Raw genomic sequence first — 113843 nt, forward strand, 5'->3', positions numbered from 1 at the left:
AAGGTCCGTGACCATGATCCCCGGGGTCCTTCTAGTCTCAGTCAGACCATTAAGTCTGGTCCTTTTACAAGAATTTGAGGTCTGCATCCCACTGCTCTCCTGCTCCTTCAGGGATTCTCTGCTGTGTTCCCTGTCAGGGCAGTCATCAGTTGTAGCAGGCACCATCTAGTTCTTCTGGTTTCAGGCTGATGTAGTTTCTGATTTATGTGGCCCTTTCTGTTTCTTGGGCTCATAATTACTTTGTGTCTTTGGTGTTCTTCATTCTCCTTTGCTTCAGGTGGATTGAGACCAATTGATGCATCTTAGATGGCCGCTTGTCAGCTTTTAAGACCCCAGACACCACTCTCCAAAGTGGGATGCAGAATGTTTTCTTAATAGATTTTATTATACCAATTGACCTAGATGTCCCCTGAAACCATGGTCCCCAGGGCCCCACCCCTGCTACTCTGGCCTTTGAAGTGTTCAATTCATTCAGGAAACTTGCATAAGGAGAGTTTTGAGAGGGTGTCATAGATTGAATTGTGTCCCCAAAAAATATCTGTCAGCTTGGCTAGGTCATGATTCCCAGCATTGTATGATTGTCTAGCGTTTTGTCATCTGATGTGATTTCCCCATGTGCTGTAAATCCTATCACTATGAGGTAATGAGATGGATTAGTGGCAGTTACATTGATAAGATCTACAAGATTAGTGTCTTAAGCCAATCTCTTTTGAGATATAAAGAGAGAGGCAAACAGAGAGACACGGAGACCTCATACCACCAAGAAAGCAGTGCCAGGAGCAGAGTGCATCCTTTGGACCTGAGGTTCCTGCTCTGAGATGCTCTGAGACCAAGGGAAGACCAATGACAAGGACCTTCCTCTAGAGCCAACAGAGAAGAGAAAGGCTTCACCTGGAGCCAATGCCCTGAATTCGGACTTCTAGCCTACTGGACTGTGAGAGAATAAACTTCTCTTTGTTAAAGCCATCCACTGGTGGTATTTCTGTTATGGCAGCACTAGGTGACTAAGACAAAGGGAGAGCGCTGTATTATACAGCATTAAATGAAAAAAGCAAGGCACAGAAGAAGAATGTGTAAAACATGCTGCCTTTAATGTAAAAAGAGGGGAGAATAAGGATCGGTACTCATATTTGTTTGTATTTGTGCACAGAAATTCTGGAAAGATACTCAGGAAATCCAGAGCAGTGGTTACCTGTGGGGGAGGGGTTGGGGTTTGGGAGGGAGATGTTGCAGCATACGCCTTATACTTTTGTGAGATGTACCACATTTTGTCTATTTATACCTCTAAGACATGTGAATGTATTAAGTACTCAAAATTAAATGTAAACATTTGGAGAGAGTGGCTTATTTAGGATTGGTAAGATTTGAGTGCATTTTTCTGCTGAGCTCTTACTGTACTGGTTTCCTGTGGTTGCCGTAACAAATTACCACTCACTGGTTGGCTTGCAGAGTCCCTGGGTGGTGCAAATGGTTAACATGCTGGGCTGCTAACCAAAAGGTTGGAGGTTCATATCCACCCAGAGGTGCCTCAGAAGAAAGGCCTGGTAATCCACCACTGAAAAATCAGTCATTCAAAACCCTGTGGAGCACAGTTCTACTCTGACATATGTGGGTTCTCCATGAGTCAGAATGGCAACTGGTTCGTCGCTGGATTTAAGGCCCACTTGGAAAATTCAGGATAATCCCATCTCAAAGTCCCCTTGTCCAAAGAAGGTCATATTAACAGATTCCATGAGTTAGGATTTGGACTAATCTTTTGAAAGGCTACCATCACTCACTGAAGTCCCCGAACAGCCTGTGAATTAGAAATACTTGTTATCTCCATCTTCCCAAATGAACTCAGAGAGGTTCAGGGCCTTTCCCAACGGTCGTACAGGAAGGGGGATTCAAACCCAGCTGCACTGGGCCAAGAACTGACTCTGTATGAGGTAAAAAAGGGGCTCTGGGTCTGGGCCAGTCGGCTAAAGTCAGGCAGCCAGGCAGCAAACGGTTCCTGAGCTTGCCTGTCTAGCCCCGGGCACTGGGGATACAGGAGAGAAGGGCAAAAGGATGCCTCCCTCTAGAAGTGGTGGGAGAAGGGGCCGAGGAGGACAGCGTATTATTCATCAGCCCTTTCAAAGTGTTCTATCAGCAGTGACCCCTGCCTTCTGGAGCGTTGCCCTCGGCCTGCGACACCCACAGGGTGGGGGGTGGGGGCAACTTCAGGCCAGGAGCCTGTCACAAATAAAAGGGCAAAGGGAGAAAGTCCTGCCCCAAAGAGCATGTGTTGAGTAGAAATACCATTTAAATAGCACATACTGAGTGCCAGAGGCAATTTTAAAAATTTGATGTATACATTGAATCCTAGTTTTAAAGATGAGGAAACTGAGGCACAGAGTGGTTAAGTCACTTGCCCAGGGTCACACAACAGGAAAGGGGCAGAGCTGGGGTTTGAACACAGACCTGCCCACCACCAGAGCCCGTGTTGTTGATGTTTGTTTGTTTTTTAATTGAGGTAAAATTCATACAACATAAAATTAACCGTTTTAAAGTGAACAATTCAGTGATATTTAGTACTGAATCTGGTTCCAGAACATTCTCATCACCCCAAAAGGAAACCCTCTACCCATGAAGCAGTCGCTCTTCGTTCCCCTCCCCCAGCCCCTGGCAACCACTAATCTGCTTTATGTCTCTATAGATTTGCCTATTCTGCATGTTTCATGTGAATGGAGTCATACAATATTTGTCCTTTTGTGTCTGGCTTCTTCTTCTCAGCATAATGTTTTTGGGGCATGTATCAGAACTCATTCCTTTCATGGCTGAGTAATATTCCACTGTGTGCGTATACCACATTTTGTTTATCCACTGGTCAGTTGATGGATGTTGGATGGTTTCCACCTCTTGGCTCCAGTGAATGGTGCTACTGTGAATATGCATATACAAGTTTTTTGTTTGAACACCTGTTTTCTCTTCGGTATATACCCAGGAGTGGAATTGCTGGGTCATATGGTAATTCTAAAAGGAGCCCTGGTGGCACAGTAGTTAAGCCACCAAAAGGTTGGCAGTTCGAACCTGTCAGCAGCTCCAACCTGTCAGCAGCTCCAAGGGAGAAAAGACCTGGCCATCTGCTCCCATCACTACGAGTGGAAATCGACTCAATAACACACAACAAAGTGGTAACACTACGTTGAACTTTTAGAAGAACCGAGAGCCCCTTCTGTTAGTCACTATCTTTCGAGGCAGCCCTCCCACCCCAGTCTCTGTGTACTTGCCCAGCAATTGTTCTTTAAAAGATCCCTAAGTGTTTGTTGAATGAATAAGTGAAGACTGAGTGATTGTCTATAGGCAAACTCCAGGAGGGTAGATTCATAGATTTTCAAACAGCTTCTTTGCTTTAAAAAAAAAAAAAAAAAGCTCTCAGCCAGGTTTCTCACTGCCAGAGAAAGAAGTTACAAAACAGGTAGAGGAGGAAGGCTAGAAAGGACCATCTGGAGCTAGGTTGGAATTGTGGATATCAGTGTGAACTCATTATATATTATTTTAATATATATACAGAAATAAATATGGATATTGTGTATTCATGGATTAGTATGCATACATATATCTCCTTGCTCTGTTCTCTCAGGGGGCCCAAAAGCAATGATTTTGTAAGAGGACTTTCAAATTGTAAAAAGTCATGCTATCACATTCAAAAGAACTGAAAAAAGGTATTTAAGCAAAAACTTGTAGATGAGTGTTCATAGCAGTGCTATTCACAACAGCCAAAAGATGAAAAGAATCCAAATGTCCATCAATGGATGAATGGATGAACAAAATGTGGTCCATACATACAATGGAGTATTATTCAGCCATAATAAAGTCCTGATACATACTACAATATGGATGAACCTTGAAAACATTACATTGAGTGAGAGAAACCAGACTCAAAAGGCCATAGATTGTACAATTCCATTTATACGAAATGTCCAAAGTAGGTAAATCTACAGACAGAAAGTAGCTTAGTGGTTACCAGGGGTTGGGGGAGGTGGGAAGTTAAGGGTGACTGTTTAATAGGTTTTGTTGTTGTCGTTGTCTGACATTGAGTTGATTTCAACTCACAGAGACCCTACAGGATAGAGTAGAACTGCCCCATTGGGTTTCCTAGGCTGAAAGCTTTCTGGGAGCATATCACCAGGTCTTTTCTCCCACAGAGCCTTGGTGGCTTTGAACTGCCAGCCTTTTGCCTAGCAGCTGAGCACTTTACCATTACACCACCAGGGCTCCTTGTTTAATAGGTATGGACTGCTTAATAGGTCTCTTTGGGGGTGATGAAATGTTTTGGAACTAGACGGAGGCTGACAGTTGCACAACATTGTGGATGTACTACATGCCACTGAATTGGTCACTTTAAAGTGGTTAGTTTTACATTATGTGAGTTTTACCTCAGTATATATGGGGCAGTTCTACTCCGTCCTATAGGGTCGCTATGAGTCAGAATCGACTCGAGGGCACTGTTTTTTTTTTTTTTAATATATTTTTAAAAAGTAATGGTATCAGCTGAGAGAACCAAGAAGCAATGACACCACAGTAGCAACAAGCACAACTAGCATCCAGATCTTGGTTTCTAATATCAATCTCCAACAAAAGGAACCAAGGCTCCTTGGAGAAATGGCTGATTCCAAGGCCGGGGCAGTGTCTTAGGCTGGGTTCTGTAGAGAAATAAAACCAGTAAAGCATATAAATATATATATAGTACCCATTGCTATCGAGTCGATTCTGACTCATAGCGACCCTATAGGACAGAGTAGAACTGTCCCACAAGGTTTCCAAGGAGTGCCTGGTGGATTGGAACTACCAACCTTTTGGTTAGCCACTGAACTGTTAACCACTACACCACCAGGGTCTCCTAAAATTTATATCAAGGAAAGGGCTCACATGATTGTAGAGGCTGGAATGTCCCAAGTTCATGGATCAGGATAGAGGCTTCTCTCGATTCACGTAGCCACAGGGACTGGCAAACCCAAGACTGGCACAGAGAGCAGGGCTCCCGCTCTCAGGCTTTGAAGATCCCCAAATCCCAAGATCTGCAGATAAGCTGACAGCTGAAGTCCCAATAGCTGGAGATCAGACAAACAGGAGGCAGTCACAGGATCCAGAGAGAGCAAAAAAGCCAGACATCAGTTTATCTTTGGCTGCAGGCCACACCCCCAAATAAATCGCCTTTCAACTGATTGGCTACTATCAGCAGATTCAGTCATGGAAGTGATCACATATAAACACGGAGAATCATGGCCCAGCCAAGTTAACACACAATCTTAACCATCACAGGCAGGGAAAACAGAAGATCTGCCTGGAACGTCTTGTGATACCAGAAAGTAAAAACCAGTTGTCAACGAGTTGACTCCGACACCTGGCAACTAAACCCAAACCAAACCAAACCCACTGCTGTCAAGTGGGTTCCTACTCAGAGTGACCGTAGAGGACAGAGTAGAGCTGCCCCATAAGGTTTCCAAGGCTGTACATCTTTACGGAAGCAGACTGCCACATCTTTCTCCTGCAGAGCTGTTGGTGGGTTAGAACTGCCGACCTTTCGGTTAGCAGTCAAGCCACCAGGACTCCTCCTGGCTGACAGAAGAGCTTAAAAAAAAAAAAAAAAAAAAAGGCATTTCAAAAATGAGAGACCGGTTCCTAGCCAATCTGAAAGAGCTCCCAGTTCCAGTGGTCAAAGCTGAAACAATTTAAGCAATAGTATAAATAACAAGAGTATTGGATTATAACCCAAGGAATAAAATAGCTATCCATGAGTTCATATAAATAAATAAATGATTGAATAAACTAATGGGTGGAGGAGAATGGACAGCTCTTCTTTTTATTTTATTTTGTTGTTGCTGAGACTATACACAGCAAAATATACACCAATTCAACCATTTCTACATGTACAATTCAGTGACACAGATTTCATTTTTCAAGTGGTGCAACCATTCTCACTTTCCTTTTCTGAGTTGTTCCTCCCTCATAACATAAACTCATTGCCCAGTAAGTTTCCTATCTAATCTTTCGAGTTGCGTTGTCACTTTGATTGCATATTTTTGTTGTTGTTAGGGGCCGTCAAGTCAGTTCTGACTCACAGTGACCCTATGTACAACAGAATGAAACACTGCCCAATCCTGTACCATCCTCACCATCTTTGCTATATTTGAGCCCATTGTTGCAGCCACTGTGTCAATCCACTTTGTTGAGGGTTGTCTTGGTTATCTAGTGCTGCTATAACAGAGATACCACAAGTAGATGGCTTTAACAAGGAGAAATTTATTTCCTCGCAGTAAAGTAGGCTAAAAGTCCAAATTCGAGGCATCAGCTCCAGGGGAAGTCTTTCTCTCTCTTCCGGCTGTGGAGGAAGGTCTTTGTCCTCCATCTTCCCATGGTTGAGGAGCTTCTCAGGTGCAGGGACTTTGGGTCCAAAGGATATGCTCTGCTCCTGGTGGGGCTTTTTTGGTGGTATGAGGTCCCCAACTTTCTGCTTGCTTCCCTTTCCTTTTATCTCTTGAGAGATAAAAAGGTGGTGCAGGCCACACCCAAGGAAAACTCCCTTTACCTTGGATCAGGAAGGTGACCTGAGTAAGGGTGGTGTTACAATCCCACCCTGATCCTCTCAACATAAAATTACAATCACAAAATGGAGGACAACCATACAGTACTGGGAATCATGGCCTAACCAAGTTGATACACACATATTTGGGAGTCTTAATTCAATCCATGACAAGGGTCTTTCTCTTTTTCGTTGACCCTCTGCTTTACCAAGCATGATGTCCGTCTCCAGGGATGGGTCCCTCCTGATCCCACATAGGTAGTTCTTAAAGGAGCACAGTGCTCAAGGCAGACATTCTTTACTAGTTAAGTTAAACCATTGTTTGGTTTTAAGACTTCCAAGAATATTTGACAATTCTTCTTTATAGAAAAATCCCAAATAATAAATAATAGTAAATGCAGACAGTGAGTTTATGTTAATGAGGGAAGAACGACTGACAAAAGGAGGGTGAGAATAGTTGCAACTTGAAGAATGTAATCAATGTCACTGAATTGTAGAAACGGTCGAATTGGTATATATTTTGCTGTGTATATTCTCAACAACAACAACAAAATAAAATTAATTAAAATAAAATTAAGAAGAGAAAAAAGTAATAAATGTAGAAGGAAAAAGGTAAGTGGAAAAATTCTGTTAGGCAAACACAGCAGGAATAATCAGTGGGGACAAGATTCACCAATAGGTGCAAAAATTAGTGGGTGAAAGCTTAAAGGGAAATGGGATGTTTGCATAGCTTCAAAGTATCTCACCCCCAATTATTTATTAATTACTTTGGGTGGGGGTTAATATATGTCCACAAGTTCTTTAATGCTCCTCTCTCCTGGAGGTGGAGCTTAACTAACACACACACACATACACACACACCTTTGAGTGGAGGCTGGAAATGTTCTGTGTCTTCACCTGGATGGAGTTTACAGAAGTGAGTTTAGTTTGTGAAAATTCTTCAAGGTGTTCACTTATTTTTTGAAGTGTGAGCTGTACTTTGATAAAAAGCTCAATTTAAAAAAAGAAAGAAACACACAGACTCAGCTGTCTGTCTCAAGGGGTATATATGCTGGTGTTAAAACTATAATGAAAAGCAAAGAAGCGAAGATGGAGGCAGTGGTGGTTCACTAGTAGAATTCTCATCTTTCATGTGGGAGACCTGGGTTCGATTCACTGTCCGTGCATCTCATGTGCAGCCACCACCTGTCTGTCAGTGGAAGCTTGTGTGTTGCTCTAATGCTGAACAGGTTTCAGCAGAGCTTCCAAACTGGGAAGAAAGGCCTAGAGATCTACTTCCAAAACTTGCCCAGCGAAAATCCTATGGATCACAATGGTCGAAGTCCAATCTGCAATTGATCATGGGGATGGTGCAAGACTGGGCAGTGTTTCATTCCATTGTGCATGGGGTCCCCATGAGTCAGGAGCGGACTTCATGGCAGCTAAAAACAAGATAGGGGCTACCTCTGAGGGGAAGGAGAGTCGTGACTGGGGAGGGGAGATAGAGGTGGGGGGTGTCTTCAGTAATAGCCCATTGTATTTCTTGGCCTGAGTGGTAATAACTTGGGTGTTCCACTTATAATGATTCTTTAATGCATTCATGTATTTTTTTACATTCCAGTGGTTTTCTGGAGTTGGCCCAAACTGGCTTGTGAGAGCTGACTGTTAACTTTTCTGGAATTTTGGGAGCCAGTAGGTATCATCACACTGGTTGGTTGAAATCAGCTAGAAATGAACAATTGCAACAAATCAGGGCCTTTTTTTTCTGGAAAGCTCCTCATTAAACATTTACCAGCATATCACAGCTCCTCTGTGATATAAAAAAAAAAAAAAATTTTTTTTTTTTTTTGTGATACATAGTGTTAAATTTTTTTTTTTTTTTTTGATCCTAAAACAAATTTCCCTTGGAGAGCATGAATTCTGGGGTCAGCCTGCCTCTGTTTAAACCCCACCCACACCCTGTACTTGGGCAGGTTACTTCACCTCTCTGTGCCTCAGTTTCCTCATCTGTAATGTGGGGTGATCACTGTCCCAACTTCATAGTGCAATGGCTTTCAAATGCGTGGCCCGTGAACACAAATAGATACTTGTGCACCAATATTCATTACAGCACTATTCACAATAGCTAAAAGGTGGAAACAACCCCAGTGCCCATTCACAGATGAATGGATAAACAAAATGTGGTACATACATACGTGGTATACACATACAATGAAGTATTCCTCTGTCATAAGGAGAAATGCAGTCTTGGTGCATGCTACAACACAGATGAGCCTTGAAAACATTAAGCTAAGTGAAGTAAGTCAGTCACAAAAGGACAAATATTGCATGATCCCACTTATATGAAATAACAAGAATAGACAAATGTATAAAGACCACATCCAAGGCACAATAATTGGTCTCTACTCACCTGGAGCAACACAGGAAGAAGGAATAAGAGGAGGAAGTGCAAAGTGTAGCTAATTGCCTCCATGAACAGCTACCTCCTTTGCCATGAGACCAGAAGAACTAGATGGTGCCTGGCTATAGAAGGATCCTGACCAAAAGGGGGTAATGCAGAAAAGAATTTAAATTCTCAGGGACTCCAGACTCCCTGGAGTCATAGAGGCTAGATGAACCCCTGAAACTATTTTGCCTTGAGATAATCTTTAAACCTTAAACAAAAAATATCCCCTGAAGTCTTCTTAAAAACAAACAATAGTTTAGCTTAAATGGTAAAGAATGAATGTCTGCCTTGAGCATTGCGCTCTTTTAAGAACTATCTATGTGGGATCATGTAGATATTATTCTGTAATCATATGATAAATTCAGTTCTGTGATCCTAAGTGACTACAGCAACTTGAAAGTTTAGATAGGAACTTTAGTGCACAGTGAGTTTATATTAACAGGGGAGGAACAACTGAGAAAAGGAGGGTGAGAATGGTTGCACAACTTGAAGAACGTAATCAATGTCACTGAATTGTACACGTAGAAACGGAGGAATTGGTGTATGTAGTCTCATCAACAACAAAAAAGTAAATAAGTAAAATTTTTTAAAAATGTGAAGAGACTGACAAGGATCACAATAGAGCATCCTGGACAGAGCTGGAGAAAAATGTAGAACAAAATTCTAACTCATAAAGAAAGACCAGACTTGCTGGCCTGACAGAGACTGGAGAAACCCCGAAAGTATGGCCCCTGACACCCTTTCAGCTCAGTAATGAAGTTACTCCTGAGGTTCACTCTTCAGCCAAAGATTGGACAGACCCATAAAACAAAACAAGACTAAAGGGGCACAACAGCCCAGGGGCAAGGACTAAGAGGTAGGAGGGGACAGGAAAGCTGGTAATGGGAACCCAAGGATGAGAAGGGAGAGTGTTGACATGTCGTGGGGTTGTTAATCAATATCATGGAACAATGTGTGTACTGACTGTTTAATGAGGAACTAGTTTGTTCTCTAAACTTTCCTCTAAAGTATAATTAAAAATTAAAAAAAAAAATGTGTAGAGACCAAAGTTTATCAGTGGTTACCGAGGGTGGGAGGGAAGGGGAAAGAGGAAGTCATTGCTTAAGGAGTACTGAGCGTCTGTTAAAAGTGATGGAAAAATTTAGGAACTGATAGTGGTGGTGGCCACACAACATGGTGAAGGTGATTAATGTCATTGAACTGTACACATAAAAGCTGTTGAAATGATAAATGTTTTGTTATATATGCATACTTAACACACTAAAAAGAAAAGCCTGGTCCACAGAAGCAGCCTGGGCACTCCCTGAGAACGCGTTAGAAATGCAGGCTCTTGGGTGCCCCAGCCCTGCAGAATCAGAGGCTCTGCTGGTGGGGCCCAGCAATCTGTGTTTTAACAGGCCCTCCGGGAGATTCTGACTCTGGCTCCAGCTTGAAAACCACTGTCACAGGTTGTTGGGAGAATTACATGCATACAAAATGCCCCATAGCCTGTACTGGGGAGCAGTCACTGTTACTGGTGTTGTTTTGGTTATTATTATTATCATAGAAGAGACCTGGGACCCCAGACCTACAGGGTCTAGCCGCACCTTCTCGCCCAGCCTTGTGGGGTCAGGGTCTGGGTCTGAATCGAGACCTTCTCGCCTGTGTGCGTGGAAGATGACAGTGAGCTGGGCCACGTCACCCAGTCCCTAGTGAAAGGTTATCACTTGGTCCAGGAACTGGAAAGGTCAAGGTAGAGGGGGGTCATGCTCGCTTCTCCTCTGCTGGGGGAGATAAAGGATGTCACTCAGCTCCTGGACACAAGGTGTCGGGGTAGGTAGGAGATATAAATGGGGGGCCTGGAGCCAGCAGAGTCATCACTCCAGGAAGCTGCTGGCCAAGCCCTCTCCTGCGTCTGAGGTGCCTCTATCCAGCATGGTCAAGCGCACACTGCTGCTGCTGCTCGCGGTGTGGGTGCTGGCTGGGGAGTTGTGGCTACAGGCTGAGGCACGGGCTGCACCCTACGGTGTGAAGCTTTGCGGCCGGGAGTTCATCCGAGCAGTCATTTTCATCTGTGGAGGCTCCAGGTGGAGACGGGCAGATGCCCTGACCCAGGAAGCTATGGGTGAGACTGGGCAGGTGCGGGGCGGGGGGGAAGCGGGATGGCAGGATGGGCCCAAGGAGCCAGGGACAGAAATAAGAGCAGGGGCTCCGGTAGAAGGGTCCCTGGCCTCCACACCTCCAGTTGGGAGAACAGCCCAGTCCTCCAAGGGCTCGGGGAGCAGGTGAGCAGAGCTGCAGAGCTAGGATGGGGGCTGGAAGTCAGCACGGTCTGCTAGTTCCGCAGCACCCCACATGCTGAGTCTGTGCTCTGTGGGCTGCCACTCATACAACTCCAGGAGGGGCCATTCACGAAGTGCTTCCAGCCTTCTGGTGCGGGTCGTATGCGAGGTGTGGTGGCTATAAGGCCAGGTTTTGCCACCCACTAGGTGTCCCTGTTTGGCAAGTCACTATCCCTCTCTGAACCTCTTCATCTGTGGAACAAGACAGACAGTTCGTGTTAAGTGGCATAGTTGAGTTGAAACAGATAAGGACATGGTCTGTGCAGGGTAGAGGGCTCAGTCTGGGCACAGCAGAGGGCAGGAGTCCTGGTGTCATCATGGGCAGGGGCCTGGCAGAAAATAGATGTTCATGACGAGGACATGATGGAATGTGGACACAGAAGCACACTGTTGTGCTTGTGTGTTCCAACAGCACCCCTACAACTTAATACCTGTGTGTTCCTGTACAAGTTACTCTGCCTTTTTAGGCTTCAGGGTCCTCTCTGGAAAATGGGGTGAACAAATCACCCCTCCCTATGGTGTTGACATTGAGAAGAATAAAGGATCTAATCCACAAAAGCACTTAAAACAGTGCCTGGCACACGGTAAGTACTCGATAAGTCATCGAGGCTATTTCGAGTGCTTATTCCATGCCAGACACCGTTCTACATTTAAAAAAAAAAAAAAAAAACTCATTTACTCCTTATAAAACGCAAGACATAGGAGTTATTATTTTCCCCGCTCTGCAGACAAAGAAACCAAGGCTAAGAGAAGAAATTTCACTTGCTCACTATTTAGCCCAAAGAGGCTGCATCCATGTTCAGTCAGCCTGGCTGCATGCACTTAGTCATCAGTTTCTCAATACATAAACAGCAGGAGAAAATAAATGACAGGAAAGTCAAACTCAGTGAGGTTGAATAATCTGTCCATCAAAGCTGGTGGCAAAGCCAGAATTTGAACCCAGGCCTGGCTGGAATAAAAAAATTTTGCCCATGAGACCACATCTCAAGAACAGAGGAGCAGCCGGGCCAGCCAGGGCTCTGGATGTGCAGAGCCGAATCTGGAGCAGTGTCTTCATCTTTTGCAGGGGGTGCCTTTCCAGACGCAGATTCCGATGCAGACAGCCTGGCGGGCAAGCTGGATGAGACAGTGGCCTCCAATGAGTGGTTGGCCCTGACCAAGTCCCCCCAAGCCTTCTACGGGGGCCGGTCTAGCTGGCAAGGAACCCCAGGGGCTCTGCGGGGTGGCCGTGATGTCCTGACTGGCCTCTCCAGCAACTGCTGCAAGTGGGGGTGCAGCAAGAGTGAAATCAGCAGCCTCTGCTAGTTGGGGGGTGCTGGGCAGCCAAGGGCACCAGGCCAATGCCCCAGCCCTGCTGTCCACTTATGGGTGCCCACCCATCTCTCCACCCTCATGCACCCATTCATCAATGCTTCACTGGCTGCTGAGAAGTGTGGGCTGGGACATGGTCCCCTGCCCTGCCCTTTGTCCATCTTATTTTGATCCTGTGTCCTGAACCAGCTGGCCCCCTACCTGGCCAAATGGTGCCCCAATCCTGAGCCCTGACCTCTGCCCAGCCCCAACTAGGGCCACTGCCCACATTATACCCCTGCCCCAGCCCCCCTCATACCCTACCCTACATCCTTTTCCCTGCCTTCCAGCCCCTTCCCCTCCAATTCCACCTGCCCAACTCCAAGGCTGTGGACCCCAAGGGTGGCAGCCAGACCCCTGGGTTCTCTTTATAACCCTGGATGGGGGCCTGATAGCGGGAGGGATCAGAACTTTTTCAACCCCAAAAATAAAAGTTCCAAAGGACTTTGCAGCCCGTGTGTGTTGTTGCTGGGGTGGGTTTCTGGGCAGTATATGGTCCAGCCCTCGGCGCCCCTCTACCCGCCCCCGGCCAGACGCCTTCAAGATGGTTCTCCACTCCCCCTCCCCAGCCCCAGTGATTGCACCCAGGGACTTTCCGTCACGGGGAAGGGGCGGGGACCCAGAGCGCAAGGTGCGGGGGCGGTCTTGAGGGGTGACTCCGCTTCCCGTGGCCGCCTCGAGCGGAGGACCCAGAGACGGAGCCGAGGCGGGCTGCGCCCGGCCGGGCGGGACTAGGGGCGCGGGCGCGCCATGCAGGGGGCCCGGGCTGCGCCCTACCGCCTGCGGCCGCTGCCGAACCTATGGCTGCTGCCTCTGTTGTTTCTGCTTTTGAACCGGATTCGTTTACAGGGTGAGTCTGGAGCGCTCACCATTGAAGCGCAAACCTGCCAGGGTGTGCCAGAAGTTTGCGGAATGAACGGCAGAGGGCGGGACGCCCCTCGGCCCCTCAGAGGCAGGCACTGGGCAAAGAAAGGAGTTGGGGAAGGGGCGGCAGCGAGGTCGGAACCCCAGCCGGCGGGGTGGGGGTGGCGGCTCTTGGGGCAGCAACAGGATGTGACAAGCATCGCTCTCCCGCTGGCAGAGAGAGGGACAAGTGCCGCCCGAAGCCGGGTAGAGGCCCCCCGCTCTCCCTTCCTGCTGCTCACTTCCGTAAGGGACCCCGAACGCCCCCGCAGTTGCCAGAAGTCCTGGAGTGTGCAGTGACCCTTCCCTGGGACTCTCCTGTTCCCCCCCGCGCCCCGCGCCCTTTCCAGGCAGCCCTGGTCCAATGCAGTGCTACCGAGCTGGATCCTTAGGAGACTTGAACTGCTCATGGGAGCCTCTTGAGGACTTAGGAGCCCCCTCCACGCTGCACTTCCAGAGCCAGAAGTAGTGAGTATGCGTGGTGGCATGGGGAAACTGAGGCGTTGGAGGGATGGGGGGGTGGAGGGGTCTTCTCAGGTTGAGAAGACCCGGGAGTCCTGACCCCAGCCCTCCCCCCAATGTCAAGCCCTTCAAATCCAGGTTCCCTCATTTCTTTGCTGTGTGACCCTGAACCTATCACTTCCCCTCTCTGAGCCTCTGTTTCCTCCCCTATTAAATGATGATGATAATGGAACCTGCCTCCTTGGTTCGATTTTGAGCATTAGGTGAGTTAAGCACTTGGCAAGGAGGACATACTTAACAATTAGGAGCTATTTTTAGTGCCGTGTGACCTTAGGCAAGTAGCTAAACCTCTGTGTGCCTCTGAAAAGATCATTTGTTATTTGGCGGTGCTGTTCCAGGCACTGGGGACCCGGCAGCAAATGAGGCAGGCAGAAAGCCTTACCCTCGTGGGGCTCGCAGCCGGCCTGGGAGACAGCCTCCCCTTAAAGATGAATCATACCTGAAAACTTACCATTTCAAATTCTGTGAAGCAAGGGAAGAGTCAACGGGCCCCAAAAGGTGGGAATGGGGTATAGGGGGCCTGGTTTTAATTGGTGAAGATTGAGGGGTTTGTAAGGTCCTGTTTTAAAATTTATTTTGAAGAGGTGACATTCACGTAACATAAAATTAATCATTTTAAGGTGAACAATTAATTCAGTGGCATTTAGTACATTCGCAAGCAACCACCACCAAGTTACAAACATTTTCCTCACCCCTAAAAGAAACTCTGGTACCCACTCAGCAGTCACTCCCTGTTCCCCTCCCCCTGCAGCCCCTAGCAACCCCTAACCTGCTTCTGTCTGTATGGATTTGCCTATTCTGGACATTTCGTATGAATGGGATCATACAGTACGTGACCTTTTGTGTCTGGTTTCTTTCACTCAGCGTCATATTTTTGAGGTCCAGCCATGTTGTAGCAGGTATCAGTGTGGCCAAATAATATTCCATGGCATGAACATACCATATTTTGTCTATCCATTCATCCATTGATGGACCCTCGGGCTGTTTCCACCTTGTGGCTACTGTGAATGATGCTGCTATGAACATGTGTGGACAAGTATCTGTCTGAACACCTGTTTTCAATTCTCTGGGGTAATAGAACTAGGAGAGGAATTGCTGGGTCATGTGGTAACTCTCTGTTTAACTTTTTGAGTAATTGCCAGGCGGTTTTCCAAAGCAGCTTCACTATTTCACATTCCTATTGTCCAGGTACAGGATTCCAGTTTCTCCACATCCTTGCCAGCACTTGTTATTTTTTGATTTTTTGGTGAAGGCCCTGTTTTAAGCCTTTGAAATCTAAACCTTGGGGACTTTCTTCTCTTTCTCGCCCACATCTGCTCCATCATCCGTGTTATCCAGAACACCTCTCCCACCCCCTGCCCTCCAAACCCAAAAAACCCACTGCTGTGGAATCGATTCCCACTCACAGCGGCCCTACAGGACGGAGTAGAACTGCCCCATAGAGTTTCCAAGGAGCGCCTGGTGGATTTGAACTTCTGACCTTTTGTTTAGCAGCTGTAGCTCTCAACCACTATGCCACCAGGGTCTTCTCCCCACCCTCCAGCCCCCATCATCTCCCACCTCAACCAGTGTAGTTACCTCCACCCTGACCTCCCGCTCCTATGCTCACTTTCCACAGTCTGTTTCCACCCCCCTCCCCAGCAGCAGAGGGAGCTTGTGAGCAGTCAGGGCACATCCTTCCTCTGCTTAGAACCCTCTATGACTCCCACCTCCCTCTAGGTAAAAGCTTAAGTTTGCCCTGCGGCCCACAAGCCCTGAAGGATCTGCCGCATCCCCTCCCTGCCTTCATCTCCCCCACTCATCTGCTCTGCTCCAGCCCCTTTGGCCTCCTTGCTGTTCCTCAAACACACCAGGCACAGTCCAGCCTCAGGACCTTTGCACTGGGTATTCACTCTGCCTGAAATCCTTTTCCTCCAGGTACTGCATGACTCCTTACCTCTTCAGGCCTTTATTTAAATGTCCCCTCATCCAAGAGACCCTTCCTGACCTCCCCCCTCAATAAAACAGCACCATCGTTCCCCCCTCTATCGTCACACCGTAACCTCCTTACCACCAGGTGAGATGGCACCAAAAATATACATATGTCTTTCCTATCTGTTTCACCCACTGGAACATCAGCTTCAGAGAGCAGGACCTTGTCTATTTTGGTCCTAGCTCTATCCCCAGCTTCTAGAAGAGGGCCTAACACAGTAAAGATTTGCTAACCAAATAGCTGAATGTATGTAAATATGCATATATATGTGTATAATAGTACATAATCAATGCCACAACCAGCCATATATTGTGCACCTGACGATGTTCCGAACACATTCCGTCTATTACCTCATTTTTTCCCCTCTCTGGCCCTCTCAGCTTATTGGCCTCATTTTATAGATTAGGAAACTAAAGCACAGAGACATTAAGTCACTTGCTCAATGTCACACAGCTGGAAGCAGCAGAGCCGGGATTTGAATCCAGGCAGAGCAGGCTCCAGCCATGGCACTTAGATGACTTCTCTGCTAGCACTAGGATTCTTGTCATTATGGCTCTGGGTCCCAGTGTACCCCCATCCCAGCATCTCTCCCCATAGCCATCTCAACAGAACTCAGGTCGTGGCAGTGCCTGCGGGGCAGAGCTGGGTGACCATTCCACGGGAACTGTTCACAGAGTTTGACACACTCCTTGTCTGGGGAGCCAAGGCAGGTGGGCCTCTTTGGCCCCCAATCTCCGTGGACCTAGAAACCCGAGGTAACTTAGTGGGGAGGGCATTCTGGGGGGGGTGGGTGGTCCTGGAGGGCCCAGCTGACTGTATCCTGCCTCTTCCCCAGTGAAGCTGGATGCCCCGTGGCTGTCCCCTGACATAAACTTTTCAGAGGACGACCCCCTGGAGACCACTGTCCAATGGGCCCCACCCACATGGCCACACCAGCAGGAGGACATGGTCTGTCAGTTCTACTACCGAAGATGCCAGGAGGAGGCCTGGACCCTGGTGAGTGTCAGGGGTCAGGGCCCCTATTCCTTCCAGCCTGTCTCAGGCAGAGCCCCGGGACATCACTCCCAAATCAGAGACCCAGCTCAGGGCTCATCCCTGCCCCCCACCACTCCATATATATGTCGTCTTTAGCTAAAAAATTTCTCCCAGAACAGTCTATAAATTCCATGCAGTCACAACCCAGACTGTATTTGAAATCTTTGAGAAACTCAATAAACTTTCTTTAACATTTTTATGAACAAGTGAAAGTCTCAAACAGCTTAAGTTAACCTTAAAATAATACAGGTGTTCCCTGACTTATGACGGGCTTCCGTGCCGGCGACTACTCTGTCAGAAGTCAGTTCTGACGTATTTGAATACCTTTTTTTTTTCACTATTATTGCCTTTTATTGTCTGTATCTTTATAAATTCAATCTTTCTTTGTCTTTGGGGGTTGGAAACATTATACCTGAGAATGTTAACATCGGCAAATTATGAGCTGTGATATTGTATGCGGTATGTATTACTAATGATAAGATAAACAGAAAAGGACAGTCATAAGTATGGTTCGTCATAACTTGAATACATCCTAAGTCGGGGACTGCCTATAAAAACAACAGCAAACTCTCAAAGAATGTCTACTGTGTACCAGACACTGTTTTAGGCACTTCCCAAGCATGAGAGTTTATTGAATCAATGAGTTTATTGAATCCTTGGAAAACCTCTTTGAGGTAAATGCATTTTACATCTACCCATTTTACAGATAAGGAGGAGAGCCTGGCTTCCAGTAAATAGTCAAAAATAATAATAAAAGCAGCTGATACTTCTGAGCACCTACTGTGTATTAATTGCTCAGCAAAGATTATCTTGCTGAGTTCTCCCAACCTCCCTGTACAGTAGATGCTTTTAAGATCTCTCTCTCTCTCTTTTTTTTTTTTAAATATTTTATTGTGTTTTCAGTGAAAGTTTACACAGGAAATTAGGTTCTCATTAACAATTAATAATTAACAATTTCTGTACATACTGTTCCTGGTGGCATAGCGGTTAAGAGCTCAGCTGCTAACTAAAAGGTCAGCATTTCGAATCCACCAGCCTTGGAAACCCTATGGGGCAGTTCTACTCTGTCCTATAGGGTCTCTATGAGTCAGAATTGACTCGACGGCAATGGGTTTGTTTGTTGTTTTTTTATACATATCATTCAGTGACATTGGTTACTTTCTTCACAGTATATCAGCATTCTCGTTTCCATTCTGGTTGTTCTGTTTCCATTCATCTAGCTTTCCTGTCCCCTCTAGCCTTCTTAACTTTGGTCTAGGGTAAATGTTAACCGTTTGATTTCACCTAGACGATTATTTTGAGGAGTACAATACTCATTAAAAAAAAAAAAAAACCCAGTGCCGTCGAGTCGATTCTGACTCATAGCAACCCTATAGGACAGAGTAGAACTGCCCCATAGAGTTTCCAAGGAGCGCCTGGCGGATTCGAACTGCCCACCCTTTGGTTAGCAGCTGTAGCACTTAACCACTACGCCACCAGGGTTTCCACAATACTCATAGGTGATATTATTTATTTTATGGGCCAGTCTGTCATTTGGCTGAAAGGTGACCTCTGGAAGTGGTTTGAGTTCCGAGTTTAAAGAGTATCTCAGGGCGATAGTCTCAGGGGTTCATCTAGTCTCTACCAGTCCAGTAGGTCTGGCGTTTTTTTAGGAATTTGTATTTTGTTCCACATTTTTTTCCCATTCTATCTGGGACTATCTATTGAGTTCCTGGTAAGATCTCTTTTTATAGTTGGGGAAGCTGAACCTCAGAGAAGTTAAGCAACTTTCCCAAGGTCACACATCAAGATGGCAGAAGGTAACTCCAGAGCTAGGATTTGGGGGACCTGCCCATGCATTTTAAGGGCATGACCTGGAAGTTCTATACATCACTTCCTCTCATCTCTCATTGGACAGAACATAGTCATATGGCCTCACCTGACTACAAGGGAGGCTGAGAAATGTAGTGTGTTTTAGGCAGCCATATTTCCCACTAATACTCAGGGATTCTATTTCCAAAGGAAGAAGGAGAGAGTGGATATTGGAGACAACCAGCTGTCTCAGCCACAGCTGTTAACACAAAACACCACAATAAAGAGCAGAGTTACTGTCTTTGCAGTTATTCATACAGTTCCGAGCAATGGTAGATGCAGACTTTGGAGTATGACTGCCTGGGTACAAATCCCAACTCCGATACTCACCAGCTCTGTGACCTCAGGCAAGTCACTTCACCTCTCTGATCCTCTCTTTCCTCATCTGTAAAATGAGCATAATAATAGGGTGACCAACTAGTCTTGGTGTCCTGGGACTAAAAGTTCTGTGTCCTGAGAACCCCCTCATTCCCAGGCAAAATGGGACCAAAATGCTGGCACATAAGGGTTAGCTCCTGTATAGCCAAGTATCCTCAGCTTATCCCGTCTCTCCTGTCTCTCCCCCAGCTGGAGCCAGAACTGAAGTCCATACCTCTGACCCCTGTTGAGATCCAGGATCTGGAGCTAGCCACTGGCTATGAGATGTCTGGCCGCTGTCGAATGCAAGTAGAAGAGGATCTGTGGGGCGAGTGGAGCCCCATTCTGTCCTTCCAGACACCGCCCTCTGGTGAGGATCTCCGGGCTTGCCCTCAAACCTTCGTCTCTGCTTCTGGAAGCCTGATTTATCATACCCCTCTCTTTTGTCCCTCTTTACCTCACCTCATCAGCTCCAAAAGATGTGTGGGTGTCTGGGAACCTCTGTGGACCAAGAGCTGCTGAACAGGAAGCCTTGCTCCTGTGGAAGGTGAGCTGCAGGGGCCAATTACATTTCTCTGCACATGTCAGGAAACCCCAAATAACAATGATGTAAACAAGACAGAGGTTGTTTCTCTCATATAAAGGGAGTTCAGGGGTTGGCACATTAGCCTGATGTGGCAGCTTCACCATTCCAGGCTCCTTCATCACACTGGTCTGCTATGTTTTATATGTTACCTCATGGTCCAATATGTATGCCTGAGCTCCAGCCATCGTATCTGCAGTCCAAGCCACCTGCAACAAGTTTTTTATCCACATGAGTTTCCAGTGGGGACAACATTCAAGTGACAAGAGATATGGGAACATTTCTTTGTTTCCAGGACAGTGTTGCATCCCTGGTTCTTGCCTACCAAATGCCAATCCTCGAGGCAACCAAAAACTCCCACAAATTCCCCCAGAGTCCCCTCGAGGGTACCGCCCTTTTTGCTTCATGTACCCACTTGGCTATATGACAGTGAGAAATCTGAAATTCGTAAGAACTGCACAGGACACAAACTACAGTGAGGCAAGTGAGGCACTCATTTGCCTGGGGCACAAAATTTAAGGAGTGCCAAAAAACTCAGTAATCAAGATAAATAATGATTTAATGCAATATTAAAAAAAAAAAATCAGCAAATTATGGCCCATGGGCCAGCTGCCTGTTTTTGAAAATAAAGCTTGATTGGAACCAGAATCAGGATTAGGGTGAGGCAAGTGAGGCAGCATCATGCAAGCGCAGGGCCAGATCCTGTCTTTACTTAAAAGGTTGATATTTTGCTCATTGTGGGTTTTTTTTTTTTTTTTTGGTGTGTGTTAATTTTGATTTAGTAAAATATTATTTATCTTGATTACTGGGTTTTCAGCCTTCCCTTAAATTTTGTATCCAAAGTGAATATCTCACCCAACTTGTCCTAGTCCCAGCCCTGGAACCACATTCTAATCCTGCCTTTCTCTGTTTTGGAGCCCTTCTGAGACTCAGTTTCGTCATCTTTAAAATGGAGCCAACAAAAATACTTGGCTGTTTTAAGATCTCTTGACCTACGTGGGATCGAATAGACAACAGCCACTCAAAAGATTAGATAGGAACTTGGGGGGGCGGGGCTGTGAGTTTATGTTAATGGGGGAGGAACAATTGGAAAAAAGAAGGTGAGAATGGTTGCACAACTCAAAGAATGTAATCAGTGTCTGTCACTGAATTGTACCTGTAGAAACTGTGGAACTGGTGTATGTTCTGCTGTGTATATTCTCAACAACAACACAAAAATAAATTAAAAAAAAGTACTTTGCTGGCTAGTTTGCTGGGTGACCTCACTGAAGCATATAGTATGTGCCTGATAAATGGGAGCTATTAACCCCTACTTCTCTTCCACCCTTAGGCCCCAGGGCCCTGTGTGCAAATGAGCTACAGTGTCCAGTTCTGGCTTGGAGGTAGAGAGGTGCTTCAGGAAGGGACCCCCTGCTGCAGCTCCTCTATCCCAACCCAGGCGGAGTGGGCTGGGGTGTCCGCTGTCAACACCAGCACCCGGGAGATCTTCACTAACCTATCTTTGGCCTGCTCAGGTAAGAGGCTGTGAACTTCCTCCACTCAGTGCCCTGGAGGGTTGGGAGGGAACTTCCTGAGTGGACAGGCAAGACTTCTCCTCCCCACCCTTTCTTTCCAGGCTCTGCCCCCCATGATGTGGTGGTCAGCAGCACCACTGACAGTAAGGAGCTGCTGGTGACCTGGCAGCAGGAAGCCAGGGAGCTGTGGGAGCATGTGGTGGACTGGGCTCGAGATGGGGATCCCCCAGAGAACCTCAGCTGGGTCCGGCTTCCCCCAGGGAATCTCAGTGTCCTGTTGCCAGGTGAGGCTGTGGGACACCTGAGATCCCATCCTGGCTGGTGAAGGAAGGCAGACTAATGGGCAGTCTGGAAGGAGAAAGTGTTATGGTTTGAGTATCATTTGTTCATGCAGTAAAGATTTGTTGAGCTCCCTGTTCTAGACAGTGGTACACATATGGGCAGCTGGTATTTTCTGGGCATTTTCTATATGCATTCAGTCAGTTGAACTTCATTATAAAGTGAGTTCCTATTATAACGCTCAATTTATAGATGAGGAAACAGGCCCAGGGAGGTTAAGCAACTTGCCCAAGGCCACACAGCAAGTAGGTGGTAGAAGCAGAATTTGAACCACACAGTCAGGCTCTTGAAGCTAAGCCCTGCGCCGTCACAGTACCCTACCTCTCAGCAACGTCCCTTACCTCATGGAGCCATTGTTCTTGTGAGGCAGGCTGCCAATTAAACAAACAGCTGTATATGTAATTGGAGAAAAATAAAGCAGGGGGAGGGGTAGGAGGGAGAACTGCTCTTTTAGAAGGAGAGGTTAGAAAAAGATTTTCTGGGGAAGTGGTATTTGAGCCAAGACCTGAAGGAGGTGAGGGAGGAGCCATGAGGATGTCTGAGGAAAAAAGCATTCCTGGGAGAGGGAACAGCCAGTGCAAATGTCCTGAGGCTGGTCCATGCCTGGCATATTAGAGAAACAGCAAGGAGGCCAGTATGGTGGAACAGAGTGAGCAAGGGGGTGACTGGAGGCAGAGGAGGTCAGGGGCCTTGTGGACCACAGGGAGGACTTGGACTTTCACCCTGACTGAGGTGGGAACCGTGGAGGGTTCTGAGCAGTGGAGGGACGTGCCCTGTCTTAGGTGCTCACTGGCGCCCTCTGGTGGCTATGAAGGGAACAGACTGTGGGGCTGAGAGTAGAAGCTGGGGACCAGGGCAATGCACTGGTCCAGATAGGAGACAATGGGGCTGGACCAGGTGGGGACCGAGGAGCGGAGAGAGCCAGGCAGGTTCTGATCGGGAGTCTCAGAGCAGAAGTTTTGTAAACCCATTTGGGTATGTTGGTCTGTGATGCTCATGTGGTTATCTAATTGGCATCATCCATGGAGCTGTTGGGTATTCAGGTCTGGGCCCACAAAGGGTTCTGGGCTGGAGCTTGGTATTGGAGATTCAGTTGTTCATATAGAGGACTTGAGAGGGCGTGAGAAGGTGTGAGTGAGAAATCTAGGACAGAGTCCCAGGGTCCACAAATATGGGTGAAAGAATTAAAAAAAAACAAAAAAATTGCCGTGGAGTCAATTCTGACTCATAGGAATCCTATAGGACAGAGTAGAACTGCCCCATAGGGTTTGCAAGGCTGTGATCTTTACAGACTCAGACTGCCACATCTTTCTCCCATAGAGCAGCTGGCGGGTTCGTATTGACAACCTTTTGGTTAGCAGCTCAGCGTTTAACCACTGTGCCACCAGGGCTCCCTGGGTGAAATATTAGGACCCTCAACTCTGGAGAAATTTCCATTGGGGAAGGCCATGCTGAAGCAGTAGGTTTTGAAGGGGGTCTGCTCACCTCCTGTTCCAGGAGCTGTAGCTGCCCGACCCATATCCCCTCCTTTGACTACCTCACAGCCGCTGGGCCTCTCCCAGCTGTCAGCACCTGCATTTCCTGGCCCAAGGGCTTTTCCTGGTCACTGAAGCATTTTGCCTGCCTGGGTAACTGGCTGGAAGTGCTGGGGAATTTAAGGCCCCTCAGAAGCAGCCCTCGCTCAATAACTGATGGGAGGGAGTTGGTGGATCAATACCCCAGCTTCTTCACTCCTGGGTGGGATGACTCTGAGGTGCGTGCTCTCTGCTGTCTCCCTGAGGTTCCCAGTGGGACTAAGCCCCAGTTGCCCATGGTGGGAGCTTCCCTGATAACATACCATTCACTGGCTGCCTTCTCTTCCCCACTGTCCTGCTGGTGCTGCCTGGCTAGGGTCATCTCCCATATAAGCAACTTGTACTCAAATCCCTATCTCAGGGTCTCCTTCTGGGGACCCTAATGAAGACACCTACAAAGTAGGAAATGAGAGGGAAGGAGAGCCAACTCTAACTGGACTTTGTTCCTCCCCGACTCAGGGAATTTCGAGAAAGGAGTGCCCTATCAGATCACAGTGACCACAGTCTCTCCTTGGGGCTTGGCTCCTGCCCCCTCAGTCTGGGGATTCATAGAGGAACTAGGTAAGAAGTAGGGCTGGAGGATGGAGGGTTCTGGAACCCCAGCAGGTCTGACCCACTGGCTTTCTCTCCAGCACCCCTGATGGGGCCAGAGCTTTGGCGACTCCAGGATGCGCCCTCAGGCATCCCCACCATAGCATGGAGAGAGGTCCCACGGCACCAACTTCGTGGCCACCTTACCCACTACACCTTGTGCATACAGAGTGAAACTGGGTTCCGCGTCTGCACTAATGGTGAGCTTCCCTGCCCCCTCCTCCCAGCCCCTACAAGACCCACGCCATCAGTCTATCCCAACCCTTGCGCCTAGATGAGCCCCTTGGCTCCCTCTCAGCTCCTGGGCAAATACCTGATGCCATCTATCCCGTAGAGGATAATGACAGCTATCAGTGTAATGGACTATCATTCGGCCATTAAAGATAAAGATTCAGATCTATATTTATTGACATTGAAAGATGCCTGTCATATTTTATTAAGTGAAAAAGATAGACAGGATTACAAAATTCCATTGCTCTGTACTGAGCAGTGAATACAAGTGTGAATATATGAAAAGAAATTCCCCACAGTGTTAACAGGGCTTGTAGGATTACAAATGATTTTTATTTCTTTTTCATACCTTTGGGTGTAGGCTCAGTTTTTACCCTGAGCACAAATGACTTTTTAAAAATCTCTTTATTGCTCTTTTTTCTAAATACAAAAGTTATTTGTGCTTGTTACAAAAGCTAAAATATATACATATATCGTCAAGAGTATCAGCATTGTCTTTGTTTCTCTGATGCTGACAATACAGCATCCAGATTTTTCCTATGCAGATGCCAACATAGAAGCGTGTGTGTTGTTTTTTGATTTTCACTTTTTATCATAGAAATTTTCAAGCACGTACAAACTAGAAAGCACAGCAAAACCCCAGTACCCACTGCCCAGCTTCAACAAGTACCAACATTTTGTCTATTTTAATTTATCCCCCAGACTTTTTTTTTTTTTTCTAAAATCTTTGGTGTCATTTCATCCTTAAGTATTTTAGTACCTCAGCATTTGTCTCTAACTGATAAAGGTTTTATTTGTATTTTTTGGAAGAATATACACATCAAAACATGCTCCCATTTAACCATTTCTACACATATCGTTCAGTGGCTTTGGTTTCATTCTTCGTGTTGTGTCGACATTCCCATTATTTCTGCTCTAGGTGTTTCATAACCCGTCAATTTAGACTCACTTCCCCTTAAACTTCTCATCTATGCTTTAGAGTTACTGTTGCCCCTTTGGTCTCATAAAAGTTAATTTTTTTAAAAAGCGCAGTACTTAAGGGTGACATTCTTTACTTTTTGAGCTAGACTGTTTTTCTGTTTAAAGATGACTTCAGGGGATAGGTTAGGTTCAAGATTTGAAGAGTATCTCAGGGCAGTATCAGGGGTTCATCTAGCATCAGTGGGTCCAGGAAGTCTGGATTCTTTGGGAATTTGAAGTTCTGTTCCACATTTTTTCCCTTTCTTGATAAAAAACAAACAAACCAACCAACCTACTGCCATTGAGCCAGTTGACTCAAAGTGACCACATAGGGTTTCCAAGGCTGTAAATCTCTATGTAAGCAGAGGAGCCGCTGGTGCTTTCAAACCACCAGCCTTTCAGTTAGTAGTCGATTACTTTAACCACTGCGCCACCAGGGCTCCTTCAAATAGACCTTTAAATAAAATCACCGTAATATGATTAACCCTCCCCCCCAAAAAATAAATAACCAGTTATCATCAAGTTGATTCCAACTTATGATGATCCCATGTGTGTCAGAGTAGAAATGTGCTCTATAGGGTTTTCAATGACTGGTTTTTTGGAAGTAGATCACCAGGCCTTCATCATGCCTCTGGGTGGACTCAAACCTCCAACCTTTCAGTTAGTAGCTGAGCACGTTAACTGTTTGCACCACCCGGGAACTATACACACACAGACACACACACACTTATAAACATGCAGTTTTTTAAGTTTATAAGTGTGCAGTTTTATAAGTGCATATGTGTGTGTATAGTTCCTGGGTGGTGCAAACACTTAGAGCGAGCGAGAGAGAGATATGGATGGATGGATGGATAGATAGATAGATGTGTATATATATAACCCCAAACCCTATTGCCATCAAGTCGATTCCAACTCATAGCAACCCTATAGGACAGAGTAGAACTGCCCCATAGAGTTTCCCAGGCTGTAATCTTCATGGAAGCAGACTGCCACATCTTTCTCCCACAGAGCAGCTGGTGGGTTCGAACCGCCAACCTTTTGGTTAGTAGCCGAGCACTTTACCACTGCACCACCAGGGCTCCATACACACTCATACACATTTTTTAAAAATAAAAGTGGACCATGCTATAGTTTAGCTCTTGGATCTTACGACTGAGATGTTTCGCCAACTTGCCTTTTCCACGGCAGGTAATGATTTAGCTTGGACACCTTTCCATGTCAATGGATCTTGATTGGTGTGCAGTTCTCCCTTGATCCTATAGCCAACTCAAAAGCTACTTCCTCTTTCAGCTAAAAAAATAACAATTCAGGAGAAAAGGCCAACAAAAATAGTTCTAGGAGGTGGGAATATCTCCCCCTTGTTGGGGTTGCATCTCTCTCCACGGGGCTTTGTGCAGGTAGGGATGTGATGCTCATTCATTCTTTCATTTACTTGAATATATGGTTTTGGTTGTGTCTACCCTGTGCGAGGCACTGGGCCAGGTGCTGAAGCTGCCTTTCTAATGGGGGCCACACAGGCATACACAGAATAAACAGTAGGCAGTGTGTCAGATGGTGATAAGTGCTGAGTAGGCCATGAAGCGGGGAATGCAGGTGGTGAAGGGGCTTGCAGTTTTAAAAGGGAGGTTCAGGGAATGCCTCCATGAGGAGGTGATATTTGAGCAAAGACTTAAAGGAGGCAAGGAAGGAGCCATGAATGAATGGCATGTGCAAAGGCCCTGAAGTGGGACTTTACCTACCTCCTCAACCTGTCGGGTTGTGTCCTTTAGTGAGTGGTGTCACCCAGAATGCTACCCTGACAAACCTTCACTGGGGTACCTTTGAGCTGTGGATGACTGTGTCCAACATGGCAGGACAGGGCCCACCTGGTCCCAGAATCCAGCTGCACCTACCAGGTAGGGAGTCTGGGGTGGGACTGCCGCAAGGAGGGGGCCTGCTCCATTTGAGGTGGGGGGGTGTCTGAAATCATTACTTGACCTTCAGTAGGTGGGCAACCTTTTGACTTGGGAGGTGGTTGTTGACAATGCCTTGGGACATTTTGGTTCTGCTCAGTGCTGCTGTGTATTCTGGGGCAGTGTGTGTCTCTCACCCTTTCACCCGTCCCTGCCCCTTGACCCTTCACTGAGTACTGGCCCTTCACCCAGCCTTGCTCTATACACAAGCCACATTCCATCTCAAGATCCCCCCCAACCTTAGCCCCCACCCAGTCACAAGCCCCTCCCACTTAAATCCTCCCTCACCTAATCCCTGCCTCATCCATGAGCCTTACCTAGTCCCTTCCCAGCCCCAAGCCTTCCCCCCTGGTGTCCAAACGTTCTTCTTCCCCCACAGATAACACACTGAAGTGGAAAGTTCTTCCAGGTGTCCTACTGCTATGGGGTGTGCCCCTGATGGGCCTGCTCCTGGCCATCTCTGGAAGGTGAGGCTCTCAGACACAAGGGTCTCTTCCAGGGTGGGGAGGGCAGCTGGACATTAGCTGAGCTTGGGGTGGGGAGAGGGATAAGGCTTGAGGGCACGTCCATGCTCCTGGACTATGCAACCTGGGCATAGGTGTCTGGCCACTGGGATCCCTGCCCTGACTCTTTCCTGCTTGCCAGGTGCACCCACCTTTGGCACAAGGTGCTGCCCCACTGGGTCTGGGAGAATGTTCCAGACCCAGCCAAGAGCAATTCTGGCCAGCCCCACATCGAGGTGAGAAAAAAGGCAGGGCTGTCAGGGCCCACCGGGGACGTGGAGGGTCCTGGGATATCTGGGAGGTGGGGAGTGGGGGCAAAGGGTCAGAATCTCAGCCTCAACCCTTCCCAGGAGGGGCTCCAGGCCCGGCCCCTCGAAGACGTACCCATCCTGGAGGTGCAGGAAATGGAGCCACCACCAGGTATGGAGCCCTCCCAGCCCCTCACCACGCTTGACTATGGGTATGAGAAACACTTCCTGCCCACACCCGAGGAGCTGGGCCTGCTGGGGGCCCCCAGACATCAGATTCTGGCTTGAACCTTACCCCAGGCCGGGGGCTACAGGTCACATCACAAAGGTGCTCACCCCAGCCCTAGATCAGCCCTGTTGACAGATGAAGACATTGAGGCTGAGAGAGGCCAAGTCATTTGCCTGAGGGCACCCAGCTGGAAGAGCTGGGATTGAAGGACCTCCACAGAGAAGGGCCAGCCCTAGTAGGACTACAGTAGGTGAACGAAGGAGTAAAAGAAAATGTATGATGAAATCAAGAGCATCAGCTGCCTCCCAAAGTCTGTCCTTCCGTTTTAACAGAACTGTAATTGGGAACAATTGCCAGCCTCCCTTGCAGCCAGGTGCAGCTATGGACTGAGTTCTCACCAACAGAACAAGAGCAGAAACGATGTGTGCCACTCTCACCCCCCACCCTGTCTGGTGGGCCTTAAGACACTGGGTAGGGGCTCCTCCACATTCTCCTCCCTTTCCCATGAGCTGGAGAATCACCGTGCCCTTGTTCCAGGTTTGACCATGCCCAAGGAGAGGGTGGGGCAAGAAGTGGGAAAGAACCTAAGTCTCTGAGTGATCACATGGATCCGAGCCAGTGGAAAAATAAACTTTTATGTTTTTATAGCTACTGTAGCTTGAGGTCTTTCGGTTATAGCAGCTAAATCTGTACTCTCGCTGATTTCATACTCTTTGATTCCAGTAAACCTTTGATTTCCCACCAGAAAGTGGTGGGGAAGTTCTGTGTTAGCAACACACACATTTCAAGCTGTCCAAGTGTTTTAACTTTTTATTTTCAAGTATAAAGGCTTCATTGCAGAAGGGGGCCAGGGTTACAGGCAGTAGACAGGGGGTCCAGAAGCCCAGGTGGAGGTGGATGTGCAGGCCAGCTGGCTCCCAGGTGCCATGGCCAGTCCCATGGTGCCGTGGTGTGTGCCTGGGACCCGCTGCTGGTTGCCAAGAGGCCGAGGTAGCTGTGAGAGGAGCTGGGTGTGGACGGATGCGGCCTCACATAACCGCACAACACTGGCACGTCTTTTGCTTAGGGCCCCTCGCCTCTTCGCGTTCAGCGGGGGCAGGTGGCTCAGGCTGCCGGGCAGGGGCATATGTGGGCACAGGGTGGGCACTGGTGTTGGCGCTGGGCCCCTCCACTGGAAGCAGTGGCTGGCGCTCAGCAGGGTGCTCTGAGGCGGGCTGCTCTGGAGTGGCGGTCTCTGCCAGGAGGGGCATGGCATCCCCCATGGGGCCCTGCCCCTTAGCAGGAGTTTGGAGCTTTGCTGCCTCCTCCAGGGAGCCTTCCTGCTTCTCCTGGGGCTGCAACTCTTCCTCCTCTGGCCTTGGCTCTTTCTTGGCCCCCAGGGGAGTACCTGCCTCGCTCACCTCCTCTGCCTGGGGTTCCCTTCCACCCCCTGACTCTCTCTGCTCTTCTGGACTCAGATATTCCTCAACCCCTTGGGTCTTCCCTGACTCCAGCGGTTCCTCACTTCCTTTTTTCTCTGCCTCCAGTGGTTCCTCACTTCCTTTTTTCTCTGACTCCAATGGTTGCTCACTTCCTTTTTTCTCTGCCTCCAATTTTTCCTCACCTCCTTTTTTCTCTACCTCCAGTGGTTCCTCACCTCCCTTTCTCTGTGCCTCCAATTTTTCCTCACTTCCTTTTCTCTCTACCACGAGTGATTCTTCAACTGCTTTCTTCTCTGTCCCTGGTTGTACCTCACCTCTTTCCTTTTCTGCCCTCAGTGACTCTTCACCATCTTTTTTCTCTGCTCCTAATAGTTCCTCAGCTTTCTTCTCTGCCCCTAGTTGTTCCTTACCTTCTTTCTTCTCTACTCCCAATGCTTCCTCAACCCTCCTCTCTGCCCCTTCCTCCCTTCCTTCCCTCTCTGTCTTTGTTGATTCCTCAACTCCTCTTCTTTCTGTCCCTAGCTGTTCCTCATCTCCTTTCTTCTCTACTTCAGGGGTTTCCTCAACTCCTGTCTTTTCTGCCCCTAGCTCTTCTTCATCTCCTTTCTTCTCTATTCCAGATGGTTCCTTGGCTTCTTCCCTCTCTGTACCTGGCTCTTCCTCACCGCCTTTTTTCTCTACTAGTGATTCTTCTGCTCGCCTCCTCTCCACCTCCCAGGTTTCTTCACCTCCTCCCTTCTCCTTCCCCAATAGGCCCTCATCTTCTTCCTCCCTTGCCACCTGCCCTGGCCCCTTTGGCCCCTCCACCAGCAGCTCCTCCCACTCCTCGCTGAGAGCCAATCTCTCCACCCAAATGAAAGACCCCTCCTCGCCTCCAGAGCCCCCCTGCCCATTGCCCTCAGGGCTGCCCCGGTGAGAACCTTCCCCTTCTTTAGAAATCACTCCCTGCAGCTGTTCCGGAAGCCTTGGCAAGCTCTGCTGTGCAGCCTCCAAACCCCTACCTCCCTCCCCTGTGCCCCCTGAGTCACTGCCTTCTGTGCCCCCTACCCCTTCCCAGACCACCTCCACGACATTCCTGTCCTCCTTCACCCAGGATGGGAGCTCTGGGCTGCCAGCTGCCTGCCTGTCCCCAATGGCCTCCAGCACCATCTCCTCCACCTTAGCCTCTAGCTCCGGGCCTGTGGCCCCCATGGCACAATCCTCTGTAGCCCTCAGCCCCTCCCACACCACCTTCACCACACCCCCTCCTTTGGCCTCACCCACCCTCCTCTCCACCGCTGTCACCCCCTTACTCAGCTCCTGCTCCGGAGGAGGGCTGAGCCCGGGGCAGGGGCCATTGGCTTCAGAGGAAGCTGCTGCTGTCATCCCAGGGACCTGCCTTAAGGCTGGCAAAGCCCCAAGAGCCTCCTCCCTGGGTTCAGATGGGGACTCCGGGGACATGCCTGTTGGTCCAGGTGGTAGGGAGGCTCTCTTGTCTAGAATTGCTGGGTCTGGGGCAGTCAGGGAGCAAAGGAGAAAAGAGAGGAGGCCACAGGTTGAGCAGGGACCTAGGGGTCCCCATCCTTACTCCTCTTGGGCCACTCAATCTGGGGGCAACCTGATCCCAGACACCCACCTGCAGGACCTGCCTCCAAGATAGGCTGGGAGAGAGGACGGTGACCCTGCAGAGAAGGCAGAGAGAAGGTCAGGCCCAGCCCTCGGCCCCACCCCCACCTTCCCTGCATGCCCATATGCCCCTGCTCTAACATCCTCACTGGCTCCCCAGTACCTGTCTTATCATCCTCTGCTCCAATGCCTCATGCATACCAGGAGCTTAATCAATACTGTATTCGTTCAATCAGGCCCTACGTGCTGGGCCTACTCCATCAGATACTGAGGTTGCCTGGACAAGGGAGCCTTAAGCCTTTTGCTCATGGAGCTTATATTCCAGTGGATGGGAGGTGGAAAATAAACATAAATAAAGCTTAAAATCAGGAAGCAAGAAGTGCTATGGAGAAAAAATATAGCGAGGTGAGGGGCCAGGGAGTGCCTGGGAGGTGATGGGGGTGCCTCCTTTAGATACAAGATATGCCAGGCAGCTCTGAGGAGGTTAACACTGAACAGCGACCTGAAGCGTAAGAGGAACCAGCCATGAGTCAAGAGGTAAGGAAAGGCATTTCATTCCAGGCAGAGGAAACAGCAAGTGCAAAGGCCCTGAGGCCAGAATGAGCTAGGCATGTTCAAGGAAAAAAGGATCAGTGTGGCTGGAGTAGAGGGAGAGAGGAAGTGAGAGGAGGATGAGCTCAGGCAAGGGAGCAGGGGACTGCCACGTAGGGTGCCTAGGCCAAGCCCCACTGCTCTCCTCGCAGGTCTCTGACCCTATCGCCCGCTTTCCGGCCCCTGGGCCTTTGCACAGGCTGTTTCCTATACTCGGAACGCTCTTTGACCTCTTGCCTGGTTCCCACCTGCATTCAGCTTAGATGTCACTACCTTTAGGAAGTCTTCCTTGAACCCCCAACCTCACTCAGGTACTTCCTTCGTGCTCCCCCATGCCCAGGGCTCCCCCATCTCACAGTACCCTTTAATGAGCTCCTAGGCCTGGGAAGGACGCCTTAAGCCCATGCAGCAATGAACGCCTGGCTTATACTCAAAACTGAACAAGTGCTTCCCACCCCAATGAATGGGCCCCCTCCCCTCTGGCTCCCTACAGACAGAGGGAAGCTAAAATGAGACACTAGGGAGAGGTGGGGACTGTGGAAAACCCACACCTTGCCAGAACCAAATGTCACCAGAAAGCCACATTTTAACATGAAGTGCCCCGATTTTCAAAACCCCGTGTGTTGTATGGTATGTGAATGAAAACTCATTAAAGGTGTTAACGCCCCTCCAAAAAAAAGACAAAAACTCAAATGGATGCCTCAAAACTGGAGAACATCTCATGGTGACCCTTTCCCACCTCCAAGACCGAGTCCCGTGACCTCCCACCCACATCTTCTGACTATAGTTCTCGTTTGGGCTACATTAAACTACCCCCCCCCCAAAAAAACCAAACCTGTTGCCATCGAGTGAATTCCAATTCATAACTACCCTATAGGTAACCTATAGGTTACCCTATTAGGTAACCTTTATCAAAGCTTTCCCTCGTGCTGTTACAAGCACGAGGCTATGGGCTCACGGACCCTCCCAACAGCTCTTTGAAGTGTATGCTGTTATTATTCCCATTTAAGAGATGAGAAAGAGAGGCTCTGGCAGGGTAAGCGATTTGCCCAAAGTCGCAGAGGAAACAAATAGCAGAGGGTGGATTCGAATCCAGATCTAGCAGCTAAGTTGCACTTGCAGGTGTCCTGCCTTGGCCCTGCTGACTACCCCTCCTCCCAAACCTTCCCCTGGCTCCTCACCTGTCTGCGCCAGATGGGCCTGCCCAAGGGCTTGTGCTGGGCACCTGTGGATGCACTTTGCAACAGCTGGAGCTGAGACTGGAGTCTGAGAAAGAGAGGAGGCTGCTGGGAGCCAGGACCCCAGGCCCAACTTGCCACGTCCCTGAAGTGGGCCCAGGTTCCTGGCAGAGCTGGGTGGTGCAGGGCCAGTAGGTGGGGTCCCACTCACGTAAACAAGTTGTCTTCCAGGTTCTGGATGCGGGCCTGGGCCTGGCCCTCAGGTGACTGGGGCTCCTGCAAGGCGGGATCCTTGGGCCAGTCTGTTTCCTCAGCCGCCCCATCCATCAGCCAACGCTCCCGGAGAGACTTCCTCTGGGCGTGGGAAGGAAGCTGGGGCTGGGCATGAGGGCTATCCCACTCCACATGGGGTCCCCCCAGGATTCTCTGGGCTGGGCAGATCTCTTATCACCCCACAACCTCCCAGATGTGACAGACACCCTGTTTCTCCCTCAGGCTGGTACATGCCCTCATTGCCCCCCCGCCCAGTCACCCACCGGGCCTCCAATACTGCCAGGGGAACAGACACCAACAGTGCCAGCCCATAGCCTTCCCAGGCTTGAACACAACCCATCAATGGCGCCAACTCTCTAGGCTGCCATAGACATCCATCACTCCCCCCCCACAGCCCTCCCAGATGAGACAGACACCCCATCACTCTGCATAGCCCTCCCAGACTGGGACAGACACCCCATTGCTCCCCACAGCCCTCCCAGGCTGAGACAGACAACCCAAAGGTGAAATCAGTATCCCCCTCATCCCAAAGCTTGGTTGGAGTTCCTTTCATTCCCCTAAAATTGGAGCAGACACTTCCATTGTCCCCATCCTCTTCCCAAAGGTGGAACAAATATCCTTCTCAAGCCCCCCCACCAGCCAGGGACAAAAGACCCTAGAAGCTGAGACGAACGTCCCCAGCCTCGCAGATTGGACAGAGGCTCCTATTGTCCCACATCCGACTCGCACAGACACCTCACTTCATTCCCCAGGTTGGGCAGGTGCCCCCAACCTTGAGCCGCTCCACACGGAGTTTCTCTTCCTCCAGCTCCAGGCGCGCCGCGCGGATCTCCTCCTGCAGCCGCCGCTTCTCCTGCACACAGCGGACCTGGAGCTGCCCGCGGGCGGGTCGGGGCCGGACGCCGCCGCCTCCCCACAGTGGCCTTCCCCAGGACTCCTGGGCCGTGGGCCCCGCGGGGCCGCGAGGCGCACGTCGGGCGGGGGCGAGGAGGGGGCGGTGGCAGCGCTGACTCAGCAGCCGCCGGGGGTGGGGCTGCGGGGGGCGGGGCTGAGGGGCGGGGCGGGCCGGGGCGGGGCAGGCCGGGGCCGGCCGCGCCCGAGATGCTGCGGAGGCTGCGCCCGCGCGCGATGGGAGTCTGTACCTGGAGTACCTTGGGAGGAGGAGTTGCGGTGGGGGGGGGGGGGGTGGGGGGCGGTCAGAGCTGCATGGGTCGGCGATATGGGGTCACATAAATGGGCGTTAATGAGATGAAGCGAATCAGAGACGAGGTTCAGAGACGGGGGTGCAGGGAGAGGTCCAGAGAGACCGAAGTCCAGATGAGGTCCAGAGAGTCAGGGGTACAGAGTTGGGGTCCAGAAAGACAGAATGTGCAGAGATGGGGGCTCTCAGAGAGACGGAGGTTAGTAAGACGGGGCAGTCAGAGATGGGGGTGCTGCGGTTGGGGTCCAGAGATATGAGAGTCCGGAGAGAAGGAGTGTAGGGTTGGGAGGTCAGAAAGATGGGAGTTAATGAGATGGGGGTGCACCGGTCCGGGTCCAAAGAGATGGAGACCATAGAGATAGGGGTGCAAAGATCGGGGTCTAGACATGAGGTCAGAAATAGGGGGTTTAATGAGTTGGGGGACAGAGTCATGGGGGTGCAGAGATGGGGCCGTCCGAGAGATGAAGGTCAGAGGGACGGGATGAGGAGGGGAAGGACACAGAATCAGAGAGACGGGTGTCAGAGATGGAGGTCAGTGAGAAAAAAGTCCAAAGATGGGGTCCAGAGCAGCGAAGTTTGAGAGACAGGGGTTTGATAAACGGGAGATCAGAGCGATGGAGTATTTGGGAGGCTAGAGTTCACGAGTGGGGTGGTGTAGGTCCTGTGAGTGCGGGTTCGACAGCCCTGCCTTTCTGAAGGTGGGGAGGTCAGGACAGGTCAGGTGGTGGTGACCAGACAGAGGAACTGGGGAGCATGGGGCCTGAGGATTTGGGTGGGGTGCCCGGGCAAACCGGGAGCAGTGGCACTCCCGGGGAGGAGGGGAGGCGAGGATGGGAGTGGAGCAAGGTTGGGGGTGCCCGGAGTGCGGGGCGTGTGTACTGGTAGAGTTTCACTTACCGCGATGACCTCTAGCCGCTGCCGGTAGAGGGAGCTCTCGGCCATGGGCCTGTGGGAAGAGGGCAGGGGGTGCTGAAGGAAGAGGAAGTCGCAGAGCCTCCATCCTCCCCCTCGCCTCAGCGGGGCGGCCCCTAGAACGACACCCTGCCCCCACCGCCAATATCCCTGAGCTGCTTGGAAACCGACCAAATCCAGGCTCTTTGCCAGTTTCCCTGTGCACCCGGAGGAGTCAGGCAGAAGTAGAGAGTCCTATGAGGGGGAGTGAGCAGATACCATTAAAGCCTGAGTTAAAGCCCTTCTAGTCCTAACATCACCCCTCTAAGCCTCAGTATCCTCATCTGTAAAATGGACCGGAATAGCTTGACCCCCCACCTCTCAGGGCTCTTGTAAAGAAGTATCTAAACAGAGAAAGGCTTAGGACATAGTGCTCCAAAAATAGTAGCATGGTTTATTATTAATAATACTTTTGGCTGAATGGACACGGAAATACAGGGTGGAGAGGAGCAATTAGGAGTATATATAAAAAACAAAACAAAACCCAGTGCCTTCGAGTCGATTCCGACTCATAGCGACTCTATAGGACAGAGTAGAACTGCCCATATATAGCAAGGTGTATATAAATTTTTGTATGAGAGACTGACTTGTAAACTTTCACTTAAAGCACAATAAAAACGAAAGAAAAATAATAAATGGAAGTTAAATTATGAAAAAAAACTTTTAAAAATGCAAATGATTAATAACATTTATAGTAGCCATTCCCAGTCCGTCCTACTGGAACTCTTGAATCCTACCAGGCCCCTAACATACTGTGTGTCACTTGCCAGCTCTATACCCTCTCTGGTCCTTGCCTGTTACCCAGGATCCCTTAAGCACCAGGAGGTGAGGAAGTCTGGGGAAAGAAGTGTCCATCCTGCCATGGACACATGCCACTACCATGGTAACTCCTCCACCTGCCAATCCTCATTCCTGAGGGCAAGGGTCACTGGGTCACACTGCCTAGGTCTGGACTCAGCTGGGAGTGGGGAGGGGGACTTGCTGTTTAAGGTTTAACCTGAGATTCCTCTCTCATTGCCCCTTCTCACAGCACCCTAGATCCCTGCCCTGACCCCATCCTGGGTGCCCTGGAAGCCAGAGACTGACTGTAGTACCACAGGGCACTTAGAGGGCAGTCATTGTCACGTCAACCTCATCATCACAGACACTGATTGAGCACCCACTATATGTAGGTGCTTTACAGTCTGGTATCTAGAAGGCACAGAGCACTTATTAATTTGAACACCAGCCCTGTTGGGTAAGCATCAGCCCCGCTGGCCAAACTCCAGCAGGGCCACCAGATCTTCCCTGGTCACACCATGAAGGCATAATGATGAGCACTTATTTAAACTAAACCCATTGTGGTCGAATCGATTCCAACTCATAGCAAGTCTGTAGGACAGGATAGAACTGCCCCAGAGGGTTTCTAAGACAGTAATCTTTATGGGAGCAGACTGCCACATCTTTCTCCCTCAGAGCGGGCTGGTGGGTTTGAACTGTGGACCTTCAGGTTAGCAGCCAACTGCTTAACCACACTGTTCAAACAAGGTGCCTTCAGCACTTATTTAGCACTTTGTGTATACATACTGTTCTAAGTGCAGGATGATGCTTCGCTGGCTCCCACAGCCACCTCCACGTCCCTGGTCTGCCCTGATCATGATACACTGTAGCCGACTGGTTGCTGAGTTGACATTCCAGCCAAGAATAAAATTAGCCAACTGTTAGTGAGTGGGTACCGCCTGCCAAGCGCTGCTGTAAATGCTTTACACAGAGTAACTCATTTCAGCCTCTCAACAATCCTAGGAAGCAAGTAATCTTACTGCCCCCATTTTACGGATGGGGAAACTGAGGCTCTGAGAAGTGGCAGATAGAATTGTCCAAGATCACTGGGTCAACAAAAGAACTCAAGGCTCTCAGATTCAAACCACTAAAACACGGTGGGGGTCCAGGAACTCCCATATTGCTTGACAGCCAGGAGGCCCCAACTGGATTTCAGTTGGGGCAGTGGGCTGAAGTCATATTTGCTGAAAGAAAGCCAAGACACCACCACCCCCAGTTTATAGGTTTGCCCCTGGGGGAGAATCCAAGGCCACCCCTTCAGGATCCTGCCCCCAAGATGTAATCTCTCTGCCTCTTCTTTGCTGGGGGGGATCGGGTTCCTACTGCTAGGCAACCAGGTTTGTAGTTGGTAAATAATGCAATGGGGGACCCAGAAGGGTAAGAAACCAAATTGGGGTCCCTGGGGGGGGAGCCCCTTCTCCAGAATTCTTTACAAACCTCTGGACCCCCTCCACACTCTTGCTTTAAAAGGCCCTCAGGCACAGGATACTAAAACACTCTGCACACCCCGTTTGAAGTTACTTATATCTAACTATACAAGAACAGGGCCTGTGGCCTGTTGCCACCAGGAATGTCCAGAGGCCATTTCATCCAACAGGTCATCACCTCCATTGTGCCATCCCCTCTCCCAGTTTAGGGGCTGTTAACTTCTGCAGGATCTCAAACATTTCCTCCCACCCTGGACACTGAAGGGGCAATTCTAGAGGCAGAGTGTGGGAGCCAGGGACCCTAGCACCCCCCAGCCTCAGCCATAGCCCCACCCCCAGGCTGGACTTCGGGCTTGCAGAGTGCCAGTGGAAAATCCCCACAGAGAAAGGGGGCGGGGGAGGAGGTCCACACCTCCCACCCACCTCCCTGGGGCTGGGGGACATTGAAGCACCCCCTGGGTTCGCTGCTGCCTCCCTCCACCCTCCCTGGTCCCCTCAACAGAGACCAGCTGGGGCTCTTGGCCCCAGAGCAAAGCCAGTATCCCCCCGGGCACTTCCACGCCCTGCCCACTGTCCCCCCCCCACCCACCCTGAGCACTTACATAGGTATGGCAGAAGACCACACCTGGCTCTGCAGGGCCATCTCTCCCCAAAGCACACCGCGCTGTCTCTGAGTTCAGGACCCACCCGCTTGCCTGAAGGTGCCCTGGAGGCTGTGACTTGGCAGGCCGGTGGGGGTGGGGGGGCGGCGGCGGGCAGGGCGGCACCGGGAGAGCTGGTCCAGCTGGTTTGGGCCTGGAGGGAGGCGGGAACGGCCAGGCGAGGGGGGCTGGGGGCTGGCGGGCAGTTCTGGGGAGGCACTATCAGCTGTCCTAATCAATTATTTACCAGCCACTGGCCACCTTGCAGCTCTCGGCTGCCTCTCAGCAAACACGCTCTCACACACGTGGCTAGGTATGCTGACGAGGGTGGAGGGGGTTACTGACCCCCCCAGAGAACTGCCCCTCCACTTGGCACCCCAGACATCTCAAGTTCAACTGCCCCCCAAGGGTTACGCACATGTGTGCACATTTGCATAGCTCCACGCTGCCAAACCCCTCGCTTCTGGCACCCCGGCTCTGGAGTGGGGGAGAGGAAGGGCCCATGCACCCGGAGGATTCTGGAGACCAGGGGCTAGGCATGACGGGAACCAGGAGGCTTTGACCCTGGGAAACTGTGGGTAACTTGCGTTATGTTTCTAAACCTCGGTTTCCCTTCTGTAAAATGGGTGAATTAGACAAAGTGGCCTCCAGGACCCTGGACATCCCTCAGATAGAGTTAGGGGTGGGTGGAAGTGAGAGTGAGAAAAGTCCAGAGAACAGTCCACCCAAATCTTGAGGGTCCCTGCTCTACCCACCATCACATTCTTAAAGGGCCAGCACATCCTTCCTCAGCTGACTCAATGGTTCATTTAACCACTCCCTGGGGAAGTCATCTCCTACTCTCCAGGCTGGGCCAGGGGCCTTTCTGGTCTCCTGCAGCCCCTGCCCCCCCATGCTTCCCCTGTCACAGTCCTGGTCACACTGTGCAATATGATCTTAGCCGGACAGAGACTCTTGCTCTGGGACCCTCACTCTGGTGCCCTTGCTCTGAGATGCTTTAGAGGGCCTCACTCTAGCTGTGACCCCTCCCATGGCACTAAGGGGACGTTCCACCTAAATCTGGCATCTCACTCTTCCAGATCATACTCTGGGTCCTTGGGAACCCAGAATCCCTGCCCACATGGTCCTGAGCTCATTGATAAGGCCCATATGGCCCTGTCCCTGGGTCCTCCAGAGAACAGACCACACTGCCAGGCTATGCCCCCCTGTCCCCTGGCCTGAGAGGTAACCAAGGGGTGGCTGTTGACAGAGGGGTGTGAAAAGAGCTACCACATGCAGGCTGGGGTGTTCCTAGGTGCATGTGCAAGGGCCTTTACTCTGCAGGATAGAATTGGGGGTGATAATAGAAGGGGAGACTGAAGGCTGAGGTCTCCCTCTGCTCCACATTCAAGTCTATAACTCCTAAAAAAAAAAAAGTAGGACTCCAAAAATGTTTAAAATTGAACCTGGCCTTCTAGGTCATTCTGAAGGTATATTTGTAAGTATAGGAGGAGAGAACATATTTCCTTTAATTGTTTGTAGCTTGATTTTTATAACTTAAATACGTAGACATATAGCATGTGAATGTCCCATTGTACTCTTGTCCAGGGTATTGCATTGGGGTGGGATTGCTCTGTGTTATAATTGTGTGTGTCTCCCCCATTGACTTTGACCTACAAGTCTGATTTACCTCTTTATTCCCAACACTGGGGTAGGCACCTAGTGTGTATCATTAAATAATTCTTGAGCAACTGTTATGTGCCAGCACTGTTCTATGCATGGGAGGGAGTGATTGGATACAGAAGTGAACAAACAAGCTGCTGTAATGCAACACACTTTCTGCTGGAGGGAGACAGATAATAGACAAATAAACTAAAGGTGATGAGTGGTAACTGCTAGGGGGCATTAGTGGCCCAGTGGTAGAATTTCTGCCTTCCTTTTGGGAGACCTGGGTTTGATTCCCAGCCAATGCACCTTAAGTGCAGACTACTGTCCATTAGCGGAGGCTTGAACAGGTTTCAGAGGAATTTCCGGATTAAAACAGATGAGGAAGAAAGGCCTGGTGGTCTACTTCTGAAAATCAGCCAATGAAAACCCTATGGGTCACAATGGTCCAATCCTCACTGCAAGCGATCACGGGAACAGCACAAGTCTGGGCAGCGTTTTGTTCCATCGTACGTGGGGTCACGTGAATCGACTCAACCACAGCTAACAACAAAAACAGTGGTAACTGCAGCCTAGAGGTAGTTCTAGAGAATAACTAGGATGGGGCTGGTGGGGAGGGCCGGGGGTGCTACATAGGCTGAGTGATCTAATAAGGCCCATATGGCCCAGTCCCGCCCCTCCCCACCCCCATGCTTCCCCCTTGATCATTGAGCTGAGACCTGAATAGCAGGGGCCAGCTGCGTCATGAGTCGTTCCAAGTAGAGGGAGCAGCAAGTGCAAAGGCCCTGAGGTGGAAATGCAGTTGGGGTGTTGGGGACAGCAGGAAGGCTGAAACAGAGTGAAGGAGAGGGAGAGTGGCGGAAGATGAGATCTGAGAAGTGGGCAGGGCCTTCCGCGCCGGGTCAGGGAATTTAGATTTTTATTCTAAATTTTATTCTAAACTTCACTGGAAAGTTTAATACAGGGAAAAAAAAAAAAAAAACCCTGTGCACTGGGGCTTGACCCATTGTAGGGGAGGGGGACAGTTGCAACTCAGAGGTTGTTGCATTTGTCTAGAAGGGAGATGATGGTGGCTGGGAGACACGGGCGGTGAGAAGTGAACTAATTCAGAAGATGTTTTAGAAGCTGAGCCAACAGACTTTGCTGATGGATCAGAGGTGGGAGGTGAGGAAAAGAGAGAAATAGGCTGACTCCTATATTTCTGGCCTGAGGAGCTGGATGAACAGAGTTACCAAAACATAGTGGGGACTACTCCTATGTTTACACCCCAAATAACTGCAAGCAGTACTCCTGGCCAGTGCACCTCAAGCACAGCTATTGCTCGTCTGTCAGCAGAAGCTTGCATGTTGCTGTGATGCTGAACAGATTTCAGTGGTGCTTCCAGGCTAAGACAGACTTGGCAACTTTAGGGATCACAACAGTTCAATCCTTTGTGCATGGGGCTGCCATGAGTCGTGAGCTGACTCCATGGCAGCTAACAAAATACAAACTTGTACACACATGTTCATAACAGCACTCTTCACAACAGCCAAAAGGTGGGAAGAGCCCAAACATCCATTAACTGATGAATGAACAATAGCGGTGTATCTGTACAATGCAATATCAGTCCGCCATAAAAAGGAACAAAGTTCGAATACATGCTACAGTGTGGATAGCCTTTGAAAACATCATGCTCAGTGAAAGAAGTAAGACACAAAAGGTCATGTATTATAGGATTCCATTGCTGTGAAATGTCCAGAAGAGGCAAATCTATGCAGGCAGAAAGCTGATGGGTGATTGCTGGGCAGGAAGGGGTGAGGGGTGAGGTGGAGGGACGAGGAAATGGGGAGTAACTACCTAATGGGTATGGGGTTTCCTTTTGGACTGATGAAAATGTTTCGGAGCCAGATAGAGAGAGTGGTTGTACAAATTTATGAAGGTACAAAGGCCACTGATTTGTACATTTTAAAATGGCTCATTTTTATTTTTACTGAATTCCAACTCTCTGTCTATATATATATATAGGAGAGGAACAGGGCTTGGGGAATCAAGAGTTCATTTTGGAAATACTCATTCTGAGATATCTGTCAGACTGGAGATTGTTGGATATGAGTCCAAAACTCAGGAGAGAGGTGGGGGTTAGGGATATGATCTTGGAGACATCAGCATATAACCTGTTGCCATTGAGTCGATTCTGACTCATAGTGCCCCTACAGGACAGAGTAGAACTGTCCTATAGGGTTTCCAAGGCTGTAAATCATTATGGAAGCAGACTGCCACATCTTTCCTGCTGAGTGGCTGGTGGGCTCAAACCACCAACCTTTTGGTTAGCAGCTGAGCTCTTAAACTACCGTGCCATCAGCGCTCCCACCAGCATATAGATGGTATTTAAAGCTGTGAGATTGGACTTGTTAGGGTCAGGGGATTTTCTGGCAGAAAAGAGATTGTGTACTGAAACTGAGTAATTGATGAGAATTTAGCAAACAGGCTCTTTAGAAAGGTGTACCAGTTGTTGAGTGCCGTCAAGCCAATCCTGACTCATGGTGACTCCATGTGTTACAGAGAAGAACTGCTTTCGCGGCTGTAATCTTAATGGGAGCAGATCGCCAGGTCTTTCTCTCACAGAGCCACTAGGTAGGTTTGAACTGCCAACCTTTCAGTTAGCAGCTTAGTGCTTAACCGTACCACCACCAGGGCTCCTTACAATGGTGTAGGGAGATCCTCAAAGAATAGTACAGCACCCTAGACTAGCAACATCCAGGAACTGTTACCACCCAAAGCAGGTGGCTTATCGCAACAGAAATTTACTGTGTCATAATTCTGGAGGCTAACAGTCTAGGCTGTTGGCAGGGTCACATTGTCTCCAAAAGCTCTAGGGGAAGATCGTTTCTTGTTTCTCCTGGCTCCTGGTAGCCACAGGCCTTCCTTGACTTGCAGTTGCAGCATAACTCCACTCCATCATCACATGATACCTATGTCTTCTCCCTGTCTGTGTCTCCGTGTCTCTTCTCTTTGATAAGGACACCACTCAGATGGGATTAGAACCCACCCTACTCATGTAACTCAACTGTTAACATCTTCAAACATCCTATTTCCAAACAAGGTTACCTTCACAGGTACCAGGAGTTAGGACTTCAACATAAATTTTTCTTGTCGGGGGAGGAACACAATTCAATCCATAACACACCCCTGGACCCTGGAGAGAGAGAGCTGCATGGGACATGGAATAAACACCCTGATCTCAGGCTCCCTTCACTCATCAGTCAAACCCAGTGGAAGCCCAGAGTGGATGGAAGCTCACTGATGCAGGTGAAACAGCCTGAGCAGGATTGTCTGTGAGATAAGAGGAGAACCAGGAGAGGGTGGTGTCCTTGCAGCCAAGAGAACCGAGGAGCTAAGGCTGAGAGGTCAAAGAAGATGGCTTAGTCAGGGTTCTCTGGGGAAGCAGAACCAGGTCAGACGATAGGCTGGAGACTTCTGCTGGCTCACGGGATTGTGGAGGTCTGGCGAGTCCAAAGTCTGTAGGTCAGGTGCAGGCTGGAGACTTCTGTAGGCTTTTGTTCCAAGATCAATAGGTCAGGGGACTGGAAGAGTGTGGACAGCAAGTTCTGCCAAAATATCTATTTATAGTCTGAAGGCAGACCTCATCTTAAGGAACTCCTTTCAAAGGATTGACTGGCTACATTACATTAGATTACATTATGGAAAGTGATTACATTATATTTCTTGAGCTTACATTATAGAACAACAACTAGTCTAGTGTTTGGCAAAACCACTGAGAATCATAGCCCGGTCAAGTAAACACATAAAATTAACCATCACAGTCCAATTTCCTGTCGACTTGGCACCTATACACATCCTTTAAATCATACATAATCTCCAAATAAAGACAATTACAAAGTCATACTGCCGCCTAACGTGATAGCACTAATATGTGTACAACTGAAAACACATTTCTTTCACATCTTGTATTTTATGATAAATAATGGGCTAAGAGGGAAGTAAACAAAGATATTTTATATATATACACATACACAAACATATTCATAACAAAATAAGGAAGAAATATCCATAACATTCACAGTCCTCGTTTCTCCAACTGGTCATGTGGTCCTGCTAGTACTTTCTTCTACTCCCGTTCTTTATTCTCTTTGTCCTCAGCAAATACCTCAGCTAGTTATGGTTTCTTGGTTGCTGGGGTGACCCAAACCTTCATTCCTGAAGTGCCTGGACCATTAGTAATCCTGCCTGAACTGGGTTGTTATAGTTTTCCATAGGCTTTTCATCACAGGGCATAGTAATACTAAGAGATGCCCTAAAGGATCTCCTGTCTTCCATACTCTCTTTACCTCCTTGTGTAAAAACAGTCCATTCCCCTTGGTAATCAGGATCAATCACATCAGCCAGTGTAGTAACTCTCTTCTTTACCCGTTGATTCAGAGGCATTAGGAGCGGAAAGTGGCCAGGTGGCATTCCTAACTTCCATTTCAAAGGAATCAGTGTTGTATCTCCAGGTGGGAGCATTCCTCCCTTTGGAGCTAATGCCTCTAGACCAGGGGAGCATAGGGTTGCAGGGACAGGATGCACAAATTTTGCAAGTGGATCACTGAGGGTAATAGTAAGTAGTGCCACTCCCTTTTCCACTCCTTGATTCCTGGACGGGTGAATCCTGGCTATGGGAGAAACAGCGTCATGTATTGGATGCTGACTGTGAACGTATACAGCCTCCTGGAGAACATTGACCCAGCCCTGCAAGGTATTGCCACCAAGCTGGAGCTGTAATTGAGTCTTTTTTTCCCCAATTTTTTAAAAATAAACTTATTTTGAAATAATTTTAGATTTACTGAAAAGCTCCAAAGACAATACAAAAAGTTCCCATCAGACATCTAGGTCAATTGGCATAATAAAATTTATTAAGAAAACATTCTGCATCCCACTTTGGAGAGTGGCATCTGGGGACTTAGACGCTAGCAAGCAGCCATCTAAGATCCATCAATTGGTCTCAACCCACCTGGAGCAAAGGAGAATGAAGAACACCAAAGACACAAGGTAATTATGAGCCTAAGAGACAGAAAGGGCCACGTAAACCAGAGACTATATCAGCCCGAGACCAGAAGAACTAGATGGTGCCCAGCTACAACCAGTGACTGCCCTGACAGGAAACACAGCAGACAATCCCTGAAGGAGCAGGAGAGCAATGAGATACAGACCTCAAATTCTAGTAAAAAGACCAGACTTAATGGTCTGACTGAGACTAGAAGGACCCTGGAGGTGATGGTCCCCAGACCTTCTGTTAGCCCAAGACAGGAACCATTCCCAAAGCCAACTCTTCAGACAGGGATTGGACTGGACTATGGGATAGAAAATGATACTGGTGAGGAGTGAGCTTCTTGAATCAAGCACACACATGAGACTATGTGGGCAGCTCCTGTTTGGAGGGGAGATGAGAGGGCAGACGGGGTCAGAAGCTGGACGAATGGACACAAAAATAGAGAGTGGAGAGAAGGAATGTGCTGTCTCGTTAGGGGGAGAGAAACTAGGAGTATATAGCAAGCTGTATATAAATTTTTGTTTGAGAGGCTGACTTGATTTGTAAATGTTCACTTAAAGCACAATAAAAATTAAAAAAAAAAAGTTCCCATCAACTGTTCATCGGTCTCCCCTAATATTAACATCTTATATTACCACAATTCATTCGTCACAGCTAAGAAACCAACATTGGAGTGCTACTATTAACTAAGTTTCAGACTTCATTTGGATTTTAGTAGCTTTTCCAGTAATATCCTTTTCATGTTCATGATCCAATCTAGGATACCACATTGCATTTAGTATACTTTTTTGTGTGTGTGTGTTTTAGGTGAAAGTTTACAGTGCAAATTAGTCTCTTCCTCAAAAATTTATACATGACACACCTGGGATTGTCACGAGTTGGGATCAACTCCACTGCAACTGGTTTTTGGTTAAAAAAAATAAAATGATTTGCTAAAATGATTATACCAAAACAACTTATTAGTTCAATAAAAAGGCCACAGAGGACGTTCTTAAACGTGAAAAGTTAATGAAATATAGCGCCCTTTACCCATTTTGAAAAAAAAAAAAAAATCCAACAGAGAAAACCAGTTAACCATGAGATGAATGGCTTAGAAAGCTTAGAAATAGAAAAGTTGTGGTAAAATGGACAGTGGCAAATGATAAACCCAACTAAACACAGTCTAAAGCTCAACATGAAAATTTGATTGCATTATAGAGTATATATATGTTGCAACCATTTGTTGAAACATCTCAATTGGTATTCCATCAATTCCTGGAGCCTCGTTTTTCGCCAATGCCTTCAGTGCAGCTTGGACTTCTTCCTTCAGTACCATCAGTTCTTGATCATATGCCGCCTCCTGAAATAGCTGAACAACGACCAATTCTTTCTGGTACAGTGACTCTATGTATTCCTTCCCTCTGCTTTTGATGCTTCCTGTGTCGTTTAATATTTGGCTGTAGAATTCTTCAAAATTGCAACTCAAGGCTAGAATTTTTTCTTCAGTTCTTTTGGCATGAGAAATGCCGAGCGTATTCTTCTCTTTCGGCTTTGAACATGATAAGACCAGTGAATTCCATGAGCATGGGCCCATTGCCACATTTCATTTGCTGGGAAGTGAGTTCCTTGATCTGAGGCAATGCTGTGTGGGATACCATGACAGTGGGTAAGGCATTCCGTGAGTCCACAGATGGTAGTTTTGGTAGAACCACTGGGAACCATAGCCTAGCCAAGTTGACACATAAAGTTAACCATCTGAGAAGATGAGGACAGAGAAGGAGCCAGTGACTGAATCTGGCAAGGGTGGTTATTGGTGTCCTGAGAACAGGGAAGCCTCAGCAGGGAGGGCTAGCATGGCTGGAGGAAGAACAAGAGATGATGAACTGGAGAGAGTATGTGAGACAGCCCTTTCAAGAAGTATATAAGAATATATACTTATAACCTCAGAAGCGAGTTGGCACCTGTCATGGATGGAATTGTGTCCCTCCAAAACATCTGTCAGTTTAGCTGGGTCATGAGTCTCAGTAGTGTGTGATTATCCAACATTTTATGTGATTTCCCTATGTGTTGTAAATCCTATCACTACGATTTAATGAGATGGATTAATGGCAGTTATATTGATGAGATCTACAAGATTAGTGTCTTAAGTCAATTTCTTTGAGATATAAAAGAGAGAAGGGAGCAGACAGACATGGGTACCTCATACTACCAAGAAAGCAGTGCTGGGAGCAGAGTGCATCCTTTAGACCTCAGCTTCCTGCGCTGAGATGCTCCCAGACCAAGGGAAGACTGATGACAATGACCTTCCTTCAGAGCCGACAGAGACAGAAAGCCTTCCCCTAGAGCTGGTGCCCTAAATTCAGACTTCTAGTCTACTGGACTGTGAGAGAATAAACTCTTTGTTAAAGCCATCCACTTCTGGTATTTCTGTTATAGCAGCACTAGATCACGAAGACCACACTGTTATCCCGGTTTTACAGATAAGGAAACTGAGGCTCAGAGAAGGCCCTCACCTTGTTCAAGTTCCCACAGGTAATAAATGGTAATAATCCAGGTTTTACCGATTCCATTAGGCCAATGAGGAGATGGTGGTGGTGGGAGGGGTCAGATGGTCAGAGGGAGGAGGGCAGCAGCTGGAAGTTGGGATCTAAAAGGGGGTAGAGTGAGAGGGTGGAAGAGGGGAGGGGCATCACCATAGCCAGGGATTGGGGTAAGGTGTAATCAGGTAGTTGATTACTGGGGGTTCCAATAAGGCTTTCTAAGGTCCCTAGATGGCACAGATGGTTTGCGCTTGACTACTAACCTAAAGGTTGGCAGTTCAAACCCACCCAGTCGTCCCTTGAAAGAAAAGCCTGAGAGGATCTGCTTCCATAAAGATTACAGACAAGAAAAATCTACACAGCAGTTTTCCTTTCTAACACATGGGGTCGCGATAAGTCAGAACTGATTCGTAGGCAACAGGTTTTGGTTTTTGGTTTGAGGTTGTGTAGACCCCTGCTTTCTCTAGGTAACTACTTCTTTCTCCCCAGCCACCCCATAGTGGTGGGGGCCAGATTCTGGGAAGAGTGGAGACTGTCCTTGGGGGTGGGTGGGGTGTGGATCCTGCCCTTGAACATGATGTAGCCTCAATCTCAGGGAGCTGCTCCCTTCCGCTAGCCTGGATGCATGCCTTCTGCCTTATCAGGGCCTCCCCAGCTGCCCAAAGTGACCGACCATCTTTTAACCACAACCTGGGCGCGCTGTGTAGGTCTCTCCTTTCTCAGCCTGGGAGTGCACTTGGCCGAGGACGCTTGGCGGACTTCTTCCCGGAGAGGGTGAGGTGAAGCGGTCTCTGAGCTTGACAAGGACGGCCACAACCACTTGGAACCTCGCTGATGCCAGGGACTGAAAGGAAGACCCAGGCACGCCGAGAGCCGGCTCCAGGCGCCCTGTAGGCCCGAGCTGTGGCGGCAGGGGTGGAACGCGGAGGGCTCCACTGCCAGGAGGGTCGCTGCACGCGGGCTGGGCACGAGTTGGGAGGGGCTGGCAAGGCTCCAAAAAGATGGTTTCAGTGGACACTCCCGCCAGAAGGCCAGCTCGGCGCACAGTTGGGGACAGCCTCCTGGGCAATGACGGGGACGTGGGGCCGCAGAGGTGCCAGGGTGGCTTCCAGTGGCGGGCGAACACGGCACCCAGAGTCGTCCCCCCAGGTAGTGGACCGGATCTAGAGAAACCCTCTTCACGGAAGCCCTGTGCCGGGAGCCGGCCTCGGACCGGCCAGTTGACTAAACCCGGTGGTCCACGCTGTCGCCCCGCCCCGAGGGCGGGGCAGGGGCGGGGCCGAAAATTTCCCGGCAGGTGCCGGGGGTGGTGCCCGGCCCTGCTCCAGGAGGCGGTTCTTGGAGTCCAGAGGCGGGTCAGAGAAGCGGGCAGTGCGGGCGACACCTTGGAACCTACGGGCGGCGACTGTGGCCACAGGTGCCGCGCAAGGCACGGTGTCCCAGCTCTGGACATTACAACCCCGGCGTTGGGAACGGAGGCTTCCAAGCTGCTCCCACCACTGGACGCCGAGGCCCCCGGGCCGGAGGGCGGAGCCCTGGAGTCGTCTGAAGAGTGGGGACACGAGCCCCCTGGGCCTAACAGAAAAGTCCCCAGGCCTGCCGCAGAGCAGAACACCGAGGTCCCCAGGCCGGCCGGCGAGGTCCCCAAGCCCTCTGCAGAGCAGGGCGCCAAGACTCCCGAGGAAGACAGCCAAGTCTGCGGGTCACCAGCAGGGCAGGACGCAGAGGGTCCCAGGTCGTCCGCAGCCGGGGGTTCAGAGAACCCCGGGCCGGGCAGCGAAGACCTCGGGCCGTCCGAAGCGCGGAGTGCAGAGGTCTCGGGGCAGTGTCCCCCTCAGGATCCCGAGACCCCTTCTTCGGGGTCAGGCCCGGAAGCCACCCAGCCGCGTTTTCCACTGCGCCCCGAGGCCCGCCCACCGTCCCCAGAGGAGCCGCTCATGGAGACGCCCATCGAGCGCGAAATCCGGCGCAGCTGCGAACGCGAGGAGAGCCTGCGCCGGAGCCGAGGCCTGAGCGCAGGCCGCGCGGGCAGCGAACTCGTCGAGCTGCGCGTGCGGCCAGTGCTCAGCCGGCCAGGGCCCGGCCCCGCGCTCCCGCGCGCCTTGGAGCGCGCGCGGGCGGGCGCGCAGATGCAGCGAGACATCGAGCGGGAGGCCCACCGCCAGGCGGCGCTAGCGCGCTCGGCCTCCCCCGAACCAAGCTCCAGGTCACTGCCGCAGCCGCTCGGCGAGCTCAGGCGATTCTTCGAGGCCGCCGGGGAGCGCGGCCCCTCGTCGTCGGGCGGCTTGGTCCCGCAGCGGCCGCCTGAACCTGAAGGCCCGCGGCGCTCGGCCGCGCAGAGCGGGTGCCTGGTGCTGGCCCGCGCCCCGCAGTTCGCCGAGCTGTCGCTGCTGCGGCAGGAGGTGTGCGAGGTGCGCGAGCGCGAGCGGGAGCTGCAGCGCCTGCGGCGTAGTGTCTATGGCACCGCCAAGTTCAAGGAGCCCGCGCCGAGCCTCACGGGTGAGACGCGGGTGCCAGGATGCCGGGGCCCCCTGGGGCTCCAGCCGCGCCCCCCGACTATCCAACTCCAGTGGCCCCTCCTCTGTCCTTCCGATTCTCGGGGTTCCTGCTCGGGTTGAGACTCCTCAATTCTGTGTCCTGCCCCCTCCTGGGTACTCCACCCCCAACCCCGAGTGGACGACTCCAAGATCCACCTCCCTAGGCTCAGGGATTCAGGTGCCTTCCTCTTCTTTGGATTCCAGAAACCTCTGCCTCGCTTCTGTTATCCTGGGTCCTGTCTCTGAACTTTCGGGCTCCCCCCTCCCTCATGTTTCTGGTTTCCTAGGGCTAGATGGAGGTCTCCAGGTGGAGGAGGGGGGTGAACGCCTATGTATGTTTAAGGGGCACGGCTGGCCTCCTCGGTCCTGGCCGCCACTAGCAGGTGAGAGGAGGGGCAGCCCCGGCTGAGCGCCCCCTTCCGCCGCAGCGAGTACGGGCAACGGAAAGCTGGCGGTGATCTGGCCCCCGCGCAGGAAGGCTTCAGAGAACTGCCTGGAGCAGGTAGGAGCCCCTTACCACCGTGCCCGAGCGCTTGTCGTTCCCCCCTCCCTGCGCACCAGAACGCTGGGTCAGGGAAGGCGCATGTCTACTCCCGCTGAGGCGTCACAACTAAGGCTGGGGCGCCGCCACGGGGTGAAGAGGAGGCAGTGGGCCTGAGTTCCAAACCGCCCCACCCTGAACTGGGCGTCCCCATCGCGGTGCGCGGGTCCCTGAGGCCGGCCTTCCGTCTGGCCCCCTCTCCCCAGGAGGAGCGCAAGCCTTGAGGTTTGAGCAGGCTGGAACCTCCGGAGGAAGGAACCTTCACGTCGGACAACCGGGTCGGGGGTGCCCCAGGAGTGCCCCCGGATTGCGGGGAGGCCTGGAGAGGGTTCAGCTGACCGCAAAGGGAACAATGAAATCGACTATTACATCCTTGAACCTGACTTTATGAAATTGACCAGTCCCTTCTATAAAATTGTTTAGTCCCCTCTGGGAACCTGACCATACCCCCATCCCTGTAAGTGAAACTGTCCAGCCCTTCTCGGCATAACTCTGCAAACCCAACCAACCTCTCCCTCGGGCCTTGACAGAGGGCCAGGGTCACTGCCTCGACTGCCCCCCCCCACTCCCCAATAAAGCCCCTTCTTCCTGGGCAATGCACACTGTTTTCTTCTGGGGCCTCTTCGCCTGGGGTAAGGCCGGAGCGCGGCAGACGAAGGGAGGCCTGAGAAACCCGCGGGAGACGCGGTCCAGTTTGCAGTATTGCGCTTTTATCGCCCTATTGCTCCACCGCCCGCCTCCCTCAGCCGGCCCGGCCCGGCCCGGGTCCTACTGCCCCCTGGCGGCTAGGACGCAAGCTGCGGCGTCCAAGCGCTCACGCCCTTTCTTTCCCCGCCGCGTTGTCAAAATTTATTGGTGCCAGCAGCATGCCCCGAGCTGGGCGCTGGCTAGACAGAGTTGATAAGAGGTTGTTCCTGCACTGAGGACGTAAACAACAGCTGCCCCCCCAAAAGTGGGGGGCTCAAGCTCCTTAGCGGGCATGTTGATAACGTGCCTACAAACCTCCGATGCCTACCGGGGCCAGGCAGATATTGAGAAGGAAATAGGCCCGCTGTGAAGCAATAGGGAGGGGTGGAGTCTGGGGTGTGTTGGAAAACAAATGAGTGAGCTCAGTGGTGCCGGAGCTTCTGCTTTTCAAAAGCAACTGGAAACCCAGCTTTCAAAAGAGAAATCTAGTGAACTTTAAATGATAGTATTAAGAAAAAGCTTTCAAATTGTCGCGCGGGGCGGGGGGGGGGCGTCGGCACAAGCACCACCAGCTTGCAGTAGGGCCTGTGGCTGGCTGTCGATTTGCAAGCCCTGGTTGATTTCTCTGTCCTGGGACAAGGGTTTCAAGGCCCCCTGGATGGGGCTCAAGGGCTCTGTGAATGCCCTAAGTGGTCATATTGGAGGGATGCAGCTGTAGGGTAACAACAGCTTGTTGGAGGTGCACTGAGACCCAGAAGTTTTATAATCACTGCCTAAACTCCTGTTGTTGTTAGCTGTCATGGAGTCAGCCCCTTACTTATAGTGACACTATGCCCTACAGGACTGGATCATTGTGATCTATTAGGTTTTTATTGGCTGATTTTCAGAAGCAGATCACCAGACCTTTCTTCCTAGCCCATGTTAGTCTGGATGCTCCACTGAAACCTGTTCAGCATCATAGCAAAACACAAGCCTCCGCTGACAGACAGGTGGTGGCTGCACATGACGTGCATTGGTCGGAAACTGAACCCAAGTCTCCATGGAAGGCAAGAATTCTACCACTGAGCTGCCACTGATCTCTGTTTAAACTCCTGGATCTGTCCAACTCTGTATGTCCTGGGCCTAGCAATAGTGCCTGACCCTGCACAGGGCAGAAAATGGCTAATGAAGGATGAATGAATAAAACAGAAAATGGAAAAACTCACACAGCACTGCACCAGGAGCAGCTCAGCCCAAGGGCCTGCCCCCTGGCCCCATCATCAGCACACTGACCACATGCTTGACCATGACATTGCGATGTCTGGAGTGAAGGGCAGGGAAGAGCCAGGGTTGCCAAGGGGAGAAATAGAAATACCCAGGACCTATTCTTAATTCCCAAAAGGGGAGCTAAGAACTAAGCACGTGGAGAGTTGAACAAGAGAAACATGAGGTGTAGACAGGACTACAAGTACAGCCTAGGAGTCTCTAACTTTGTTGTTGTTGTGTGCCCTCTAGTTGATTGATTCAGAGTGACCCAATATGACAGAGTAGAACTGCAAATTAGGGTTTCCTAAGCTGTAATCTTTATGGGAGCAGATTGCCAGGCCTTTTCTTCTAAAGAGCCGCTGGTGGTTTTGAACCCAGACCTTTCTGTTAGCAGCTGAGCACTTAACCATTGTGCCACTAGGGCTCCTTTTTATTTAATATCACCTGAGGATCCGGAATTAGAATCTGAAGGTGGGGACTTAGCATCAGTGTTTTTTAAAGCTTCCCACGTGGTTCTGACTTGCAGCCAAGTTTGAGAACCATGCTATAGACCAGCGCAAAATGCAGTGCTTGGACCAGCTGTATCAGCATCACCTGGGAACTTGTTAGACATGCACATTCTCGGGCCTCACCCTCGAGCTAGAACAAACCACGTGATTCTGATGCACGGTAAAGTCTGAGAATCATGGTTGTAAACAGTTTTCGTGCAACGACACCCAGGAAATCAAGTCTGTTTCCTTCCCCTCTCAGTATTGCCACACCCACCGGAAACTTTAGCCTTAAGTGCCCTGTGGATTTGTCTTAAATGAGACAGTCTAAAGCAGTGCTGCAGATAGACTGAACGGAAATGTGTTAAGTGTAAAATCCACACTAGATTTCAAAGACTTAGTTTTTTTTTTTAAGGAAAATATCTCAACTTTTTACATTGATTACATGTTGAACTATTTTGGACATAGTGGGTAAAATAAAAATATTAAAATAAATTTGACCTTTTTTTTTTTTTAAATGAGGCTACCAGAAAATTTGAAATTACGTATATGGTTCGTTTTATATTTCTAGTGGAAGACGCCGATCTAAATAGTCTTAAGCCGCGGAAAAGTCACAGGGACTACCTCAAATCACTATCAGGAAGCTTCAGAATCCTTTTGAATTCATTCATACCTGGACTGGGCACTAAAAATTCCACGATGTAGTCAGAAATTGTCACCAGAAGACCCCGTAAAAGAGCAAGAGCTTTGGTGTCCAATCCTGGCGTCACCACTTTCTAGCTGATGATTCACTTTACCTCTTACCTCCGTTTTCCTCATCTGTAAAATGAGGCTGATGATAACACTACGTGCCAGGGACTATTAGGCAGGCAAGTGCTTTGGTCAAAAGCATAAGGGCAGGGCTCTAGGTCTCCCCTCCGACTTTAAAAATGTCGCGGGGAGTGGGGGAAGAGACCAAAGCGTCCCTTCGTAATATCCAGTTCAGGAATAACACTGAAACCTTTCGGTGTGGCTTTGGACAGGTGAGTTCACCTCTCTCAACCTGGGTTTCCTATCCAGTCCAAAGTTGGGGTGAGGCTTAGGGATCCCAAGTTGGAATATCTTACAGCACTCTCACACCCTCGCCGTGCCCGGGAGACCCTGCGGCGGGACAGCGACGTGCAGGGCTTCATAACCCAAAAGCTGGAGCAGGAAACTAACCTCAGCCCTTCGGAAACTGATCTCAGGCGCTGTCCTGAGGCACGTCGGGAAATGAAGTCTTTTGCGGTAGGAAAGAAATCACTTCTGGGTCAAAGTATAAAATGGGCGTGGCTATAGCTCCCACCACCCCGCAGTAGGCGTTGAATTTTCTGGTTACCCGAAACTCGGCAATTTTCTGACTTCCGGTTGTTGACTGGCGCCGCTACTCTCTTTTTTGCCTCAGGTGCACCGTTACGCATGCGCCAGGCTCATGTCCGCCTATCCGCCTAATTTACTACTAAAAACCACATCTCCCAGAAGGCCATGCGAGTGGGCGGGACCTCCCCCGCCCCAACGGGAGGGACACGGCGCTCATAGCAGACGCCGAGCCTCTAACCTCTTTCTTTTATTTAACACGAAACTGGCGTGTCCACCATACCCAGGGCCTCGCGACCGTGGTTGACCCAGTACCGACGGGTTAGTTCGGCTTGACCCTTTGAAGGGAGAGGCCGAGAGGCACTAGGAGAACGAGCGAGCCCCCGCCCTGCCCCCTCTCCTGGAGTTTGGAACTGTCAAGCTCCAGCTCCCACCCCGTCCCCCAGTTCAAGATCCGTGAGCGGCCCACGCCGCGGCCGCGCTCGGAGGCCGGGCAGTGCCTGCCTGGCCAGTGAGGATCTGCACCAGCAAGTCAGTGGCCAGCATGTGCGACGGCTCCTCGAAGCCGATGGTCAGCAGCTGCTGGTAGTCTCCAGGCGGCTGCGGGCACAAAATCCTGGGAGCCAGAGACAGACAGGCCCAGACGTGAGCGCCCCCTGCCCCTTGGGAGCCTCTCCCTTCAAGCCAGAGGCTAATGCTAAAAGAGGCCTTGTTTCAGCTGAGGGTCGGAAAACCTTGGGGAAAAGTTGTTTCCTTGTTGATGAGAAACCTAGAGGGGCCTGGCTGGGGGAAGCTGCCCTGACCCCACCAGTTACTCAGCTAGCTGTGTATCCTTGGGCAGATATCTTAATCTCTCTGAGCACCGGTTTCTTTCTCTGTAAAATGGGTCTAGTAGTCTGGACCTCAATGGGTTGTTATGTGATTCTGCATAAAACAAGGGCACAATAAAATGCTATCTTTATTATCAAGGGAAGCCAATTAAGGTGTTGGGGGAGGTAGATGATCTTTGAGGGGCTTTTGCCCCTCCCCCTAGAGCCCAAACCTATCTTGCCATTGCCCTTACTCCTACCATGAATAAAGGTCGTCGTCGACTGGTCCTAGGGGCACCCATCGGCCAATGGACCACAGCTTCTGGATCTGGGCGCAGGAGTTGACTGGACTCTTGCCTGTGTCTTCCCATGTGTCTCGATAGCACAGGAAGTAGCTGGGAGTTGAGACGGTAGCAATTAAAAGTTATCAGTTTCCTAGCTTTTTCTGTTGAGGGCTTTGGTTTTGGAGGTGAGGTGGAAACTTATCAGAAGTTGTCCTGAAGTTCTAAGGTAGGGCAGTGTCTCAACATGGAGAACTTTTTTCCCTGCCAGCCTGCTTTTGAGATGAGGACTCTTATTTTGATGGGCAGATGGGTTAACTTACAAAAAAGATGGGGATGGCCTTTCAAAGCCCTTGGTTTCCTGGTTGGCTTTTCACACTTGGTGGTAGTGGTTTAGAGGCGCATATCTGCATTCTGCATAGGAAGGAGGACACTTTAATTTTGGCAGGGGGACTCACTAATCCACATGGGAATCTTGCCCCCAGCTGCTGGGCTCTGGGGTGGTCTCCAGGTTCCAGCGCATTTTCTTGTAGAGGTAGCGGGGGAAGCGGCTGGCAGTGTAGGCGGCTGGGGCACAGTATCTGAAGATGGACACCTCATGGGAAGGGCTGATGGAGAACCTCCCGCAGAAGAAACAGGAGATGCTGGCAGGAGATGGAAGAGTGAAGAAGGAGGGTGGGCTCAGACCTGCTGCCTCCTCCCTCTTTCCTACCCTTTTACCTCAGGGGGTCAGTCTCCTCCAGGTCCACCAACCCAAAGGAGGCATACATGAGGACCAGCTGTTCTAGGCGCAGGGTCAGCTGTTGGGAGATCTCCAACAGCTGCATGGAAGAGGAGGCATCATGAGATCAGCTGCCTTGCCAGGAGCACTGCCCGCCCCCCCCAGGCCTGGGACTGTGTGAGGAAAGGGCTGTGGGGCCCAGAAAACCTGCTTCACACACCCCTTTTCGAACCAGCTCCTGCAAGGTTCCATAGATGGGGGGCACACTCCGCGCAGCCGCCTCCAGGTACAGGAAGTAGGGCTCACACATCTTTAAGAAGGTGGGCATGGCCTTTGCCAGCTGTTCCTTCTGCACTCGGTCCCTGCTGGAGAGAGAAGGGGAACTTTGCCTGAGGTCCTTCACCCCCCTAATTTCTCCCATGTGCCCCACCACTTATATTCCTGGCCTGGACCCCCATCATGAAATCCCCCAATGCCAGGCCTTCTTCCAGCAGCACTTGTCTCAAAACCTACACCTGACTGACACACCACACTCTCCTCTGGGATTTACGCTGAAATTTGAGAACCACGGCCCCAATAATTACCTTTTCCCTGGTCATGTAATCAGGTTATTCTTTGGGGTATCAAACTGGTTACCCGCGGGCTGCATCTTGCTCAGACGCGTTTTGTTTAGCCGGCGCAGAGTTAAAAATCTGAGGTGACATTTACAAACTGGGAGACAAAGTCCTGGAGATTTGGCAACACAAGGTGCACGCTGCCTCAGGAGAGTAATTCGAGGTTGCCCCACACCCCTAATTCTATCCAATCCTCCTCTCTTACCCACAGCAGTTTCCTAATCCTGCCAGCTTCATTTACTGCCTCTGCCTGGCTCCACCTGGCTCTTTGTGCTTTTGAGTTTGCGACCCTGGTGCTTGTGGCTAACCCATTTACCCTCCGGTCTTCCGAGTCTCCTCACCCATCACCTAGAGTCCCGTCCAGCATCACCTGTAGAGCAGGTAGCTCTGGAAATCATCTGCCTTCTTCAGCAGGTAGCGAAGCTGTTCGGTGATGGGCCTGAACATGGTGTCCAGGGGTAGGCAAGCAGGAGCCGGCCCGGGGGCCGGAGTCAGAGGTTCTGGGGACGGTGTGGAGGCAGGGGCCTCAGGCAGCGGCCCCTGAGCGTCCTCCGGCTCCAGATCAGCGGGGTCCGCAGGCCTGTCAAGGGGAGTAGACCACGAGGGGTCTCCACAGGGCGGCGCCCCGGGTTCCAAGTCCTCCAACGGTGGCGTTTCCCCAGGACCCGGGAGTAGCGGCCCCAGGAACCACTGCTTTGTAGCCATCGCGCTGAGGGCGGGAGCTCTCTAAAGCGCCTCCGCGCACCTTGGCCGCGGGTTCGACCCCGCCCCAGGAGCTCCGGGAGTCTCGGAGACTCAGTCTTGCCTAGGTTTGGAGCGCGGCCCCCTCCAACTCGCCCCTGCCTCGACCTCTTAGCCGGGGCCGCGCCGCGTCTAGGGAGTTCGCCTCATTTGAATTTCAACACGCGGGAGGGGCGCGCAGCTCCCGGCCGCTCTGCGCTCCCGCGGGGCCCCGCGCACACGCGCTCTCCCCGGCACCGGCCGTCGACCTTGGCCAGGACTGGCGCGGCCATGTCCTGGAGGTGTGGCTGGGGACTTTTTCTCGTGGAGGCAGTTTCCTAGGGAAAAGGGATCTCTTAACGTGTGTCCAAACCCCCGGCGCAGGTATAGAGGATGTCCAGACCCCACCTCCAGACACTGACTTCCCAGGCCCTGGAACTTGTATTTTTTAAACGCCAATGGAGTTGAGAAACTGCCTTAAAATTTAGTAGGGACTTCTAAAGTATTAGCTGGTACTACTACCAAGAATAAAAATCTTCACTTGGCCCAATCTCTTCTGTTCCTTTTATGCAGCAGATGAAAGGCCTAGAGACCCTACCGTGGTCCCAGAATATACTTCTGCCCCCATTACTTGTACACTGGATTCTCTGTAGCATGCAAAGGCCGATACGCAAATAGCTGTTAGATCAAATGCACTAATTACATTTGAAGCCTCTGGGTAAAGAACTCAGGTTCCCTGGGTGGTGCAGTTTGCTCTCAGCTAACCAAAAGGTTGTCAATTGGAATCCAGCCAGTGGTGCCACAGAAGAGCCTGGCAAACTACTTCTGTAAGATTACAGCCACTGAAAACCCTATGGAGTGTTTTATTAACACACACAGGGTCACCAAGTTAGAATCAGTTCAGTGACACTGGGTTTGGTTTTTTGGTTTGGGTAAAGAATGCACAGTGGTTAATCAAAAGGTGGGCAGTTCCAATCTACCAGCCACTCCTTGGAAATCCTCTGGGGCAGTTCTACTCTCTTCTATAGTCGCTGGGAGTCAGAATTGACTCCAGGGCAATAGGTTTCTTAAAGAATGCAGACAGGTGTCACCCCCTGCCCTGTGTGACCTTGAGCAAGTATCTAAAACTGAGCTAGTTGCCTCATCTATAAAATGGTTTTGATGAGCTCTCTCCTCATGGGGCTGCTGAAAGGATGACTGACAAAAGACTTGTAATGGACCGCTAGTCACTCAAAAAACTTTTGAGTACCTACTGTGTGTCAGGCACTATCTGGACGGTGAGGGAAAATGTCACAGAACAAAGCCGATACCCCTGCCCTCCTGGAGGGACTACTATTATATCCCATTCACTATGCTGCCTCCCTCCGCAAACATCACTGTCCTTATCCTAGGCTCTACTGGTAGGCTGGTGGCTCTTCAGTTGCCTCCTCCCCCAACCCATTCATAAAATGGACTCCCTGGCATTTTTTCTTTTCCTTTTTTTTAAAATTTTTATTTAAAAAACCTTCGGTGCAATATTAAAAAGCAATACAGCCAGCTGGAGCGACAATGACAGAAGAAAAGGCGGTGGGGAAGACCCAGAGACCCTACCCCAGCTGTTCACAGGGCCTGGAGGCCAGGGGCAGATGGGGAAGGGACGTGGGTGGTGGGGAAGAGAAGGCAGGCCACCCACCCACCAAAATGAACAGGCAGAAAAAGACATTTATATAGGAAACATCTGGCTGAACCGAGTAGGATCTTGGGGAGATGGGAAGCCCCCATTTTCTTTCATAAATGTCCTGGGGTGGGGAGGCTGGCCTCCTGAGATGAAATGGGCAGGCCCTGTCCCACCCCACACCCCAACACAGAGTCCAAGATGTGCTGGGGGCAGATATGAGGGCTGGCGAGGGGACATAAGGAGATGACTAGGGAAGGTGCCCCCTCAGTAGAATCTGTCATGAGGGCTAAGGGTGTCCCCGTCCAGAAGCTCCTGGACTCGGGGGTCTTGGGGTGAGACAGGGGCTGGAATGGGTGGGGGAAAGGGTGAGGCTGGGCACTCAGCCTAGAAAGCCATCGGGGTCGTCATCTTCAAAGTGGCCTTGTTGCAGCACCTTGATGTGGTGCTCGTAGATTTTCAGGGCTGGGCCGAGGCGGATGGACAGGCCGGTCAGCACGTCCGTGCGCTGCATGAGCAACAAAGACTTGCCGTCGATTTCCTGGGTGGGAGAGAGACAGAGCTAAGTCAGAGCAGGCGCCTACTGAGGTCCTCGGAGAGTCAGGCCTCCAGGCCAGGAGCTCACCTGCTCTTGGAAAGCCGTGGCTTGTTCAGGGAAGCCAGCTTCAGTGAAATACTCCACCACGTCCATTACGGTCCACTCCACGGGGTCAGCAGGTTTCTCCTTGCGCCCAGAACTGCATCAAAATGGAGCAGTGAACAGCGATGCCCCCTCTGGTTCTGTTTCATACCCCTGAACAGCACCCCATATCTCAAATGTTCCAACTTACGGACAGCCAAAGGGGGTCCCATCAGCCCCAGGTAGAGCTGGTTTTCCTGGTGGCAAAGGCACAGGGGACGGGGAATCTGGCCCGGTGGCAGCAGAAGCTGGGAAAGCAAAAGCACCATCTGTGGCTTTGTCTTGGGGGTGTATTTTTTCTCTCCTGGCACTACCCCCACTCACAGGCATCCTTACCTGATCCCCCTTCCTTATTCATTGCGGCCATACAGAAGGCCTGGCGGGTGCCACTGCCCAGGGCTGGCCCGCGCCCTTCATCTTGGCCCTGGTGGGGTCCACAGAGCGTCCACTCCTTGACCCTCTCCTTGCCACTCTGAGGGCCCCGCTCGCCATTAAGCTGGTGGTGCTGGGCACCTGCAGGACGGTCACCCTCAGGCACCTCAGAACCCTCTGACACATCGTCTTCATCATCATCTTCTTCCTCATCATCTTCTTCCTCTTCTTTCTCAAGCGCCCGTTCTTCTCCACCTCTCTGGGGCCAGGGAGACAGGCACTCAAGGTTAATAATAGCTGTTCTAACGCTGCACCCAGAGCCTGGGCTCCAGGATTGAGTCGCGTGCCCAACGCCACCTTTAATAACAACACTGACTAACTTTTACACATTCACTCCGTGCCAGGCCCTGGATTAATAAAGCTGTCTGCAGCCAAATCTCACCAAACTTGCTCAACAACCCCAAGGGGTCGCTACTGTTATTAAGCCGCGTTTGCAGCAGAGTAAACTGAGGTCCGAGAATATTTAGTTACTTGCCAAGGTCACCACACACCGAGCCCGCAGGGAAGGACCTAAAAGCCTCAGCCACCCCATCCCTCTTGGGACTCGAGCCTCAGCCACCAACTTCGCCCGCACCTGCCCACCACCTCGCGCCGCGCCCCCGCTCCCCGGCGCGCTCACCTTGCTCCGCGACGCGCGGGCGCTGGCGGCCGGCGGCGCCCGTCCGGGCCTGTCCCCGCGAGGCAGCGCTAGCGCTCCGAGGCGGGTGCGCTCCAGGCGGCCCCGCGCTGCCGCCTCCTCCTCCAGCAGCCCCTGCACACGGCCGCGGGTCAGACGGCCGCCGGCGCCGCCGCTACCTCCGAGGTAGCGCACGACTTCCCGCAGGCTCACGGGCCGCGCCGGGCCGCTGGCCCGCGTCGCGCCCCCCTCCGGCGGCGGCTGTGGCTGCGGCGGCGGCTGCTGCTGCTGTGGCGGCGCCGGCGGCTGTGGCGGCGGCGGCAGCGGCGGCTCCCGGGCGGGGACGGCGGGCGGGGGGGCGCGGCGCGGGCCGGCCGGGGGCGCCACCGCCGGGGGCGCGGCGGGCGCGGGCGGCGGCGCGGCCAGGGGCGCGGCCCTCTGCGCGCGGGGGCCCGGCTGCACGGGGCCAGGCGAGGGGGGCGCTGTGGCGGCCGCGGCCGCGCGGGGCGCCCGGGCCGGGGCGGCGGCGGCGACGGGCGCGGGCGGCGGCGGTGGTGGGGCGGGCGTGGGCGGCGGCGGCGCGGCGGCGGCGGGGCCCCCGCGGGGGGCGCGCGGCGGGGCCGGCGGGGTGGCTCCGCGCCGGGGCGGCTGGACGCGCGCCGCGTTGCGGTACGAGATGCTCCCCTTGTAGCTGACCCGGAGCACGGCGCGCTGCTGGATCAGTTTCTCGAGCTCGGCGCGCGTGCGCTCGGGCTCCGGGCCGTGCCGCCGCCGCACCATCCGGCAGATGCGCTCCAGGTCCGGCCGCGCCTTGCGCGAGCGCAGCGAGTCGATGGTGTCCAGGATCCACTCTTGGTAGTGCGGGGACGCGGCGGACGACGAGGCGGCGGCCGCCGTGGTGGCGGCCGCCGCCGTCTCTGGCGGGGGTAGGGCCGGGGGCCCCGCCATGCCTCCCGCCCGGCCCGGCTGCACCGTGCGCGCTGCCTCCCTCCCAGCGCGGCGCCCCCCTCCCCGGCTTCCCTCCCTCCGCCGCTGCCCGCCTCCTCTGCCTCCCCCCCGGGGGGCGCAGCGCCTCGGCGGAGCGGCGGCGGCGCTGCTGTTTCTTTGCGAAAAAAAGAGAGAGAGGGAGCGAGAGAGAGAGAGAGAGAGAAAAAAACAGTGAGAGAGAAAGAAAAGAGAGAAAAAAATATGCACACACTCACTCACTCGCACGCACGCACACACAGCCCCGCTTCTACTGAGCGCGCGCGGGGCCGGGGATGCGAGGGAGGAGGGGAGCGCGGCGCGGCCGGCCCCTCCCCGCCGCCGCCGCCGCCGCCGCCGCACGCGCGCCCTGCGCCCGGGACACTCCGGCCCCCCTTCCTTCCCTCCCTCCCCCTTCCCCGCCGCCCGCCTTCCTCCCTCCCACCCCCACGCGCCGCTTTTAAGGTGGAGCCCGGGCCCCCCGCCCGCCCCTTTACCCTGCGCTCTTGCTCACTCCGGCTCGCTCCGGCCCCCCCTTACAACTCCCGCGCGCTTTTTAAGGAGGCGCCGCGGAGTTGGCGCCGGGGCGGGGGCGGGGGAAAGCGGCGGGCGGGGGAGGGGGAGGGGAGCGCCGGGGGGAGGGGATTGGGGGCGGGCGGGGCGTGCGGGCGGCGCTCGGCCGCCCTCCAGCCATTGGGCGCGGACCCAGACGTTCCCGGCGCCCAGCCCCCCTCTCCACGCCTCTCCGGCGCGCTCCGCTCGCGGGACCGCACTTACCGGGAACTCGCCGCCCGCCGGCCTGGGTCGTTACGCTCGCCCGTCGCCGCGGGGACCCCCTGGCCGCTGCCGCCCCCGCGCCCTACCGACGCGCCCGGCCCAGCGCTCCGAGCCCAGGATGCGGGAGGGGGCGCGCACTGTTCCCCCACTCCACAGCCAGGGCCGCCCCCGCCGCCCCGCGGCCTCCCGGAGCGCCAGCCCCAGCGTCTCACAAGAGCGCTCTGTCGGTCCCTGACTGGACGAAGAGGGGGCGCGCTGCAGATTTGTGGACCCCGAATCCGGGGTCAAAGGGCAGTTTGGCGCCCCTTCTCCTGCAGGGTAGGGGAGTGGCAGAATTCCAGCCAAACCCGATTTTACAAGGACTCCTGACCAGAGCCTGTTCAGCCTAGACACTGGGGTCCAAAATTCCTTTTTCAGTCCTTCTGGGGGTGAGTGGGTGGGTGGCCGAAGTCGGGTACACGAGCGACACTTTTTTTTAAACAAAACTTTATTGGTAATAGTTTTCAAATATGTTTACAACAGCACACTGTTCAAGAGGAAGTCGCGTCCTTCGCAGCACACAGGTTGAATCGCCCCCGCGCCCACCCGGGGCCCCACTCCAGGCCTGAGAGCTCCTCCTGGGTTGGGGAGAAGTTATGAGAGGGACAAATATGGGGGTGAATGGGGGTGGCTCCCCAACGGCTCCCCACAGAGCTACTTTTTTATTGAAAGAAAAAAAAGCACATATCAGACATTGGAGGGAGAGAAGGGGTTGTGGACAGCTGACAGCTAAACGAGAGGAGAAGGGGGAGCTAAACTAGAGGAGGGACGCCCACGATTGGGTGGGGGGGCAGAGGCCGAAGGGTGAATAAAACAGGCAGCCCCTACCAGGCAAGCCTGGCCTTGAACCTGGGGCCAGTGGGGAGGGGCTTTGCCTCTTCTTGTCTTTTTGCAGGGTTTGCCTTCTCCAGTGAGCTGAGAGGAAGCTGGGCATTAAAACTCTAGCTGAGAATAAAATTAAGGAGTTTGGGGGGATGTTGCTGGGAGGGAAAGACCCTGGGCTTCCGGCTCCCCCTCTGTCTTTTGGGGGGACTCCTCTTTGGCAGGGCGAGGGGCAGCTGCTTTGTCTGGCTCCCGAAACCCAGGGTGAAGAAAGGGGCTGTTGGGGATGAAGAAGGTAGGGGTTTCCTGAAGGGACTGAGACCCCTTCAGGCTTGGCAAGAGACCCCCAAGGAGGGGGCAGAAATTCTAACCCCAGCTCCTTCCTTTACGAAGTCAGTTTGCTTCCCAGCCTTGTTAAAATGAGTTTGGGGGAGAGGGGGACATCAACAGGGGAGTGGGGGTAGAGGACAGAGAGAGGGAGGCACTGGTGGAACTTAAATAATATCTTAAATGGTTTTCTTAAAAACTCTAGCAAGCCACCCACTGAACATGTCACTAAAATCTTTCCTTCCCCTGGCAGGATTGCTCTGGAAGGAAGGTTGGCTTATCTGTTCATTTGTCCTTAGCTATTGGTGCCTGCAGTTTTCGGGGGGGGGGGGGGGGGGGGTTAAGTTTGAGCCCCTCCTTCTACACCCTGTCCCTGGGTACACAAACAAGACCTGGTCTGACTAGGGCTGAGAAACTCACTTAAAACAGGCAGAAGTGGGCTAGGGTGGGGGGCCGTGGGGGAGGAGAGAGGGAGAAGCGGTAGAGTGAGCGGGCAGGAGGGCGAGGGGGTGAAGGGGAGCAGCTGGTGTTTCCATCCTCCAAAAATCTGGGCTTCCTGCTCCTCCTACCCTGGAGGGTGGGGTGGGGGTGAAATTAGATGCAGTGAACTCTGGGGCCCTCTGGCTGTTCAATTCAACCCTCCCACCCCCCCAACAACAACAAAAAAAGAAAACCCATGGGGCACAGGCACACCCCTAAAACTCAGAAAACTCCTTGCCACACTTCTCATTGATGGAGACCCGGATCTCTTCCTCCTCATAGTCGTCGAAGTTACTCGTGTCTCCGGGGCCTTTAAACTTTGGTATGAAGGGAGCTTCCACCTGGAGAAGGATCAAGAACCACCCCGACCTCATCAGTCAACATAATCATAATTACCACAATAAATGTAAGTGGCCTAATTTCATAAGATACTGACTTTGACCTAGGCCTGTGCTTAGCATTAGGGTGTGGACCCCTCTTAACAGCCCAACTCACCAATGGTGAAATACTGCCTAGACACAGGAGTTTCTGCCCAAGGTCACAATGACCAAGTGAAACCAGAATCATATTTCTAGACCCCCTCATTGGTACTGAGCTGCCTCCTCTAGGCGAACTCAGAGCCTGAAGCCTATTTTCAATTCCTCTCCCCTCTGTTGGCCTATCTCCCTGGCCTCCTGCAACACCCTCAGCCCACCCGAGGGGTGGGGTTGGTGCCCACCTTCCTCTGGTAGATGGCAATCCAGTCAGTCGTGGCAAACCACTTGTGATTCTTGATGTCATTGACTCCATTCTTGAGGTTCCCGAAGCGCTTGGTGAGGTCCACCTGCAGGAGATTCCGCAGTAGATCTTTCAGGTCGGAGCTGAAGTGTGACGGGAACCGCACCTGGAAGAAGTAGGGGGCCAGTCAGGGGGTTCTTTTCTGTTTTGGGAGGAGCTGGTCTGGAGCTTTGGAGAGCCCAGGACACTGCCTTCTCTATACAACACTCTTATTTGGTAGAGTCCCTCAGCAGAGTCCCCTGTTAAAACATTTTGTTGGGCCCACCCTGGAGGGGCTGATTTAGGAGGGCTGGCTGGAACCTGAGAACCTGCATTTCTAACAAGTTCCCTGGTTATGTTGATTCTGGAGAAGGGACCACTGTTGAAATGGAAGTGTAGTGATGGCTCCCATTTTATGGATGAGGAAGCTGAGGCTCAGATGGGCTTAACAGCGTGCCCAAGGTCACACTGAAGAGTAGGAACGGGCATTTTCATCACAAGCCTGTTGGACTCCAGAACTTGCATTCCTGGCCACTGCTTCCTAAGCAGCTTTGCTGAGGTCTGGGGGCTTTTGAAATATAAACACTTACAAGACGAATAGTATTTTTCTCTCTCACTCTTCAATTCTTTAGGGCCCAGGCCAACTCTCTTCCAGAAATTTTCCTCAATGCTCTGAGCCCACAGCCTTGCATCTGAGCAGAGAGGTCACTGGATTTACAGCCACAAGAACCAACTTGAAGTCCATGCTCTGCCTTTTACATACTGTGTGACTTTGGACATGGCACTTAACCTCTCTGGGCCTGTGTCTGCTCTATGACATGGGGCTGATGTTCCAGGGTTTCTGGGAGGCAGGTGTGGGAACCATGAAATGCTACAAAGAAGGGAGTTATGGTCATCTCTTCCACCTTGGAACCTTCTGTGCCGGTGCCACCCCCCCAGACTATTTTTCTTGGTGATTTTGATTCTGCCTTATGGCAGACATCTCATCTTTCCCTTCTAGTGACATTCACTGTGTGTCAAGCACAGAGCACCCCACTTGGCAGTTGGTGACTTCTGTCAAATACCCTGAGAGGCAGGTGTCTGATTGGCCTTTTCTAAGCTGGGGACGATGAGACTCAGACGGGGCTGAACCACTTGCCAAAAAGTGGCAGAGCTGGGACTTGAAGCCAGGCCTGCCCACCCAGATGGAGCTCAGAGCTGCTCCCACCATTTTGAGGTGACTCAGCCAATGAGCAGCTCCTATGTACAAGATGCTATGTCAGGTAGGAGGTAAGCTAAGGGCAGAGTGGGACCCCCAACCTCTCTTGGGTGCTCAGTGCCTATGACAATGTCTTGACTTGTCATGGTGTGACCTCAGGCACAACACTGCGCCCTCAGTAAGCCTCAACTTCCTCTCCTCTCACATGGGGTACCACTCCCACAGAGCGAGGGACTGAAGACGGAAGGGGTTCATATGGTGCCACTTAATGCATTTCCCAAATGCAAGCCCCTATGGTTCCTCCATCCCTTACCTGAAACCTCAGGGCTGGGGAGTCTGCATTTGGGAAAGGAAATGTGGACCATTTACCACAACTGATGCGGGCTAGGTGGCTCCTGGGAGCCAGACACATTCATTTTCCAGCCGGGAAACTTATAAACACACACACTAAGGGGGACAACTATGACCAGAAGAGCAGAAGTCAGGCAAGGCAGGGCCAGTTCTGGGCCAAAGAGCTCAATGAAACTCAGGGTCTGGAAGCCTTTGGGATTCCAGCCCCAGGGGTCAGGGGCTAGACAGGGAGGCTGTGCTAGGTGTTAGCCTCAATCGCCTGGCCCAACTGAAAGAATTTCTAGACTGTTTCAGTAATGAGCAGGGGCTCCGTGGAGAGGAGTGCAGGCTGGGTGGGGAGAGGTGTGCCATTGAGGGTGGAGGGTTAGGGGGCCAAACACCCACATCCGGCCTCACCTTCCCAGAGACGATCTTCTCGTAGATCTGGATGGGCTGGTCGGCGAAGAAGGGTGGGTAGCCGGCTGCCATCTCATAGATGAGGACCCCCAGGGCCCACCAGTCCACAGCCTTGTTGTAGCCCTGGGGTGAGAGGTGGCAGGGGTTAAGGGGAGGAGGCCAGAAGGGGTATGTGCAGAGAAGGGTGAGGGTGGGGGGCTGGGGAAGCACCTACTTTGCTTAGGATAATCTCAGGGGCCAGATACTCGGGGGTCCCACACAAGGTCCAGGTGCGGCCTTTGACACGCTTGGCAAAACCGAAGTCTGTCACCTGCAGGCACGAGAATGGGCAGTTGGTGGGGAGGGAGGGTGCAGGCCACGGCTGCCTGGTGCTGCCCTCCCCTGGCCTGGCAGGCACCTGAATGTAGCCCTGCTGGTCGATGAGGAGGTTCTCCGGCTTCAGGTCCCGGTAGATGAGATCAAGTGAATGCAGGTACTCAAAGGTCAGGACGATCTGGGCTGCGTAGAAGCGGGCATGGGGCTCGCTGGCGGGACAAGCAGGAGGGGATGGGTAAGTGCCAGTGGCCACAGCCAGCCAGGACCCACTCACCCACAGCCAGCCGGCAGCAGGTAGGCTGGCAGAGCCACCCAGTCCAGTGATGGAAAATGCATAAACCGCCCCCTGAAGTTGTGATGTCTACATCACCCTGTTTTGTGGTGGTTGAAACATGGCAGATGCCTCATCCCAGCGGAAACAAAAACCTATGGGGACCTGGAGAGGCCACTGCCACATTCAAGCCGGCTGGGCCCCTGTGCACCCTCAATGGTCTGGTCGTGTGATTGTGCTCATGGCCTGCGTCAGACTGGTGTGGTGGGGGCCTGGCGGGGCTGGGGCAGCTGCTCACCTGAATCTTCCAATCCTCCGTAGGTGTGAGAACATCTCCCCACCGGGCACATACTCCATGACCATGTATAAGTTGGAGTTGTCCTGCGGGAAGCAGTGGCTGATCAGAGCCCCCAAAATGCTCAGAAATAAAATAAAGACATCGAAACTGTATGAAGCATGTGCCAGGGACCCGGCGACACCTCACTGGGAGACACATCTCATTTCATTTGCCTGTTAGGAAAGGGGGCAGCTGTGACCCTGCTGTTACCAGGGGAGAGAGTGAGGGTCACGCAGAGGCGGGCAGGTGACCTGGCTGAGTGCCCCAGCTGGAGAGAAGACGCCTGTCTGGAACTGTCTTGAGCAAGCCTCTCGGGGCCAGTTTTGTCATCTGTAAAATGGGACCAGGATTTGCAGAGCCCAAAATAATGCAGGGCCCCTTGTTAAACAATTATTAGAACTCTTGAGATGATGGCAGCAGTGCATCAGACCAAGTGCGGGGCCCTCGTGAGCGTGGGGCCCTCGTGACTGCACAGCCGCACGCTGCCTGTGACGCTGGCCCTGAGTGGCCTTTCCCAGCTCTCACAGCCATGGCTTAGCATGCCACCCAAAATAGCTCATGCAGGGTGCTCATGACAGCCCCACCAGGTGGGCACTCCTATGATGCCCATTTACAAGTGAGGAAGCCGAGCCTTAAGGCAGTGACGTTCCTGGACCAGGGTCACATGGCCAGGAAGTACAGAGCCAGGATTCAAACCCCGGCTGTCTGGCTGCAGAGTCTGTACTCCTGGCCACGTTAGATCCTCGGAGTAGTGATCCTGAGGGATGCTACCAAGGTTAAGTGACTTGTCCAAAGTTATTAAGCTAGAACATGGCAGGAATTGAACTCAGGTCTAGCAGAGCCCCAGCCTGACTCCTGATTCCCAGCACCCCTCGTTCAGGGGTCTCACTCTTCACCTTCCCAGCTTCCCAGACAGTCCTCAGCCCCACCCCCGACTCTGGGAACCGAGAGGCTGTACCCAGCCCTGCCAAACAGCTCCACTCCCCAGAGTCGTTTCCCTCTCCACTCTCCCCCGGCCCCTCAGTGCCTGGGGCCCCACCAGGGTGATCCTGAACCTGCTGCTATGGAGCCACACCTTGAAGGAGAACTCGAGTTTGACGAGGAACGGAAAGCTGACCGCTTGCAGGATGCGCTTTTCATTCAGGGTATGCTCTATCTGTTTCAGCTTCACCACCTGTGGGGCCGGAGGGGATGAGAGCAAGGAGGGAGCATAAGAGGGGGTGCCCAGGTCATGCCAGTGCCTTCAGCTGGAATGTCTGAGGGCCTGCAACCCATCAGGCCCTGGGCCGGGTGCTGAGGACACACAAGAAGACAAGGGTTCTCTGTCTTCGAACAGCAGGATACAGGAGTCACCCAGCTTCAGCCCAGAGGGCCCTGTGGAAGCCCAGACAAGGAGCCTGGCCCAGTTGAGGGTGGGAGCAGTGGTCAGAGAAGGCTTCCTGGAGGAAGGGGCGCAGGAGGAGCCCATGGGGTTGGGTGTTTACAGCTTCCCTTGGGTCTAGGGTACCCCACGCTCCCACCAGCACCTTGGGCTAATTTTTCTCAGCCTTTAGCTGGCCCCTAACAGCATAAAGCACAAGCCTGGCGCCTCACACGTACTTACTCATAAAACGTCCCAGAAGCCCTGTAAAGGACGCACTATGAGCATGCTAGGGCGGAAGCCCAGACGTAGAGAAGTGAGCTGACTTGCCCAAGGTCACGCTGCTGGTCAACGGGAGGGTGGCGCTGCACATGGGCTGCCTGACCCCTCGAAGCTCTGAACCATTGTGCTGCGGGTTTTTTCACTGCTTTCCTCAGTGTCTACACCCGCCCTGTCCAACAGTTGGCACAAGCCACGTGTGGCCACCAAGCACTTGAAATGTGGCTGGCTCGAGTGAGGGAGTGAATTTACTATTTTAAGTGTCTAAAATTAAAATCCAGCAATGGACACTTGAAGCATGTCTGGGACAACCTGGGCTTGTGAATCTACTTGTTCATGTCTTTCTGATGAAAATTTACCATCTGAGTGGAGACGTGTTGTGAGTATCAAATACTTGCTGGATTTTGGAGACTAAGTACAAAAACAGGAATGTAAGATATCTCAGTAAAGATATTTTTATACAGACCATGTGTTGAAATGATAACACATTTTAGATATATTGGCTTAATGAAGATATATTGTTAAAATCAATTTCACTGTTTCCTTTTACTTTTTTTGAACAACACTACAAGTTTACATTTTCTAAAGTTGAAATCACATGCGTGGCTCGCACTGCATTTCTCCTGGACAGCACTGATCTCGAGATTGCCTGGCATAGGGCAGGATCTCCAAAATATTTGCGGAAAGAACCAATGTCCCTGTAAATGCCCCTTTCCCTGAGAAGATGCCTAATACTGGCTTGGTGTCTGGTATCCTGCCTCTGGGCCCTAGACGGGCACTTTCTGACCCTGGGTCACTTGGGCCTGGTTTCACATGGGTTGTTGGCCTGGACAGGAAGCCATGTGAGGGCAGCATTGCCCCTTCTGGTCCTCGGGCCTGGGCTGAGGAAAGAGTGAGCGAGTGAAAGGGCAGAAAGATCACCCAGGCAGGCAGTGGGAACAGCCTGGGCAAAGGCCTGGCAGCCAGCTCACCTTCTGTTTGTCGAGGATCTTCATGGCGTAGTGGTTCCCAATGTCCTTGTGCCTCACCAGCATCACCCGCCCAAAGGAGCCCGTGCCCAGGGTCTTGATTCGTTCAAACTGATCCAAGTGGGCTGTATTCTGTGGGAGGAAGGGTTGGGAGGGTCAAGGACCCCCAGCCCCTGCGCCTGCTGGGCCCAGGGCTGAGCATCCCGTCTGCCACCGCCAGAGGGGCCCCGGGGAGTGGGTGGCCTGAGGGGGGTGAGGACAAGGGGCAGAACAAGATGGTGGGGGTTGCATTCCTCAAGGTGGATGGCAGGGGCCAGATCCGGCCCTGGCCTGGGGCCCAGGAGCTGCTGGCAGCTGCGTGGGGGGCAGGGGCCGCCAGTCAGGAGGGGGCAGCAGGGTGAGGGAACCTGGCTGTGGGCAATCGGGTGCCTGTGCCTGGGAGCCTCCATGGGAGGTGTAAGGAGCCATCCCTAGGGACCCTGAAGCTCTAGCCTTGTTGGAGGGACACAGCCAGGGGGCCAGGGCCCATCAGCTCACCCCTCCCAGGATTCTGGGGGCTTACCTGGGCGGGATTTTCCCATTTTTTAAGAAAATCTTCTTTGGCTTTGGCTAAGAACTCTTTGACTGAAATAAAGAGAGGGGAGGGTTAGATGGAAACCCCACCTATTCAGGGCAGGCCTAGGCTACCCCATTTATGGAAAGTGGGGTATAGTCATCTTGTCCAGAGCCTGACTTTCCCCCCATTGCCTTTGGGGTACCCTGGCTGAGCCTGAAGGCAGCTTGGGAAGGCCCTGATCTGGGCTGGGGTCTGGGCCCCCCCACCACAGGAAGGTAGAATTTGGCCTCACTTTCATCCAAGAAAGGGGTATAAGGCAACTCGGGGCTTATTCCAGGGGGATAGAGAGCACTGGCCAGGCCAGCCTACCCCCACTCGCCCCAGTTCTGAACGACATTCCACGGCCAGGGAAGACGCCAGCCGAGGTATTTATAGCCTAGGGATTTGGCCGCTCCTCCAGCCCCTTCTCTGGGGAGGCTGGGCCTGGGGTAGAGGCCTCTGGGGCTTCGGTAGCAGGCGCCCTTGGGGGGCTCAGCTAGCAGGCACCCTTGGGGGACTCAGCTGTTGCCCTGGCTTCCAGCAGGCATTTGCCTATGGCAAGGCCCTTGACTCATAGCTGGTTCAAGGGAAGCTACCTCCACAAAACCTTGTCCAATACCTGCCCCCAGGGGCCCCACAGCACCCCAAGGTGAACATCACCCTTCTGTTAACCTTGAAGACTTCCCCTGCAGGCCCTGGCTGGCTGTTTCATCTACACATCTCGTTTGATTTGCCTGCCAACCTTTTACCCATTCTCCCCACTTGACAGCCCAAGAAAGTGAGGCTTGAAAGCAGCTGTTCTAGCCAACGCTGAGAGGAAGCCCAGCAAAATGGGTAAGGGCCAGGACTCTGGGATTGTGTCCAGATCCAGGCCTGGTCCCTGACGAGCTGTGAGATTTTAGGCAACTGACCTCACCTTTCTGGGCCTCGGTTTTCCTCATCTGTAAAATGGGGACAATAATAGGAATGACCTCGAAAACTGGCTGTGAGGATTAAATGAATTCATCTTTGTGGAGGGAAACCCTGGTGACATAGAGATTAAGAGTTCAGCTGGTAACCAAAAGGACGGCAGTTTGAATCCAAGGCGCTCCATGGAAGCCCTATGGGGCAGTTCTACTCTGTCCTGTAGGGTCACTAAGAGTCAGAATCAGCTTGACGGCAAAGGATTTTTTTTTTGTTTTGTAGAGAGGACTGAATGGTGGCGGGCATAGGTTAGTGCTATAGAAATGTTTGCTATTAAGTCTGCTTTTAAGTGTTTTTCAAAATTGAGTTATAAAATACACAGAGATGGACCAAGTGCTCAAATCTCAAACACAGAGCCCGATATGGGGTCTTATGTTACGGACATGTCTGTGTAACCCCCACCAGTTCCTTGATCTTGTGCTGAGCGTTTTCTATGCTAATTCTGACCCTGCTGGGTAGAAAAAGCAGCTATTATTCCCATTATACAGGTGAGAAGACTGAGACTCCCAGAGGAGAGCCAGATGCTGAGTCACTGGGCCTGACCCTGCTGCCCATGAGATTAACTGTGTCACGTCACTACCAACTCGGTGGTTATAGCGCTGGTCACAATGCATCAGGGATGCCTCGAGCAGAGCTGCCCTCAACCTCCCATGTTTTGGGGACCGTTTTCACACTGGCCCTGCACACCTACACTTTGGCCGTGCTTGTCATCTGTCTGTCCCCACCTGCATGCAGTGCCAGGAACCCCTCACAGCCTCATGGGCAGCCCGCTCTCCCCACTGCCCACAAGGCTCTCCCTCAGTGCTCCCTAGCCCCCGCTGTGGGGCTAGGAGAGTGGCAGTTGGAGGAGACACTGCTGGCCAGGAGAACCCTGCAGAGTGACCCAGGCCCAGAGGAGGCAGGCACTGAGTGGCCAGGAGCCCCAGGCTGGCACCTGGCAGGGCCAACTGGCCAAGAGACCTTTCTGTGCCTGGGGACTGAATCACCTCCAATGCTTTCACTAGCAAAGCCTTCTCAGCACACAGCACCTTCCTCAGAAACCCCCAAACAGATCCATGCCAAATTCTGGATGAAGGTGTGAGGAGAAGGTACCCTCTTGGGACTCCACTCTCACCCAAAAAGAAGGAAGAGAGGAGTGGGCTTGGGAGGAAACCAAGAGAATGCCTAATCCTGCTTCCTCCCTTGTTCTCCAAATGCTCCTGACGCAGTGGGCAACTCAGTGGGTGTGAGCTCTGGCTATCTGCTGTCACCCCACTGAGGGGCTTCAGAGGGCCCTTGCCCCTAGCAAGGCTCTTCTCTGGCCTCACAAAGCACGGAAGAGCCCAGGCTATATCAACTCTGGTGCTATGGCAGTGTTATCAACTTGCCAGATTTGAGGGTGGGGTGGAGGAGAGGGAAAGTAGTACTAGGAAGAGCAGGCAGATAAAGAGGGATAACGGTGGGAGGGGGCAGCCAGGAGCCCCCACACTCACCTCTGCTTCCTGCCCCTTCCAGCAGAGGATGGGATGGGGGTGGGATGGGGGTGATCAGGGAGCCAATCTGCTCCTGGCCAGGGAGGATCAGGGTGTTGGCTGCGGCTTAGGCCCCCAGAGGGTTTGGCGCAGGTAGCCCAGGAAACGGACTGCCAGGTGGGCCCAGAGGAGAAGCTGCAGCCACAGCTGGAAGGTGGTCTCTGAGTCCCCACCCTGGCTGCTGCCCGACCCCAGATCCATCGCAGCCACCCCAGGCTCTCCCTGGAACCTTCCCTTTGGAGGGCAACAGGAAAACCAGAGCCTTGGAGCCTGTTCCTCAGGAGGGCCTTCGGGGATGGCAGAGGAGGAGCTGGTTGCCACGGAAGCATTTAAAGGTACCTGCTCCCAGCTGGCCAAGGTCTGCAGAGTCCCTCCTTGGCAGGAGGTGATGGGAAGATTCTCCTGAGAGTGTCCCTCTTGGCTGGGCTGCCTGCCCCAGGGCAGGATGCTAAAGCTAATTTCTTCTTCCAGGGACTTCCTTGCTCCTAAGATGCCAGTCCCTGCCTTCCACAGTGGGTGTTGGACTGCCCAGAGGATGGCACCTGATGTGCCCAGGGCAGTGTCCACTGGGCAGAGGAGGAGTAAAAGCCCAGGAAGCAGCCAGAGATGCCCTGCGGGCTAAAGAGACCCCAGGACTTCATTAGTTTACCTGAAAGAACAGCTGGAGAGAAAGGGAGCGGGTGCAAGAGCCACCTCTATCCATCTCCTCCCCAAGATCCCTTTGAACCCGGAGCCCCCAAATCATTCCAAGAGAGAAATGGGTACATGGGGCTCTTTGTCTTGATCCCCTGTGGGGGCGGAGAGTGGAAAGGCATCCTGGGACGTCCTTGGCCTCTGTCAAACCTTGCCCTGCGCTTGGCTCTGCTCTCAGCCATGAAAGTCCAAACCAGAAACAAAAGGCTAAAACCCAGGGATTGGGGAGGAGGAGGCAGCTTTGACCATCTTCCTCCTTTCTTCCAGATTCCAAAAGGAGCCAAGAGTCAGTGGCAACTTCTCGAGGAGTGCCTGGCACCCATGGTCCCCGATGGAAACAGGAAGTGGCAGAGAAGGGAAACCCAGCCGGTAGAGCCTGCCGCCCTGCCCCACCTCCAACCTCCACCTTAGTCCTGATTCTATTTGAGCTCACAGAGAAAACCCCAAACACCCCTAGAAAAGCCAGGGACACAGCAGGAGGCAGAAATCGAGAAATTCCCCTGGGAATGGGAAATACAGCAGCAGAATACCAAAGTGGGTAAGGAAAGAGCCCAGCCTCATATCTCCCAGACAATAATCTCAGGACCCTCTGCCCTCTGAAATCTGGCTGTCCTGGGAATTCTGGGGCAGGGGTGCCCAGCCTGGGAGCCTTGGAACTGAGGCTGGCTGATTCCTCAGTTTAACCTGGAACCCCTGCTTTGAGTTGGACCACCCCTGAGTCTGAGCTGGATCCCAACACTGGACTGGACCCCAGTCTGTGCTAAACCTCAACAATGTACTACACCAATCCCTATTCTGAGCTGAATTCCAACATTAGATTGGACCAGTTCCCATTCTGAGATGGATCCCAATAATGGCTGGACTACCCCCCAGTCTGAGCTGAACCCCAACACTGGGGTATCAACCTCCGTTCTGAGACGGACCGCAACAATGCTTAGATTACCCCCCCACACACACACCCAGCCCAAGCTGAACTGTGACACTGGGCTATACCACCCTCCAGTCTGAGCTGGACCCCCACTCTGGGTGGACCATCCCTCACTTGTCTGACCGGGACCCCCACAGTAACCCCTGCTCTCCCCAGGCCTCACAGCCGAGAGTTGTTAGTACGAGCGGAGTTTCCAGGGTGAGCCAGGAGTCCACTGACTCCTCCGCTCTGCCCGCTCCCCAAGTCCTACTGTTGCCCTTCCTGAGCTTGGGGGGCAGGGAGTGCTTGGGTAGTTGCTATAGTAACAGAGCTCAGCCTCACCATCCGTGGGGTTGGAAGCCATCACTCAGTCTTTCTCTCAGGGCACCCAGACTACGGTGGCTGGGAAGGCTCATAAGACCTACCACACCAGCTCAACCACCCACCCCCAGAGCCCTGCCTGTAGGGGGAGCCAGGGAGTTGCGGAGTGAGATTAGGAAGAAAAACCCAACCTGAAGGCCAGTGGACCAGGGGAAGAGAAAGTAGGTCCCTCAGGGCTACTGTAGCCCAAAATGGGCTAAGGAAAAGTTGTCTTGGTAGGACCCTCTTGGGCACCCGTACAACGACAATGCACAGGAAGTGTTTGGCCCGCTTTGGCTTCTGTAGACTGTTGGAGGCCGACAGTTCTTTCCACCCACTGACCTCTCAGAGGCATTTTTTTCACTTTCAGTGCCTGTACTGGTTTCTCTCGGAGGCTTGGGGAGTATCTGGGGGGCTTCTCGCTAGCTCTGCTCCTTCCCCTGTGGCCAACTCCCAGGGGTGTCCTCTGCCAGCACCAGCCCAGAGGTTGCTGCCCTATCTCAATTCCTCCAGCCTGGCCAGAGCCTGAGACTTCGGTCATTTTTCTCTGCCCTCCTGGCCCCTGCCAATGGTTTAGCATCTTTGGGTGCAGATTCCCCACCCCCACCCCATGGCTCATTCTGGATCTCCGGAGAGGCAGACCTTGTTCTGTCCTGCCCTGGCATGGAGATGAGGGTGTAGGGGGCTGCAGGATACTTAACTGGTACCTAGTGAGGCTTGGGCATTTTCCTTACAGTCGGGCTGGCGTGTGGCAGATGAAATTCAGGTGCCCCCTGCAGGCTTGCCTGGCTACTGCCCCTGCCCCGCCCTGGTTAGAAGAGGACAAATTTAGTGTAACTCCATCCTCTCAGTTTCAGAGCTTCCAAGCAAAGAGGGGCCTCTTTCCCCATCCTATCTCCTTCTCTAGAAGCCCCTGCAAGGCTCGGGGAGGAAGTACAGCTTAGACTGTTTCCCAAAGTGTGACACTGGTCCCACTGGCTGAATGTGGAGTACGCGATGTTTCATTTTTCTAATTACATATGTATTTTAATTTGTGTCAGGGAAAATATATCTGGCCCAGCAATGCCATGACTTCATTTACATTACTGCTCAAGATGGGGTCAAAGTTTACGTCTGAAGAAAAGTGAGTTGTTTTTATTATTTTAAATTAAGAAAGTTTAAGTGACTAAAGCAAAAATCAGGGAGGCGAGTTGAGAATGTCTGAGTTGTGCACTTATGGGATCCAGGCGGATCTGGATGTGAATCCTGCCCCTGTGACGTCACCTACGTCAAACTGAGCAAGTCCATTTGGAAAATTCGGCTAATAGCCCATTATGAGTATCACCTGAGCAGATCGATGGAGGCTGTTTAACCTGGCACACACTAGATGCCCAATACACAGTGGCTCTATTTCCTTGTGACAGTCCATTCCTGGGTGTCTTTTGGTCTGTGCTCTGAGAGAATTAGCAGTTCCTTCCGGAGCCTTTTGGGGATCCTTTTCCCCTTGTGGCTTCCCACCTCCCCGCCGCACGTGCTTGGTACACTCTGAAGGTTTTCCGGGACTATGTCATCTTCCCAACTTTCAACTGAGCCACTGCAATATATAGCTGCCTGCCTCCACCTGCCACCTCCCAGCAGCCTCACCTGCTGAGAGCTGGCCCCTCCCCCTCTTCCCAGTCCCCTCCATGCTCAGGCCCAGACCTTTTTTGGACACTACCCACCTGCTCCTCTGTCATCAAGCGCTCAACTACAGGCACTTGCCTCCCTGTCCCCCGCCCATCGGTGACATGTCAGGCCTCCCCGTGGACGCCTGGTTCCTCTGAGTTCTGCTATTTGTAGGAATAAAGTTCCCTGGTTTGCAGGCCCAGGTCTTTCTGGGAGGGGGCATTCAGGGAACTCACGCTGTTGTTTGAGACCAGGAACTAGGGACAGCGTAGTTGGACACGAGCTCCCTTCTCAGCTCTATTTCTGGGTAACTGGAAGGGACTCTCAGGTGGGGTCTAGCTTTAGGCCTGAGTGACAATTGAGGAGCTGGAGGAACTGGGGAGGGGGCTCGAGGCCATTTCTGAAAGCAGTTCCAGATGTGGAATCTCTCTCTCTGGCTTGAAAAGGCCAGCACAATGTGAGGGTGGGAGGGAAAGAAACAAGCCTGTGGCTGGGCCTTGGGAATGACCAGAATCTGTCTGTCCGTTGGCAAAACAAGGCACTAGATGTCACCCACTACTCTCCCCAACTGCCCCATCCCCTTTCTCACCAGCCCAGCTCAAGCCGAATGAGCCCTTGCTAAAGCCAGGCACTCTTCGCCCCCCCACTTTTCATCCAGCGCCAGGAGCGGGTGAAGCAGCCCAGGGGACCTGGTGAATGACGGAGCCTTAGTTGTGAAACAACCATTTATTGAGGGGCCCCCTCCAAGAGCCTGGAGCTAGGCTGCCCAGCAGGAAAGCGGAAGGGGCTCTGCAGCTGCCCCCACTCCCACCCCACCCCCTGCAAAAGAGGATGCAATGAATCCCAGGAAGACTGGCTCAAATTTGTCTTTGGAAGCACTGAAGCAGTTCCCTAGCTTCATAAACAGCCTGCTCTCCCAGCCAGGGGCAGGCGCTTACTTGGAGGAGGGAGCAGAGTGGCAGAGAGTGACAGAACAAGAGAGGGGCAGAGGGACCCAGAAAGATCCTGTCCCCCATGCCAAGTGACACAGAAGAGAAAAACAATGCTGGAGGTGGCTTCAGGGGAAATGCTCAAGGATGGCAGGGGGCTGGGATAAGGTGAAAAGGGAAAGGGCAGGAGAAAGATGGCGGGGGCTGGAGGGGGGGAGGGGTGTGGTCACCAAGTGGCCAAGGTCCCTCTGGGGTGGAAGCAGACCCCACAGCACTCCCAGACTGCCAACTCTGAGTCGGGGTCTAGCAGTGCGTCCCATCTCTGTGAGTGGTGAGTGAGAAAGTGGGGGGATTAGAATTTGGGGAGATGGGCCAGGAAGAGAGGGGGTGGTGACAGGGCTCCATGTGGGGCCCCAGCGGTCATACGTGCCATGGTTGGCAGTGACAGCTGGGTGGGGGGGCACTGCCTTTGCAGTCGGGGGCGGCCTTTGGCAGGGGTGCCCCTATGGGAGGTCTCCTGCGGGCCTTCGGGCCCCAGCCTTGGACAGGCAGGGGCGCTGGGGAGAAGGAGCGAAGAATGGGGGGGGTGCGTGGGGGAGGGGCCACGCGGTGATGGACAAGGAGGGGGCTGGCAGAGCGGGGCCGCGATCGGGGTCACGGCCCGGGCACTCACCGCTCTCCTGCTCGCTGCCCTTCTTGGCGGCGGCGGCGTTGCCCATCGCGGCGGCGGCGGCCCGGGCCAGTCCCGGAGCTGCGGCGCGGGGGGTGCTGGCGGCGGCCGGCGGCCCCGGAGCGCGCTGGGCGGCGGCGGCGGCGGCCCCTTGGGCTGGCTGCGCTGGCTGCGGCGCCGCGACCCCCGCCCAGCCCCTGCTTCCCGCGTCCCTCCGCGCCCGCCCGCCCGGGAACCTCAGCCCAAGTCCGCTGCTGCTGTCCGTGACGCCCCCGCAGCCCACCGCCCATTGGCCAGCGCCACCCTGACTGACGGCGCCGCGCCGCTGTCTATTGGCCCGCCACGACCCTTCCGCGCCGCCATAGGCTCTCGACCCCCTGACGCGCTCCGAGGATGCTCCGCCAGTCGCGCGGTCGCGAGGCCCTAGCTGGGCGGGCAGACGAGCCTAATTGGCTGAGGCGCGCGACAGGGCCCGGGGCCCGCCCAGGGCGGGCGCCGATTGGCGGAGGCGAGCGGTCCGGCAGGCCTCCTGCAGAACCTCAAGTGTCAATCCCGGGGTGAGAGGGCGGGGCGGAGGCTCAGTCCGCTGTCCAGGCCCGAGCGGCAGGCGGGGCGGCCAAGCTTGGTCGGAGGCCGCACCGCGCTCGGAAGCCCACGAGGCGGCCCGGAGGCACCGGACGGCCCCGTGCGCGCCGCAGTCCCCCGCCCCTGCCCAGTGCGGCAGCGGGCGCCGGCCAGCCAAGTTTGGCGCCGCGGGCCGCCGGCGCAGCCGCTGTCCACCTACCCGGGGGGAGGGGCGCGGCCGGCGCCGAGGGTCAGAGGTCGCCGGGCCGCCGGCCACCGTCATTCATAAGGGCTGGTGTTGGGCAGCAGCGGCCAGGCCGCCCGGGGTCGCCTCCAGCCACAGCCCAAGCATCAGAAGGATGCTGGGCTCCGGGAGCAAGGGGGCGGCTGAGAGGGGCACGCAGTGTCCACCCTTTGCTGGGCGCCCACCCTGGGCTCGTACCAGCAGAGAGTTGGCACTGGTTCACCTTATTACTTCGCACAACATTCCTATCATGTAGGCACTATTATCCCCATTGTACAGCCAAGGAATCGGGGGCACAGCCAGGCCTCCTGGATTCAGATTCCCTGCTGGTAATCACCACTCTGCATTCCTTTTGTCTGGAGAATGCAAAGGGAACCTACCCTCCCGGAGGATAGAAGGGGCAAGATGTCCTTCTTTAGGGTGCCCTTTTAATATATCACAGCCTGAGGATGACAGTAGAGCTGGGTTTACCAATGCTACCCGACTGACATTTGGGGCTGGATGCTTGGTGTGGGGGCGGGGGGCTGTCTGGCTTCTACCCACGAGGTACCAGAAGCACATACTTCCTCCCTCCTGCCCCCACTGCTTACAGCCAAAGTCTCCAGAAATTGAGTTGAGAACCACTGAAGTGGAGGAAGGCCCCCACATGAGGTGCCAAGAGAGGCTGGGGGCTGGACCAGCCAGCTCCCCTACTTTGGAGGGACTAGTCCAGTCTCAAGTCCACAAGCTGACTCATTGCTCTGCTTATGGACTTGGGCTAACTGCACACAGTTGTCTGCACGTCTCCTCTCAGGCTGACCACCAGCCCCAGGGAGGGAGAGTTTGGGCTTCTCTGAAATACGGGAAAAAGGCTGGCCAGCCAAATACTAGTGCAGGCTGTGGAGTTACATAGTAAGGTTAAGTTGGATTTAATCAAGTGTGGCTTTGTGTATATACTTGGATCACAATGTAAAAGTTAATTTCTTCTTGTGGGCCAGGGTCAAAGTCTGAAATCACTGTTCATCTCTATCTCCAGATTTGACACTCTCCCCAAAACTTAGTCTGGAATACAACTATACAACCAGCTAGAACTGGAGTAAGAAGTCAAGCAAGGGGGCAAGGGACACCCAACTCACTGAGTGGAGGAAGAGGCCAACCCCACCATTAGGAGGATAGGATGGATGGAGCTGTCCCTGCTCGCCTGAGACAGAAGCAGAAACAGCCTCAATGAAGTGCTTTTTATTTTTAGCGCAACCAAACATTTTTAATATAAAAACCCTTTAATATACAAACTGCAATCACAACAGCATCCATGTAGCAGCGAGGGGATAGGGCAGAGGTGGAGAGCATTCCGGGGAGGGAAGATTTTCAGGATCCTGACAGCTTCCCTTGCCCACACTCACCTGTGGCCCATGAGTGTGTGCAGTCTTGGCAGAGGACAGGTCAAGGCTGGCAGAGGTAGAGGGGCTTGATGCCAACGCCAAAACAGAGCACAGCAGACCCTTCCAACATGCGACCTCCCCACCACTGAAGTCTCTAGAGAATGCCAGGTCCAGTTAAGAGGTAACAGGAAGGTGGCTGTGACTGAGAAGAGAGGCACCTGCTGGTCACACCTTTAGGAGCTGCGTTTTCTAGAGGCTGCTGGGTTGGGAAGAACCAAAAATCTGGGGAGGACAGACATTGTATCTGAGTCCACATCCGAACCAGGATTCCTTGCCTGTGACTCCAGAAAGCTGGGGGCTCTGTTCAGATGTTTGGGAAGGGGAAGGAATGGCAGAGCCTTTGATCCAAAAGGGCTGGAGCCTCGCCAGGCACTGACCAAGAAAGCCTCAGGCAGGCCCAGGAGGTCTGTGGGAAGCAGCTTTGGGTCAGTGGTACTCAAGGGAGCACAATGGCCTCCAGGTGAATTTATAGTGTGTGTGGAACAGTGAAAGGGGATAGTCAGAAAGAATGAAGAACTAAGTACCTCCTTCTTACAGGCCTGTGGAGTAGATGTGAGATGATCCTTCTGGGCCAGGGCTGGGAAAGACCCAGGGCCTGTTCTTTCCATGGGGCCCAGTCTGATTCGATGTAGGTGACAGCCCCAAAGTTCTCCAGATGTCCCACATGACTCTCCAGGAGGCCCAGGTGCCTCCTCCAGGTGTGCCAGGAAACTGGTCTGGGTCCTGGCTGAGCCCAGCCAGGGCCTGAGCTCCCAAAGTTAGATGCAGTCCATGGAATTCTCAGGGAGCAGGCCAGGGATGCAGCCAGGAAGGCCCAGGCCCTTGACAGGAGTGCAGCTGAGGGGGAGGCCGCTGCTCAGTGAAAGGTCCTGGTTGTCGATGGCCTCCAACCTGTCTGTGTTGTTGTCCCAGTTGATGTGAAAGCGGGTCACCCGGGGGTTGGAAGCCAAGATGTTCCGCTGGAGCTGGGGCAGGAAAAGGAGCATCAAGTCTTGTCACGTGCCCCCTGTTACTCCCCCAGAGCCAGGGCAACCCCAGCTGCCACCCCAAGCCCAGGAAGAACAGGCCCTGCTTAGTTCACCAACCATATACGGAACTTCAGGGGAAGGCCCTGTGCTACCGCTTAGCACTACCTACTCTCAGCTCCGAGGCATGTCTCTGGAAACAAAGACCCTTTCTTTCCTAGCCTGGCTCTGCAAGAATCGAGCATGACTGAAAACCCGGGCTCCCAATTCTAATGACTCAACTCCCCCAGTGTGAAGGGGCCACCTGGTTGAAGCAGGAAAGTGCAGAGACAGCCCCTACCTGAGAAAAGTCTGGCTTCAGTGGTGGGTTCTCCCGCAGCTCAGGGTTGGGGTACTCGTTGTTGACGTAGTAGCCCACGCGGATGAACTCCTGCCCATGGTAGGTGCAGGTGATGAGGACCACGGTCACACCCACGGCATCGGTCTCAGGAATGAGGGATGGATTGGGGGCATCGGCCTAGGGGAAACACATCCTGGGCCTTAGCATGCAATAGTTGATGGATGTTAACAATGATTCCTGAGCAACAGGGATTTACCGAGCAAAAAGTATGGTCTCTGTCCTCAGAAGTTTACAATCTAATGAAGCAAACAGAGAATCAATCACACAAACGACTGTAAAATTTTGAATGTGACAGGTACCGGGAGGTGTTTACCAGATGTTTCCAGCAGAGGTCCTGAGGCATCAGGAAGCTACTTGGTGTGGGCAGTGAGCAAGGCAAAGGTGGTATAGGTTGGCAGTGGGGACTAGACCACACAGGGCTTGCTGGGCCAGTTAAGAGTTTGGGGAAGCAAGGTCTTTAGCAGGTGAGTGCCATGTCAGACTTACAGTCTGAATAGATGATTCTGGCTATATGTGCAGACGTGATGGGAGGGAAACAAGCTGGGAGGCTACAGCAGCCAACCTGGGGACCAGGCAGTAGAGACAAAAGTGAACAGTCTTGGAGATGTAACGTTATGGACCAAAACAAACAAACAAAAAAACTCCACCGCTGTCGAGCTGATTCCAACTCATAGCGACCCCATAGGACAGATCAGAACTGCCCCACAGGGTTTCCAAGGAGCGGCTGGTGGATTTGAACTGCCAACCTTTTGGTCAGCAGCCAATCTCAACCACTGCGCCACCAGGACTCCATCATTATGGGCAGACCCAGCAATATAATTTGTGGGGTCCAGTACAAAATGAAACAAAGGGCTCCTTGCTAAAAAATTAAGAAGCGCCAGATAATCTCCAAAACAACTACACTGAGATAAGCTTTAAACCTTAAATCAGAAATATCTCCTGAAGTCATCCTAATACCAAACAGTTTAGCTTAACTGGTAAACAATGTCTGACTAGAGCATTGTGCTCTTTTAAGATCTATCTATACGGGATCAAATTGACAACAGTAACTCAAAAGATTAGATAGGAAACTTCCGGGTGGTAAGATTATGTTACTAGGGAGGAACAACTCAGAAAAGGAGGGTGAGAGTGGTTATACAACTCACAGAACATAATCGATGTCCCTGAATTGTACATGTAGAAACTGCTGAATTGATGTTATGTTCTGCTGTGTATATTCTCAACAATAACAACAAAAAAAATAAGTATTAAAAAAAAAAAGATTTAGATAGTAACGGTAGAATATTAAACTGAGCCTCGGGCCCTGTGTGACTGCATGGGTCATATACCCAGGAAGCTGGCCCAGGTCACAGCGATGGGGCTTGCTAGTGCATTGGACACAGGGTGGGTGAGAAGGTTAGAAGATGGGATGTAAACGGTAACCATGGAGACAAAGGTACGTGAAGGGATTTGAGCTGCTCTCAAACTTGAATGAGGAAAAGAATCACCTGGGGAGCCTGTAACCTGCATTTCTGACAAACCAGGTGATGCTTGGTTAGAGAGTGATCCAGGAGTTAAATCAGTGACTCCAGATAACAGATTTGACACAGAGGTGGGCGTAAGGAAGGTGTGTGAAGTACCTGAGATCTCTAAAAGGAGTTACCAAGTAGGCAGTTTACAGATCAGGAAAACTTTCTTCCAAAGTCTTAAGAGATAAAGTCAAGATTTGAACCTGAACATTTGGCCACTGAACCACGCCATATGCTTTAGGGCAAAAGAGGGCACTCCTAGGAGCCACGGACTGCCAAACTAAGGTCTCGTCTTCCTTACCTGAAAGACAAACATGTGTCTCCCTGCTGGGACAGGGCCGACCAGCACCGAGTCTAGGATCTGATCAAACTCCTCACTCTCAGCTGATCCGACGTAAATGATCTTCCACTCCAAGTCTGCAAGGACATGTGGGGTGTTAAGGATCTGAAATAGCTTGACAGCAGAAGGCAGGGGAAGGGTCATCTCTTGTTAATTTTGGACAGGTCCTCAATATATTTAGATTCTTATCCCCCAAAACACCTGCCATTCTCTGAGCATCAAGTGGCAGGCCCCATGATCCTCAACATGGGCAGGCAGCCCTACTTCCTGTGGTGCAATCTTGACCGTAGGCCTAGCTTTGCCAGGTGACCTTGACTTTGCACCTGGGGGAAACACAGGCCTCTGGGAGCCTGAGGACAAACCATATGGCAGAGGCTGAATTAAGACCCACGTCACTGAGGCGTGCTGAGGAGGGACGAGCAGGAGCTGGGCCACTCCAGGGCCCTGCCCACTGTGTGCTGGGACAGGAAGCAGCATCCTCTTTCACACACAGGGACTGGAGCCACTGAACTGAGGAGATCCCTTGACAACTGGGGCAAGGCAGCAGATTCCAATCCAGCAGGAGAGCCAGCAGCAGGAGGGGAAGACGAGGCCGCTGGGATAGCTGCCCAACCCCAAGGCTCCAGACCCGGCACTGAGTCAGGCTTTCTCTGGGGCTTTCAGGTAAGGGTGCTGTCATCAAACAACATGGCACCTCTGGGTGACCCTCTGAACCCCAACTCTCTTACGTCCTCTGCAGTAGGAGGGCACCATCCCCAAGTATGCTCCGGTGACAGTTAAGGAGAACTTGCCCATCAATCACAGTGGTCTTGGTGACTACTTCCTCTCGCAGCAGTCCAAGTGTACCAGGGGCAAGGTCATGCTAGTACAGGGACGCCTGGCATAAGCCTTGAAACTTATTTTAGGTTCTCTAAAATTGCACAACTGACAGCTCTAGCAGCTGGAGTTTCACAAGCTGTGATTTTTACAGGAAGCAAACTCTCGCGGAAGCTGCCCTATTCCTTGGTCAAGCTGCCTGCAAGAATGTCCAGCCGTGAGTGATGCTGGGCCACCAAGTAGAGGTTTGTCACCTGAGCCCAAGCCCTTCCTCGAGCCACTGCTTCCTGACCCTATGCAGTTTTATTCAGGCCCTCTACCCTTTGGCTCAGTAGGGTTCAGCCAAACTCCAGTATCTTCTTATTTGCAGAGAGGAAGTTAAGTTTACTGACTTATTTTTGTTAAAAGTAATGACACAACTAGAGATAAATTTTTGGGAGAACAGAAAGACCAGCTAGCCCTAATCTCACTTTCCTACCGTAACCATATACATACATCCTTCTGGCTTTTTCTACTGTAACCAGTGGAGTCGTATGCATGCATTTAACTAAAGTGCTTTTGGGAGACAAAAAAGAGATTGAAATACAGTGTGGGCTATAGTGTGTGCCATGGGTACTCAGTGTTGTCCAGCTGAGGTCAAAGCCTGTTGGTGAAACCTAAGCAAAGACCATGGGGATGCTGACTGAAAAAGAACATGCACCGTGCAGGCAAGTGGGCCACAACGGCTCCTTCAACCTGATCCAGAAAGAAACTGAAGAATTAATCAAGGGCCATAGAGAAATACTGACTCAAGAGTAAGGGGAGCCAATGAAATGGTCTACGGGAGGCAGATGACTGGAATACGGGCCTACGAGTTGGATCTCCTTAAACTTACTGAAGTGTTTTAAGCAGAGACACCCTTAAGTGATTTCATTTATGAATATAACCTTTCTTTGGAGTTAGATATAGGATAATACTGTATACAGGACACACTCATACCTACTGAAAACAGGGCACAACTGCCCAATTGTACCTTGTATACTTGACCTTACTGGCAACTTGAAGGATAATGTGAGTGTATTAAGTTTTATCTTTAAGTCCTGGCTTTACTAGAACTCCCACACAAGATGCCCCTTGACTATGTAAGAAAACAAAACCAAAACCAATTATAGGATTAAAGACACATGCAAATTATTGTAGTTGAACTACCTGCAGAGTCCGTTTCCTGTTTTTTTTTTTTTTTTAACTTAACATACCTAGTATGCCCTTTTTCTGTTATCACTTTGCCTTTGTTCATAATTATACACATGAACGTCGGCCTCACCACAGCGTGTGAGCTGTGGGTCAGAACATCTGGCTTCTATGACTTATTCAACCAGTGTCAGTTGCATTTCTCAACTAAACAGGGGAAAAGCACACCTAACATATTAAACGTGGACCCATGCCTTGGAAACATCTATTTCCAGATGCTGCGGAGAAAGGGGCTTGGCACCCTTGGGAAATGGGGGTTGGCTAACTGACCGGGGGTTGGGTGCCTTGTCAGATTTCAGTTGGCAGCACAGAGAGGTAAAAAGACTGAGGTTTCTCCAGGACCAGAGAGACTTTTAAGGCAGCCCCACTCCATCTGTTTGGAAGGCAGGAAACGGATTCTGCTTTGTGGGAAGAAGGCCAGGAAGAGGCAGAAAGCAAGCTGGCATGTCAGAGTCACCAACAGCCATAGGAGGTAGAACCATAGAGTCTGGATTCCCAGGCCAGGGTTTGATTCCCAACTTGAGTTTCTCTGAGCAAAAGCTCTACTATCTGGCATAATTAAGAATAGCGCCCCTTTTACTCTCTTTTGAATGTCCTGATTTGGCAATAAATTGTATGGTCCCTCCTATTTATAAGCAGCCCTGGTGGCACAGTAGCTAAGAGCTCAGCTGCTAACCAAAAGGTCTATGGTTGGAAACCACCAGCTTGCTCCACGGGAGGAAGAAGGGGCAGTCTACTTCGGTTAAAGATTTACAGCCTTGAAAACTCTGTGGGACAGTCTTACTCTGTCCTATAGGGTAGCTTTGAGTTGGAATCAACTCCACAGCAATGGGTTTTTTTGGTTTCCTATTTAAACTCCGCCTCTAAAGTAGGAAATGCTTTCTTTCTTTCGCCTACTAGGATAAGAGCAAAGACAATGAAACCAGACTCAGACCTCAGCAACAAGTTTTCATCCCAACATTTCTATAAACTGGCTGTGTGACCTTGGAGAAGTCACTCCACTTCCCTCTATTAAAAAGGAAAACACTGCAGGCTAACTTTAACCTTTCCTGTCCCAATACTATAAACAAATTACTAAAGTCACCGGGCACGGACTTCCAGGAATAATAGTACTAAATAATGGCCATGCAACCATTTTTAATTCAAGAAGTACAAACAGGCTGATTGCAACCTGATCTCCTGCCATCTGGGAACTGTGAATCCCTTAACCTATTAGCTCCTTACATCTCTTCCTGGCTTTAAAATTAAATCTTATTCCACAGTGTCATTCTACACTTTATTTATTTATTTACACCCAGACTTGTTCTAGCAAGGATTTAACTTGGCTTACTCTATACTTAGTCACAAATGGACTCCTTAATTTAAAAAAAGAGTGTGAGACACAGGGGGAGAGTGACCACTGGCTCACCTGTAGGCCACACATCCTTCAAACTGTATCAGCCGCAAGCAATCCAAGCAGCAGGCTCTGTGAGCAAACCACACATCTGCCACTGAGAGGCGCTAGTTAGCGCGCCAGCCTCACCTCAGTTGCTGCCCCTTCTCCTTTAATGGCCAAGTGGAGAGGTGGTCTAGCTGATTACTTCCTCCTGAAAGCAGGACTTGCCTGTCAGCTGTGCCAAAGCTCCCTGGGTGACCTTAGCCATTTAGTTTTAGATTTTTATAGACCTCTTCTTGAAAGGTCTTTTACTCTTTGTGGTGCCTGCTTTCTCATCTGAGATGAGAGCCATGTCTACCTCCTTTATGTCACACAGACTTGTAAGTACATTCATGAAAGCACCTTGGAAAAGATGCACAAAAGGTTGTGACCTCCTAGCTGATTATTTGAAGCCAGATGCTGTCTCAGCTCAGCCTGTCCCACCCACTCCTCAGACTAGGTCAAACCATCAAACGCATTGGAAGAATTGCTGCAGTAAGTCAGCTGGAACCTGGTGGGCAAACCCTGGGAACTGGCTCACACTTGCCTGGCTACACCACCCCTCAGATTGGCAGGTGTTTATCCAAGCTGATTAGCAGAGAGGAGGGAGAAACAGGAACTTGGGAGGACCAAGTTACCCTCCAAGTCTAGAGGGAGAAGCCAGGCCATCCCTCCCTAGATGGAGCTCAAGTGTAGGGGATCAGACTGAGGAGGAGAAAAGCCAAGTTCTAGAGTGTATGCTTTGGGGTGGAGAGCAAGCAGAAGTTGGGAGGCAAGGTGGGAAAGATGTTTAAATATAAGCAAGTTGGGGAGGGGATTGTTAGGGGAGATGGAGTAAGATCATGTGACAGGAAAGTCTTAACAGGGAAAAAGGAAGGTGACTTTAGGGGGAGGTCTCCACAGGGAAAAAGAAGGGGTGTTTGGAGGAGAGGTCTCCACAGAAAAAATGACAGGTGGCTGAGGTCTCTACAGGATAAAAATGAGTTGGGAGTGTCTGGCCACAGGGGAGTGGGGATGAGTGGCAGCCTCATCCCATTGGGTGGCTGGAAGGGGGGGTCTGGCCTTCCAGAAACGGAGGGTCACTTGGAATGCGTCTTGCCATAGGGAAGAATGGAGGCTGAGAAGGTCCCTACTTAAACGGGTAGCTGGGAGGAGCTCTACCAAAAAAAAAAAAAAAAAAAGGGATGATGTTTCCACAGGAAAGTGGGAGAGTGGGGTTGGCCATGGAAGGAGGGGTCTCCACGGGGTGGTCAGGGTTGGCTGTGTGTGGGGAGTCTCAGGGGCAGGTCAGGATTGGCACTGGGGGGGTCACGGGGGAGGTTAGGGTTGGCACTGGGGGGCCTCAGGGGGAGATTAGGTTTGACACTAGGGGGTTTCCATGGGGAGGTAGAGGTTGACGGGATGGGAGGGTGTTTTCACAGGGAGGTCCGAGTTGGCCACCGGAAGTCAGGGTTGGTTGTGTCAGGAGGATCTCGGGGAGATTAGGGTTGGCATTGGGGTGGTCTCCATGGGGAGGTCGAGGTTGATGGGGGCTGAGAGGTGTCTCCACGAGGAGGTCGGGGTTGACCGTGGGAATGTCTCGAGGGTAAGTCGGGGTTGGCCGTGGGGGGAGGGGGGGAGGTGTCTCCACACAGGCCCAGCCTCACCGTCCGCCAAGGCCTCATTGCACTCGAAGCTGATCTCGAACCGGAAGGGGCTGTGGAAAGGGGTCGGGTTCTCCAGCACCGCCACGTTCAGCACCGATACTTTGGCCATCGCCTCGCCGGGCCGGGGCTGGTACCAGGGCTGAGGCCGGGCCGGGGCCAACCTAGGGCCTGCGTCCGGTGGGTTAGGAGGCAGGGTTCCAAGAGCCGCTCCCGACTCCTCTCTACGCGGACTGAAATGCGCACCTCGTCCGCGCGCCGCCTTCAAATAGCCACCCCACCCCCCGGCCAATCACCGCCAACGCTCCCCGGCGGCGCGAGCCCGTCTTCAGCCAATCCTGGAGCGCCGGCGGGCGCGCGCCGAGACTCCCGGACCAATCAGGGGTGCTCCCTCCCCGGTGAGCGCGAGAGGGACGGGAACGTCTCCATGCTTCTTTGGGCCCCCATCCCCACCTGGGAGCCAATCCCCAGTGTCTCCGACTCGGATGCAGAGGGCGAGAGTGGGCGGAGAAAGAGCAGGGCCTCCTCCTGGCCAATCCCAAGGGTTCCCGCACCAGCGTGGCGCGCGCTTCGCCCCGCCCTTCCGGGGCACGCATCCCACGGGGCAGCGCCGCCAACGGCCGAACGGGGGCGCGCGGCGCACGCTGAAGAGGGCGGGAAGGGCGGTGCTTGCGTCAGCGGTGATTGGCGGGCGGGAGTGGGTGGGAATAAAGCAGGTTTAGTGATAGGCGATTGGCTGAGTTGACCGCGGGGGCTGGAGGAGAGCTAGCACAACTGGGATTCGCGGAATGGGTGGGGGGAGTCGGGCGCCTGCGCGACTGCGTCGAGTCTGAAGAGAAAAGAGCGTTTGCGGCCTCGGCGTCTGTCAGCGGGTGAGCGTTACCGGGAGCGTCACTCAGGAGTTCCTGGCTACTCAGGTCAGGCGGCCAGGGAGTCCGTTATGAACGTTGTGAACGTTGGGCTCAGCCGTGGGGAGACGGAGTGGCAGTAACGCGCTACGCTTGGCCTGGCTTCAGGACTGGGGCCTGGTTCGAATCCCACTGTCGGCATCTCGAGGGCCGCTGGGAGGTTTCAAGTAGATAATACCCCTCAAGCGCGAAGCGTCTGATAGACGTGGGTTCGAGTCCGAGCTCTGCCACTCCCATTTCCTCGTCCATTAAACGGGCTGTGAAAATTCACTGACATGACTCGTGACTCCACAATACTTGCAGAAACTTCACCTCCATCCGTGGTCTGGACCACCGACGCCTCCTGCCTGGAGCACCCAAGAACTTCTGCAACCACTCTGTCTCGGCGACCAGTATTGTCCAGTGGAAAAGTAACGCAAGCCACATACCTAATTTTACATTTTCTAGTATCCACATTAAAAAAATAGAAAAAAAGTGAAATTAATTTTAATAACGTGTCAAGTCTAATCCCATATAGCCAAAATATTACTGCCACATATGATTATAAAAATACGAAGGAGATAACTTACGTATTTTTACTCAGTACTAAGGCTTTGACAGCCTGTGTGTGTTTCACAGGTACAGCACATCTGTAACTGGGACCCTAAATTTTCATCGGAAATAGTTATTCTGCCTTTAGGTTTCATACAGTTTACAGTTGGAGAAGTAGATTCGTGTGTCGAAGTTGTTCCAAACATGCGTAAAAGTTTTCCATTAGCTGAATTGTATTTCGGAGTTTTAATTTTTAAATTAAATAAAATTGAAAGTTCAGTTTGCAGTTGAATTTGCCACCTGTGGAAAAAGACTCCTGTACTATTGGATAGTGCAAACCTAAAACAGTTGGATCAGGTCACGCCCCTGCTTGAAACGGGAGTGGTTTTCTACAGTTCTGGACTGAGAACATTGTTATCAAGACCCTACATGCTTTGTTTCCTATTACCTACTCATCTCCAGCTTCAGTCCAGCCAAACAGACCCCTTTTTTGTTGCTTAAAAAACTGATAGCTCAGAGCCCCTGCCTGGAACCTCTTTTCCCAACTCTTGGCCCAGCTAGTGCCTTTTCACTCAGGCTTCTTGCTTCAAATGCGCTTTCCTCAGAGAAGCCTTTCCAATGGTCCCCTGGACAGTGTTCAAACTTACTCCTTTGGTATTCTGGGCCATCTAGGATGGGATGTAAGCCTCTGCTACTCTATAAACCTTAACAGCACTGATCTAAGCCTCCAGCATCTCTTACCTGGCCACCTCTGGGTTCTCCTCAGAATCTTAAGGCTTCATGGTGTGAGGCATATATATTTTTTTTTTTTTTTGGTATATACATTAAGAAAAAAAATTTTTTTCCATTAAAAAAAATGGGAAGTTATTTTTTTCTTTTGATATTACTTGCCTGCAAGAAAATTGACATTTATAATTGGCTTGATCTGGCAAATGCTGGGCATACTTGGGAATTTCTGTGACTTGAGAAGAATCTAATTTCCAAATGATTTCCAAGTGTGATTGATTTTTTGCAAATACTAAATTATCAATGCATGAAGTTGCTATGATGTTAAGTTTTCTAAATAAACATTTAGTTAAACATTTATTGATTTCAACTTTGCAGTTTTGTTTTTTCTCTGTGGAAGTTTTTCCCCCTTTATCCCCACCCCATTGTTTTCATAGCTCCTGAAAAGCTCAGCGGCCACAAGCATTTTCTGTCTGTGGTGCTAGTAGAGAAAATGGTCCTGTCTGTGACGAGTTCTCCATACAGCCGTCCGAGTGATCTTCAAATATAAATCAGATCATGTCATTCCCCTGCTTAAACTCTTCAAAGGCTCATCATACCTAGGATGAATCCTAAAGTCTTCACTATGGCTTAGGAAGGTTGCCGAAGTTCCTTAGGAGGCCCTGCATGGTGGCCTTAGCTGACCTCTGGGACCTAATCTACCACTTCCCTTTTTGCCACCATTCTCAAGCCATGCTGGCTTTATTGCTGTTCTTTTAATTCACCAAGCTTATTCCTGCCTCAGGGCTTTGCACTTGCTGTTTCCTCTGCCTGGAATGTGCTGCCCCCAGATAATTGCGTGACTGTCTCATTCCCATCATTTATGTTTCAGCTCAAATGTCTTTCTTCGAGGAACCTTTCCAGACCACCCTATTGACAGTAGCACTTCCTTAATCATATCAACCTGTTTTATTATCTTAGTAGCACTTATCAGAACCTACAACTGTGTTGGTTTTAAAATTGTGCTTATTTGTCATCTCAGTGGGTTTAAAGCTATTTGAGGGAGTTTTGAGGGCAAGGATCTCACCTGGCTTTCTCAAGGTTATATTTCCAGAACTTAGCACAGGGCCTGGCATGTGGAAAGTCTTCAGTAGATCTTTTAAAAAGAATAATACCACTTAAAGGGCTTAGCATAGCACCTGGAATGTGAAAAGCAATCAACATGAGCTGTTAGTAGTACGTACCTGCTGCCGTAGAGTCAGTTCTAACTCATGGCGACCCTATAGCACAGAGTAGAACTGCCCCATAGGGTTTCCTAGGCTTTAATCTTTACGGAAGCAGCCTGCCACATCTTTCTCCCGAGGAGTGGCTGGTGGGTTCGAGCTGGTGACCTTTTGTTTAGCAGCCAAATGCTTAACCACTACTCAGTAAAAAAAAAAAAAAGGCCTGTATTATATTCTTATGTAATATTTCAGTTGTATGCACACAGACACAAAAAGTTTAAGAAATACTATAACAAAACACCCTTTTACCCACTATCCAGCCCAAGAATTAGAGCCCTGGTGCTGCAGTGGTTAAGAGCTTGGCTGCTAACCAAAATTTGGTCAGCAGTTTGAATCCACCAGCTGCTCCTTGGAAACCCTATGAGGCATTTCTGCTCTGTCCTATAGGGTCGCTATGAGTCAGAATCAACTCGACAGCAATGGGTTTGGTTTTTTGGTATATACTCCTGCCTGATATCCATTCCTTTCTCTTTTTCTCAAATGTAACAGCACTACTGAATTTGGTGTTTTTTTTTGTGTGTGTGAATGTTCTTACATCTTCATATTCATGTGTCTTTAAGCAATATATAGTATTGTTTTTCATATTTTACAATTTTATATCAATGGTGTATGTGCAAAAAGAGAACATAGCAGGCCTGAGACTGCTATCTTTAGAAACGCCTGCTTACAAGGTTGGCCCTTGGCTGGCATCTGGGATTTTGGATTTCAGGAAGGTTCCCATCATCCCCTAAATGATAGTAATAGCTCCTTGTGTCTAACCTGTGCTTTATGCTGAATATCAGATTTCCATCTGGGAGGGTCTGGAATTTCAGTACCTGCAGGCAGGATGTGCCTACGTGACCAGCCCCCGATAAAAACCCTGGGCCCTGAGTTGGTAGAGAGTATCCCTGGTAGAAAACATTTCACCTGTGTTGTAACTTGTAGGTTAAGAGTATTCTGTGAGACTCCACTGGGGGAGGATTCTTGGAAGCTTGTACCTGGCTTCCTCAGTTCCTTGCCCTATGCGCCTTTTCGCTTTGCTAATTTTGCTTTGTATTCTTTTGCTATAATAAATCATAGCTGCGAGTCTGACTATGTGCTAAATTCTGTGAGTCCTCCCAGTGAATCATCAAAGCCAGGGGTGGTGCTGGGGACCCGCAGCACAGTATCACATTGAATATATTCTTCTGACAGGGCTGAGACTAGGGTGAGGCAAGGAGGCGCTCATTCTCAGGGTCATGCACACGCCCAGCCTGCACTGGCATGATCCTGAGGGTGAGTGCCTCCTAAAATCTGTACCCTACACACCTTTCTTGCTGCACTGTAGTCCCCACTCTGCCTTCTGAAACTTGCTTTTTTTCATCCGTTGTAACGCTTGTGTGATTTATCTGTATTGAAACATGTTTGTAGCTCTAATTCATTTATTTTCACTGAAATAAAACTGTGCTTTGCAAATAGATTGCTGGGTGGTGCAGATGGTTTGCACTCGAGTACTAACCTAAAGGTTGGCAGTTCGAACCCACCCAGTAGTGCCACACAAGAAAGGCCTGGTGATTTGCTTCCATAAAGATTCCAAAAACCTAAACCAAACCTGTTGCTGTCAAGTCAATTCTGACTCACAGTCACCCTGTAGGACAGATTAGAAGTGCCCCATGGGGTCTCCAAATCTCCAAATCTGTCTTGGAAGAAGTACAACCAGAATGCCCCTTAGAAGCAAGGATGTCTTACGTACTTTGGACACGTTGTCAGAAGGGATCAGTCCTTGGACAAGTTACCAGGAAGGATCGGTCCCTGGAGAAGGACACCATGCTTGGTAAACTAGAGGGTCAGTGAAAGAGAGGAAGACCTTCAACGAGATATATTGACACAGTGGCTGCAACAATGGATTCAAGCATAACGATTGTGAGGATGGCACAAGACAGGGCAGTGTTTTGTTCTGTAGTTACATAGGGTCACTATGAGCGGGAACTGACTCAATGGCATGTAATAATAATAATGTTTATGGAAGCCAACTGCCACATCTTTCTTCTGAAGAGCAGCTGGTAGATTTGAACTGCTGACCTTTTGGTTAGCAGCTGAGTGCTTAACCACTGCACTGCCAGGGCTGCTTTCATAAAGATTACAGTCAAGAAAACCCTATGGAGCAATTCTACTCTGTAACACATGAGGTCACCAGGAATTGGAATCAATGGCAAGTTTTGTTTTTAGCTGTAAGTGGCTAGTTAGATTTAAATTAATTAAAATTAGATAAAATGAAAAACCCAATTCTTCAGTCACACTAGCCACTTTTTAACTTTTCAGTAGCCTCTTGTGGCTAGTGGCTCCCATATTGGACAGCACAGGTAGAGAACATTTCCACTGAAAGTTCTATTGGACAGTGCTACTATATAGTACTATTATGATTTTATCGATTTACGTATTCGTTTGCCTCTTGGTTGATATTTAGACCATTTCCAGTTTTCTACTATTAAGATCAATGATGTAGTATAAATTGTGTATGTCTCCTTGTGAACACTTCTAGGAGTTTCTCTAGTATATTTACCCAGGAGTTGAATTGCAGGGTCATTGGTTATGGGAACATGGACCTTTACTTGTTAGCTTCTATCAGGTTGACCCCCAACTCATGGTGACATCAGGCACAATGGACTGAAACACTGCCCAGTCCTGTGCTGTCACCATGATTGGTTGTGGATCAGACTGTTGTGATCCATAGGAATTTATTGGTTGATTTTTGGAAGTAGATCCCTGGGCCTTTCTTCCTAGTCCATCTTGACCTGGAAGCTCCACAGAAACCTGTTCAGCATCATAGCAACATACAAACCTTCACTGACAGATGGGTGGTGGCTGCACAATGAGGTGCATTGGCTGGGAATCAAAGCCAGGTCTCCTGCATGGAAGGTGCGAGTTCTACCACTGAACCACCAATGCCCCGTTCACCTTTACTAAAACCCAAAAAACTAGATATTGTCAATTTGCTCTACAAAATGATTGCACTAACCCTGAAAGTATGGCCCCTGGACACCCTTATAGCTCAGTAAGAAAGTCACTCGGGAGGTTCACCCTTCAGCCAAAGATTAGACAGGCACATAAAACAAAGACTAAATGGACACAGCAGCCCAGAGGCAAGGACAAGAAGGCAAGCGGGGACAGGAAAGTTGGTAATGGGGAGCCAAGGTCAAGACAGGGAGAGTGTTGACACGTCTTGGAGCTGGCAGCCAGTGTAACAAAACAAAATGTGTATTGTTTAATGAGAAACTGTTGGCTTTGTAAACCTTCGTCTAAAGTAAAAAAAAAAAGACTGCACCTGTTGCACTCCCACATGCAGTGTGTGAGAGCTCTTGTTACTGGACTCTGTGTCTTTATCAGCACTTGGTATTGTCAAACTTTTTAATTTGTGTCCTTCTGTTGGGTGTGCATGAGTGTTGTTTCAGTTGTCATTGCCGGATTACCAGTGAGGTTGAGCTGTTTTCATGATTATTGACCGTTTACCTTTCTTTCGTGCATGGCCTGTTCATATCTTCGCCCATTTTCTGTTGGATTATCTTTGTCTTATTTACTGCAGGAGTTCTTCTCACATCCGAGGCTAGCCTTTTCATTTTTATAGTGTCTTTTGATGTCCAGACTTAAAAAAAAAAATTAATGTCATCAGAATTGTCAATCTACTTATGGCTTGTGCTTTTTGTACCTTGCCTAAGAAATTCTACCCTGAGGTAAAAAAGATATTGTTCTGTATTTTTCTTCCAGAAGTTTTGCTTTCATATTTAGTGTTTTTATTCACCTGGAATTTATTTTTGTGTGTAATTTATTTTGTTTTGATATGAGGTAGGGCTGTAATTTAATTTTTTTTCCTCATGGATAATCAATTATCCCAATTCCATTTATTTACTAGTCCAGTGGTTCTTAAAGTTTGGTCCCCTGGGGGTCTCCAAGACCTTGTCAGGGGGTCCACGAGGTAAACTGATTTCCTAATACTTGTTTCTCTAGTTACCCTCAAGTCATTTCCAACCCACTGTGCAGAGTAGAACTACTCCATAGAATTTTCGAGCTGTGACCTTTCAGAAGCAGATCGCCAGGCTTGTCTTCTGAGGCACCTCTGGGTGGGCTCAAACTGCCAGCCTTTTGGCCAGTAGTAGAGTGTTTAACTGTTTGCACCACCTAGCCATCCTACCTAATACTAAGATGTTATTTGCCTTTTTCTCTGTGTTGACATTTGCACTGATGATACAAAAGCAATGGTGGGAAGAAGTGCTGGTGACTTAGAAATCAAGGCAGTGTCACCAAACTTACTAGTACTTATTGAATTCTTTACCATGACACTCACACTTAAAAGAAAAGTGTCACTTAAGAATGTCCTTCAAGGAGCAGTGAAAAGCATTAATTTTATAAATCTCAGCTCTGCAAACAGATTTTTAAAAAATATTTTGTGTGATGCAATGGGAAGTTTGCATGAAACACTTCCGCTGCATACTGAAGGATGGTGGTAGGAAGGAAAAGCACACGTGTACAGTTATTTTAGTTGAGAACTGAATGAGTGGCTTTTTTCATGGAGCGCCATTTTTACTTGAAAGAACGACTGACAGACAAACTGTGGTTATTCAGATTAGGATATTTGGCAGGTTTTTTCATAAAAATGAATGAAATGAGCCAGACATTTTGTTGCCAATGATAAAATTTGAGCTTTCAAGCAGAATTTAAAATCTTGGAAAATTTTTATCACTAGCATGAGCTTTACAAAAAGCTGCTCAGTATTTGAAGACTTTCCTGATGAAATCGGAGGTGATATTAACAAATATGATTTTTTTACTATTGTATAATGAAATGCAATAACTCAGTAAATCAGTTTTTTCCAAAAGATCAATGCATGATGTTACAAAATCACACATGGCTTAAAAGATCTATTCAAACTGTAAAACCAAGGAATTTTAATGTAACGAATATGAAAAGTTCACTGATATAGTTTCACATTCCACATTGCAACTAGTTATTAATGCACCACCACTTGTTGAGTTTGGGCTTACTAACAAAGTGGAATATCCCCAGTCATCTGAAAAGGCTGTTAAAACACTCTTCCCTTTTCCGTCTACATCTGTGTGAGGCTGGATTTTCCTCATATTAAAAAAAAACAAAATAGCATATGGTAACAAGGTTGATTGCAGAAGCCAATGTGAAAATCCAGCTATTTTCCATTAAGCCAGACATTAAGGAGATTTACAAAAATGGAAAACAATGCCACTCTTTTTACTACTGTGTGATTTTTTGACAAGAGTTATTTTTCATAAAAATAGGTTATTTTTCAAAGCAGGTTCAAGTTTTGTTTTAGAAAAAATATTGCAAATTTTAAGAAAATTGCAAGTATACATGATATAGAAAAATCTGTTTTTAAAGTCTGGAAAAATAGGTTATTTGCGTTAATATTTAATGGGTTTATTACTGTTATTTCTAATGGCTTAGTAAGTATTTTTTAAAGTTCTCAGTTTTGATTCCTACTACAGTAAATGTTGTTGTTGGGTGCTGTCAAGTCAATTCCAACTCATAGCGACCCTATGTGACAGAATAGAATGGCCCCATAGGGTTTCCAGGGCTGTAATCTTCATGGAGCAGATTGACAGGTCTTTTTTCCTATGGAGCTGCTGGTGGGTTTGAACTGCTGACCTTTTGGTTAGCAGCCAAGCACTTAGCCATTGCACCAACAGTAAATATAGAAAGGTATGAACCAAAAAACCAAATCCATTGCTGTCGAGTTGATTCCAACTCGTAGCAATGCTATAGGACAGAGTAGAACTGCCCTGTGAGTTTCCAAGGAGCAGCTGGTGGCACCAGGGCACCATATAGATAGGTATAATCCCCACAAACAACAGCTCTTTGGAATCCTCAGCTGTTTTTAAGAAGGTGAAGGAATCCTCAGACCAAAAAGTTTAGGAACCATTGGATGAATCCATCCTTTCCCTAGTGATTTGTAACTCTCCCTTTGTCTTACAGCAAGTTTCCATCTATTCACCCATTTCCAGTAGGCCCATTTGTCTCTTCCTGTGCCGATACTACGTTATAATAAGTCTTGGTAAGGCTGGTTCCTGTTCCTTCTTCTTCCAGTCTTATTGGTCCTGGAGGCCTTTGTTCTTCTGTAAAAAGCTGTTCAAATAATAAAAGAAATTATATTAAAAAACAGTGATTGGTCAATTTGATGAAATACTAAGCAGCTGTTAACAAGAATGAGGAAGCACTTTTTGTACAGATATGAGCTCCCAAGATTTGTTTAATGAAAAAAGGCAAAATATATATGCAGAAGTATATATAATACATTATTTTCCTATGAGGAGGGGAATTGAGGCTGAGGGGTTAATGAGAGAAACTTTCCGAAAATTTGTGTTGTAAATCCTAACCTCTGTGCCCATGGTTATAATCCCATCTGGGAATGAGTTTTCTGTTAATGAGACGGGATTAGTGTAGGGTGTGTCTTGAGTTAATCTCTTATAAGAGATAAAAAGAGCAAATTAGGCAAGCAGAGATGGGGGAAGGGAGATGCCATGGCACATGAAGATCGCCCAGGAGCAGAAGCTCAGAGAGACAAGGACCTTCTTCCAAGCCCACAGAAAGAGAAGGCCTTCCCCTAGAGCCAGCACACTGAATTCAGACTTCTAGCCTCCTAAACTGTGAGAAAATAATTTTCTGTTTGTTAAGGCCACCCTCTTGTGGTATTTCTGTTATAGTAGCACTAGGTAACTAAGACAATTATGAGTATATTTCCACATCAGTTGATGTTCTTCCATGTCATAATTTTTAACAGCTGCATGGTATTCTGTTGGAGTGAACGTGCATCGTTTATTTAGCCATTTTCTACGCTGAAATTTTAGATTGTTCTCAGTTTTTCGCTATTAGAAGCCTGACTAGAGCAAACATCCTGAACAGCCTTGAAGCTGAGTTTTCACGAGCATGTGGGGTTTCCTTAGGCTAGATTTATAGGAGAGGAATGGTTGGCTTAAAGTGAAGTCTTCAGTTCCGAGAAGCTGGAGTGGTTTGGAAGGACGCAGGGAGCGGTGGGAGGCAGTACGACAGGACAGACAGAAAATAGTAGCAGCTGCAAGGATTTTGGTTAAGGAGAGTCCCAGTGAAATGAGAAACAATAGGAATGGAGGAAGAAAAAGCCAGCAGGCTCCTGTCATCACTGCTGGGTTTCTGTGACTGTGATGTTTGAAACGGGGAGAGAGGAGTGGAGAAAGTCTGTGGGTGTTGTAGGGAAGGGGAGCGCTAGCCTCAGCCTGGCTCTCCCAGGCCATCTCAGTAGCTCATGGAAGAAAGGCAGTTTTCTTAAGGTTTCAAGTGTTTTCAGTCTTTGAGGATCTGAAAAAGGAGGTGCATACCCTGATTCCTCCATTTCTCTGCATTTAAGGCCTTCCCTTTGACGTGACGTGTATGGGTCCACTCTAGAATGGTCCTGATACTATGTGGTGGACCATCAGAGTGTTGTGTGGTTACTTGGCATCTCCTGTGAAATGGGAAGCCAGACTACCAGCCTCCTCACTTAGTGCTTAGTGGGGTTGGAGAGCAGTTGGTAGCGGAGCGGACAACTGCAGTTTCGCACAGATGGCCCTAGAAAGCAGCCCCTGGAATTAGGAGACCAAGATGGAGGCTTGGCTCAGCTATCTCTTACTAGCTGAGTGAACATGGGGAAGGTACCTAACCTTTCTGGGCTTCAGCTTCTGCGGCTGCAAAATGGGTTTAAATAATTGAAAGGGTTAGATTGGAGAGCATATGTAAAGCAGTCAGTAGGGTACAGGCATCTTTTTTGTGTGTGTGTGTGAAAATATACATAATAAAACATACTATCTGTTATGGATTGAATTGTGTCTGCCCGAAATAAAACCAGTTGCCAGTTGAGTGGATTCTGACTCATAGTGACCCTATAGGACAGATTAGAACTGCCCCATAGTGACCCTGTAGGACAGATGAGAACTGCGCTGTAGGGTTTCCATGGAGTGGCTGGTGGGTTCAAACTGCCAACCTTTTGTTTAGCAGTGTAGCTCTTAACCACTGTGCCACCAGGGCTCCCTCCCACCCCTAGTAACCACCAATAATCTTTGGTTTCTATACTCATGTAGGTGAGATTGTAACCGACTGTTCCGCATCTGCTCAGCGCAGCCATAGACATGAGAAACGAGTAAAAGCGAAAGAAGCAGCTTTATCTGGTTGGGCAAGCAAAGGAGCACACTGCGACTTGGGTTGCCAGGATTGCCCCCTGAACGATGGCTGAAACAGTATTTATTAGGGGAAGGGTCCTGGGGAAAAGGAGCATGGTCGTTTATTGGTCTGGCCCAAAGAAGACGTTCCAGGGGCAGTTCGTCATCTGCCTTTGCTCAGTCCTAAAGCGGGGGAGGCTCTTAAACCAGATCTTAGGCTCAGACCCCACTTCTGAAAGTCTTCCCCCAATCGTGGGCTGCTAAAGTTTGGTTCTGTTTGGCGGGAAAATAGTTCTGGGGTCACCCAGAGGACTGGTTTGATGGTTCTGCGCGTGTCAGGCGGGCCAGATTTGGTCTTAACTGTTCTATAGTCTGCAGACCCCAGCCTCTTGGTTTTTTTATCTTGGGCAGGAAGTTGGCCAACAGCCTAAAAAACATCTGGAGAAACCAGGTAGAAGGGGAGGTGGCTCATGCTATTCTATTTGCAAGTTGGGGGTTGATAATGGTGCCTGGAGGCTGGAGTCTCAAGATCATACAGTAGTTGTCCTTTTGCCACTGACTTATTTCGCTTGGCATGATGTTTTCAAAGTTCATCCATGTTATAGCATGCATCAGGACTTAATTTCTCTTTATAGCTGAGTAGAAGTCCGTTGTGTGTATATACCACATTTTGTTTATGGTTTCACCTGTTGATGGACATTTCTGTTGTCACTTACTGGCTATTATGAAAAGTGCTGCAATGAATATTGGTGTACAGGTTTCTGTTTGTGTTCCTGCCTTCACTTCTTCTGGGATTGGGATTGCTGTGTCATATGGTAGTTCTGTATTCAGCTATTTGAGGAACCACCAGACTGTTGTCTACAGTGACTGTGCCATTTTACATTCCCACCAGCAATGGATAAGGGTTCCATTTTTGCCGAAGCCTTTCCAACCCCTGTTGTTTTCCTTTTTTTGGATGATTGCCATTCTAATAGGGTTGAGGTGGTATTTGCATCTCTAATGGCTAATGACATTGAGCACCTTTTCATGTGATTGTTGGCCATTCAGATAACCTCTTTAGTGAAATGTTTGCTCAAGTCCTTTGCCCATTTTTTGATTGGGTTGTTTGTCTTTTTGTTAAGTTAGATAAGTTTTTTAAAAATATATTTTGGATATCAGAGCCTTACCAGATATAGGGTTCCTGAAATTTTTCTCCCAATCTGTAGGTTGTCTTCACTTTTTTATAAAAATCTGTGGATAAACAAATGTATCTAATTTTTATGAGGTTCCATTTATCTATTTTGTCTTTTGCTGCATGTGTTTTTTTGGTCATATCTGATAATCTATCATTAAAAACTAGGTCCTGAAGCCACACCCCTGGATTTTCTTCTGAGAATTTTATGGTTTTAGTTTTCACATTTATGTCCTTGATCCATTTTGAATTGCTTTTTGTGTATGGTGTGGGGTATGGATCCTAACTTATTCAAATCCATGTGGAAATCCAATTTTCCCAGTACCATTTATTGAGGAGACTCTTCGTTCCCCTTGAATGGATTTAGCACCCTTGTTGAAAATCAGTAGACCATGCATGTATGGATTTATTTCTGAACTCTCAATGCTATTCCATTAGTCAGTATGTTTGTTGTTATACCAGTATCAGGCTGTTTTAGTTACTGTGGCTTTATAGTGTGTTTTGAAATCAGGTAATGGGAGTCTTCCTACTTTCTTCTTCTTATTCAAGATTGCTTTAGCTATTTTGGGTCCCTTGCTCTTCCATATAAATTTGAGGATTGGTTTTTCTGTTTCTGTAAAGAAGGCTGTTGGAATTTTGATAGAGATTGCATTGAATTTATAGATTTCTCTGGGTAGTATTAACATATTAACTACATTAAACTTTCTAATCCATGAACAAGGAATGTCCTTCCATTTATTTAGGTCTTTAATTTCTTTTAGTAAGTTTAGTAACTTTGTGGTTAAATCTATTCCTAGGCACTTTATTTGTTTAGATGCTATTGTAAATGGTAATTGTCTTAGTTGTCTAGTGCTGCTGTAACAGAAATACCACAAGTGGATGGCTTTAACAAATAGAATTTTGTTCTCTCACAGCCTGGCTTTAACAAATAGAAGTTTATTGTCTCACAGCCTAGTAGGCTAGAAGTCCAAATTTATGGTGTCAGCTCTGGGGAAGGCTTTCTCTCTCTGTCGGCTCTGGAGGAAGGTCCTTGTCATCACTCTTCCCCTGGATTAGGAGCTTCTCAGTGCAGGGATCCTGGGTCCAAAGGATGTGCTCTTACCCTGGTACTACTTTCTTGTGGTACGAGTTCCCCCTGTCTCTGCTCACTTCTCTCTTTTATATCTCAAAAGAGATTGATTTAAGACATAATTGAATCGTATAGATTGAGTCCTGCCTCATTAACAAAACTGCCACTAATACCACCTCATCAACATCTTAGAGATAGGATTTGCAACACACAGGAAAATCACATCAGATGACAAGATGGTAGACAATCACACAATACTGAAAATCATGGCCTAGCCAAATTGATACATGTGTTTTTAGGGGACACAATTCAATCCATGACAGTAATGCTTCCTTAATTTCCTTTTCCACTTGCTCATTGCTAATATATAGAAACCCAACCGATTTTTGTATGTCGACCTTGTATCCCACCACTTTGCCAACAGCTTTCTTGTGGATTCTTTGGGGTTTTCTATGTGTAAAATGGCAGGAGTAATAATAGTGTCGGAACCTGTCTAACTTCAGAGGGGATAATAACCAGGATCAGTCCAAAGCTGATTTCCATGAGGTGGAGGTCAGACATACCTTCACTCTCCAACCTTTTTATCATTTCTAACACCAGCTATCCTTCGATGGCACTCTCCTCTTCTGGGCTCAATAATCCATTGCAATTGTCACACGGAATTCACAGACCATACTTACCGTTAAGCGGTTTATTAAGGAAGTAACAGGGTACAACTCTGAGTCAGGATCAACAGGATATAACTCAGGGAACATGTGGGCAAAGTCTCTCTTCTTCATTGCAGGACAGCTCTCTCAGTTCTCTTGACTGTGCTAGCCTCCTCTCAGCCCCCTGAGGAAGGCCTCCTCTCAGCCCCCTGAGGAAACGCCTCCTTTCAGCCTCCTAAGGACAGACTTCTCTTGGGCCCCTTAGGACAGGCCTCTCTGCCTTCAGCCTTCCTGCTGTCGCTACTGATTCTGCAACATGGCCCCTACCAGGCCTGTCGCTGTCTTCAGTGTTACAGCCCTTGACCCATGTGTCATTGTCAAGGTTGTGTGCCAACTTGGCTCGGCCATGATTCTCAGTGGTTTGGCAGTTATGATGTAGTTTGGCAGTCGGGTGATGTTGTGATCACTTCCATGATGAAATTTGCTATAATGTGATCACCTCCATGATGGGATCTGCTGTGAGTAGCCAGTCAGTTGAAAGGAAGTTGGCTTGGGGGTGTGGCATGCATGAAATGTAAGTGGACTTTCTGGGCTTTTGCTTGCACTAGATCCTGCAGCTGGCTCCTGTTCGTCTGGCTTCTGGTTCTTGGAACTTGAGCTAGTAGCTTACCTGCCGTTTTGCCTGACAATCTTAGGATTTGTCAGTCTTTGCAGCCTGTGAGCCAGAGACCTGCTGTCTGTCTTGCCAATCTTGGGTTCACCAGCCCCTGTGACTATGTGAATCAGGGGAAGCCTCCAGCCTGATCCACGTTCCAGCCTTTACAACCACATGAACCATTTCCTTAATATAAGTTTCTATATATGTTTATTGCTTTACTGGTTTTGCTTCTCTAGAGAACCCAGCCTAAGACACCGTGTTACAGTTCTTTAGGAGGTCCTTTGCCTCCTTTCTCTCTGCTGCTTCTCTCTTGCCATTTCTTCTTTCTGCTGCCTATCTTCCTGCTTCTGTCTGAAAACCTCTGTGGGGTTGGGTGCGTATATACAAAACTTGTCAATTTTAAGACATGGCCCTCCTGCCAGGGCCACAAATTGAACAATCCACTCTCAGTAGGACATAGACATCTCATTTGCATAGTAGGCTATATTAGCCCCATTTGCATAGTCTGCGTTGTTGTTAGGTGCCATTAAGTTGGTTCCAACTCATGGTGACCCTATGTACAGCAGGACGAAACACTCAGTCTTATGCCATCCTCACAGTCATTGATACGCTTGAGCCTATTGTTGCAGCCACTGTGTCAATTCATCTTGTTGAGGGTCTTCCTCTCTTTTGCTGATCCTCTACTTTGCTAAGCATGATGTCCTTCTCCAGGGATTGTGTCTCCTGATAACATGTCCAAGGTACGTGAGACAAAGTCTCACCGTCCATGCTTCTAAGGAACTTTCCGGTTGTACTTTTTCCAAGACAGATTTGTTTGTTCTTCTGGCAGCCCATGGTATATTCAATATTCTTTGCCAACACCATAATTCAGAGGCATCTATTCTTCTTCAGTCTTCCTTATCTATTGTCCAGCTTTCGCATGCATATGAGGTGATTGAAAATACCGTGGCACCTTAGTGCTCAAAGCAACATGTTTGCTTTTTAACACTTTAAAGAGGTGTTTTCTAGCAGATTTGCCTAATGCAATATGTCACTTGATTTTTTGACTGCTGCTTCCATGGGGGTTGATTGTAGATCCGAGTAAAATGAAATCCTGGACAATTTCAATCTTTTCTCCATTTATCATGATGTTGCTTATTGGTCCAGTTCTGAGGATTTTTGTTTTCTTTATGTTGATGTAGAATCCATGCTTTAGTAGGCTTTAGTCTTTGATCTTTTATCAGTAAGTGGTTCAAGTCTTTGCTTTCAGCAAGCAAGATTGTGTTATCTGCATATCGCAGGTTGTTCATGAGTCTTCCTTCAGTCCTGATGCCATATTATTTTTCATATAGCAGCTTCGTGGATAATTTGGATTATTTGCTCAACATACATAGTGAATAAGTGCGGTGAAACGATACAACCTTGATGCACACTTTTCCTGATTTTAAACCACACACTTTCCCATTGTTTTGTTTGAACGACTGTCTCTTGGTCTATGTACAGGTTCCTCACAAGCACAACTAAGTGCTCTGGAACTCCCAGTCTTCGAAATGTTCTCCGTAATTTGTTACGATCCACACAGTCAAATGCCTTAGTATAGTCAATAAAACACAGGTAAATATCTTTCTGCTATTCTCTGCTTTCAGCCAGGATCCGTCTGACATCATCAGTGATACCCCTTGTTCCATGTCCTCTTCTGAATCCACCTTTAATTTCCAGTAGTTCCTTGCTGCAACTGCTTTTGAATGATCTTTAGTATTTTACTTGCATGTGATATTAATGATAATATTCAATAATATCTGCAATTTGTCTCCCAAGTTTCTTACCATAAATGAGCAAGCACCTCCAGTGCTGCATCCGTTTGTTGAAACATCTCAATTGTTATTGTGTCAGTTCCTGGAGCCTTGTTTTTTCACCAGTGCCTTCAGTGCAGCTTGGACTTCTTCCTTCAATACCATCAGTTCTTGATCATATGCTACTTCCTGAAGTGTTAAACACAGATCAGTTCTTTTTGGTACAGTGACTTTGTATGTTCCTTCCATCTTCTTTTGATGCTTCGTACATCGTTCAATGTTTTGCCCACAGAATCCTTCAGTATTGTAGCTTGAGGCTTGAATTTTTTCTTCAGTTCTTTTAGCTTGAGAAATGCAGAGCATGTTCTTCACTTTTGGTTTTCTAACTAATCTATAGCTATTTCATTTGCATAACATAGTGACCAATCCCGACAAGGTGCTTACCAATCACAGAGCAGGCTGCAGCCCAGGACCAGACAAAAACTATCAAACCATAGGTTGTTCACAGCTTACCCTAGAAATGTCAGCCAACCTGGACGTAAGTAACAAACCCTCTGGGGTAGATAACTAGGGCAAAGGTAACTCCTCAGGGCTTAGGGGAAAAATCTCTCAAGCTGTTTTTCCAAAGAACCAAGGCAAAAGGCTACATAAAGGAACTCATTTAACCACACTACGTATAGGATCATGTCATCTCCGAAAAAGGATAGTTTTACTTCCACCTTCCTAATTTGAATACCTTTTTTTTTCCCCCAGCCTAATTTCTCTGCCTAGGACTTACGGAGTGGAGTCCCTGGGTGAAGCAAATGGTTAAGCACTCGACTACTAGCAGAAAGATTGGATGTTCAAACTCAGAGGTGCCTCGGAAGACGAGCCTGATGATCACTTTCCAAAAGGTCACAGCCTTGAAAACCATATGGAGCAGTTCTACTCTGCACACATGGGGTCACCATGGGTCAGAGTTACCTTAATGGCAACCAACGACAACAAGGACTTCCGGAATGATGTTGAATAGCAGTGGTGAGAGTGGAGGTGTTAGCATGTTGAGCTGCGTAATGACTGGACAGAAGATTTCAAAGGGTGGCTCGAGAAGGCAAAGTAAAGTATTATAATGACATGTGCAGAGACCTGGAGATAGAAAACCAAAAGGGAAGAACACACTCAGCATTTCTCAAGCTGGAAGAACTGAAGAAAAAATTCAAGCCTCGAGTTCCAATACTGAAGGATTCTACAGGGAAATATTAAACAATGGAGGAAGCGGCGAAAGAAGATGCAAGGAATACACAGTGTCACTATACCAAAAAGAATTGGTTGACATTCAGCCATTTTAGGAAGTAACATATGATTAGGAACCAATGGTACTGAAGGAAGAAGTCCAAGCTGTACTGAAGGCATTGACGAAAAACAAGGCTCCAGGTATTGACGGAATACCAATCCAGATGTTTCAACAAACGGATATAGTGCTGGAAGTGCTCACTCGTCTATGCCAAGAAACTTGGAAGACAGCTACCTGGCCAACCGACTAGAAGAGATCCATATTTATGCCTATTCCCAAGAAAGGTGATCCAATCGAATGTGGAAATTACCAAGCAATATCATTAATATCACATGCAAGCAAAATTTTGCTGAAGATCATTCAAAAGCGGCTGCAACAGTATAACAACAGGGAACTGCCAGAAATTTGAGCTGGGCTTATAGAAGAAGAGGACATGGAACCAGGGATATCACTGCTGATGCCAGATGGATCCTGGCCGAAAGCAGAGAATACCAGAAAGATGTTTACTTGTGTTTTATTGACTATGCAAAGGCACTCGACTGTGTGGATCATACCAAGTTATGGATAACATTGCAGAGAACGGGAATCTCAGAACACTCAACTGTGCTCACCAGGAACCTGAACATAGATCAAGAGGCAGTTGTTCGAACAGAACAAGAGGATACTGCGTGGTTTAAAATCAGGAAAGGTGTGCATCAGGGTTGTATCCTTTCACCATATGCGTTCAATCTGTTTGCTGAGCAAATAGTCTGAGAAGTTGGACTGTATGAAGAAGAATGGGGCGTCAGGATTGGAGGAAGATTCATTAACAGCTTGCGTTATGCAGATGACAGAACGTTGCTTGCTGAAAGTGAAGAGGACTTGAAGCACTTACTGATGAAGATCAAAGACCACAGCCTTCGGTATGGATTACACCTCAGCATAAAGAAAACAAGAATCCTCACAACAATAAACATCATCATAAACAGAGAAAATATTGAAGTTGTCGAGAATTTCATTTTACTTGGATCCACAATCAACACCCATGGAAGCAGCCGTCAAAAAAATCAAAGGATGCATTGCATTGGGCAAATTGGCTGCAAAAGATCTTTTTAAAGTGTTGAAAAGGAAGGATGTCACCTTGAGGACTAAGGTGTGCCTGACTCAAGCTGTGGTGTTTTAAGTCGGCTCCTGTGCATACGAAAGCTGGATAATGAATAAGGAAGACCAAAGAATTGATGCCTTTGAATTGTGGTGTTGGTGAAGAATATTGAATATAGCATGAACTGCCAAAAGAATGAACAAATCCATCTTGGAAGAAGTACAGCCAGAATGCTCCTTAGAAGTAAGGATGGCTAGACTACATCTCACATACTTTGGACATGTTATCAGGAGGTATCAGTCTCTGGAGGGACATCATGCTTGGTAAAGTAGGGGGTCGGCGAAAGAGAGGAAGACCCGCAACGAGATGAATTGACACAGTGGCTGCAACAATGGGTTCATGCATAGCAGCAATTGTGAAGATGGTGCAGGACCAGGCAGTGTTTTGTTCTGTTGTGCGTAGGGTTGCTATGAGTTGGAACTGACTCGATGGCATCTAACAGCAACAGCAGCAATGACTGGTATATGAATTTTTTGGGTGATGCCAGTGGTTAAGTGCTTGGCTACTAACAAAATGCTTGCCAGTTCATACCTACCCACAGGTGCCTTGGAATAAGGCCTGGCAATTGAAAACCCTAGGCGGTGCAGTTCTACTCTGAAACACATGGGGTCACTATGCTGGAATTGTCTTGATGGGAAATGGTTTAATAACTCAATTCGAGTAAGTCATTTAATCACTCCAAGTTCAGTTTCCTCAGTTTAAGATAATACATGCCTCATGAAAATTAAATGTGATAAAATACAGGAAAGAGCTTTGAAATGATAAATCTTAGCATAAATACTAGGGCAGGGTCAAGTGGTTGACTCAGGTATGTACTTGGGTCACTAACAACCACTTGATGGTCATAGATTGGCAACCACAGTGGAGAAGGAAGTGTACAGTGCTGGGGGGAATAAGGGTCATAAAGGCTGAGGAACTAGCCATATTGTAGAGTCTCATCTTATGCGGGGGTTAGATTTCAAAATCTGAGTGCAGTGCAGTGGGTTTCTCTTTATATATGGCCTTTCTGGCCCTGGTTTGTAGTTCTACCAAGATGATTTGTTAGACAAAGGGATCAGTTTACTATGCAAATAAGATGCATAAAATCCTTGTGGGAATTGGTCAATTACTATGCAAATTAGGTAAAATTCTGTATGCTAAGGGGATTGGTCAGTTTTGCCATCCTGCTAGGGTTCTAAAGGTCATCCATAGAGATTGGAGGTGGATCTCACTACCATCGAGAAGAATCTGGAGCAGAGCATGTCCTTTGGATGCAGGGTCCCTGCGCTGAGAACCTCGTAGACCCAAAAGCCGGAGAGCTGTAACACTAAAGACAGCACAGGACCGTGCAAGACAGCACGAGATGGTAGTAGTACGAGCAGTGAGAACCTGGAAATCGGTGTGAGACAGCTGTGGTGGGCTTCTTGGCAACCCACGGAGCAAGACAGCTGAGCGCCTCCTGGCAGGAGGCATGCTGGCGTAGTGGGGTGCTTCTGGGCACTTGTCTGCAGAACTAAAGAGCTGTACCGCTTGCCCGAACAAGCATAGCCAAGAGAAGGACTTTCTAGCCCAGCTAAGAGGAGGCTAGCTGAGCCGAGGCGTGCAACCTGCCTGCAGGCATAGCTGAGTAGAAGCTGACAGCTGTCTTGGTTGGAAGCTGTTCTGATTGACAAACTGTGTCCTATCTCCAGAGCTGTGTCCTGTTACTTCCAAGTTGATCCTGGTCTTGAGTGGAGTGGTAGCCTGTTACTTCCCTAATAAATCCTGTAACTGTGAGTATGGTCTGTGAGTTCTGTGTGGGCATTGCAACAAATTGTCAAAAGCCCGGCAGAGAAGTAGAGAGTATTGTGGGAGGGACAGCTGATGTCAGAATTGGTAAAAAAAAGTTGAAGAATGGAGGTATGTCTGACCTCCATGTCACAGGAGTCAGGTTTGTGCTGGTCCTGGTGGTCTTGATTCTTATCCCTCCCTCTGAAGTTAGAGGAGTTCTGATGCTAATATTTTACACAGAGCATGAGGTCGAAATCATACATATGTAAAATCTGATTACCTTTAAATTCCTTGAACTTGCCCATATAGCATATACCATCTCTCAGTAAGACCTATAGAGTCAGTTCCTTCTCCAACATTGGAACAGATTGCCCTTTCTTCAGCTGGGCACCAGCTAAAATGTTTAACTTGGGCTTAGGGGTTATGCTGAATTACAAGCTTAGAATCAGGCAGTGAGAAGTGTGTGGGAACTGAAACCAGTCAAGGGAGGGGCAGATTCACAACTCCCATCAACCTTAGCTCGCCTCATGCCCATGCTGGGTCTTATGCTCAGTTCAGCTTCCCTTCCTTTAACAGATAATTGTTGGTCACCTCCTGTGTGCCAGACAGTGCTAGGCGCTGGGGGATAATGATGAAAAAAAAAAAAAACACAAAAAATCCCTGCCCTTATGGAATTTATATTCAGTGGGGGAGGCAGACAATAAACCAAATAAAATAGTTAGATGGGAGTACTATGGGAGACTAACAAAGCAAGGAAGGGGTTAGGAAGTTCTGGAATAGTGGATTGCAAGTTTTGAATAGAGTAGCCAAGGAAGACCTACAGAGGTGTGATTTGGTTAGTGTTAGGGTTAGGAGGGTACCTGGCATATTTGAGGACAATGAGGATCCCAGAGTGGCTGGAGTGGAGTGAAGTTGGGGGCAGGCATGGGGATGAAGTCAGAAGCTGTAGGGACTGTAGGCCATTGTGATGACTTCTACATTGAGAGGAGGCCACTGGAGAGTTTGGGGCAGGAGAGGGATAAAATATGTTTAATGAGATCAGCTAGTTTCTGTGTTGAGCCTGGAGAGGAGGGATGGGGGAGCCAGTTAGGAGACAATTGCAGTGGTCCTAGTGAGAGACAACAGTGACTTGAGCCAAGGTGGTGAAAATTCTGGACATATTGACGTTACAGGCACCATTGCATTTATTGTTGGACAAGATGTGGGATATGAAACAAGGGAATGAGTTCAAGGGAAACTCGTCCCTTGAATAGGCTGACTTGCCATTAATTGAGATGGGGAAGACTGTGGGAGGAGCTAGGGGTTGAGGGAGGTCAGGAGTTTGGTTTTGGAACACCGAGATCTTACAAGTTGGATATATGTGATTTACATATACCTCAAGGTAGACGTTCTGGCTGGAGATCTGTATTTAGGAGTCATCAGCATAGAGCTACTGTTGAAAACGTAGCCTGGAGAACTCCCGGGTCCATGGACTGAGCCTCAGGGCCGTCCCGCATGAGAAGGAAGCAGCCAAGGAGACTGGGAAGAAGTGGCTAAGGAGGTGGAAGGAGAGTCAGAGGGAATGTGACTTCCAGGCCACCGGGGTGGTTTTAAGGCCAAGGAGTGTGGTGAAAGATGCCTGCCCCGTTCTAATAGTCACTTCTCTTTCTGAGCATTGGTAGTTAGATTTGAGAATGTGAAATACACACCATGTGATTCCACAGTGCTGTCAGGTTTGTTTTTTTTTTTTAATTTTTATTGTGTTTTAAGTGCAAATTTACAAATCATGTCAGTCTCTCATATGAAAATTTATATACACCTTGCTGTATACTCCTAGTTGTTCTCCCCTTAATGAGACAACTCATTCCTTCTCTCCACCCTCTATTTTCGTTTCTGTTCAGTCAGCTACTGACCCCCTCTGCCTTCTCATCTCCCCTCCAGACAGGAGCTGCTCATCTAGTTTCATGTGTCTACTTGATCCAAGAAGCTCACTCCTCACCAATATCATTTTCTATCCTACAGTCCAATCCCTGTCTAAAAGAGTTGGCTTTGGGAATGGTTCCTGTCTTGGGCTAACAGAAGGTCTGGGGACCATCACCTCTGGGTCCTTCTAGGCTCAGTCAGACCATTAAGTCTGGCGTTTTTAGGAGAATTTGAGGTCTGCATCCCACTGCTGTCCTGCTCCCTCAGGGGCTCTCTATTGTGTTTCCTGTCAGGAAAGTCATTGGTTGTAGCCGGGCACCAGCTAGTTCTTCTGGTCTCAGGCTGATGTAGTCTCTGGTTTATGTGGCCATTTCTGTCTCTTAGGCTCATAATTACCTTGTGTCTTTGGTGTTCTTCATTCTCCTTTGCTCCAGGTGGGTTGAGACCAATTTAATGCATCTTAGATGGTCGCTTGCTAGCATTTAAGACCCCAGACGCCACTCTCCAAAGTGGGATGCAGAATGTTTTCTTCATAGATTTTATTATGCCAATTGTGCTGTCAGGTTTTGAAATGCACCGTTACAGCAATGTGGGAGAGTCCAGGAAACGCAGCTGAAATCATACATGCTCCACTCAAAAATAGTCTGGGGATGGCGGCCCGGGCAAGGGAGGGCTTCTCTGAGAGGAACATGGCCCGGAGAGACATGGGGTGCATCCAGCCTCTGTAAGCCTGTTCCCCGGTCTGTAAAATGGAGTGCTAACCTATATCCTAGAGGTTTGTGAGGGTTCAGAGAAACTGCCCTTGGAATTCTTACTAAGCTCTCTGCAAATGTTCAAGATTCTGCCTATCACCAGGACTGTGCTGTGGGTCCAACAGTGTGGAAGTACAGATTCCTCTCCAAGTCAGAGCCTGGGCGGGAGGGTATCCTATGCAGGTCCACTCACCCTTTGCCCCCAGTGAATCACACCACTCTGGTCATTCCAAGAAATCTTAATTTCTTTATTGTTTGATTTTTTGACTCAACAATTTTTTTTTTAACTTTTTGTTTTTTTCTGAAACGTTCTTGTTGTTATGAGCCTTTTGTTCTCGTTAAATGCACTCGACCCAAAATTGGTTTGGCATATCGAAAAGGAGACCAAAGAGGGAGGGACCGGGGGAGTGGGAGAGGGGGAAGGAGGCCCAAATGGACAGAGATAAATTGAGGATGAGAGAAGAAAGAGGAACACAGAGATAGCGAGAAAGACACAGGGAAGGAGAGGTGAAAACACAGAGAAAGGGAAGGCGAGGGGAAAAAAAAAAATTCCAGAGAAAAACAAGATTTAAGAGCAAATGAATTTAGGAGCCCAAGGAAGGGAGTAGGAGAGGAAACCAAGACCCTTCTCTATACTGTTCCAGCTGGGGTGGGGCATCAAGGCACCAGATCTGGCTGAGGTGCGGGGGACACCTGGGCTCTTGGAATTGGCTTTGCGCTGGGCTGCAGTGGTGTCCGGCCCCACCAGGGGGCCCTGCCATGCAGCTCTGAGGCCTAGGAATCCACCTTGGTGGTTCCAGCTTGAATGGGAACCAAGGGACTTGCTATACCCTCTCCCCGTTGATTGTCCGAGCCTGGAAAGATAAAGGAGGGCTGAGCGGGGGAGAGGAAGCAGACTCCTTTCATTCCTTCAGTTCCTCCCCAGAACTCGCCCACCCCTGCCCCGATCTCCTAGCCCCCTTGTGGTATCACAGGCAGCCCTCCATTGGGCACACCTAGGCAGGGCCA

At 50.2% G+C, this 113843-nt stretch overlaps 8 protein-coding genes across 12 annotated transcripts; 3 read left to right on the forward strand and 5 right to left on the reverse strand.

Moving 5' to 3' along the window:
- Window positions 1–10886: 10886 nt before the first annotated feature.
- Window positions 10887–12598, forward strand: RLN3 (relaxin 3). The gene is made up of 2 exons (XM_049877157.1): window positions 10887–11076; window positions 12360–12598. The coding sequence occupies exons 1-2, from the start codon at window positions 10887–10889 to the stop codon at window positions 12596–12598; spliced, it is 429 nt and encodes a 142-aa protein (XP_049733114.1).
- Window positions 12599–13294: 696 nt separating this feature from the next.
- On the forward strand, window positions 13295–28699 carry IL27RA (interleukin 27 receptor subunit alpha). 3 transcript variants are annotated; one of them, XM_049877120.1, is made up of 15 exons: window positions 13295–13493; window positions 13897–14014; window positions 16623–16795; window positions 16876–17036; window positions 19494–19653; window positions 19754–19830; window positions 21197–21380; window positions 21482–21664; window positions 23753–23854; window positions 23926–24084; window positions 26845–26970; window positions 27407–27494; window positions 27673–27766; window positions 27881–27950; window positions 28340–28699. In XM_049877120.1, the coding sequence occupies exons 1-15, from the start codon at window positions 13394–13396 to the stop codon at window positions 28345–28347; spliced, it is 1803 nt and encodes a 600-aa protein (XP_049733077.1). In that variant the 5' UTR covers window positions 13295–13393; the 3' UTR covers window positions 28348–28699. The 3 variants fall into 3 exon arrangements, with proteins under 3 accessions (XP_049733077.1, XP_049733075.1, XP_049733076.1); XM_049877118.1 differs by having other exon boundaries at window positions 27881–28699; XM_049877119.1 differs by having other exon boundaries at window positions 16638–16795; window positions 27881–28699.
- A 223-nt stretch (window positions 28700–28922) lies between these two features.
- On the reverse strand, window positions 28923–38187 carry PALM3 (paralemmin 3). The gene is made up of 8 exons (XM_049877158.1): window positions 38076–38187; window positions 35174–35222; window positions 33848–33928; window positions 33014–33156; window positions 32806–32890; window positions 31044–31089; window positions 29930–30918; window positions 28923–29845 (listed from the first exon to the last, which is right to left on the reverse strand). Exons 1-8 carry the CDS (start codon window positions 38114–38116, stop codon window positions 29036–29038), a joined length of 2244 nt encoding a protein of 747 aa, XP_049733115.1. The 5' UTR covers window positions 38117–38187; the 3' UTR covers window positions 28923–29035.
- A 10446-nt stretch (window positions 38188–48633) lies between these two features.
- On the forward strand, window positions 48634–50996 carry MISP3 (MISP family member 3). Of its 2 annotated transcripts, XM_049877153.1 has the most exons (3): window positions 48635–49805; window positions 50272–50345; window positions 50591–50996. In XM_049877153.1, exons 1-3 carry the CDS (start codon window positions 49244–49246, stop codon window positions 50606–50608), a joined length of 654 nt encoding a protein of 217 aa, XP_049733110.1. In that variant the 5' UTR covers window positions 48635–49243; the 3' UTR covers window positions 50609–50996. The 2 variants fall into 2 exon arrangements, 1 of the variants encoding a protein (XP_049733110.1); XR_007516481.1 differs by having other exon boundaries at window positions 48634–50345; window positions 50591–50616.
- A 3590-nt stretch (window positions 50997–54586) lies between these two features.
- On the reverse strand, window positions 54587–57269 carry C3H19orf67 (chromosome 3 C19orf67 homolog). Its single transcript, XM_049877150.1, has 6 exons — window positions 56935–57269; window positions 56171–56315; window positions 55950–56050; window positions 55688–55873; window positions 55209–55343; window positions 54587–54755 (listed from the first exon to the last, which is right to left on the reverse strand). Exons 1-6 carry the CDS (start codon window positions 57267–57269, stop codon window positions 54587–54589), a joined length of 1071 nt encoding a protein of 356 aa, XP_049733107.1.
- A 1492-nt stretch (window positions 57270–58761) lies between these two features.
- SAMD1 (sterile alpha motif domain containing 1) lies at window positions 58762–62203 on the reverse strand. 2 transcript variants are annotated; one of them, XM_049877133.1, is made up of 6 exons: window positions 62126–62203; window positions 60669–61767; window positions 59954–60248; window positions 59769–59865; window positions 59564–59675; window positions 58762–59479 (listed from the first exon to the last, which is right to left on the reverse strand). In XM_049877133.1, exons 2-6 carry the CDS (start codon window positions 61611–61613, stop codon window positions 59321–59323), a joined length of 1608 nt encoding a protein of 535 aa, XP_049733090.1. In that variant the 5' UTR covers window positions 61614–61767; window positions 62126–62203; the 3' UTR covers window positions 58762–59320. The 2 variants fall into 2 exon arrangements, with proteins under 2 accessions (XP_049733090.1, XP_049733089.1); XM_049877132.1 differs by lacking the exon at window positions 62126–62203 and having other exon boundaries at window positions 60669–61970.
- Window positions 62204–62899: 696 nt separating this feature from the next.
- On the reverse strand, window positions 62900–78691 carry PRKACA (protein kinase cAMP-activated catalytic subunit alpha). The gene is made up of 10 exons (XM_049877146.1): window positions 78580–78691; window positions 70867–70928; window positions 70308–70436; window positions 68773–68871; window positions 67659–67741; window positions 67172–67298; window positions 66989–67084; window positions 66775–66897; window positions 64792–64956; window positions 62900–64414 (listed from the first exon to the last, which is right to left on the reverse strand). The coding sequence occupies exons 1-10, from the start codon at window positions 78623–78625 to the stop codon at window positions 64289–64291; spliced, it is 1056 nt and encodes a 351-aa protein (XP_049733103.1). The 5' UTR covers window positions 78626–78691; the 3' UTR covers window positions 62900–64288.
- Window positions 78692–80608: 1917 nt separating this feature from the next.
- On the reverse strand, window positions 80609–89414 carry ASF1B (anti-silencing function 1B histone chaperone). The gene is made up of 4 exons (XM_049877154.1): window positions 89125–89414; window positions 83980–84095; window positions 82111–82287; window positions 80609–81770 (listed from the first exon to the last, which is right to left on the reverse strand). Exons 1-4 carry the CDS (start codon window positions 89231–89233, stop codon window positions 81564–81566), a joined length of 609 nt encoding a protein of 202 aa, XP_049733111.1. The 5' UTR covers window positions 89234–89414; the 3' UTR covers window positions 80609–81563.
- Window positions 89415–113843: the final 24429 nt, after the last annotated feature.

This window comes from Elephas maximus, chromosome 3, assembly GCF_024166365.1.
Source record: "Elephas maximus indicus isolate mEleMax1 chromosome 3, mEleMax1 primary haplotype, whole genome shotgun sequence".
NCBI lineage: Eukaryota > Metazoa > Chordata > Mammalia > Proboscidea > Elephantidae > Elephas > Elephas maximus.

Excerpts from the sequence above, each read along its gene's own strand:
- RLN3 (XM_049877157.1), top strand. The coding sequence starts at position 10,887 with ATGGTCAAGCGCACACTGCTGCTGCTGCTCGCGGTGTGGGTGCTGGCT. Across the intron at positions 11,077-12,359 it reads CCTGACCCAGGAAGCTATGG|GGGGTGCCTTTCCAGACGCA; the intron begins GTGAGACTGGGC and ends CATCTTTTGCAG.
- IL27RA (XM_049877118.1), top strand. The coding sequence starts at position 13,394 with ATGCAGGGGGCCCGGGCTGCGCCCTACCGCCTGCGGCCGCTGCCGAAC. Across the intron at positions 19,654-19,753 it reads CTTCCAGACACCGCCCTCTG|CTCCAAAAGATGTGTGGGTG; the intron begins GTGAGGATCTCC and ends TCACCTCATCAG. Across the intron at positions 21,665-23,752 it reads TCTCAGTGTCCTGTTGCCAG|GGAATTTCGAGAAAGGAGTG; the intron begins GTGAGGCTGTGG and ends TCCCCGACTCAG.
- PALM3 (XM_049877158.1), bottom strand. The coding sequence starts at position 38,116 with ATGGCCCTGCAGAGCCAGGTGTGGTCTTCTGCCATACCTAT. Across the intron at positions 35,223-38,075 it reads TGGTCTTCTGCCATACCTAT|GCCCATGGCCGAGAGCTCCC; the intron begins GTAAGTGCTCAG and ends CTCTTCCCACAG. Across the intron at positions 29,846-29,929 it reads TAGGGACAGAAAGAAGAGGA|AAAGAAGGTAAGGAACAACT; the intron begins GTTGAGGAATCA and ends GGAGTAGAGAAG.
- MISP3 (XM_049877153.1), top strand. The coding sequence starts at position 49,244 with ATGGAGACGCCCATCGAGCGCGAAATCCGGCGCAGCTGCGAACGCGAG. Across the intron at positions 49,806-50,271 it reads GCCCGCGCCGAGCCTCACGG|CGAGTACGGGCAACGGAAAG; the intron begins GTGAGACGCGGG and ends CTTCCGCCGCAG.
- C3H19orf67 (XM_049877150.1), bottom strand. The coding sequence starts at position 57,269 with ATGGCTACAAAGCAGTGGTTCCTGGGGCCGCTACTCCCGGGTCCTGGG. Across the intron at positions 55,874-55,949 it reads GAGGAGACTGACCCCCTGAG|CATCTCCTGTTTCTTCTGCG; the intron begins GTAAAAGGGTAG and ends ATCTCCTGCCAG. Across the intron at positions 54,756-55,208 it reads GACGACGACCTTTATTCATG|GATTTTGTGCCCGCAGCCGC; the intron begins GTAGGAGTAAGG and ends TCTGGCTCCCAG.
- SAMD1 (XM_049877133.1), bottom strand. The coding sequence starts at position 61,613 with ATGGCGGGGCCCCCGGCCCTACCCCCGCCAGAGACGGCGGCGGCCGCC. Across the intron at positions 60,249-60,668 it reads CCCGCGCGTCGCGGAGCAAG|AGAGGTGGAGAAGAACGGGC; the intron begins GTGAGCGCGCCG and ends CCCTGGCCCCAG. Across the intron at positions 59,480-59,563 it reads CCACGGCTTTCCAAGAGCAG|GAAATCGACGGCAAGTCTTT; the intron begins GTGAGCTCCTGG and ends TCTCCCACCCAG.
- PRKACA (XM_049877146.1), bottom strand. The coding sequence starts at position 78,625 with ATGGGCAACGCCGCCGCCGCCAAGAAGGGCAGCGAGCAGGAGAGCG. Across the intron at positions 70,929-78,579 it reads GGGCAGCGAGCAGGAGAGCG|TCAAAGAGTTCTTAGCCAAA; the intron begins GTGAGTGCCCGG and ends TCTTTATTTCAG. Across the intron at positions 66,898-66,988 it reads CTGAGATTATCCTAAGCAAA|GGCTACAACAAGGCTGTGGA; the intron begins GTAGGTGCTTCC and ends CTCTCACCCCAG.
- ASF1B (XM_049877154.1), bottom strand. The coding sequence starts at position 89,233 with ATGGCCAAAGTATCGGTGCTGAACGTGGCGGTGCTGGAGAACCCGACC. Across the intron at positions 84,096-89,124 it reads CAATGAGGCCTTGGCGGACG|ACTTGGAGTGGAAGATCATT; the intron begins GTGAGGCTGGGC and ends ATGTCCTTGCAG. Across the intron at positions 81,771-82,110 it reads TGAAGCCAGACTTTTCTCAG|CTCCAGCGGAACATCTTGGC; the intron begins GTAGGGGCTGTC and ends TTCCTGCCCCAG.